Genomic DNA, 143,616 nt, shown 5'->3' on the forward strand with positions numbered 1-143,616 from the left:
AACACTGAAGAGAATACAATGCATGATATGCAAAATTAGCAGGCACCCAACTTTACTGGATCAGCTCCTCAAGATAACAGCCAAACACAAAAAGATATACAGTATTTTACAAGTGTCATAGCTCTTTACTGGTTTTTAACTTCTGCAGCAGACCAGAAGAGCATCAGCAAGACATCCAATCTACATCCAAAACCCACAAGTGGGGAACCAGGGCCAGTGTTTTACCTGTTACCTTCATCACAGCTGATCACCTACCTTTTCCATGCAGCTGGGTTGTAATTAACAGGATGGAGCTTTAAAAGACCTTTATCCCTTTATCTTTACTTACTGTTCTTTGATGTTAATGATTTTTTGCATGTGTTGTACCTGTTATTCAGCCAGAAAAGACTTACCAGAATCACGTTAAAAAAAAAAAGTCCTCTTTTCTTATTTATTTTATTTATTTTTTAGAAATCAGACCAAAATGGAACATTTACACTATAGGTCATGTAAGCTTTGTGGACTAGTCACCATTAGTTGTAATCAACTCCCACATTTCCATAGCAGCACAGGGATGTATGCACTGTACTCAAGCTCAATGGTGGTATTATTAATAACCACTGGTAGTAGCTGTAGTCATGGCACAGTATTTGCAGCCTTAATCTGAGATAGGCTCATATTTTAGTGAGTATAAAAGGAGGGGCTCATTATCCTCCCAACTTCTTCACTGAATTTACTGACTCACAGGCTATGGACGTTGGCCATTTGGGTTACAAATATGGGACTTATGAATATATCCTACATAGTTAACTTTTTTCAATATACAAATGAATAGAAAGATCCTGCCCAAGCTTAATTAATGCTGGGGGGGAAGGGTAGGGTTTTCTCCATCACTCCTGGCTGATTCAGGTTGGGCTATATAAACTGGTAGTGCTGGGTACCTCTGGGGAATAAAAAGGACTCTTGTTGAGTGGCTGTGGGCTTCTGTGTTTTTCAGAGGTTACAGGTTTTTTCATCATTCTCTGTCACACCAGTCCACACTAAACCTAGCTAAGTTAGCACAAAATAGAAAGCCCATGATTTCAGAATTCCAGCTTGGGTGATAAGAGCAGGGTAAATTCTGTTGACTAAGGTAAGCTAAATTACACCATTGGTTAATCTAGTAAAAAAGTTGGGGATAATAATCACATTTGCAAACTAGAAGTTAAGAAGTTTCTTCTAGTTTCTTTAAAGTGAGCAGCTAACAAAATGTAATTCTCCAAACCAAAACCAAGTTATCAGTATACTGCTATAGCACTGGCAACTGTAAAGCTGTCAGCAATTTGGTGGAATGGATGGAGAAAGCCTGGGTGGAGGTAAGTGTTGGAAGAACTAAAAATTGAGTAAAGAAATAGGTTACGACACTTCTTGAACTTTCTTGAACTTTCTTGAACTTTCTGAGAAAGACTGAGCTATGTTGTCCAAAAGTCCTAATGCTGTAACCAAGCAAAATATTTATTTGTGGTTTTCCTGAAATTGGGAAGCAGGGACATATCTAATTCTAATTCTTTAACTAAATAAATTTACATCAAAGATAGCTTGTTAATCATAAGTTTTTGTAAATGGAACAACATGGGAGAATTTATTGAGTCTGAAATGGTTTTACAAGTTCTCTGTAATACACATGTGCTCAAAGAACAAAAACAAGGAAATGCATTTTTTTTTCTCTCCTATGAAGTTTCCATGTCTGTTTTAAGAGAGACTTAACTGATAAGGAGGAAGGTTTTGCAGTTTCTCAAGTAGTTACTATAATTCTTCTTGCCTTTAAAAAAAAAAAAAGTCATGTGGTTCATTGCTTTCTATAAACTAAGATGATTTTTTTTTTCTTCTAAATAGAGTGGTATAAGTATTAAGGTCATGGGAAGAACAGAGGGCAGTAATTCTGCTGAATTCTTTATATTCCTTAAACACGAAAGCTTCATACATCATCAAAATGGTGATTTAGGCTGATAAGGACCTATAGAGATAATTCATAGGACTGAATGTCAAGATATACACATATTTCAGAATGACAGAGAGGCAAGAAAGGGAAAGGGAGGAGGAACTGCCTAATGCAAGCAAGTTACTTATTCTAGGGACTTCTCTATATCAGCAGAAAGACAAACCAAGTGGTTTTAGTCCATCAGATCAGAAGTATTAGGAAGATGATATTTCATTAGTCTAGCTGAACAAAAGGACTAAAGAGACCACTACATGCTTGCATATCTGTTGGACAACATAAGCAAGAGGAAAAAGAAATGCCTCTTAAGTTCTTGGAAAGTGCCAGCAACAAAATTTTCATTCAAGAGGTGAGAGAAGTAACTGGAGATGGGATTTCTGCATTTCATCCTGTGAAGAAGAATGTGATCAGGGAAGAAGATTTGCATGAATGCGATGGTAAAATTATGAAGTTCATGATTTTTTATGAAACAGTGAAGAATTAGAACAATATAAAGAAAATATGTTTGATTCTAGGATTATTGTTATCATGGAAAGGCAGTCTGTGGGCAAAGGGAATAAAAAGAGTTGACAATTAATACAAACTTGTTATGGACTTGAAAAACAATAAGAGGTCATTCTTTCACGCAGAAGCACAAGATCCTTGTGTCAGAATAATCTGTCAATAAGTAGAGGTTGGGAATGGCTTTGCAGGCAGCTTTCCTGCAGAGTAGCTTGTAGGTGATATACTGGATGGAAAACTGAACGGAAACCAACGATGCCAACCTGCTGTGAAATAAAAAGCAGAATTCACAAGAGCAGAGAAGAGTCATATGTGAACTACATGGAGCAGTGTTTTCTCTGTGTAGTGCTGTTAAGTCCTCAGCTGGAGTGCTGTGTCTAATTTTGGTTATTTCAGGAAAAATGTGGGTGATTGGCTCTATTTTCTCTGTTGTGCTGGTAAACATAATAAAGAGCTAAAGGAAACAAAGGTGGTACATCTTGTATTTTGGTTCAAAACATGAAGTAATGTATAAACTGAGTCAATGGTGAGAGATGGGAAATTGGACAAATGACAAACTGACTTCACTGCCTAGTCATATCCTCTGGTGGATTGTTGACATGGTGTATATATTAAATTCCGGGCTTCTTTTTGGAGTGAACCAATTTGTTCACTTTCAGATGAAAGGGGAGTTGGTTTTGAGAATAGTTCATTCCTGAGTTTTCTCCTAAGAACCAATTTTTATAGGACAGTTTTTGTCCTTTCCATCTTCTGCCATCCTGGAACATGGTCTTTGTGCCCTCATTTCTGCACACTGTCAAGATATGCCCTGGAGCATGCAGTGCATATCCTTCACTTTGGATTTTAAAAAATATCTCTCTGTGTTTTTGCTTTCTGTGTGACATCACTGCTCAGCACTCATACACAGCACTATGGATGGCTAAAAGACAAGAAGTAATCAGTATGTCTTCAGGTTTTGGGTGCACAACATGAGATCGAAAGGAAGATTGGATTAAGAGGCAGGCCACAGATCTCTTCAGGAGTTAGACATTTTTAGCAGTGTAGACATAACTACTGGTATGTTAACTGGTAGGATTTCATGGTGTTTTACTAACACGACCCTGGATGAATGAAGTCGTGTGGATAGAAACTTCACATTGTATTTCTGAAAGATCTTATTCAAGGACTCAGTCCCATCTCACATCAAAAAGTTAGGTGATGATGAATTATCAACAGTTCATATACAGAAATGTGAAGAAAATATCAGAAGACTTTACTACAAGGGCAGCAGCAGCCAAGCTGCTTTCTTCGACCTGAACAGCATTTTGAACATGCTGCACAGTGCTGGATGAGGTGTTGGCAGCAGAGATAATTTCAGTTCATTTATTCTTTAGTCTCAGGCTCTCAGAAGGAATTACCAAGTGACAATTACTTTCCTTTAAGTATTTCTATTTTTTCAACACAATGCCAAATCTTGAGGGAAAAGACCTCTCTTTTGCTCTGGCCTCTACCCCTCCAATAATCTAGCATTTTGTACATATATATAATTTAAATAACATGACAGAATCCAACAGGTGTTATTCACACAGGTAGCATGTGTTTAGTACTGAATGATGTTCTTATTAAATGTTTATACACTCCCAAGGGTCAGCGAATGTGATCCTTTTAATCTAAAGGAATCAGTGTAAACATCCCTGCTCATCAAACATGTACCGCATGACTCTTACGAGCACACCACTGAGTGTTTTCCTTGCCAGGACAGGCTATGGTTAAAATGGAGTCGTGTGTTTTGTTTGTTTGTTTGTTGTTCTTTTTGTTAGGTGTTTTTGTTTGGTTGGTTTGTTTGTTTGCCCTCCCCCCGCCCTTCAAGATTTTCACAGACAGTGACCTTCCAGTGATACTATTTAATCTAGGAAAAGGATAGCTTAAAAAGCAGAGGCAGAAGACAAGTGTTTGAAGAGACCTATAAAGCATTTAACCCTAAATAAAATAAACCTCTTAAGACAAGCAGAAATGGGCTCCATATTTAAATAACATATATGTATACTCCCTGACTGATGGAGAGGGTGGCTGTACTAGGACTGGGCTGGAGGTGATGCTATGTGGTTCAGGAGCACAGTTGTTCCTAAATCATCTGCTATAACACCCTCCCAATGCTCCACACCATGATTGTCCTCTCTTCTGAGAGCTGCAACACCTGCCTGTGCAGCTGGTATCACCACTTCCCTCACCCCCAAACCACATTTTTCCTTTGTTTAGAAGTTCTCGATCTTTCTTCCATGCTTTGAGTGTCAAATATCCTAACTATCCTGTAACATTACACCTCATGGTTGCCTCCAAGTTATGTGGCCACTGAGGACATGAATGGGAAAAAGCATCCCAGGATTAATGAGGAATTATTTTGGAACAGGGGGGAAGGGGCAAATTTCTGAAGGTATCTGTCTTATACTACTTGTGCACAGACTACAACTGAGCAGCAAAATAAACCACCCTAATTGTAAACATGGCTTAAGTGTCTTGGGTTAGACAAGTTGTTACTTCTGCTCATAAAATTGCATTATGTTGTCGCACTGTTTTCCCTTGGGGTAGCTGGTTTTTTATTTTTTTTTTTCCTTTTTTGTTTGTTGGTTTGGTTTTTGTTTTTCTCCATGACAGCCTATTTACACACACTTGTCCATATTCCCTTCTGAGGAAAAATGTTTCAACACTTCAGACAACAGCAGTAGGATTTCTGCCAACTGGTGGTTCCTGCTTCTCAGATTGCTGTGTCTATGTTGGCCAGTCCCAATGCTGGATTTCATGGCACCGAGTTCTGGTTGGGAGGGAACAAGACTGACTGACAGGGCTGAGGGGAGGAACAAAGTATTACACCTGTCTGTCACACAGATAGCTTGTGTGGAGATGCAGAGTAAGAACTCCATGTCCCAAAGCTGACTATGTCAAACCCTAGTGCTTAAAAGGGAGATGCTGAAATCTTCTAAATATCCTCCCTTTTTCAGTACCATGTGGTAGACTTTCAGTTATCGCTACAATCTCCTTTTTCTACTTCTTCCTCCTTCCACTTGAGAAGTAAAAGTATTCACTGACCTTAGTCATCTGCATACTCCACAGGTTGGAATCTAAAACTACCTCTGTTTCCCATAACTTCCTGACCCACTCCTTCATCTGACAGGTACATAGACTTTAGGAACATGTTTTCTCCATCTTTAACAATTTTCTCTATTCTTTAACAATTTTCTCTATTCTTTAACAATTTACACTCACAAGATTGAAGGAAACCCTTCACACAGATCAGGGAGTGCTCAGGCAACTAGAGGAACTAGTGAAATACAGATCCTGTTTTTTTTTCCTATTGGTGTAAACCCTAGATCAGGACAGTCTGTACTGTTTTCATGCCGTGCTGAACACTTATTTCTGTGTTTGCAATATTAAACTAGTTATGTAAGTTTACATTTCTGTATGCATCACTGCCCAGTCATGCTCAGGCTTTCACTAACTTTTCTTCTGTTGTACTACTTTCTAAATATATTACAAGAATTTTAATGAACTTCTGGTTGGACCTAAATTAACAAGGGCATCAGAAAGGTCTGGTGAAGGATGTTACCTTTTAAGGAGGAGTTGGTGCTTCGAAGGTACGCCCAAGAACATACCTGAATAGCTCTTAAAGATTCAGGAAATGGTTAAGCTTTTCTAGTTTGCAACAGCTTGCCAAAAAGAGAATAGCTTTTGAAATATATTGATCTCCCTTTATGTATCTGTGATTATGAGAGAAAGGGTATTAACATTAAAAAATAACTGCTGCCATGTTTTTTTTTAATTTTTCTTTATTCTTTTCAAAAAGATGTCAAATTATCTCTTCTATGCTACCGAAATGTCTTTGAAGCTTCTGAATGGTCTCCTAATTGTCTAATGAATTACTTAGTACAGGAATAAATTCAGGCAGGATGGGCCCATAAAATAGCTTGTGTTCAGAGAAGCAATACTTCATTTTAGGGGATCTTTAATTCCATTGCAGAATTACATTAAAGTAAGCATTCTAAAAAGTAACTGTTTGAGATCAGTTTCACAAAAAGTAAACTCAAAGAAAAAGGAGAAATTCAGTTCTTAAATGGTTGTTATTCAAACATTACTCTGATGTATTAATGGATACAATATTTTTTAGGTCGATGAAAAAGCAAAAAAAAGTTTCTTCCTCTTGTTCCTCCTTATAACAGTCCATGTCATTCACTAGGACTCAGTTGTACTATTCTGATGAACAGATATTTATGGAAATAATTAGAAGATCCCAGCTGCACGACTCATTACTAAATATCCTTGAAGTCAATATGCACTGTGTTTCCCTTTTTGATATCATTCAATAAAGCTTTTAATGAATTACAAGTAAATTCATACCATATGTCGAAGGCAGCAGACAGGAGGAGCTTTCAAACTGTTTCACTGCAAATGCATTGGATTTGTTTTTTTTTTTTTTATTTTCTTATGTTGGACACTATCCTATAAGAAGACACAACCTGAACATCTGTAAGTCACTTTTACACCTCCAGGCCATTTGTATTGTAATGCTGTGGAACAGCATCATTCTGCAATGTTCACCTACCTGTAAACCTGGTAAAAAAGAATCTAGGCTCAGTACTCAGTTATTTCTCTTCAGAGCTTGGAGATTTATTTATATTTTAATCAAGGAAGTTATTATTGCCTTTTTTTCCAGCCCCAGACCCCAGCGTGAGTTTATGATAGCTTTAACCAGAGTCCAACAAAGAACAATCCCTCCCTTGCCAAAAGTACATCAAAGACCAGCCATGGAACAGGACAAAGCCAAGATTTACTGAAGTGCTAAACATGAACAAGAGGGAGGGTGAGAAGCCCTTCTCGACCAGCAGCTCAGAACGCCATGGGACACACAACTTTGAAATTCCTGCTTTGCTGGGTGTGGGTCATGGGTCTTACTCTGAGTGTCCCAGAGGAAAAGGGTGTCCCAGTGCCAGGACACAGGTCCTCCTAAAGCAGGAGGGAGATGTAGTCGTGCTGGTGGGATGCGTGGTAGCTGGCAGGACACTTAGAATCCTGCTTTTGGTCCAATTAATGCTGATTTATGTACACAGCATGAAGCAGTTTTACAGGCGCAATTAAACACCTGGTCATTAGCAAATTCTGCTTGTTATTGAGAGAGGATTAAAATTCTCTTCAGAAAATTATATGTCTGTACTTAGCTCTTCTACAGCCTGCACTGGGAATGGGATTCAGCTGACAGACTCAGATATCTACATTTATGTGACTACATGTCGATGCCTGCATATGAACTGTATGTCCAAATTCCCATTATAGTCAACAGGAGTCTAGTCAATAAAGTAGATATCTCCTTTAACATGAGCTGGTCAGTTTTCTGCACTCTGGATACCTCACATTATAGACTGGATCTTCATTGACAGTAATGGGAACTGGACACCTTCTTTACAAGCAGACAACTAAAATTATGTGTCTGAACATGGGAACTGTATCCCACCTTGAATGTAAGGGGTACATCATGTTTGTAAATGTCAACCCATTTTTTCCCAGGTGAAAGCCTATAAAGAAGATGGTTCAGGACAGTGAAAACTTTCAGTAGGCATGCTGTTTGTTTAAATAAACCAAACCTATTATCCATTAATCTCTAAAATCCTCTTGAAATGTTGCACTGGATGAATCACAGTAGTTGTAGTTGACATTCTCATGGAAACCAAAAATTTAGGTTGAATATAAGAAGGCTGTGTTTCTTGTTGTTTAAGACTCAGTACATAAGGCTCACTCTTTCAAAAAAGAACATCTGACTTGGTTAAACCTTAGATTATAAAATTATGTTCTCGTGGGTTTTTTCCTTCTGATTATTTTTGTTTCCCATGCCAACATGTGTTTTGAAAATATTATGAGTTCAAAGTAACCAACAACACTGAAGAACAGTTGTGACTTTAGTAAATATTATGCATTGCATTTAGTGATTTCAGTATTTTCATGCAGAAAAGTTGTGTGGCTTGCTGTGTCAATGGTCATAGATATGAAAAGAGACTAGCTAAAATCCAAAGCTTTTAAACCATATGTACTATTTTCTCCTGCTTTGACTGTCTATTTTATATAAAGCCAAAAATGTTACAGTGTTGGATAACATTTCCTGTTACTGATGTTTTCATCAAAATGTTTTCATTGAAGAAGGAAGACTTCAGCATCATGGGCAAGACTTATTCTACACATTAAGGTAGATTTAAGAAAAGAAAATAAAATACTTAAATTTATCTATATCAATGTTGCACTGTAACTGGCAAGAAAGACTTACAAGTTGAGTGGAAAGACAAGGAAAGTTATGATTTATTTGCTTTTTTAGCTCTTCTACCACTGACTTGCGTGATCTTGGGCAGATATTTTCTCCCCCTATTTACTGAAAAAAAAAAAAAGAGGATTTAACTTAAGTTATTAAATATTCATCTATTTATGAAATAGAATTTATTAAATACACCTTTCCTCATCCGTAGAAGTGCTGTGAGAGTAGAAAGGATGAAATGTCCAGGTTCTACAGATAGAAAGGCAGATGTGTACCTGATAGTAAAAATCAGTCAGTAAATGCAAAAAAACCAGTCTGATGAAATTTTATTTTTTTCAGAGAGGGAAAAATGTGTGGGCTAAAGCTCTGAAATACACATTTTTAATTGGGAATAGTCATTCCCATAAGAGATAATCTAGCGTTTCTGTGGTGTCAGCAGGCACGTTAAAACCAAGGTTAAATTTCCTATTGAGCAGAAAAACTTATTATTATGAATCATACTTGTTCATATTTTGCTGAATGTTATGGTGTATGAAAGAAGCTCCTGACCTTTCCCAAGAATGCACAGGTCAGGAAAACACTGACAAATCTGGAAGGCAACAGCTTTAAACCTTCTGTTTAAAGCTCGGACATTTTGTAATGCATTGTCTATACTGTGGACTGTGTGAGAGTTACTATTGCATTTTATTAAAAAGTCACCTTCCATCCTTCATTTGCTCTCCCATATGTTGAATGATTTATTTAAAAGAGAGGAAAATACCTCAGTAGCTGAAGCCAGTGCTGTTTCTTACCTCAGCAGAAACCCTGTCATGACAGTAAAACAGCAAGGATACACCAGTGGAAACGCTGTAAGGAAAAGCTGAGCAAGTTGGTGAATTATCAGTATGCAGGGACACGTGTGTGTATGAGCACGTTCAGCCTGACTTTGCGGCAGCCAGCATTTGCAGCCTGCACTCCAGCTGAAACGTGATAAAAATGTGAAGGGCAATCTAATTAAAAAACTTGAAACACTGTGCTGAGGTCGTTCCTGTTTACTTCCCACTGTAAAAGACGTGCCCTCTGTTGCATGCTATATAAACAACCCTATAAAACAGCACTGTGGCAACCAGGATCGCTCCTGTTCTAACTCCGGGGGCTATTCTTTCACCCCTTTGTCCTCAACCTCAAATGACTCCTCCTTTCTGCCCCCACTGGCCTTACCAGCCTTCTTGGGCAGCTACTGGCAAAGCTCATCTGTGCTTGTACCTACCTCATGCCTCCCATGGGTCACCAAGGACAGGTGCCCTTGCTGCTGCTCTGTGTGCCACCAACCAAAAAAGGCAGTCAGAGCCAAAATTTTAGCCCTGTAAGAACTTGCAGAACAAACCAAAAAAATCTCTGGGCATCAAAGGAAAACTCAGATGTTTTCCTTCCCTCTCTGATCACACCTTGTATTCACCCATTACCCCCTCATAGTGGGAACATTTTTATTCTTCAAGCTGTTATTATTAAACACTGCTAAATTAGTAATATCTTGAGTTTTGACAATGACTGTCATATGAGACTGAAGATGTTTTGTTAGCATTACATTATTGACTGGGTTTCAACTTCCTAGTGAAGCAGCAGAACCTTTTATCTCCCTTATTTTATACTAAGAAACTGAGGAAAAGTGTTTGAGTATCACAGTATCACAGTATCACAGTATGTTTGGGATTGGAAGGGACCTCAAAAGATCATCTAGTCCAATCCCCCTGCTGGAGCAGGAACACCTAGGTGAGGTCGCACAGGAACATGTCCAGGCAGGTTTTGAATGTCTCCAGAGAAGGAGACTCCACAACTTCCCTGGGCAGCCTGTTCCAGTGTTCTGTCACCCTCACTGAGAAGAAGTTTCTTCTCAAATTTAAGTGGAACCGCTTGTGTTCCAGCTTGATCCCGTTACCCCTTGTCCTATCATTGTTTGCCACTGAGAAGAGCCTGGCTCCATCCTCATGGCACTCACCCTTTATATATTTATAAACATTAATAAGGTCCCCCCTTAGTCTCCTCTTCTCCAAGCTAAAGAGACCCAGCTCCCTCAGCCTTTCTTCATAAGGGAGGTGCTCCACTCCCTTAATCATCTTCGTTGCCCTACGCTGGACCCTCTCCAGCAGTTCCCTGTCTTTCTTGAACTGAGGGGCCCAGAACTGGACACAATATTCCAGATGTGGTCTCACCAGGGTGGAGTAGAGGGGAAGGAGAACCTCTCTCGATCTACTAACCACCCCCCTTCTAATACACCCCAGGATGCCATTGGCCTTCCTGGCCACAAGGGCACAGTGCTGGCTCATGGTCATCCTGTTGTCCACCAGGACCCCCAGGTCCCTTTCCCCTACACTGCTCTCTAATATGTAATCTCACAACCTATACTGGAACCTGGGGTTGTTCCTGCCCAGATGCAGGACTCTACACTTGCCCTTGTTAAATTTCATTAGGTTATTCCCCGCCCAACTCTCCAGCCTGTCCAGGTCCCGCTGGATGGCAGCACAGCCTTCTGGCGTGTCAGCCACTCCTCCCAGCTTGGTGTCATCAGCAAACTTGCTGATAGTACACTCAATTCCCTCGTCAAAGTCGTTAATGAATATATTGAATAATATTGGCCCCAGCACTGACCCCTGGGGCACTCCACTAGATACTGGCCTCCAACTAGACTCCGCACCATTGACTACCACTCTCTGGCTTCTCTCCCTAAGCCAGTTTGCAACCCACCTCACTACTCTATTGTCTAGACCACACCTCCTCAACTTAGCTGTGAGGATGCTGTGGGAGACTGTGTCAAAGGCTTTACTGAAGTCAAGGTAGACCACATCCACCGCTCTGCCATCATCCATCCACCTTGTTACATTCTCATAAAAGGCTATGAGGTTGGTCAAGCCATGCTGACTGCCCCTAATAACCCTCTTATCCTTGATATGCCTTGAGATGGCACCAAGGACAAGCTGTTCCATTACTTTCCCAGGGACAGAGGTGAGGCTGACCGGTCTATAATTACCCGGGTCCTCCTTCTTGCCCTTTTTGAAGACTGGAGTGACATTTGCTTTCCTCCAATCCTCGGGCACCTCTCCCGTTTCCCAAGACTTGGCAAAGATGATGGAGAGTGGTCCAGCAATGACTTCAGCCAGCTCCCTCAGCACCCGCGGATGCATCCCATCTGGACCCATGGATTTATGAATGTCCAGACTATTTAATTGCTCCCTAACCCAGTCCTCATCGACTAAAGCAAACTCCTCCGTTGACCTGGCTTCATCCAGGGTCTCAGGGGTACAGGGCTCCCCAGGACAGCCTCCGGCAGAGTAGACAGAGACAAAGAAGGCATTCAGTAATTCTGCCTTCTCTGTATCTTCTGCCACCAGGGCACCCACCCCATTCATCAGTGGGCCTACATTGCCTCTGGTATTAGTTTTATCTGCTATGTATTTGAAAAAGTTCTTTTTGCTGTCCTTGACCCCTCTCGCCAGCTGTAATTCTAAGGAGGCCTTGGCTATCCTAGCTGCCTTCCTACATCCTCTAACAGCAGCCTTATATTCCTCCCAAGTGGCTAGCCCCTGCTTCCATGACCTGTAAACTCTCCTCTTCTGCTTGAGCATACCCAACAGATCCCTATTCAACCACCTAGGCCTCCTGGCTCCCTTCCTTGACTTCCTACGTGTGGGGATGCTCTGATCCTGAGCGTGGAAGAAGCAATCTCTGAATGCCACCCAGCTATCTTGGGCCCCTTTTCCTTCAAGCAGTCTTGCCCATGGGATTTCCCCCAGCAATTGCTTGAAAAGGCCAAAGTTAGCCCTGCTGAAGTCCAGGGTTGCAATTCTACTTGCTATTCTGTTCCTGCCACACGAGATGCTGAACTCCACCATCTCGTGGTCACTGCAACCCAGGCAGCCCTCAACCTTTACTGCTTCGACCAGACCCTCCTTGTTAGTGAGGATGAGATCCAGCAGTGCACCTTTCCTAGTCGGCTCCTCCACCATCTGCATGAGGAAGTTATCATCAATGCACTGGAGGAACCTCCTGGACTGTGGCTGGCTGGCTGAATGGTCCTTCCAGCAAACATCAGGGAAGTTAAAATCACCCACAACAACCAGGGCCTGTGACTGTGAGGCCACTCTCAGCTGCCCATAGAAGGCCTCATCAACTTCCTCAGCCTGATCTGGTGGCCTGTAACAGACGCCCACAACAGTGTCTCCCCTGCCAGCCTGCCCCTTGATCCTGACCCATACACTCTCAACTCGCTCGTCATCTGCTCCTGGGCAGAATTTAGTACATTGTAGTTGCTCTCTCACATAGAGAGCAACTCTAGATGATTAGTAGTCAATCATAGTAGATGATTAGTTAAGTCAATCATAAACCTAGTGAAGACATGTTGAGCTCTAGTGTTGAACTCCAGCTACAAAATCAAGCATTAAAACCTGGAAAGTCATGGTAAAAATATAATTTGAAAGAGACAAGTGAAATGTTGAGATATGAAGCATCCCTTTCACCACCTTGAGGGTTTTGGGCTAATGTGGGATATGCAGATGGAATACAGTTGGTGACTGGTTTGACCAACGTTTAGTCTGAACGTTCCTAATAAATCTAATCTCCATTTAAGGTGACAGTTATCAGAATCAAATGACACTTAAAACTTTTGATAAGAAATCACTAGCAAATAGACTGAAGTTTATACAGTGGTAGGTAGATAACTGGATGTAACCACTAACAGAGAGATAAAATGCCTTCCTCCACTAAATGGGCCATAAATTGGCAGGGGGAACACTACTGATTTGTTACAGGAGTCAGAAAAGGCTAAAATTAAAAAAAAAAATCCTGTTTCCTCTTATAATTTAAAAATTTCAATTATTATACAAGAGGCATAATACACTCACACCTTCATTTGGTTACTTTTATTCTCTTTGCTGTAGCCTGGTTTTGTATGCACAGAGCAGGAACTTCTCTTGAGCCAGAGAAAAAATGTAAGTCAGGTTTCTTAACAGCCTTATCTGTTTTACAACTCCCTTGCAAAATGCATTATCACTGCTTATCAGAGGGTGGTTTATGTTTAATATTTTCAAGAGATAAAAGGTTATGAACCAGGAACTTGCCCCTGACATTCATACAAGGTGACAGAAACAGGGAGTGGGGTTAATTTCAGCTTACCTTTCAGTATAGAAAAGCTACTCTTTGCAATGTACACCACAGCGTAATGAGCAGTCATAGCAAGATATTGTGATGAGTAGGACACATCCCTTTGTAATGTTAACTAATTAATCCAAACAAACATCACTGGCTGAGGGGCTGGGCAAGATGCACAGCTGCTTAGTTGTGCAGAAGATCAGAGTTGCTCTGTTGCACAAGACCAATATTTGGAAGCTGATCATTACTAGGTACAGCTCAGTGGATCTTGTATTTTAGCAGTTTGCTATATACCAGTGCACATAGAGCTCAAAGAACAAGATTCACATTGCATTGGATTTTGCTGTATTGTAAGTCACTCCAGGGGAAGTGACTTACAGCCTTGTAAGCAGAACAGCTTCTATAACACCTCAACAAAGTGATGTAAGGATGTAAAAGGTGAACAAAGGATGTAAAAATAATAGCAGCACAAGTTTATCTATTGTCTCAGTTATTTTCTTTCTAAAAAGAAATTTTAGACATTTTTACTTTTAGTTGACACAGGCATGCTCTTATCCAAGGACAAGCACAGGGATGTGCTTTGGGAGGTGGGGAGATGAATATTTTGGTTATAAATTTTAGAAATTAGTATAATTTCTCAATAATAATAATAAAAAAACTTCAGGGCTACCAGTGAAAAATGATGGTTTTCTTCTTACCAAAATCATATTGATTTCAGAGAGGTCACATATAGTATTGCTAAATTGCCACTCATGATAAAATGACCTGCCACAAAAGTTAAATCTTTTTCATATAATTTAATATATATCAGGATAAAGATTATTGTTTACTTCTTCATGATCAAATCTTCTTCATATTCTGACATGTCTGTGCTTAGGAAATGTGAGTATGAAAAACACCATAAAGATTAATTTTCCATCGTTTCGTCCAGCACCTGGGAAAAGCATGCCCAGAAAAGTTGGAATTATTTTGTATTTCCCTAGAAGGGATGCACAAAGCTGTGCTGTCCCCTCCTTAAAGAAAAGTATCGATTCCCAGTTGTCCTTCTGACCTGTCTTTACTGAACCAGATTGCAGCCAAATTTGACATCTGCTGTATAAGACTCGAAACATTTTTCCTATCAGTGTGGCATTTTGGCTGGAGATTTCCAAAAGACATTAACATTTTTTCCATTCCTTTCTCAAATTATCCCAGTGGTTAATTTCCTTGTTATTTCCAATGTCTGGGTTGGCAGGATCTTACCTGTAAGACAGTAAGGTTGACCTTAGCGTCAAAACAACTTTAAAATGACAGAGTTTCTAGACAGAGGATTTCTGAAATGCATGTCACTTCCTGAAAAATCAAATATTGGAGGTAAATTTATTATTTTTATCTGATAGACTTTAGATGTTTTTAAAAAAATTCTATGAGCCTTTATTCCATTTTATGTGTATTTCAATTATTCCATTATACATATTTCAGTTCTCTCTTCAGAGGCATGCAAGAGACCGTCCTTTAATTTTTGCTTTTTATAGAACATGTAATGATGAAAGGCTTAAAGAAGAGGAAGACAAGTGGCAGGGTTTGCACAGGTCTAACAGCCAGACATTCGTTAGAACCTGTTTTTACAGGTTACATGAACTTTGAACTCAGTAAACTCTTTGGCAAATGGAAAGCAGAATAAAATACAGTGAGATCTTTCTATAATTAATAACTTTTATTGATTAGGCCACTGATTTCTTAAGTGCAGAAGATATGTTAATTCTGGAGTACTTGCTACTCCTTAATGCATTTGCACATGACATGGGGAAATGCAAGTCAAACCAGAGCAGGTGCAGATTTGCCCAAATATTGTGAAGCACTAACTGGCCAAAAGAAGGGAATCAGTTTGAAGGTTTGTTAGAACAAAAGTTTAATATGAATTGAAGATTTTCTCTAGGATCTTTTTTGCTTTGTGGAGTCAGCTGTTCCCCAAAACTGTTATCCTGCTGTAAACACTGCTGGATTTCAGATTGACTTTACATAAAGTTGACCTCACATCATGTATAGTTTGGCTGAATGTTTCCCTGCTGGTCAGAAACTTTCTCATGCTTCAAGATCCTTTTCCGGGTGGATCTTTAGGCTCCAAAGCAAAATCCTTATGGATGACTGTGGGTTTAGCTATAACTTGTAGCTGTAGTTATTGCAGGCACTGTGGCAGATCTAAACACAACTGCCATTTAGGAATAAGTGCTAGTTCAAAATTCAATCACCTCCTGATCCAGCTTACTGGATAACTGAGGTTGGTTTGATAAGTAAATGAAATGGAATGCTCCCGCTTTTTAGCTAAGCTTGAAACTCATGTATTTTACTTCAAGTAGAGCAGGACTATGTGCCTTTTTCTCTGCCACACATGTAGTTTGCTTAATTTTTGTCCATAAGCTGTTCTCAGTAATTGTCATTAGCGTATTTATCAGTTTCAGTATATGAAACAAAAATAAAAAAATATTATTTTAGCCTTGGGAAAACAAAGCAGAAACATTCATATAAAACATTAAAACATGGTTTGCTCCATTTACTATGTGCAGTTCCTGTCTCATGGAACATTTGTTTCTTAGCATTTCATGCCCTACCTAGCAGGTTAATCATGAGACCTCACTGGCACTGCAAAAATCACAGGGCTTTCTAACTTTGTATTTATTATGTGTTCATTACCTGAAAGAAGATAAAAAAAAAAACATGGAAAAAAAGACTCTACTGTGTAAGTCATGCGAATGGGAGATGTACAGTCCAGAGAACTTGCAGATACACTGCATGCTTCCAGGAAACTAATCAAAAATGTTCATAGCCAAGGGAGGGAAAAAAAATCACAAAAAAACCCAACCCCAAACAAATCAAAACCAATGGCCCATAAATGTTCAAGCAGATAGCACTCTCCCTGAAAGTTAACTGTTTATTGCTGCTACCTTCACTGAAATGTTGATTTCTTTCTGATGCACCATTCAAATGTTAGATAGTGGAACTGCGTGACATAAAAGTATGTATTTGGGTTTATCCCAAACTCAGTATCCAGCATTTTTGGAGGTTTGCTCAAGCTGACTCTCTTCTTCACAAAGTTTTTTTTTCATATCTGCTTATCTCAAAATTGAAGGACCAAGCTGGTACTGCAAGTAGAAAAGCCAAAATGTTGTCAGAAAATATTATGTTTATAGTATTTCTAAATCATATAGCAGAGTTAAATCTCTAAAGGAAGATTGCTTTGGACAAGGATAACCTCCATTTGCAACCTGAAGATGTCCACTCAGAAGTGCATTCCAGCTAACACCAGAGTTCATGGTACAATTCTGCAATTATATTATATAGGAAGGATTTTTCTTTATGCTGACAGTAGTTGAAGGGAAGAGAAAAATATAGAATATTCTTTAAAAATGTATCTTCCTTCATAATTTAAATAATCCAAGCCTATATGGTAACAGTTGGCCTTCTATGTATGTATTTCTGACGGGAAGAGAAATCCCACCCTGAAAGGCTGGTCTGGGAATCATATCACTAAAAGTACCTGTCTAGCTCAGTCTAGCAATCCTGCTAGACTGATGATTGCATCCAAATCACCACACAATATTTAAATTGCATCAAAGTAACAAATTCCATGGCATTGAACATTTCAGTCAAATACTAATGTCTTCTACATTGTTGAACCTACTTGCACTCGCAGAGTGATCCAGCTGACAGCAGCAGTGTATTAAAGGATATTGTGCTTTATGTAATTAATAAAAGAGGCTGACCTTACTAATACTGTGGAAAATACTCTGTTAGGTAATGAGCATATATGAAAATTTATTGAGTACTTTGTCTTATCTGGGCTGATGTTTATGTAAATGATTTTTTGGGCCTTTTTTAAAAAGGGAAACCATATAATCTTACAAGCGCATAGGGACATAACACCAGGAAGAGGTGGGCATTACAGCTGAAGAGGAGAGGAGCACTGCTGGTGTGCAGAGAAGGGAACTGTGTAGCTTCCAGGGCAGTGGCAGCTGGTCAGTGTGGCTGCTGTGTGGCTGCCGTGTGGCTGCCTTTTGATAAGGTATCAGGTAATGCATTTCCCATTGCAGGCAGAGGTGCTTGGGATGCTTCACCTTGGTTTGTGTAGCTTGAGCCATTCTAAATATGCACTTCATAGATTTTTCATTACATTTTTGAAAGCTCATTAAATGGATCAAAAACCTTTTTCAGGTTAAAAATATTTAATCCATGCTCTCTGATCTGATACAGCACTTAATGAGGAAACAAAAGTGCAGGCTACTTTGAATTAGTCATTAAAGTATGGACAAATTTAAAGAAAGAAACTATCACTTGGTCAAATCAATTCATCTAATACCAACTGGAAGTCCTCTAGGGGATGCCCAGAAGTAAAAGGGGAAAAAGAAGGTTTGCTGTAATAGAAGGCTTATGTTTTCATGTTAAGAACTCCAGATGTACACATTAAGTATTATGTAAAACTAGAATGAACTAGTTTTTCACATTGACTGCATTTAAGCCTGTAAAAATTGATCAAGTAATTAATTGAAAAAGCATACATAGTATATGCAGAAATAGCCAAGCTGCCTAGCTTTTGTTGGATGAGTGCAATGGAAAAAAAAAAAAAAAATGTGGAAGCCTTAAAAGGGGAAAATTGTCCAGCCCACATATTGAGGAAAGTTTAGAAAACAAACACAGCTTCAGTCAGAGTTTCTAGTGCTGTATAATAAGCCCTCTGCAATAACTAGAAACTGTGAGTTGGAAATATGAAAAGGAACAACACAAAATGAAATGAAACTTTTCACCTGTTTTGGTCATATGTACTTTTGTATTGATCAAGTATCCATGGCATTTGAAGCCTGGAGTTTTCCCAAAGCCTCTCAGCACCTCCGTACCATGACAAGACTCCTTCTCTCTGATGAAGCTGGTTAGAAAGCAAATCGTGCAGCCAAGCAGTGAGAGAACAAAGCTTTATGCTGTGTCTCTGAGGTTTGGACCCTTACTGGGTGGCACTGAGCTGCTAAAGTCTCATTAGTGCTCTGGAATCTTCATCTGCAGAAGCTGGAAGCAAAGGATAGTTTGTAGGACTCTGCCTTCCTGTACTGATAGCCTGAGGGCACAGCTGGAGATACCAGTACTGGAGAGGAGCAGCAAGGCGTTGTTCATATGTTCCTCTTACTGGCAGGGCTGGCTGGGGGCAGCTCCTGCAACTGATAGTGGATCCAAATTGAAAACAACCTTTCTCTTCCATGGGAAAATGCAGCTTTCTGCTGTCCAAAGCCATTCATGAGCTTTTACCAAATCCTACATGTACTTCTGGCCAAAAAATAAGGGGGAAAATCAAAACTGGAATTTCAAAAGTGAGATATTTTGATTTTCTTCAATTCTGAATTATGACTTGTTACATTTTTTTCTCTTACTTTTTAGAAATAGGTTTTGCCTTTCATTTTTCTCATCATATACAGCACTCTAACACTTCGTTCTGAGGAAGAAGTCCAAACTTTTCTTCTCGCCCCAGAAAATTTTTTTTCATCTTCTGGGTTGTTTTGGTAAGAGAACTTACATTTGTTTTGGCCCCAAACCCCAATTATTTCCCCAAACCTGTTATTGTACTTTATCCAAATGGAAAGAATGAGAAAAAAATGCATCATCAGGGTTCTTTCCAAAATAACTTACCAACAACTTACTCACTACTTTTGGAGAGCAAGGCTGGGAGTCAATTCATTGTTGAATAAGGCACTCACTGAGGAAGAAGCACTCTTCATGAAAATAGATTTTTTTTTTTCCAGTTGTCCATTGACTAACAGCTTCTGGGTGATGAACATTTGAAAATGTCACCTTATACTTGGGACCAGACACATTTGTCAACATTGTCACTGGTACCTGCAAGTGCTTTTAAAATAGGCACAGTAGACTGTACTGTCCAGTATGACTGACTGTATCTTTGTTTAGAGCTCATCAATTCAGTGTCAGTGGGGGAAGAGAGCGGGGCTTCTTGCATGGCAGGTCTTCCAGTCCTGCCTAACAAACTACCTTCAACTCTGGAAATATCTACAATAAAAAGCAGCAATGATGTGGGAATAAGCTCCTCATCTGCTTTTACTCAGCATTTACCCCCGCCGAAGGCCGGCAGGAGCACGTTTACTCACTGCCAGCAGAGCCATGTCCCTGCAGCTGACCTTAGACAAGTGCTTGTTCTTGGGTATCCTGTCACAACTTCATTGCTGCCTTGCCCTAATGTTCTTATTTTCTCTCCCTAAAATTAAGCACTTCCTTTTCCTACCCTGTATGAGCAGATTTATTTAAGTCATACAGCTTCACATATTACATCTGAAATGAAAAGGCCAGATGTTGGTTAGGGTGTCTTTATGCCACTCTGACAGAAGTAAAGAAAATACAGTAATGCAATTCCATTGACTTTGGCAAACAACAACTGGATTGCTAAGCTGAAGCTCGATTTTGTGCTGCCAGTTCCCAGACCCTGTCAGTAAACACTCAGCAAAAGACTTTGTTCTAGTTTTTAGAAATATATTAAGGCAGCCTGTTAAAAAATAATAAAAAAAGTAAATGAATAACCGATTAAGTCATGACAAGTGCCTAAGTCTGTGATTTTATCTCAGAAAAAGCAGGCAATGGTTCTAGGCCCATTTTATTTTACAAAAGGAATTTGGAATTAAAAACACTCTTAGGACTTGCACAATCAATTTTTGCAGGGAGCAAAACAGTTCAACCTGTTCCTGAACACACATTTTGTGCTAGCAACATCACAGCAACTGCGAGAGATCATAGGCAAACTGAGCCCATAATGATATTCTGCCCTTAAGGTTTGCTCTCCCATCCCAACGCTGGCCTGATGGTCAGGCGTAGCAACTTAACTGCGACCAATTTTAATTTACAGGATCAAGATTAAATGCCTACATGGGCAAAGGAACTCCCAATGATTTGGAAGGGAATTTCAAGAGAGAGGACTGCATATCTGTTTAATTGCTGGACATATCTGCCTTTCATTCAATACTTAATTAATTTTGTCTTAATTCACTTTTGATCTATGGTAAAAATTAATTCACCTAGGAATTCCTGCAGAGAGGTGAGCTAACATTTGTTTTCGACTTTGGTTCTTTGTGCCTTATTTCTCTTTTCACACTCCTGACCTCAGATCAGAAAAAAAAAAAAAAAACTTAATCTCCTGCCCTCCACCTTCACTTTGTATCATTCATGGTGATGAATTTTCTCCATGCTGGTATTCTCAGTGCTTTGGACCAACCCGAAGTAAAGCGTTTTGGTGACTTAAAAGTGAGGTTGTTATTAACACTGACTGAGGATCATGTCTTCCAATTAGAGTTCATGCCACTTGTAATATTTTATAATCAGTTATGTTATTAGTTGTTATTCTACTTGTAACCAGACAATGTGCGTTTATGACACATCATGGTTCAGTATATATGAAAACCAGAACTTGAGCCAACACATACGCACCTGAGGTGATTGGGGCAGAGGAATACTTTTGAGGAAACTACTTTAAAATCTCCTTCCCATGTCATAAGAAGGCCAATACCAGATGTGCTGGGCAAAAACCTGTACCTTTCAACACTATCAATGTTTTAATAGTCCACAGCTTGTCTACTAAATTGTTCTGCTTCCACCCCAAATGTTAGTGATACTGCAAGTATGGAAGAAGACAATGAACAAAGTTCTGGAAGCAGCTTCATGAGAAATTAAGGTCAGGTAGCCTCTTACAAATCAGGACTATCCTGCAAGTAGTTTGCTTCTCTTCACAGTTATATTATAGAAATCAGCAATCACAGCAACATAAATACTCTAGGAGAACAGGAATATTAGAAAGAATTTAGAGAACTGTCATGTCTCCAAGACACTGTACCGGTACTGAAAACAGGCAGTAACTGTAGACTGGGTCCTGAGATTTTGCTGCAACTATTACTGGAGACTTTTAAAGTAAGACCATAATTCCTCTTAAAGTGTATATGAATTCCTAAGACATGAGAGTCTTACACATGAAAAGTCCACTAGAAAGCAGAGCAGGAAAATGATACATGGGATGACAGTGCTAAAAATGAGGAAAATGTCTGTTTAACATAACCTTAGATGGTGAGAAAAGATGAGTGAAGGCAGCTTACCAAGTCGCTGTAGATCTGGATGTGAACAGAAAACACCACAGCCAGAAGCAAACTTGTTGCTGAGTTCTGGTAGTTTATTCCTGATGCTGCCTCCCTGTCTGAAGTGTTAGGAAACAGAGTTGCAATTTGTGCATGTGCTCATTAGTTGTGACTAATGAGACAGCACAAAGAGAGGTTGGGCATCCTCCCCTGGGTGGTGACCACTCAGGCTGTGAGAGAAATTAATTATTGAGAGCAATTTGTGCCAGGGTAGCTCACAAATACTACCGCCGCAGAAGAATTCATAGCTGGAAAAAGACAGAGAACCATCTCTGATGGTTGCTTTTGACAGTTTTCATTATAAACTTGATATCATGGTAATTGCTTTTTATGATAAATGAAAATGACTATTTAACACTGTGCTAATAAAAGTGTCCTAAGAAAAAGTCAGGTTTGGCTATTATCTTCTGCTATAGATAAACCATAGATGGAACAGACATACAGTCTTAAAAAAGGATGAGCCTGACTTGTTTCTACTTTTATGGAGCAGACCCTGGAAGATGCCAAGGGCATATCAAAACTATCAGAAATTAGCTTTAACTTCAGGAGGAATGCATACCTATACAGCCAAGGGCTCCCTGTGGAGAAGGAACATGGAAAGCTGGACTTAGGAAGGCAAAAACAAACAGGAAAGGAGTAGAGGGACTTAATTAGGGAACCATGAAACCCAGCACCCAGAAATCTGAATGCAGTGAGGTAACCGAAGCCACACAAACCCCAGTGGGCTGAAAGATCAGCCCAGTGACCTCTGTTTTGTTTGCAGGTCCAGTCCTTGCACCAACAGGGCAGGTTTACCAGGCAGAGGGTATTTAGTGTGTCTCCTTCCACCTCCTTATCACCAAGTACATGATTCATCTGCTAATAATACACAGGTATGAGTGACCACACCAGCTCATGGTCCCAGTCCCAGCTCAGAGCCCACCTTCTCAGTTCTGACAATCCCTTAATGCTCGCATTAGTGCCAACCTGCAGTGAAGGGCTCTCTTGGTGTGGGAAGTTGAAGCACTGCCAAGAGCAGAGGGTGCATGATTTTCTTCTGACCTAACAGCTACTGTAGATACAGTCAGCTCAAATCTTCTGAAATGTTGCAGTGTGTCAGGGTGCATTGGGGTCTTGTGGCGAAAAGCACTGTTTTTCTGGGGTGTAGGTGGCATGTTCCTGTGAAAAGCAGCAAAAGCCTCACCACAGATGCTTTGAAATCACTGTGGCTTCACCACAGTTAGGGAACTTAGATGAACAAACTGCTCCAGGAGGAGTAAGGTTTTGAAAACCACCAAGTGTCACTGAGGGACCAGCTTTTCTGGTTAATAGATACCATGGGCAAGTTTTGAAAACTCCAAAACCCCTTATATGCCTTTAAAAATCTCTCCCCCACCAAGTCTAACCCTCACGAGTTCCTGCAAATTGGAGGCCTCCAAGAGGAAGACTTTCTCTAGCTAATGATCACGGCCTTATCTCCTTCCTGCTTAGGTCTGACTCAAAAAGCTGCCTTAACACTCCTAGCAGTATGAAGAGAATGCAAAAATATCCCTACCAGCACTTCTTTTCATTTGGCTCATTATTAACTACATGTCAACAATATTAGCTATGTTAAAGCACTAATACTGTGTTCTTCTCTTGGCACTACATATGAGTACTGCAGTTTACTACAAGCCCATAAAATACTTATTTAGGCTGTTAGAAACTCTTAAGCTTTCCCAGACCACATTAGGTAAATGTATTCAGATAAAGGTATTCAATAAAAATTCTTCAGTAAAAAGTCAATAATGTTTCTTCAAGAGGGCTCAAACTGAATATTATTTCTCCTTTGATCTGAGCCATGGTCATCGCAGAAATGCTGATCTCAGCCACAAGCCTGTATCCACACCTGGCCCCAACTTCAGCTGGATTTGATCAACAGGATCCATGCAGGAGGGGCAGCAGAGGTCTGCCCAGCAGACACATACTTAGTGGGAGTGAAATAGTGAGGACTGTCAGCGCTTTCCTTCTTCAAAGGATGCAGAAGAGTGAGTTCTTGATCTGCCTCAGGAGGCAGGTTCTTGCTCTTGTGGAGGATTTTCTTTTTTTTTTTTTTCTTAAATATTCGAGGTTGTAATTTGGTCTCCTTAGAGTTTTGCCATTGAGGAGATAAGAAAAAATTGGTTTGGGAAGCTCTTGTTTCTCTGTCCCTCCTGACCTCTTGATACTAGGCTTTGGTTTTTGTTTGTCTCTCTTTCTTTTTCTTTTTCTTTCTTTTTCTTTTTTTTTTTTTTAATTTCATTAGTTTTTTATAACAATTTAGAAAAGAAAAAATCAACTAGCAGAAAACTTCTGCATTTAGCTGTTATTAATCTCTATTCTGAAAACAGATTTGTAGGTATTATAGAGAATATAATATAACAAAAGCCTTTCTGTTTCCTTCTCCACCCTCCCCCCCATTTTTTAAGAACTGGTGATACTTAAAGTAAAAATAATAGTATGAATATTCTTTCCAGGTGTGGAGGTACAGTGTGAACAAACACTATTTTGTAAATGTGAGCTGTGTGCATCAGGAACAAAATATCTCAAATGACTCACTTTTGCAAGTGACCAGTGATTTTGCTGCTTCATTTTAAGCAGCATTGAAAATGCTGGATTTTTGCCAGGAGAAAAGCTGTCTTGAGTTCCTCTTAGATTGGCCCTTTAGGAATCAAGACACTCACTAAATCTGTAGCCACCTTCTAAACTTCAGGCAAATATACAATTTTGTTTAGATCAAAGAGTTTCCTTGTGGGAGAGGTTTCCTGTGTCTCTGTAGCAAAAGGATTATCGGCATGTTAACTAGTCTCTCAGATCACAGTGTGGTGGAGTACGTAAGGCATTGACATGTGGTGATTCATGTCCCCAAAAGGCAGGACAGCATCACACAGAGATTTCCCTGGAAGTCCTTCTTGGCATAGGGGAAGTTGCTGCTTGTGTTCAAGAAAATATGTTGGGAAATACTTAATCCTCGAAGAATCCATTGAGATGTTGTGAGTCACATCTATGTTGGGAATGGAGTGGAGAAAGGGGGACAGGGAGGACACAGCTGGAGTGGGGGCTGGATTGGCTGCTGTACCTGGAGCAGGTGCTTTGTGTGGGGTCACAATGCGTGTTTACGCTGCTCCTGGAAGGGCTCCACAGCTGGAGTGTGTGAAGGGCCCAAGGAGCTGAAATGCTGCAATTAAACCAAAGTGAAAATAAACTGACAGTCGATCTGTGAAGAGCGAGGCAGCTAGGCATTCCCCTCCCCTTTGCTGCTGGGCTCACCAGAGTGCAGGGCTCTCATGCGAGATCCAAGCTGGAATGGTGCGTGTGGACTGTGAGATTTCCCTTGGTGCCTTACTCACAGCATGAGCCCCCACTCCACTGTAAGGATTCACTTTTTCTCCAGGTGACAGTCCCTGGCATGTGCAACTTTGCACAAGGTTATTGTTTCAAAGCAATAGAATGTCTTACAACACAGGAAAAGGCAAAGGAGCCGGAATAGTGCATCGGAATCCGTTTCCCTTCAACACTGTAGCAACTGTGTAGCATTACACGTGTCTGAGCCTCTTCCCTCACATTTCCCCTCCACTGAGCACCTTTTTTTAAAATTTTTCTTTCCCCTGTGTTGCCTTTGTCCAAATTGAAGGCTTCACATGAATGCCAGAAAGTTAATTTGCACAATGAGGCTTTCCCCCTCAAGCAGGCTTGTGGTTCACCAACAAAACATTGCGATCAGCAAGGTCTTTCTTCCTCAGAAGCAATCACAGCAGACATCGGTTTGGAAATGAGGAGACCTTTTAAATTAATGGCTCAAGTCCACATTTGCCATTCTATTCAGTACAGACTCAGGCAACAAAGACCAGATCTCACCTTGTGCTCCAGAGAATTGCTTTAGAAATTGTGGTGGTGAAATGAGTGAGATTGATCATATGAGAATGTAATAATACTGTAGGATTATTTTGTCATATTGTCTAACCCCTCTGACACTTTCTTTCAAACAGTCACAGAGATGTTTCATGAACCAATTTATAAACTCAATTACGGTTGTTATTGCAAAATGTTATATTGGGAACAATTCATCAAAGGTTCTGCCGTGGTCCATGGGCACAGTAGACAAGCTGAGTCAAGTGCTAAGTTTTTCTTGGCTTGCTGTTGTTAATGGTCCACGACATTTGATGACAGGATGTGTAGTAACCTGTAACTTCTCTCTAATTGTTCCAGAAGGAGATATGGCACTTCTTTCTTCTCTCTTGGGACACCAATTTGAGTAAGCTACTATGACAAAATTGTGAATAGAATTAGCATTTTTTTTACATATATTAATGCCATGCAGCAATGGGATGAACATTATATGTTACAATTTTTTTTTTGAATAATATTTTTTGACTAAGAAATACCAAATGATCATGTGGAAAGAGAAGAAATGAGTTAACCTAGCTAGCCACTGGATGGCAGAATTGCTCTATTTAACTATTGCAAAACTGGGTTGTTTTTTTCATCAAATGCCAGTGAATAAACAAATCAACTCAGATGCAAGGTAGTTATTTACAGTGTAATAAACCCAAGTAGAAAACCAAAGTCATACACCAAGTAGGAAGTACAGTTTGTCATTGTGCAATTTATGATGTCCTGCAAACAGTACTACTTTAACAGAGCAATCAACCAAAACAACTACTTAAGCAATTGTCACAACACTGAACTTTGCTTTCCCTCCTGTTTATGCAGCTCCACTGTCTTCAAATTTGTGAAAAAAAAAAAAAAAGAAAAGTAAAATAGCTGTAAATGTACAAGTATAAAGGTCTAACAAAATGAAATTAGACTTCCAGATTAAATACTTATTGTTTTAAAAATAAACTACAATTAACAGGTCTAAGCATTGAAATTACAAGAAGTGTCCCTAATTTCCCAGTTGAAATTTTTGGAACCTCACTGCTTATTTTGTTTCAAGGCCACTGTTTCACGATGTTCAGTGTACTGTAATCACCTGATTATTTTTTTTTTCTTGCTGGCATTCTTTGGATCCACAACTTTTTTTCTCACTTGAGGAAAAGCAGGGAAGATTTCTGTAAGTTGTAACATGGATGGCTATGACACATGATGTTTGCCTCCAGTGAGATATGTTAGTAGATATCCAAGTAGTATTTCAAGAAAAAAACAGTCATATAAGGCTAATATTCAGCCTTGATAGTACAATAATAATACACAGCAACACCAGCAGTGTTCTTTTGCTAGGCTTCACTGGCAGCCCATGGGACTTCTCCTGAACTCCATTTTCAGCTGTGATTTTGACTGTTTTTTCATGGGAAGATATAAACCCAGTGACAACTGCAAAGTGGGTGGGCACCGTTGTTTGCCCAAATCAACCACAGAAAAAAAGCGCAAGAACTGCTGATTTAATTTTTATTGTGGTTTTCTTTAAAAAAATAACAGTAAGAAAAAGCAGGAGAGAGATTTGCAAAATCACATCATTTTTCAGTTGGCCACTTGCCTTTAATAACTTCCGAAAGATAATAACAGCCTACAGTTCCTAAATGTAGAAAATTCTCCCAGTTTGGGGTGGAACAAAATGGTACCTGGGGACACAAGACATGAAAGCAGCAGTGTCCCTGTCCCTTTCCAAAAGCTGGCTGTTGCTGGCCTGTTGGTACACCAGCCTGCCAATCGGCCCATGCATTTCTTCAGCCTCTGGTCTGCCAACCAAATAAACAAGGACATGAGAGAGTGTGTTTGGGATATTAGGGAAAGATGGGGAGGTTTCTGGTGGATGGAGAGCAACCAGACTCCATTGAATCCATGACTCATGCTTTTTTTCCTTGTTTGAAAGTCTGCAAGGCACAATCAGATGTCTAGTTTCAGACACACACACAAAAAAGACAAAATAAGTAAGTAACAATACCCATGAAGGCTGTAGAAGCACAAAGCCACGATGGAAAGGCTGACAGCAGCTTCAAGGGTTTGCATGTGGAAATGGTGGCACATGGCCAGTTCCAAATCCCAGGGAAGTTGCTCTTGCAGCAAAGCAAATTCTTTAATAGGCATATTTCAAAAACAGAAGAATAAACAGTATTTGTATGAATAGCTGACCAGTTCATGTGTGGAGGAGGGATCCCCTTGACGAGGAAAAGGAATAGTACCACTGAGACCTAAAACCACTGGATGAAACTGAAATCTGTACTCAATATTACCGAAGACTCCTACACAAACCCGAGGCATGAGCATAAAGGAAGAGCTTAGTTTTCTGTAATGAGAAGTTCTGGCACATCACCAGTCTCTAGTGCACAATTTGGCTCTCTTATAGAAGGCATATGAGTTAGGGGTCCTAATTCTTTCTCCTCTGAGCATTTAAAATGCAGAAAAAGAGGTGAAGAGGGGTATGATACACTGTTAGAGAGGGCAGTAGCTGTCATGTGCAGATGTCGCTGCTGCTGAGCAGAGGGCCTGTGGCAATAGAACATTGATTGTGGTGCCCAGATCCTGAGCTGGCGATGTGATTCCTCCATGGGGCTCTTCCTGAGCTGGTCCTAGCTCCCCTGGCACAACTATGCCGCTCTCATCCCCATCCTGGTTTATAAACCAGCTGCTACAGAAGGTGAGGAGAAAAGCATGATAGCTCAGAGAGATCCAGCCAGGACGGTTTTGGCTGGGTGGGTCCTACCCAGACCTCCACCTTCTTATCCCCCCCACTGCACCATGCACATCTGTGCCCATCTGTGTGGTCCTGCCCAAATGATGGAAAGAGGGTTCCTACTCTGTGACTGGAGCACCCACCAAATGCCCCTAAACCAATGCTCCTCCTGTCCACAGCATCCCAAATGGATCATCCTAACTTCAGTGGATGCCCAGGGCAGGGACTGTCTTATTTGTTTAAGATTTGTGTTGCCCGTGGCACAATGGGTGAATGACCAGGATCTCGGCTGCTCCTGCAGTGTAACTGATAACCCTACTTTGAACGGAGTTAAAGGTACACACAGAGTTATTTGGACCTACTGAATCCACAGGCAAAACCAGCATTTTTTGGATGTCTCTGAAATTAAAGTTTTGTGGATAAAAGCCTTCCGTTCTGTATGTTCAGTGCTTATTTCTCATAAAGAATTTAAAGCAATTGTCAAGAGAACAGAGCCCACAGAATAAATATACTGTAGGCCCCTAATTTATTCTCAGAGCTTTACTCTGAGAGGTTTACTCCGCAACCCACGAACAGCAAAAGATCCCTTCATGTGAATTAAAGCTTACATTCGGTTACAACCATCTGTTTACACTGCGTAGCTTTGAGGCCTGATTCATTGTGACATAACTCCAGCTTTATGAATGGCACTTAGAGTAATATTAAAATGATGCTTGGATGAATCTGGCTTTTTAATGTTTTAACAGTTTGTTTTTCCTTAACTATCAGAGTTATTACCTGTTGAAAAAGTAACAGTTGAATGTAACTTTCAGAGTCCACTAGAAGAAATGCACCATAGGTCTCCTAATGCTGCTTAAGAAAAGGACTGTGACTACAGACTAAGAATTGGAAAACGTTATAAAAGAGAAGTGTTGGGTGATATATTTGGCATATTTAGTATTTTTTCATGATGTGCTAATCTGTCATGTGAAGATTTAAATGTATAATAACTTTGTGGGATGTAAATATAGCATCCATAGGAAGTTTATGAGTGCGTCTGTACTAGCAAGCTGGTGTTTTTCATGTTTTGCTCTGAAGCCACTTTCTCCTGATCACCCAAAAAGGCCCATGGCCACCTGAAAGAAGCTGAGCAGTTCCCTGGGAGGGGAAACAGCCTTACTCATGGCACACTGCTGTCATCTTTTCCCCAATGTCAAAGTGACAGGTCTGTGCTACACAGTTTACACATGGACAACCCACAAGTCCTGGCTGGAGACACAAAGGGCTCTTCTGACATCAGTGACAAAAGAGTGCAAAGAAAACCAGTATGAGCTGTTTTTAAGGTGGTTTCCTGGGTTGCAACACTGAGTTTCTTTTAAACCTGATGAAAGCAGAATGTTACTGACGTAAGAGATCTGTTATTGATTTAAATCCTGCCAGGTTTCACCCTTCCCTCTTATTATCCTGATGCAAAGTGAACAACGCAAACATCAGAACCTGCACTTTGCCAGTATGGATAACGCTGGTCTCAGGAGTGGTTTGTGTCCATTGTTCCTAGGTTAGTATATACATACTTCAGGATTAACTTGTAAGAAAAAAGTTAAAAGTGTTTGTTTTGTTTTGTTTTGTTTTTTTAAGAAACACCATCCCACCCCCAGGTATCTTCTGGGATCTTAAATTTCCTCATATTCATTATAGAAAAGAAATATCATGGACTGCAACTGTGTGGTTTGCCATCATCATGACCTGCTGATAAAGATATGGGTCATTGGTCACCCATCTAATTCTTGCCCTTGCAGACTCTGCCCAAGAAATTATACATTGACCCATTAGCCTGGAGTACTTGCAAAGAGACCAAGTTTTGTCAGATGTAGCTGTTGCACTTGTGCCTGATAGTGTGGGAAAATATAAGACAGTAAGTTGATGATAAGTTTCTATAAATGTACAGTCCATAAAGTAACCGAAAACAGGTCTGGTTTACTTCAAACATTGCAAAGTTAATTGCAACTCTATTTTTTGTTAGTTCCAGTTCCTACAGGTATATACTGTATTCCATCTTGAATTCCAAGAAATATTAAATGAATATTGGTTTAGAATTTATTTTAAAGAACATTTTATTGGAGCAATAGGAATACATCCTTTAAAAATCAAGGTAATGAATATTTCTGGAAAAAAATCAGGTTGTATCTTAATCTAGGACTTCTACCTTTCTCCTTGTTTGTTAAACAAGTTAAAAAGCAATCTCAAAACATCAGAGAAGGCACAGATGCAAAAGTTAAGTTAAACTCAATACTACTTTTCTGTAGCCTCATTCTTCACATTTTTATTGCATAAAATGGGAAATTAATACCAGATTGAGGAATCTTGATTTTTTTTTCTTTGAAATATCAACAGTACTGCAGTTTCACTGTCAATCAGTCCATGTTTTGAAATGAAAAGAAAACCATTAGTAAAAATATACATATATCTTGTATATTTTCCTTTTTTTTAATCCCTCCTATGAAATCAATCTGCCTTCACTACTGTAGTATCAGAGTTCTTTCCTAAAGTTGTCATGAGTGGCATTGCATTTTGCCTTGTTTATAGAATCTCTCTGTTTTATTCCTCTGTTTAATATTTAAAATAGCTTGGAGCCTGCAATTTGATTCTGAGATGCAATAAAGTATTTGACAGTGGATTAAACTTTCTCATAATCATACTTTTCCCTGCCAACTATTTTTTTATAAACTATCAGTCAGCAGTTAAGGGCTTAAGTCTCTCCCTCAGTTATAGTAGTAGTTTTCACCTCAAAAATTTATGAGAAGGGTTTTCCCCTTAGGATCCCAATAGATTCAGCAATATTATAGATACCTAGAGGGGGAAAAGCAAACAGACAAACAAAAAAGAAAAAACAATTTCTATATGACCTTGAGCAACCCACATGCCCATTTTATGGTTTCTCTTGTATCTCAACTGTTTTTTCCTAGTCTGTTCAGTGCATGTTAGTAATGACTTGTGGCCCTGTTACCTTGGGCTACAATCTCCTAATATCTTCATACGGTCATCCTGCTTGGTGCCTCAGTGAGAAACCTCCAAGGAAAGTGAAGGTTTGGGAGGAGGTGGCCCTGGAGTCCCCATCCCCGGCAGAGTAGAGGGGACAATGCTGAGGAGACATGAACCACCAGCACTGAGGTGCCTGGCTCAGCTGCTGGCCTGTTAAAGCTGGTGTGTCACCAGCTATTTAATATTGTGACATTACAATTTCTCTAGTTAAATTCTTGCAGCAATTCAGCCAGGAGGGCCTTTCTTTACAGCAGCCCCTCTTCAAGCACAGAAGTGTCAGGTTGTGTTGGGCAGCTGTGGTGTTTCAAGATGGACATGGCTGAGCTCAGCCCACTCAGCCTGTCTCAGTCATGTGTTGGGACAAGCCTGACACAAGCTTCACCATTTTTATTCCACTGAAGACAGAATATGGTTTAACAGTAAATTGCTAAAGAGTAAATGTTAATTTAGAGTTTGTAAATACACTTCAGGATCTTCTGGGCTGAAATGTTGTGGTTGTAAATAAGATGTTGCTGTAGCATAAAAGCATTCTGTACTGTGTTCCCTTCTGTGTTGCAAAGCAGAGGCTCTTGCTTGTTGGGCATGAGGGAAGTGCTGAGATGCAAGACAATGGAATACAACTTCTCCCCTTTCCCCAGCACTTCCCAGTGCACCTTGTGAGGGGTTACCTGAGTAAAGCACAACTATGTGCATGTGTAATCTCATCCCTTCCTCTCCTGGCCCTCTGCTACTGCCTCCAAAGGCAAATCAGACCTGAATTCATGCCCACCACAAACACCATGGCAGATGGACAAGGCCAGGGCCAGTTCAGAACAGATATAAGGTTCATTTTTCATTTTTTTATAGTCATATGCATAATTCTGCATACTCACTTCTGTATATAGAGAAAAGGGCATAGATAGCAGCTGTGGTTTTTTTATAATATTTTATCTTACTAGCTTTATGGATGCAGGCTCTACCTGGCACTGGATGCTGTAGTCAGAACAGATCTTGTGTACACATGAGGTTTTCCTCAGGAAAGTCATAGGAGCTATCCTGTCCGTGGAGCTGGCCCCAGAAAGATAAGGCCTCAGCTCATCTTGTCCTGCCTTGTGGCAGTCTCCATTTCTGGCCAATGCTGACACTGTATAGAAAATATTCTAGTCTGGTATTCTATGTTTTGCTGACTTATGTTGGGCGTTGGATGTTGTAAATTTTCTCATGTGTGTGTCATATATCCCCTTTAAATTGCCTATAAATTAACAATACCCTTCACAGTATTTCTAAATTGCAGTGAACCAAGTTATGCTTTGCAGCTTTGTAGACAGAGATGATGTTACCCTGGTGTAATGGACAAACTTCAGCTTAATGTGGGAAAGAGAATATTGTGAGAAGGGACATTTTCCATAGAAAATATGAGAATGGACTATATGAGGAATGTTTGGCACTTCTGTGACATCCTATATATTCCACAAGATTTTCAAACCCAACTCATGAGTGGGCAGAGAGCATAAATTACAGGACAATTGCATAATATTTGGTCTAATATTGTTGCGTGACACTTTTGGCCTGAGGCAATCTTGTGAACTTGTATTTCAGAATATTCATGGTCTTTCTCAAGAAATCTAATTATGCTTCAAAGATGTTCCCACTAAATTGAACTCTATAACTGTGGAAACAGCAATGACATCAGAACCTTTGGAAAGGAAAAAGATGAACATTGCAAGAAAAAACATGTAGGAAAAACATTTTTAGGAGGCTGTTGACCATGGGCCAAACCAGGCCCTCAGCTATGTATATGCTATTCCCATTGAAGCTAAGGGGAATTGTATATGTCTTAAAGCAGAATATGGTCCCTTGCTTTAGATGGCAAAACTCTTCCATGGCCAGATGAGAAATACACATTCAAAAAGGAATATGTGCTATAAATGTCACCGAGTTTCCTTACATAACTATTTCTTAAATGAATAAGATCCATCTGCTTTGTAAAGGAGTTTGAAAATCACAGCTTTTCCATCCCAGCAGATTCTTAGTAAACTGTTCCTAGCAGTGCTGCTTAGCACTTGCATACAACAAGCTTCTTGAATTAAACGCAGGTAGTTCAGAAGGGAACAGCTATGTCTTCTCAGGAGTTTGTTCCTGATCCATCAGGAACTAGATTGGACTAGATGATCTTTCGAGGTCCCCTCCAATCCCTAATATTCTGTGATTCTGTGAGCTGACCAGGCTCCACATTTATCACAGACTCACAGACCTATTCTGGTTGGAAGGGACCTTGAAAGGTCTCTAGTCCAACCTCCTGCTCAAAGGAGAGTCAACACTGCATCAGACTGGTTTGCTCAGGAGTTTGTCCAGCTGAGTTTTGCGAACACTGAAGGACAGAGACTGCACAGCTTCTCTGACAAACATATTGCACTGCTTAATTACCCTCAGAATGTACATTTTTCCTTAAATTCAGTCTCAGCCTCCTCTTTCAACTTATATCCATTATGTCACGATGGACCTTGATGAAGAGGGTGGTTACATCTTCTTGATAATTCCCCATACACCCTGGCAGGCTTCTGCCATCTCTTCTCCAAGCTGAACAAGCCTAGTTCCTTTGGCCTCTTCTCAAGTCCAACCATCCCAGTGAAACCCCAACCACCTTGGTGGCTGTCCAATTAACTTGCTCAAGGTTCCCAATGTCTTTCTTGTACTGAGGCTCCAAAAGTGTATCTAGATGTGGTTTGGTGAGTGCTCAGTAAAGGTGGACAATCACTTCCATAATTTTACTTGCTATGGTCCTGTTAATATAATACAGCCCAGGATGCTGTTGGCTTGCTTTGGTGTCAGGGGTCCCTGCTGTTTCATATTTGGCTTGTGTCCACCAGGACTCCCAGATTTTTCCAGCAGAGCTGCTCCCCAACAAGGCAGACCCTGGCCTGGGTCAGTGCACGGGGTGAGTCCGCCCCAGTGCAGGACTTGACATTTGCCCTTGATGAATTTCATGAGGGTCCTGTTAGCCCATGCCTCCGGTCTGTTAAGACTGTAACAATCCAAATGCCCATCTCATGTCGAAAAACCTTAAGAGATTCATACTGTGGAAAATATCTTAATAGATTTCTGCTCTGCTGATTTTTACTTTCAGAGTTATCCCAGTAGTCTTTATTTGTTTTTTAACTTTCCACTTCTTGGGATTTAACAAACATAGGAGTGCCTTTGGGGCTGTGCTGTGCCAAAAGTTGGAGGAATTTCTGCCAAAATTTTTACTTTCAGAGCTTTAGGCTTTGAACAAAACCTAGGAGTGAAAAAATTATTTCCCACCTTCAAAAGACCATTTTTAAGGTGAGAGTCACTATAGTAGAGAACATGATAATCCTTGTTTTAACTGTTTTCAGATGCACCCTTGTTTCTGTATAGTTTTATTTTTTGTCTTAGAAACAATCCTTCCCACTGTCATAGTTCAGTTTATAATTCAGAGAGTCTCACTTACTAAATGACGTGGTTATTAGATGATATTATTTAGAGCAGGACAGTTTAGGGCCCATACATAAAAACTTCATCTGTATGACTCAGGCATAATCCCTTAACTCTAGCTTCCAAACCTTGAAACCTCCTCAAATTTCTAGACAATTTTTCTAAGAATCTAAGTTAACCAACCACAGATTAAAATTGTATTTTTTTTTTGCTTCTACCCTTCCCCAAAAATACTTTTGCAGAAGTTCTGAGGATAGGAAGGGACAGATCCCAAAGGATGCAGAATCAATGCACAGCAAACCACGCTTAGGAACTGGAAGAGCTGTGCTATGAAGCATGGAGAATGGACAGAGAAATTTAGCCAGGAGGCAGCAGATTTGCTGAGCAAACGTGATACCTTCCCCATTGTGGAAGGTCGTGGACTGAGTAGTAGGAAGAAAAGATAAAAAGAAGAACTTAGTTCTGTTACAGGAACTTGTATTGCAAAGTATTGCAAACCTTTCAGTTGTAAATCTTATAATCTCCTTAAATATTTTTTTTCTCCATATCCCTCTTACAACTCTGCAGGTTGTAGGACTAATTCAATATTGCATTTAAGAAATTTTCCCCTTTCAAGAATCCTCTGTATAGAGCCAAGGTGCTAATTAGCCAATCAAGTAGCCAACCAAAGGCATTCAAGAGCAGCAACCCAGTCTAGGAAGAGGTTGGGGGGCATGGAGGGGGGTGAGTGGGAGGATGTCAGCCAGGCACAGGTGTAAAGTCAGAGGCAAGGTGAGGATGCCTTCCTCTATTAAGGCCAGCTCTAGCATGGAGTGAGTAGGAGTCTAGAAGTAAGTGACTGGACAAGCTTTTTCACTCTTGTAGAGAGAGAGGAGCAGAAGAGGTTGATGCCTCTCTGGTTTTTGTGCTATGGGAGGTTAATGGAAGAAGGAGCATCTGGAAAAAGGTATTGCTTTAGGAATTTCTCTTGCACCTATTCAGGAAGGTGAAAGGAAGGAAGAACGCTAGTGCTTTTCCTGCAGGGAGTGTGTATGGATATCAGTGTAGGACAGCTGACCCAGAGGAAAGTGGGCTAATGGAGATGTTCACTGAGGGCACACTGAGGTTGCTGGACAGTCTTGTCTTCTATAAAGCCATTTACTTCTGCTGAGGCCAGGCTGACAGAGGAGATGTCCAAGAACATCATACTGGCAATGGAAAGGAAACATGACTACCATAACAGGTTCCTCTTTACTGGATTATATATATGTGCCCTCTTTTAATATGAGTGTCCTTCTCAAATTAGGATGTCCAGCAGGAAGGAGAGAGGGGGAAGATGCTCTGGGCCAGCAAACAGATGTACAGGGGTTCAGACATACAGACTAACATACAATATGCCTACTTAGTGCAAAGCTAGTAAACCTCAGAGGCAGTGGGTTGCAGCTCGTAGTGCTCAGGTGAGCATCAGCCATATAAAGGAGAGGAAAGGTAGGAAATTCTGGATGCAAAAACTTTTTGCTCAGAAAAAACCTGGAGACCAGGACTTTGGTGGGAACTTTCTCTGAAACATTCACCGTACCCTGTGCAGGACTGGAGAGAGAAGTAGAAAGGCACAGCTGTAATTCTAGGAGGGTAGTATCTGGAGGAGATATTTGCTTCACTAGGAATGGTGCTACTTGCAGACTAAGGAGAAGCTATGAAGAAGAGAGAGAGATTCTGCTTGAACCAAAGTGGAATCAAACTGCTAGCATTTGCATTCAAGATAGACGTGAGTGATCAACTTTCCTTTCACAGAATCACAGAATCGACTGGGTTGGAAAAGACCTCAGAGATCATCGAGTCCAACCCTTGGTCCAACTCTAGTCCGTTTATTAGATCATGGCACTAAGTGCCATGTCCAATCTCAGTTTAAAAACCTCCAGGGACGGCGAGTCCACCACCTCCCTGGGCAGGCCATTCCAATGCCTGACCGCTCTCTCTGTAAAGAATTTATTTCTAATATCCAGCCTAAATTTCCCCTGGCAGAGTTTAAGCCCATGCCCCCTTGTCCTATTGCTAACTGCCTGGGAGAAGAGACCAATCCCCACCTGGCTATAACTTCCCTTCAGGTAGTTATAGAGAGTGATGAGGTCACCTCTAAGCCTCCTCTTCTCTAGACTAAACAACCCCAGCTCCCTCAGCCTCTCCCCATAGGTCTTATGCTCAAGTCCCTTCACCAGTCTTGTTGCTCTTCTCTGGACTCGCTCCAGCACTTCAATGTCTTTCCTGAACTGAGGGGCCCAGAACTGAACACAATACTCCAGGTGTGGCCTCACCAATGCAGAGTACAGGGGAAGGATCACTTCCCTTGTCCTGCTGACCACGCTATTTTTGATACAGGACAGGATACCATTGGCCTTTTTGGCCACCTGGGCACACTGATTGCTCATGTTGAGCTTCCTGTCAGTTAGTACCCCCAGGTCCCTTTCTGTCTGAAAACCACTTTGTTCAGTGGTTTCAGAGCCAAACATGGTAGGATGATAATTCAGTATAAGACCTCTGTTAAGGAGAAAGACATGAAAATTCTGTATCAAATGAAGTCATACAAATGTTATGAAGTATTATAAAAAGAATAGGAAAATACTCACATCAGTATATCCCTATGTAAATAGGTGGTTCATGTACATTTTGAATCTTGAAAACAGCTGTACTCCTTCATCCTTAGGGAAGGAAAGGAGGATGCGAGTGATAGGAGAGGATCAGAAAAGATGATCAAAGATGATGAAAGGCTTTGATATGAAGAATGACATATATGCTTGGACTCTGCAGTCTGGTAAAATTGACTTGGGGACAAATTCTGCAGAAGGGAGTGGCTGGGGCTCAACGTCCACTCTGTTTGAAGGCAGGAGATATGGGCTATCAAGCAAAGCACTAGGTTCAAAACAAAAGGAAGCAGTTCTTCATGTGGCAATTCCAAACTTGGTGATTTTTTCTTTCAATAAGTTTAATGGCACATAGCTGAAAGTGAGGGTTACTAATTAAACAAACTAATCAGATGTAGGAAATTCCCTGAGCTGAAAAATGATTGTAGGCTGGGGGAAACTCAGAGAAATAATATACACTTAGAGTGTGCTTATGCTTCCCATGGCAGCTCATCTGCTCTGTTGGAGACAGCTACACTGGGCAAGATGGACTCTAGGTCTGAAAAAATCTGTCTGTTCTCATGGGATACTGATATAAAAAGTAAGGTCTCTTATCAAAGCGTGGTTCTGGTGCTGTGAGAGCACTCATCAATTTGTATCCCTAAGGTAAGAAAGGCACAGTGCTGCTCACCTTCTTTGAGAATACTGTAAATTAAATCCTGTTTTAAAGTCTTTTAGGGAGGCACCCTGGGGAAATGAAGTATCTGAAAAAAGTCATTCCAAGGAACATCTTTAAAAGATTCAAATTTCAAAAAACTGGTACTTCAAGCAAGTCCATCATAAAATAAACCTTAGAATTAGCAAGATTTCAGGTATGATATACTGGTGACTTCAGGAGTAGCTGTGTATAAATTGACTATAAATTTTATACACAAAAAAACTTCAACCCAGGTATTGTAATCATAGCAAAATTATAATACCGTCTTCTTTGCCAAAGTGTGCTCAAGAATAACAATTCTCTTATCTTGCTGGTTCAAAGGACATTGCAGACTTGACTTTGTTGGCAAGCACCTGCATTGGCCCAGGGAAGCAGCAGGAACTGGGCACTGACCAAGTAGGGAGTAAAACTTGGCAAGGCAAAAGCACTTGAATTCCATAGGAACTAGGTCACCAAATGTATCAAATAGCTTAAATTATAGCATTAAACTCAGTAACACACTTTCCTTCAAGACATTTCAAGTGATGCTGACAGTCGTTTGTTAATTTTTTTTTCTTTTCCCTCAAAAATAATTGAGTACATTGACATACTTGACAAAAAGCCAGCTAACTAGACAAGCAAAATTTCTCAGTAGTACAGGAATTTACACTGAATTATACACTGCATTATTTTCAGGTAGTTCAAACTATTTTTTTCAGTGAGTGAGAAGGGGAAAAATAGAAAATGTAAAAATACTCCACAACAGTTGCTAGCATAAATTCTTTGTGAGCCAAGAGGGAACATCAGCTAATACAATAAATAAGGTTTCTTATGTTTTGGCTTGCAAAGCAGGTTCTGTAAAGTATTGGGCCTTTTTTTAAGAATATAACATGTTACAATAACAGTTCTGATCTGCTATATATCTGATCTCAAAGGGGACCTTATGTGCTTGATATTCAAAGATGCTCAGCATGTTCACTCCCGATGTAGTCTTCAGCTGAACCACAAGGGCACAGCAATTTCATAGAACTGAACCTTGGACACAGTTAAAACCAAAGGTTTTGTTGTTGTTGTTTTGGTTTGGTTTGGTTTGTTTTTTCTGGAAACTAGTCTACTTGGTTTTCATTTTAGGCAGCATGAAACACTCTCAGTCTGTCATATGACAACACGATAATCTTCGTTCTGAGTATCCCACTCTTTTTGGTTTGCAAAATGATCTGTCTGATACATTATCTTTTCTTTCTTTTTTGATACTTTCCTTTTTAAAAAGCAGGACCTCCCTTTCAATGGCATGAGGAATAAATTGGCTAAAGATTTATTTTTTAACATCACGATTAGAACCTATTTGGGAATGAAGAATCCCTGTGTAAGGTGCTGTGTCTGTCTTCCATGCTTTAGGTTTAACGTGCGAGGCAACAGCCAAAAAAGATAAAAGTGCAAAGACTCAAGGAGATGAATATTGGGGAACAATTCAAGTTATGGTTTCAACATGATAGTGGCCTAACCATTAACAGAAACTCAGATATGTACACAAATTTTTAAAGGAAGATCCTGCTATGTGTGAGAAATAGGGAGGTACCCCATGACAAACATATACAAAAAAGATATGTGATATTATATCTGTATATATAGTACAGTATTTATATAATTTGGTCTGACAGGCTATTTAGCAATCAGAGATGTACTTCTTGATGCTGAGGAAACTTTGGATAGCGTATGCAGCCACACACACACACATAAAGGTGTACATGAAGAAATATTTATGCGTTATACAAATTTCCATCAGTAATTGGTACCGGAAGGGAAATGTATCTCTGGGTTTTTATGTTGCATACACCTTGCTAAAGCTGTGAGGGTGTCAGAATTAAAGCTGACAGCAGGAAAATCCCTGTGGGTATCTGACGGCTGGCTAGTTCATCAAGACTTTTTAACACTGGAAAGGAGCAGAGGAATGTGGCTGCATCTGACCATGTTCAGAGATCCTCTCTTTAGCTTTGCACTACACACTTCTTGTCTCCCCAAAAATAGAAAAGCTCTCCTCATCAGCTGTTCACTGATGAAGCCCTCTGATTCAGTGTCTGCAATTTTCAAAGAAGGCACAATGAGCAAAATTGTCTCTGATAGACCAATTTAGATAGGGAGAGATGCACAAGAAGATGGGAAGAATTTATTTTAGTTGGCTTTTTTTTTTTTTTCCCCCACAAGAGCCAGGGTGCAGCTGCAGAATGTTTCAAGGACAGAAGCCAACCCTAAACACTTCCGAAGACAAGGATAATCTAGGGAGCACCAAGTTTAAATTGCAGAAGTCGTTCAAATTCCTGCTTTGTCCATACCGAAGTGAATGTGTGTCTAAAAATTCAGTGGAAAATGCATCCACTGACATATTCCCTGTCTCCTCAGCAGTTCAGCCACGTATCTTACAGCCTGGATGATGCTTTCAGAATGGAAGTATTGAGGCTATGGTCAAAGGCTAAAGAGTCAGAAGGGGGTTTGTGGGAAAGGCTGCTCCTGTGAGCAGTTTTGAGAGCAGAGGAACCCCACTCAGGAACAGGTCCTGGGCTCTCCAGATTGCCAAGGCATAAACAAGAAGCTTAGGATGGGGCTTAGGGCCCCAAAAGGGGGACTTGGCAAGCTGCAAAGCTGAAAGAATACATCATATGCACTGATTTCAATAAGCATATGTGACAGAACTTGGCAACGTTATGCTTTTGTGGTTAATCATTTAGTTTTATCAGCTTGCATACACATCATCTGTATTAAACAGTAACTGTCCTTCATGAATCATGCAGTTCAAGGCCAAGAAAGCAATCAGAGGCCATATTATGCTCTGGGCTAAGTAGATGACAGAATGTTTGCAAAAAGAAAGACACTGCTTTCTGCCACCCACCATAGTTTCCCTGGGATGAGGGACCAGGAGATATTGTCAGGGCCTCTCTAGTGTTAATAAATCAGACTGTCTGCCTATGTCTAGGCAACATGAATTCTGTACAGTCCAACCCAACCTGGACCAGCGCAAGACTCCCAGGCAGAAGATCAGCAGCCAGAAGCCCCCACACCACACCAACAGTACCTGCGCTCTAAACACAGCTTCAGACCATTTGGATTTCTGTAAAATTACATTTTTTATTTAATACATACAATGCATTTAAACTGTTCAGTTTTAAACCCAGGGCAGCAGGAATGTATCTCCAAGGTTCTTGTTTTTGTTGTAGACCTGAAAGCAGAAAAAACCACCGACTTTTCAGGTTAAATCCTTACCAGTTTAAATCAGTCTGTTAACAAAGTCTTTATCCTTAATTCTAATTATTGCCTTTTGGTTGTTATTATGTGTATTCAGATCTTCACTTGCACCAACTGCCTCTAATGCCGAACTGTTCTGCTTCCGCCCTCTGTGTATATTGGGTCAAACTCTGCACCTACTATCATGCAGGGAGAGAAACTAATAGTATGCACCTACATGACTGGTGTCAAAATAGTGGCTGAAATCAGGATTTCTTTCTTCCTCCTGCTTTAGAGGCTGTAACTTATGTTTCTTTCCTCTTTGGAGACATTGAGCAGCAAGCCTTCTTCTTGCCAATGGTATCTGCAACAAAATACCAGTTGCATTACATTAGAGCCAAATTAGGGCACTGATGTTCCCTCACTGACAACTTTGCAGATGCAAATAAAAATTGGCTAAATGCTATGCCACTAGTGTAAAAACCCTGTCTGTCATTACCTGGATGTTTTAAGGTATAAAGGAATGATTTAATTGCTGGATTTCAGGACACAAAAATAAATAAATTTTGAGTGTCCTTACATGCAGCATGTCTGAAGTCCTTTTCATGAGAAATTTCATGGCACTGTGCAAAGCAAATGCTATTATGGATTCTGCTCAAGAACAGAATGTGTGCCACCTTCCCAAAACAGCGATGTGTTGTCACCAGCAACTGGAGCCTGCAGTGAGTGCCACAGATGGGGCACCTGCAGAGAGATGTACCCATTCCCAGAAAACCAGCTCCTCTACCACCCAACAGAGCAAAGCAGAAGGCTATTGTAACCTATATAATCTATAGATCATATTTCTACAAAAAGTACCTTCTTGTCCCTACAAAGTGCTAACACTTCCTTGTGCATCCATGTTTCATTTGGGTTGGGCAAAATAAACCAGCTGCACCTCCAAACTGCTAATTGCTACCGTGTCCCTTCCTACCCTCTCAAAGTTCATCCTGAACGTGCACTCATCTGTTTGCCTACATCTGGTAAACACAGTATTTCTAATATTTTATCTCTCCTGACATAGTATTATTCCATTTAAAACCAACTGTAAACATGTTCTTCCCTTCGCAGACATTTGTGCACCTTAGGAAAGTGCCTTTTTTTTTATAAAAAAGGAGGTAAGCATCTCTTCCTCAACTTATGACAGACATTTGAACATTAAAAATATTAAAAGACCATATGGATTAAACATTGATTTTATTTTTAGAGAGCAAGTACAATGATGTTGCATTAAAATAATGCTATGTCATAATTGTTACAGCTCTGATAGAAAAATAAACATCTCAATATACTACAGTGTCAACTCATTAATAAATAGCAAAATAGAAGTTAGTGGTCAACTGAAATTAATAAACAGCTATAAAAGTATACTATTTTAAATAATAAAATATTCAGTATATTTCTAGACAAACAAAAGTAGTGATTTAAAAGTATCATGTAAAATGAACAGTAAGAAGTTACAAATTTATTTAAAATCTCTTCCCTTACTAACATTCTCTATGCATAAAATCTAGAGAAACATTATTTATCTATATATACCTTTTTACAAAACATAGCATATGTTAAATAGAAAGTTAAAAACTGTAGTATTATTAATAGCTGTCACACCATTGCTAAATAAGACAAGTAAAGTAGCTTTACTTTTTAAAGCAGTAGTAGGTAAAAGTGAAGAAGGGGTTAGCACAGTGAATTAGTCCAACACTAATGTCTTCCCAAAAGAATCTTCCACCTTTCAACATCCCCCTTCAAAATATAACTGAAACAGCCCAAACACAGTATAGGATGAAGTGTTAGGATTTGGGTAAAAGCCATTATTTTAACAAATGCCAGTATTTGTTTTTAAATAAGTAGGTACCTTTTTTTAAGAGCGTATGTAGAAAAGGAAACAAAGAGAACATGCAATCCAGAGCAGCATTTCTGAAGCTTAAGAATCTAATTATTTTAAGAATTTTAGGTTTTTTCTTTTTCTTCCCCCACCTCTGCCCCAGAAAGGCCAACCATTCTGAGCTGGCTTGCACTCAGTGAAACCCCACTGATTTGGCTCACCATAGAAATGCATTCACGCTGGCTAATTTTAACCTTTTTTCTCTCCGCCTGAATTTCAATTCTCTGTAAGATCCATGAGATGTCTGTGCAGTGTCAAGATCATCATTAAAAAGTAGTGTTCTCCTTAACTACCGCTCTGTTTCTCCTTAGCAAATAAATCTTTCCCCTCTCTTGTGAATGGACAACCAGAACACTGGCACCACACCCACAGTCAGAGCAGATTGAGTGTCACCCAGCGCTGACTCAGCACAAATGCCTCTGTGAGAAGTGCCATTTCCCAGCTACAGCTGACATTCCTTGAGGCTGGCTGGTAGAGATCCTGGGGCTGGTGGGAAGTCAATGGGCAGATGCCCAAAGACTTCTTGGAAGCTTTAATGGAAGTCTGCAGCACCCAGGTTTACAGTATGCATTGGCACAAGTGTTCCCTTCTATGTTACCTGCATTTTTTGACGAGAAAAGCTGTGAAAAAACTGCAGTGCTGATGGTTGTGGACTTCACATAACACAGTTCTAACGTGTGACCAAGCACTCAGGACACAAACCACACCACCTCTGCCAAGCTGACCTACTCTGAAGAGGCGTTCTGCCCTGACAAATGGAGAAGTGAGGTCTCAGAGCACCATCTCCAGAGGGATGATCTTTGGAATTGTAGGATGTGTTGCGCCTGCTGAGGATGCGTTCCCCTCTTCAAGTCCCTGCACAGGAGGTGGTGCCCTTGCCTTGCTCTGCCTGGGGCATCACTGGGTCTTAGGGCTACTTTAGGACTAAGGGTTGCTTGAAGCTGCTTCACATGTTCAATCCCATGGTTTGCAGCACATGTACACTTAGGTATGCACGGTAAGCAGGAAATAGATATTATATATGACCAGACTGGGAAAATAATTTTTTCTTCTTCAGCCTGAAGAATACTTTACATAGCAGGTTTTCATGACACCATAGAGAGGAAAAAATAAATCCAGTTGAAAATAATGGATAAAATGTAAACTATGCCTATACAAACGTCCTTCCTTTCGAAGGTTCACTTTCAACATTCCTTGTGAACGAAAGGGAATTTCAGCTGGGCACAATGAAAATTCCTCGCATACCATGTGCACGTTTTCTGGATGAAACAGCTATTTTCCCACACGCTTCTGTAGCAATGCTGTTAATGTACTTATGATGCTTGAAAATAATCAATTCATAGTATTTCTTCATTTCAGAGTTTATAAAAAACATCTGAAGTAAAATGCATGCTTTTTAATTGCATAAATATGTGGTTTCTGAAATGTTAGACAAATAACCAGTTAAAGGCTAAAAAAATGGGATCAGAATTTGAAAATTATATATATATTGACATTAAAATCTGCTGCAAAAAGTCACGCACATGCTCTGTTTGTGGGAGCAAATCTAAAAACAACTCCCAAACCAAATGATGAGATGCAACAGTATCTGCCAGTGTATTTCTGGGTATAGGCATGCAGTCAAATTATTTCACTCTTTTTTTTTTTTTTTTTTAAATTTTCTGAAGCAGCCCAGTATAAGAAGTTTTATTTAAGAAATTTGGAATGTTCTATTCTGAGGCTAGATATTTTCACCCTATTTTTACGAGCATCTTTGACGCACAATACATTGAAAACGAATATGAACTAATTCGTCTTTAATATCTCCCACATTAAGCACTATAGGAAGCAGAGTCCTTCTGCAATCACTGAGGAAATGCCTTGTGAATTACAGGCTGCTTTCTCATTTAAGGTCATGTGCTGAGGGAACACAGCTCCCTAAATAGTGAGGCTTTTGTTGGGCTATTCATCTCCTGCAGCAGCTCTTCTGAAAAACATGGTCAAAGGCAGAGAGAAACAAGTACCAAGCAAAGCCAGAGTTTCTCATGGATAGATTCCATCCCTAGAAACAAAGCCTCCTCCCAAGGATCCTGCTCTGTATAAGCTCCCCACGGGCCTTCTAAAAGCCTTGACCTGTCACAGTAGCAGCAGCTTATTCTTTTTCACTGGGCTTCTCCACAATACAGCAAAGCCATGAGGGAGAGGCAAGAAAAGCTTTTTTTTCTTAGGGTTTTTTTTCCCTCAAAATTTTCTTTTTCCTTTTTTTTTTTTTTTTTTTTTTTTCTTTTAATATACTTGTTTTTAACCTCAGCCGAGCAAGCAGCTTACAGTGCAATTTGTCCTCTGAGCCTGCTCTATTTGACCAGAGCATATTAAACATTCGGGCAGGTGTCCGATAAGGAAATACTGGCTGTGCCCCTTCATGGGCAGTACTGCAAAATCAACAAGTGCTACAGAAGAAATGCAGTAGCGGTGTGATGTGTCTGGAAGATGAGTGTTACAGCTCAAATCTTTCTCCAACAAAGAACTCAGCTCCATTGTCCTCTAGCCACATATTTTAAGTCCCTCTAACAGCAAAAAGTAACTTCTAAATAAAAAACCATTAGTTATCACTTTAGTAAATGCTTTAAAGGTCATTATGGCAAATACATTCTGAGGAATATTGTTTGTTAAGAAAAATTACTACACCGTTTAAAAACATAATCACACCTTTTGTTATATACTCAGATATTCTCCGCTGAGCTTTTAGGTTTTTTTTCTGTTTTGTTTTGTTGAGTGAAACAGATAACCAGAGACTTTGTTTCCTACTCAAAAATATTAATGAATTGTGACTAGGACTAGGACAATAACATGTAAGCCACTATCAATCTTTTCTCTTTATCCTACTGAAACCAATTGTTTGGAATCTCCTAATTTACACAGGAGGAAAATGGTTCTATGTGTTTTAAAAGAAAATGAAAGTTTAAGGTATACTTGAGAGAATACAGAATTAATCTATAATTAATATATTACAATTAAGCTATCACTGAAATCAGGTTCAGTGTAAGGCAACCCCCTTTTCTCTAAATAAGGCACTTTTACCTTTACAGTGAAAAGTCCAGGGACTACTTTTAAGACTGCTTTAAAAACACTTAATAGTCCAGTTTACATTTAAAAAAAACCAACCCTAAAATCAGAAGGTTTTTTGACAGTTTTATGGAAGGCTTATTGTCTCTACATGATTTTTCTCAATCCTACTTGATCCGTGACCCAAGAAATGGTGAACACTCACATAACACTTATCATTTTTTCTGCATCCTGCCCTCCTTTCACATGGATACTACTCAGATTTCAGTGGGAATTTACAGAAGAAACACAGAATAGGAAATAGTCTCTAAAAAGTGCATATAAAGAGGCCCTGTTTTGTTTCTGTAACTCTTATCGATGACAAGTACAGACCAATATTTAGTATCAGTAATGATGCTAAAATGACAGATTGTATAATGTCTTCTGAGATGATTTTTCTTTTTGCCAGCAAGATTTTAGTGCATTAGAATTTGATCAGATTTTCGTAGGGTTTTGGCAGCATAAAGTTAGTAAATCAGTCTGTTGGCTGACTCTTCTGACAAGCATATAACAATATCATCTTCTACCACTGTAGCCAGTTTCAGGGGTGATAAAATGCTTCTGCTTGAACTTGTAGCTCAGATTCTGCCCTCAGATAAGCTTATATTGGTCCCACTGTGTTTAGAAGAATTTTGCCCATTTCGAAGGCAGAATTTGATCCCAAATTTACAAAGTCAATTAATGTGTTCTCTTGAGAAAGAGGCTCCTGTTTTCCTCATCTTCCAATCTGCAGGTTCTTTTTGACATCACAGGAGACACATTTCTCAATGCACAGTCACAGAAATTGAAGTGGTTATCTAAGAATTCACAAAAACTAATCCTGACAATTAATTTACATAGAAAAAAGAGTATGCCTCTCATGTCTGATATTATACAAAAAAAACAAAGCCCTTATTTGGCAAAACACTGACATGTAGCTAGCAAACCAAACACAGCTCTGGTGTAATTTATCTACTTGCAATGAAGTTGATGCTGCTGACTCAGAAGGTGAAGTCAGCTGGCAGTGATCGTGACTATGCTGTTGGACAGAGGAAATCTCTCGTTTTCTGTAGCCACTCAGTTTCCAAATACCTTTAAAATTTGTATAAAAGTTTTTATGTTGAAATGAGTAAAAAAGTTAAACATTACTCTTGATCAGATATAAATTATCTTTAAGTGATATCATACATATGACTATATATATATATATATAATTTACCTGTGTGTGTTGTGCATGTGTGTCTGTTTACACACACAACTATACACCCACACTAGTAACTAAGCACTCATTTAATCCAGTCATTTTTATTAAGAAATGAGGAAAGTCTAAGAGGCTAAAGCAGACAAATCAGTGCAATTTGTCAACTGAGAAAACTATAAAAGTACCATTTACTCTGTTTAAGAGCATTTGAATAGTTTATTGCTATAATATACAGCAATGTTAATATTTCAGTCACAGCTTTTGTCCATTCCCACAGAGCACATCAGTACTAGCTACATGTAGAGTGAGATCAGTGCTTTGTCAGACCAGTTCATATCTACATTCTAGGCCATTACTAAATAAATTAGAATATGCTAAAGTGCTACATCAACACTAATGTTCCTGAACAGTAGTAACGCACATTTCTCTTTCAAAAAAAAAAAAAATACAGCAGCTATCATTTAAAACACAGTCACATTACGTGAATGTGATTACGTGTCACTTTGTTACAGTATTGAACAAAACAAATGACACAAAACCATACGGCAACAGTCAAGACTCTGACGGAGTGCAAAAGGTAACTTTGAAGAAGTCAAGCATGATGGAAATAGGCATTTGCAGGAAACACACAGTCTTCAGAATTCACACTTGAAAGTTTCGTTTAATCGTAACTTGCTGATGTCGATATTTATTTCCTCTGGTTTGTCACGTCTGTATGTTACTGTTCTTGTACAAACAGTAGGCAAAAACATCTTATCCTTGAAGGAGAAGATAGAATTTTTATCAACCATTAGCTAGCTTTTATATGCAAGAAAAAGATTACTAAATGTGATTGCTCTGAAATCAATTACCTTCTTTGTTGCAGATACTCTGTAATCAGCTGAAGATTTAACTTTATTGCTACTTCCCTGCAGAATTATTTGCCTGATGATAAGGACAACAAGCAACCCGATCAGAAACGTAACTATAAAGATTATGGAAAAGACTCTAAAGTAGCTTTGTCCAGAGAAACATTCTGCAATGAAAGGAAAACACAAATGTAAAGCCGCATGTATGGAACAGGCACATCCCTTAAACACATATATACCTACCATTGCATAGTAATGTCGCATAAATGTAACACGAGCCTGACAAGTTTAGGGAAAACAACTTAAGGGAAGTTAAGGGGAAAAGTTGCCATGTGTATGCTTCTAAAGTGGGGAATATCAAGAAAGGCAACTCCAATGAAGATTCACTGTAGAAAAATGGTGAAAGTATTATTCCTTTAATCTACGGAACAAAGGCTCAGGCTTCATTTTGTTGGCCACTGTAAATTCTCTGTAAGTCAGTGAGTTTATAGCTGAAAAACCGAGGATGAAGTGTTAGAGATGTACAGGGCCATGACAGTTTAACCTTCACAACATTACAGTGCAGACCACTGGCAAAATATGAAAGAAAATGTGGTTTATTGAATCCTTGTCCAGTTGCTCTCCTCACTGGCAGACCTCTCTCACACAGAAAGCTTTCTTTAATGAATAGTAAAGTTATGAGACAAGTATTCACAGTTTGTTTCCTCATTTAGGAACAACTGTAAGATAAAAAGATGTACAAAAATGTGAAGTGACAACAGGTAACCATTTTTGTTGCAGCATGGACTGACTAGGTTTTATGAGATTTTATTAAAAAAAAAATTATTCTTCCACAGCCCTCATAACTGTGCCATTTTTTATACTTGAAAGGAATATTTAAACATTACTGATCATGAGGTAAGCATTCTACTTCATTCTTCCTTGTTTCTGGCAATGTCAAATAATGTAAGCATATCCAAAGTAATAAAACATACATCTGCCATAACAGATTTTTATAAATATTTCTTTAAGCATTGCTCAGGCAAGGTTCGTTATTATTAGATGTGACTTCTCAAGGAGCTGGGAAATCTGGTTTAGCAATGCTTGCCAATCATGTTTCCTGTTATTATTTATCTTTTACTTTCCCTGAAGCTATGAGTGATTTTTTTCTTTTTCCTGCTTGCTTTCTTTGTTATTGTAGTAATATGACACACTTTTGAAAGACACTGTAACAGTGGTGAATTCAATTACCAATCCGAACAATCTCTTATTAACATTACCTAGAAAATGTCACATACCTGAAGTTTGGTCAATATAATGCACCAGGTAAGCGCATGAGGTTGTGCACTGGTCAAGTTTTGCTTGAGATGCATTGTTAGAATGATGGCACTGAACACAATTCCTGTAAAGTAAAAATGTAATTAAAAACCTATGTCTTCCTCTGCAGTTCCCTTAAAGAGAATTTATCAACAGGCTGACATACTGCTTACACATAATGCTTTCCTGTTGCTAGTAAAAACATTGCGACATATATTTATTTTTTTCTGAAATGTGATGCCTCCCTCAGCATTTTATCCCTGTAATGCTTCTCAGAACCAACTAGTCAGAAGTTGTAAAGCAAAACATATCTTTGGCTACGAACCGCCTTCATCCGGCCCCTGCTCTGCATTTTGTGATGTGGGTTTTTCAGAGTGTGTAGCTCAGGGTCCAGCCCCCTTTCTTCAGCTATCAACCTCCAGTTCAGCCCTGGTCTTTCCTTATCTATAAATCTCCTGTGATGCACACTGGAACTTAAGGGTAGAGATGGGGTAGGAAACACAGCTTCGTTAATAATTTTTTGGCTGCTCTGTTAAGACAAAGCCACACTAAGTTCCCGATGCTGGGCAGTTCAGAGTGCCAGCAGTGCAGCAGGAGGCAGCGCTGTCAGTCCTACCATCTTTACTGTATAGCCTTGCAGAAGATGGACGTCACAAGTGATCCTGAAAAAGCCCTGCCTGAATTTTTAACAAAGCTATGCCATCTTCTGAATTTATTAAAGGCAAACATTTCACAGTGACTTTGAACAAATGTAAGCGAGCAAGACTAACTGCATTTTATCTAGTGAAGCCTAAATGCATTTTATCTAGTGAATCTTTTCAGACATGGCCCAGCTTGGGTCCCCAGATGAGCTATAATTCAAGTGAATACAAATAAAAATTCTGTTTTGATTGCTATTCCCTTTCCAAGGAAAGGCTGATCTCTCACCCTCTCAGCCACAGTGGGATGCAGAACATCACACGGGCTGATGGGAGGGCATAAAAGAGCCATGCTCAAGGACAGGGCTTCATCAACTCTTTAAGCCAGCACCACTCTGTATCAGTGAGAGCTTGCTCTAACTTGTCTCCTCCCTGGGGCTGCTCATATTGACTCCCAAACTGTCCCTTGGATAAGGAAAAATGACATACTTTAAAACTAGCATGGCAAAGACTAAGTGTTTTAAAACTGATTAATGGAGAATGTTGTTCTCTGGGTAAGACCAGTTCTGCTCTGCTGACCAATGTGCAGATACTGCTCTTGTTCTACACCTCCTTCTTTCAGCTGAGAAGCACAAGGAGTGTGCAAAAACAAATTTGGAGAATATTATTTGACTTGGTTGCATTCAAGAGTAGGATCTACTGCCCATTTTTAAAACTCCAAATCGATAGGCTTTATTTCCTACCCAGAAGATTTCATATGAAAAAACATGAAAAAACGATACTCATAGGACACATCTCCTTTGGCTTCAAAAAGCTGAAACTTGGACACAGACTCATGAACATAGATATGGATGTGCAATTGTCTTAATTGCCAGTGTGAACCTCTCAGCTACACAAAGAAAAGTCTCAAATATGAATTGTTTGAATTTTCTACAGTCTAAATATCTAAGAAATACAGCACATAGCTAGCCAAGCAGAAATATTTCTCCTTGTTTCAACACTACTGAGTTAAAAAGTCAAGTCTAGCACACAAAAAACGTACCAGTTTTCTTCACAGGCTTTGTTACAAGTAGGGCAATATTCACAGAAACGGCCAAAACTTCTTGGATCTGTGCACTCACACTTTCCACATACACATTTTCCTCTTCCACTGCAAATCTGGCCCTTTGAATTCAGGCAGTGCTTTGCTGATTGTAATGAGCACTGGCAACGGTCACCTTCCCAGCCAGCAAAGCATTTGCATTTACCAGCTTCACATTCACCATTACCTGCAACATCAGATAGGACTTGAGTCATATGCTACTATGAAAACATAGAAGGTCAATTTTTATATGCATTTGTTTGTATTTCTGGTGCTTTACATTACACAGAGCTAATTTAGACCTTGACTTGCTAATTAGTTTTTAAGTTAATGAAATGGGCTGAGATTACCAGCATGATACATATTTATGGCTGCTGTTTGTTGTTAAGTTGAACAAAAGCTGCTACCTTGATGTCAGCCTAAAACCTTTCACAAGAATTTTTCCCCGTTGCCTTGCATCAAAACAGTAGGGATTAAAAATGACACAACGATCAGGAAAACAGTCTTCAGGAAAACTAAATGAACTTCTCTTTAGCAAGAAAACATTCAATTCAAATAAGCAGCGAGATTTGGTGGAGGAAGGAGTTTCAAGTTCATGTGCACATGTCAGGCTGTTTCTCTCTTTTTCTTTTTCTTTTTCTTTTTCTTTTTCTTTTTCTTTTTCTTTTTCTTTTTCTTTTTCTTTTTCTTTTTCTTTTTCTTTTTCTTTTTCTTTTTCTTTTTCTTTTTCTTTTTCTTTTTCTTTTTCTTTTTCTTTTTCTTTTTCTTTTTCTTTTTCTTTTTCTTTTTCTTTTTCTTTTTCTTTTTCTTTTTCTTTTTCTTTTTCTTTTTCTTTTTCTTTTTCTTTTTCTTTTTCTTTTCCTTTTCCTTTTCCTTTTCCTTTTCCTTTTCCTTTTCCTTTTTCTCCTTTCCCCTCCTTAGAAGCACACATGACAGCACTACTTTTTTGCCTTTTGGAAGGACAGATAACTGAGCTGGACAGGTGGGTAAGCTGTGCTTATGAACTGTAGGTTGTTTAATAAGAATTTAAAAAGCACAGCCTCAAGGATTCAAATGACTCTGGTGGCATTTACAATCTCCCAGGCAAAGCAGTGCGAACTATAAGGCAAAATCCATATGTTTTCCAACTTGTAGCACATTTAGGCAGGTGTACAACTGTCATGCTGATAATTTTCAGCTACATTTTTAGAGTGCGTGAGAGCACCTTTAGGAAATATAGAAATAGAGAGCACATAAAGCACAGGTGAATCTCACAAGGCCTCCTCAACTATGGCTCAGCAGTTGTCAAGTTTCACACAAACTGTGATGGCTCTTCTTGTTCTCCAGGGACCCACAGAGCAGCTGCAGGGAGACAGTCCTGTCTCACAGATGGGATCCCCTGAATGGGAGTGAGGCCAAGTATAGGCTGCCCCTTTTTTCACCTCTGGGCAAAATGGAGCGGGGGATGGGATCCTGGGACATCTCAGAGCAAGGCTTTGCACTGGAAAATATCCCATGGAGAGGCACACTGCTCAGCCACGGCCCCAGGCAGCAGGTTCCCCTTGTGCTACCCCAGCACAGGACTTCGTCATGTGTGACAATCTCCAACACCTTTGAGGCAAAGATTTCCACATCTCCTCTGCTGACCAGGGTGCCACATCTCAGGCTTTAGAAGCTTATAAGATGAAAGGTCTGCTTAGGGTAAGATATAGTAAATATGCAAAGTTGGATGGGGGGAAGGCAGAAGAGTGAGAAGATTAATAGTAATTCTTTGTGTTGAAATGAAGTATTTAAAGGATTAGGTAACATTATTTCTCTTCATTTATGTAAGGTTCACAGTCACCAGCAGAGCAAAACTGAAATAACTCTACTAAAGTCCATAGTATTACCCTAAATGTATCCAACTGAAGGAAAAAAATTTGGTCCCACAATTCAGTCATTGGTCAGTATACAGTGAAATGAAAGCATGCGGGACAGCAGTACGGATTTTTAAATATTCAATTACTTCTAAGGGGAAAAATATCCTGGTAGAAATGAAGTAGTGATACTGATTTGATCCCATTTTTCCTTAATAATTCTAACTTAAAACTACATGTTTTGTATTTTGTTCAAACGTAGTCTTCATTTGCATGCTTGCCTTAAAAAACATAAAGTAGGCCACAAAAAGAATAAGAATTTCAAACAACTCTCCCTGTTCATGTTTCACTTCTTCTCTTCTTTTTGGAGCAGGTGCTCAGAACACTGTTAGCATATATACGAGCATTTGAAATTGTCACAGTATCTCTGACAAGGCTTCAGGGTGTTAGAAAATGGGAACCTCATCTGGAAGTTACGATTCCTCCTAATCACTTAGTATTTCATATTCCCATTAGACTGAAATGTATCAACTTACTTTCTTGAATAATGTTACTGTTTTATTCAAGATATCAGTATCATTACCTTTGAAGAAGTCTGAGATTAAATCTTAAAATAGCTGAAAAAAAAAAAATCAATAAATCCCCTAAAAAGCAGTGCTGAAGTTTAGAAGACAGTGTGTACCTCTGTGGTGAAGCCAAGGAGCGTGAATTCCTACGAGTCTGTTCAGGACATTTTGCACACTAATTTTTCACACACAGTTCTTGTACTTGACAGCCTTATATAACTGTTTTCAGCTGCATCATGTATATAAGCTTCAGAAAGGAAAACAAAACAAAAACCCAAACAAAAACAGAGCACAGACATAAACTCTGCAGCTTACCAGAACATAAGTTTCCCTGGTGATAAGGGCAGGAAAAATCATCCATTTCACAGTACTTGCCATACACCTTGCCTAGCTTGTTTTTGTAGCAGAAACATTTTCCATCTACGCAATTCCCTTGACCGCTGCAGATGGGCTGGTCCTGGTGTTGTCTGCACCTCTCAGAAGGAACCACATCTCTATTAGAGCTACAGTTACTGTCACTGCAATGGGACTGTTTGCCATCAGAAGAAGTTTCATCAGCCCATACTCTTTTTTGCCTTGCACTGTCTCCATACTGACAGCCACAGCTTTTCTGCACGTTAATGATGGCAGTTTCATTGAAACCAATGGGCTTAAGTATTGCATATTTTCTCCCTCCAGATGTATCACATCCTTTCATTGTAATTGACACATTGAAAAGCACCTAAGAAGAAATACAGATTTTACATCATTATTATTTTCCATAAATTGGTTAAAAATTTTAATACATAAAGCAGAATCTTGCATTCTATATGACTGTGTACCAGCTAATAATAAAAAAAATACACAGTGGCCATTTGTCAAACAAAATGTATTAGTAATACAGTTAAAATCCTAACAATAGAGGATTGACGGCACTCTGCTTTTCATGTTAAGAAAGCATAGTTGCAAAAGATAAGTTTAATATAAGTTAAATAGTAATAGAATTACCATCATCATCCTTCTGTTATGATTTAACGTGTACACTCTGCTATAGAAATACTCAGATAAGAGTTTGAACTAGATTGAACAAGGCAACACACAAACACAAACAGAGATACTCTTCATAAAAAGAACCTATAATGAATGTTCTTGCTGAAGAAATGGTCTGTGCAAATAGAAGCCACAAAGGTTTTTTGGATGGCCCTATCTACTCCTACTAAACCACAGAAATGGCTCACACCTTAGTAGCAGCTTATTTGTCACAGTTCCTACAATGGGGACAGAGCAGGAGACTCCTGCTGCTCTTGTTGGGGTCCCGAGCAGAACAAGTGATGCTTCAGAGTGGACCCAGTGCCCAGCTCCTGGCCGTGCCAAGCCCATCACCACCATGCCCCAGGCCCTCACCCCAGCAGTGCCCACTGCAGCAGCAACCTCTCTGGCTTTCCAGAATCCTGGTGCAAGATGCTGGATCTTTTTGGGTTTTAGGTGGCTGCCACAGAGCTTGCATCAATTGCTGCCAGAACACTTTGACAGCTCTGATGTGTGATACTTTCACTGGATATCAATCTTGTATTTCATGATTGTTTATTTGGTTTCTTTGGAGCAGTAGGTTTCTGACAGGGTATTCTCACAAAGGTTATTTAGCCTGCTGATATAAAACAACTTTTCCTCACCCCCTCACATAGAAAATACAACCAAGAGGAAAAGGTGAGAGAAAGGAGCCCAAGAGAAGGAAATACGTTCACTCTTTACCGCCAAAGAACAAAGATTTCCAAGTGCAAAAAAAATAAAAGAGAAAACTTAAGAAACTGATTACACAGGAGGCTGAAACTACCCACAAAGACTAAGGCCATTCATTTCTCACCACTGTCTCCCCCTCCCGCTGCGCCCCCACATGAGAACAGCCGAGCCCTTGGGGACAATGGTGGCTTTGTGCCTACACGGACAACAGGAGAAGAATGCCATACAGAAGCATGCGCTTCTTAATGTCAGATTGAGGCAGGGGCACACAGGCTTTGTCTCGCCCTTTGCTTTTCTTTTTCTTGTTTCTTAAATGCACCACTACACATATAAGCCCTTGTTGCCTACACTCTCCATGCATGAGACTTCTTCCCTTTGGTTACAGGACAAAAGTGTGGCAATGCATGAATTCATAGGGCAGGTGCGTATCACATGGGGAGGACAGGCTTCAATTAGAGAATGTGTTTTTATTTCAACGCAGAGCCCTGCTAGAAAACATCATCTTCATGCACAACACAGTTACAGAGGAATGGCAGGCAGATGGGAGGGAAGGGCAAATCATGTCTTGCATGCAAGTTCTGAAGTTTGATGGGTTTGCACACAGTAGCAGAAAGATTAAACATATTGCAACTAAATAATTAGGACACCATTAACATTCACACTTGCTAATGGCCAAAGTTAGTTTTGCACCCTGAAGAGGCCATAGGATTCTTCCAGAATATAATACACTTTCTGTTTTGGTAAGAAAAGGAAGGAGGAAGGATTAGACAATGAAAGGAATGTGAGAATTAAGGAAAAGCATTTTGCTTGTAAACAAATACTGAAAGGAGGATTTACGGTCAAAATAAATTAATCTCTTGAGGATGGCTTACTTTCAACAGGAGTAGAGGTTTAGGACCACATGCAATCTTTTATAATCAACTGGCTTGGCCTTTTATTAAAAAGAAACAGATATAAATATTTTTCTTTTCATTAAACAGAACAAATTCCAGTCCTTTTCTTATGACATGCACAGGAACAACACTGAAGAGATGAGTGAAGAAGAAAAACACTGTAAATCCCCCTCAAACTGTAGAAGCTAATCGGCAGCAAGTCGTGCAGACAAAGTTCAGAAGAGTATAAAATACATCTAAATGAATGTATTTAAAATTCAGACATTTAATCTACTGATTTGTAAAACCACACCAGCTGAAACGTGTGTGCATGTCCAGAAGGAAAGAACTCCTTGACCCTGCTCTCCAGAAACACAGACCTCTTCCTGGCAAGCTAAATGACTTACTCTACTAGTCCAAGCAATTAAATAAATATATCAAGGCACAGAGTAGTTGTTCTGGGAAGAAAACCATGTTCTTTATATTAGCCAGACATCTTCACATTTTCATGGTGCATAATGCTCCAGTTTTATAATCCAATTCATTGAGTAGGTGGCATCAAACCAAATAGGGATAAATCATTTTATTAATTTGATTTATAAAATAAACTAATTATGCCCAACCCTGAGTGTGCATGAAGACTAATAGAGCAAGGAGAGGGAAAAGTGACATCTTGTACAGACCCAAGGAACACAAATTCCAATGATTCCTTTCCACTGGGTGATGATCTTTCAACCTCTTATGTACAGATTTCATCACAATGATGAACATGACCATTGTGTCCAGTGGAGGACAAAAGAGGAGAGTTTTAATGGATGTTAGCTTTCAGGAAAAGCTTTGAGCCTTAGTTCCATGAGATTAGTGAGAACTAAAATAAGATTCAGGAAAAATAAAACCAGAGAATAATAGAGAGTCTGTGATCATTAATCACATAAATCCATTTTCAGTTTAAGTAATCCCTAGAAGATTGCACACCATTGAACCCAAGCAAACAGAAAATAAGTATTCCAGTTCAACATACTTCTTCATCATATCCCACATTTTTACATCCTTCCATGCCAATTTTTTTACTTCCATCAGGACAGATTGCAGTGATATTGAAATGAAGACCTTGGATTTGGTTATCCACTTGAATTTTCACTTCAGAGATTAGTTTCTGTAACCAGAAAACAAGTTTTAGGAGCATTGCATCTCAACATATAATGTGCACTAGTGACTAACACCAAGTACGGCTACTGTGTCTGACTGAAAATGAAGAAAGCTTGTCTGTGTGAATAAAGGAATAAATTAAAGCATTGTTCCCCATATAAAGACCCAATTACATTCCAAATATACACAACCAGTGAGCTGGTAATTCTGATAAAGAGGATTATGTTTTCCAGATAAAAACATTTTCAGCTTTTCTAAAATGGTTTTGAGACTGTATTTTTGGCAATTTGAAAATCTATTCTAAAAAATGTGCACAAAAAACCTGCTTATTGTTTGAGAGGCTATACTACCTTTTAGCCACACATTTAAAATGAAACAGCAGACATACATACAACTATTGTTATCCAGCAGAAAAGGTTCCTAATTGACTTGACACTTTATAAACGTCTGGTATTTTGCATCTGTTTTGGAAAAGTTTCATCTGAACAAACTTTAGGGTGATCTAAAGGCTATTTTAATGATTATTACTGATTTATTTCAGTCAGCTAGGACTATATAAGTCAACGACTGGTTGATTCCCATAAGGCCTCTTAGCAATATAAGATAATGGAAGAGTCAGCTACTTTGTAACTTGTATTTACTGCATGCTCTAAAATCCTACTTCTTTTCAAGAAGGAATACTGTTCGTTGACCTTTAAAAAAAAAAATTTAAAGCTCTGTACAAACCTATGAGCTGAAAATTGTACAAAGAGATTATTAGGATTCCTGGCATATTAGTACTTAAAAATCAGTTTAGTGGGATATCTTACTGCTACAAATGGTGATTCAATTACATGAATCTGAACACATGTTTATCTTAGTAACTTTTTGAAAATCAGTGAGTCATCTTTGGCTTTTTAGCCAGGGATTTTCAGCCAGGGTTTTCCACAACTAAGCCTAAGGTTTCCCTGCCTAGAACAAGAGTGCAAGAGGCCCACTGTCATCAAACATCAACACTAAATTTATTTTCTTATCTAAGTACTTTTGTTTTCAAGAAAGCAAAACATTCAAGGCCTGTTCAGCATGTGTTTGTATATTACAAGCCCCCCAAATGATGATAAAAATCTCTAAGTATCAAATCCAATGAAGTTTAGGACAGGAAGGAAGATACTGTCTAAAAAATGAAAATAATAGCAAAAGCAAACTGTGCGTGGCTGGAGCAGGAAAGTCCACCAGAATCTTCCATTGAACTAAATTATTATTTTGTAAATTTTTGCTTCCTCTGCTTAAATGTTTGCTCTGCATTGTGCTCTCAGAACTGGGATACAATTTAGACTGGACATACAAAAGGATCATGATCTTCAGAATTTTTTGCCAGCAACTTCCTGCAAACCTTGATATTCAAAATTAGATTTTTCAATTTTATAAGAGGAAGTACAATATCAGTGAGAACTTCTCTGCAATTTGATTACACCTAACCTCCTCTGCTTTTTGAATGTCTTTGCCTTCTGCACAATGTTTTCAACATGACACAGAGAAAAATGTGTACAAACCCATTCTATTGACTAGGAGCAGACAGAGAACTTGGCTCTTCATTATAGCAAATCTGATGAAAGCAAACAGCCTGATTTAGATGGTTAACCTAGTTCAATGGATATTTTTGTGCTCCCATGTCCAATTAATTTTAAAAAAATGTGATACACATTGATACCTTGCATATGGCTTTGTAACTGATTTTTCAGTTTTTAGAACTTCTATGTTTGTGTAACTTGCACACCTTAACAGCATTCAACCATCTAACCCATCACATTCATTTTGCTGCTGTTGTATGGGCTCCCTTTGCATTATAACATCAAATGTATACTACTTGGTTTCATTCTCAAAGCTATTAAATAGCCCACTCTTACCAGGCTATCTTTCATTCACTATCAAGATGCCAATTTCCACTTTCCAGCTGCCATTTGCTGTCAAACATTTGTGAAAAACAATTTTATGCTCTTTCCCATACTATTATAATACTTTCTCATACTGTCAGCTGAGAACTCCAGGCAAGAGTTCACAAAGCCATTTCATTGTTTTCTGCCCAGTCCCTATCAAAACTCTTCTTCACTGCCATGCCTCAAAACCCTGAGACATTACACTGCTTTGTGCAGTGTAAATCCTGGTTTTCACAATATCCACTACCTCCTTGTAAATTCCTACCTGCTGTACATTTTCTAAGAATTGTGCTGCAAAACCTTCTAGTTACTGCGCTATCTTTTTGCTCTGAATTTATATGGTGCCTATACAGTGGTGGCTGGTCTGTAACTAAAGATCTGAGATGTCAATTCCAACTTTAGGCTGTGAAAGGTGAAAAATCCCTGTACAAATACAGCGTACAACATTTTCACTCTGATCATACCTGATAGGCTTCTACCACCAAATCATTGAGATTTGCTGCTTGTGATTCTATCTGTCTTGCAACAGTACCAGGCAACAGTGGTAATAGATCCTATGAAAAATAAAATAATTTATGAAGTTTTAAATTTTAATATAAATATTGTGCTTTAAAAACTGGAAAAAGAAACCAGGTTTCTAACCTACTTTATACCAATGGAACTGGCTTCCTTGAACTGCAAAAATAACATTGATGTTATTGTCAATCAATTTTTCCGAGAGCTGCCCAAGAGATGGATGCTCCTGAAAAATACAACAGAAAAGACTGCAGATTAGTAGGGAAAAAAATCCTATATATGACACAATACAGGATCACAAAACCACCCCAATCCTTATTTCTAAATGTACAGGGAATGCTAGGCCTACACCCAAAAGAAGGTAGAACCAACCTAACAAACAGATCATGACAGAAAAGAATCATCAGGGCATCAGCCAAGCTTTGACGGGCTTATCTGTTGTCAGCTATGCAATGGTGCTGCACAGTGGAAGAACTAACTCATATAGTACCATGGTGTTGGTTTGAGTCTGATGCTTAAAAAACATGGATATGATGTTGTCCATGGTCTGCCTTGAAGAATAACAGGATTCTTGAGAATGACAGCTGAGTTCTTGTGCAACAGTTAGGGAGAAAGTACAATATGAAGACACCGAGATGAGGTGTGCTGTTTGGAACAGTATAGGCGAGTAATTAAAAGCTTGTGTCTCAGAAATGTATTTTGGCACCACGGATCAGACACATAAGTTAAATGCAGCCACTAGGCCAAGTTCTAGGGATGTCAATATTCTGTACATATCTTATGGCTGACAGCTTTCTCCTTCTCTGTATGTCAAAGACCTGCCTTAGGAGTGATGCCTCCAGTCCTTACTGCAACGACTTGCTACATTTTCTTAACCACGTGTGTGCTTGAAGAAGGTAACATGAGTTCCATGTCTCTCCTCAGTAATGACATTGCTCTATTTGGTGAAGAACAGCATGTCCTTTGCCAGTGACCCGTCCTTCTACACTTCTCATTGGCAGATCTGACATGGATTCGAGAACAAGAGGAGTGTTGCTGTCTCTTCATCCAAGATCTGGGGAAGCACAAAGGTGTCTGTGTGGTCCCAGTGGGTTTTGCACACCTGGGTTATATGAGATCCCTCCAGTTCCAGTATTGGAAAACAAACTGCATTTAAAAGTTACTGCTTATTTACCATACAGCTGCCAATACTTCTCAAGAAGCAAATTCAACATTTAAAATTCATGAAGAAACAGAGAAGTGACTGGGGCCTTGGCCTGTGTCTCCCCTTACCAGGATTTCATCTGGACAACTCCTCACTCATGTCAGGTCCTTCAGTCTCTTTCCCCCACATATTTCTGCTGGCTTTCTCCTCCTGAGATTTTTCATCATCTGTACCATATGGTCTCTCCCTTGCACAAACACACTCTCCCTGTTTCCCTGCATAATTCATTCCTCCTCAGAGTGCCACTTGTTACTCAAGGCACCCTGCAAGTCAATTGCAATTCTAAGAGAAATCCGAATGCCAAGAGAGCTGAGAAGTTACGCAAGGGGGCAAAATCCATTTTCCATCATATTGCACCATTATAAAGAGCCGTGTATAGAAAGAACAAAGGAGTTCCTTGCTGTGGTTTGGTCTTAGCCAGGGTTCATGCCCCTCTCAACTTTTCTACTCTTTGGTAAGAGATTATATTCCTTAAGATAAACAATGAAACGTAGGTAACGAAGCAATAAACGGGCTGTCTTACAGCAGCTGGGGAATATGTCATACACGAGGGTCCAGGGAGCTTGCATTCCCACCACACAGCGCTTGTGGCTGACCTGCAGCAGCAGTGGCTTCGTTGCCATTTTCAGTAGCCTACAACACAGTACTAATCCCTCCTTCCTTCTCCCTGACCACAGAGCACAGTGGTGGGGCCTCCATTGTGCTGCACAACCCTACAGGCCACACACAACTGTTTGGCAGATCACAGATGTACCAGGTTGGCCCAGGACATGGTTGACCGAATACAGATGTTCTGGAAACACCTCCTGCACTGTAAATGTCTGAAACATGGGGACAATGTTGAGGAATCATGGGACGATGGTCAAATAAGTCAATTTTCCAGCTTAACACGTGGCACTAGACATGTCTGAATGTCAGAACAGTGGCCCTTCAACATCTCTGCAACTAATGTGGCAACTAATGGCAAAACCCTGGGATCAGAGGTACCAGAAATGGGTTTCCTAGCCCTCATGAACTGATGAAGCTTACTGAGCAAGATGGAGCTTACTGAGGAGGTCAAGAGACAACATGTATATACAAGCAGGGACTGAACCCCCAAACTACAAGTAAAGCTCAGCTTTCATCTGCTGTCAGCTCTAACTCACTGGAGTGTCCAGCTTGGTTAGTGGTATATTAAATATCTCACTTTGGATTAGAAAGAAAAAAATTCTTTTTATTAGAAAGGACTGTAAAAAAAAAAAAAGCACCAATAGCACCACAATATTTTTTTCATTTTAAACGTGTAAAGAGATGACATAAGGAACTCTTGGCCACTCATAGAGCCTCACTTTGCTTGCTGTAAAAACCTTGCTGTACTTTATGTATTTTTATCTCATCTCTTCCCACTACTGCTCAGGCGAACGTACTTTCATTTTAGATCATCTTTCTTGTTCCAATTACATCATTTATTTTATAACTTTAACCTACTGTGTTAAACTGAGAAGATAACTAATGCAGATGTTAAGTATTTCAGAAAGGGAGTAAACCAAGCACAGATCTAATTAAAGTGGACTAGACTTCTTTCCTGTCTTATGCTTTTTTTGCTGACCCCTGTGTGACTGCTTAGCAGAAGTTAGAAAGAAACAGGCAAAAAAGTGACTAAATGGAAACATTTCTGATGTAAAGGTTAAGCTTATGCAAATAAATAAAGCAAAGTCCTCTTAACTGGCACAAGGAGGAAATAAAAATATGCCAGAACACAATCTTCTCAAGACCACCAGAATCTAAGAATCAAACTAGGAAAACAATGTGATTACAGATGGCTCTTTAATTTAGCATAGCACAAGAAAATTGCATTGATAAGGAAAAAAAGCAAAAATATATTTCATATGATGTATTTTTTAAAAAGCTTACAGCCCCTCATGACTTTTCATTTAAATATAAAATAGCCTTCCCTGCCCTCCTGATTTTACTTGTTCATGTGAAGCTTCTTTATGGATCTCTATGACTAAAATAACAACATATACTAGTGAAAATAAAAAAAAGCAGGAAACCAGTACACGTACCCTTAGAGACACTATTGTGTTGTCATGTCAAATCTACTCCAGAAAATATCTAATACTGAGAAAGATTTCCATTCTACCCCTTTTCTGTTACCAAGAACATGCCCCCCATTACATGTGGGCATGCAAGAATTAGCCTCTGGTTGAAAAAAACCATATGGCCTAGCAGTCAGAATACACATGGGCCAAAATGTGCCAGCACAGATCTAAGCATCTTTAAAGGTCATTTCATTTTGGTGGCTAAAAAGACTACCTCATTTCACAAAAGGCATCAATAGCGATAATAATGGAGATTTCTTATTCTATATAGAACAGTAAAACCATGATCTTTCAGCCCAGAATCCAGGAAACATTTTCTTTAGTCAGTGATCAATCGGTCATCATTCCTTAGAAAGAGATTGATTAACTTCTTCTGTATTTTTATACTGGTGAGGTTTTCCAGCTGAAACAGAAGTTAATTTCTCAACTTGGAGAGTAAATAAATACAGTTTTTTTCTGAAACAGACTATATCTTTGTTACCAAAGGCATCCTGAACACCAAAATGAGATTTGTGCCTTCAGCAATTGTTAATAACCAGAGTAAAATTCCTCTCGGGTATAGCACTGAAATTAGGAAAACAAAATAAGAAACACCAACAAAAACCAACCAACCACCCAACAACAAACAACCAAAAAACCAACCAATCAGACAAACAAAAAAAGAAAACACAGAAAGACAGAGATATGGAGATAGAGACACCACAACCTGTATGCATGCTCTACTTTGGGAAAGGAAACTTCTGGGATTACCTGCTTAAAGCAGAATAAAGGGAGGGGTTGTTTTTATTTCGGGGATACTGTAGAAATACTGAAACTGAACAGACTGGCTAGAAGGAAATGAATAATCCTGACATCTGTGAGGGAATATCCAAGAGGTGACAGAGGGAGTGTATGAGTGCAAGAACATCAGATAGTCATAAATCCAAACAACCTTCGTGTTAGCACACGCTCAGCTCCCTCCTCCGCTCTGCAAGGTCCTGAACAACCACCGATTCCCAGAAACCTCCCATATTTCATGATTACACACCATACGGTGGCTGCTTCCTGCTGCCTCACCATCCTTGTAAACACCAGTTGCTGGGATTAAATTCAGGTCCAGCCTAATGTACCTGTAGCCCTCAGTGACTTCACTAGCACATTGCTGGATTGGGCTGAACACCGGCTATGTATTTTAACTAAGTGCAGCTAGCACTGAGAATAAAACTGGAATGTGCTCTAATGATATCACAGTTTATACTTCTGTTTTCTGGTGATTACATGGCAATTAGGTAGCGACTCATGTTTCTTAAATAAATTATTCATGTGTATTCAAGGAAATAGCCAAAGCAATTAAAACCTGCAAATCTTAGAAAAAAAAATTCTATTCTTCAGTCACTCATGACTACATTATGCATTTTTGAAAAAAATATTTTGAAAGTTAAAAATATTTGCTGAAAGTGTATTATTTTACTACAGTGGATCTGATGCAACTTTTTGCATAGGTATGTATTACCACACATTGGCTTTATACTGAGAGATTCAAATGTATTTAATGCTACATTACCACAGCAAATCATTGTGGCACAAGAATATTTTCTAGTCCATCATGGTTGTATTTGCTGTTTGATCTTGTACATCTTCTGTTTTACTCATACCAAGCCTTTTCAATCAATGCAACTATGCTTCTTCTGACCATAAACAATGACCACTACCTTATCAGCAGGTTTGTGCAATTCTTATGTATTACCAGCTGCTTCTTGTGCAAAATACCAGACCAGACACTTCTTACTTATATTTTATACAAAATGTTTGTGATTTTTATGAGATGGTAATAAAAAGCCACACCAAAACCAGTAACACTCCCTCCTCTGCTGTGTACTGTTGTTTCAGACTCCAAAATACTTTATCCCAGACAAAAAGAATGTCAGTATTTCCAGGTGATTGATTCTTCATTTCACAACTTGCCTACCTGGAAAAATACTATTCTAATAACTGAAATAAAAGCAACGCTTCGACAGCAATTTAAAAACCTCCTTTACGCAGGTTTACCCTGCTTCTCTGAAGGCAGAATCTATGACATATACCTTACCATACTCGTAGCTTTGATGTATACATTATCTTTCAAATGACAGTTTCCATCATGGGGAATTACAATCCCTGCTAATTTACTATCAAGGGCCAGATGGGAAGTTTGATCCGTCATCACAAGCAGCAGTCGCTTTGCTTCTTTACGCCATCCAATATGGCTCTAAAAAGAAAACAAAATTATGCATAAGAAAGCAGTAAGTAACCATTTTCCACAATAATAAATAACAAAAGGAAAAAATAATGTGAAAATCTGCTTTCAGATACTACACTGCTTAGCAGCACTGAGTTTAAACCAGGCTATTTAAAGCATTTTGTGTAGAAATATATGTCATGTCCTACACCTGAAAACTACCTCTGCAAGTCAGAGATCCACTTATTTTGCTTTTTAAAGAAATATCTCTCAAAACATATACAAGTTACACATAATACACTGGGCTGGGCTAACAGCTGCCACATCATGTGTGTCACTATTACATATAAATGCAAATGCCATGCATTTGCAAAATTCTCTGGTATCCAGAAAGCATTACAACTAATATATATACATTCATTCGCATTGGTACTTGGTGTCCTTTTATAGTTTTACTTTATATTCATATTCTCATCATTCTATAATTTACTTTTCCTACACAACTTTCCAGAAAGGACATTGGTATATGATCAGCCAATCAATAAACTAAAGCTTTAGTGTCTCCATACACCTGAAAATTGAGAAATTCCTTATTATGCAGCAAAATACTACATCTATCCACTACCTTATGGGATTAATAGCAAAGTGACATCCACAAGGGTGAATTTAATGTTTTCTAGGATTCAGTCATGTGAAGGAGGTAGCAGGGCAAGCTTATATCTAAATTGGGTTAGGTGCCAATCTGTATTTCCATAACATTTATTTCCCTGCAAGGAATAAACGGCTGCTTTAAATTAAACTTTAGAGGCACACATGAATCACCTGATATACTTTTTCATTATTCCCTCTCCCAATTTTTCTATCCTCTTCTTCAATAAATAAGATTCCCCTCCTTTTTCCTCCTTCCTTGCTCATCCTTCCTACAATGCTGTCTCATCCCTACCATTTCCCTTAGCAATGCCAAGTATCTTATGTGAGATGTGCACCTGCAATACATCCCATAATACTACGCCTGGCTTCTATTCCCTACCTTCCTTTCTTTGCTTTGCAGAGAGGGATTTAGCTCCCTTCTCAGGCTCATTCCCTGCTAGCTCTGAAAGGGGATTAAGTATCTCACAAGAGTAGGGATAATAAGTACAGAGGGGTCTGGTGTCTTTTCTAGCTTACATGTTGGGCATCAGCCTCCCTCAGACAACCCTAGACAGCACTTCCCTAAAGAAGGGGTATTTAAGTTTTATTTATAAACTGGTTATACCTTAAACCTTCCCAAATTCTCCTCCAGCACCACAAAAATGTCTTACTCCTAAGACTCCATCATCACTTTGTCATCTCAAGACTCCTACCTACATACGTCACAGCAACCAAAATTTTAAAGTAGCTTCATGTCCTAACCTCCTACCTCTTGCAACAGGGATGTATTGGTTAAAGCAAGATGGAGCAAGTTATAAAGTTGCATTGCAGACAAAATGAGTCCACATTAATATAAATTATAGCTCATGATGGTAGTTATGAATTGGACATTGTTCTCATCTACTTTGGTTCACAATTCAGTGAGCAGAAAAGCCTCCCCATTCTCAAGAATGTTTCAATTCTATTGTTTTTGGGAGCATATATTATTCTAGACCTCACATGTCCTAAGTGTGGAATGTATCCAATGAGAAACGCTGAATTTTAAGGAATTTTTCCAAAACTCCAGAATAAATGTTTATAACAGTTATGATCACAGGAGCTATGAAGAGTGGCTTTTATTTACCTGTTTAATCAAAATTTGAAAATAAAATTAGGCCAAAGTATTAATTTCTAGCATAGTTAGGATTACATTTTGAACTTGACTCATTCTACTGCTCCAGTTGTAATTGACTGAAATTAATACATGTGCCTGTTCAAGCAAGAAGCAGTTGCTTTCATCATCCATCCTATCTTGGTTAGGCTCGGTAAAGCCAGAATTTGAAGACCACCATTAACCAAAATATTTCATTATGCTCTCCTTTATCAGTTTCAATGGGAAACAGTAATGTGTAGCTAAAGGGTAAATAAAGGAAAAGGAGGAAAATATCTTACTATTATCAGGCCTAGAACTGCCATTTTGAATTCAGGAACACTGAGCACTCTTGTACCAAGATATATATATATCTTTGTCTGAACTAGAATTTACACTTTTGTTAATAAGGTCCTTACCTGGCACACAGCTGCTTGGAGCATGGCATCAAAACCCCCTTCAGGTGTATCAATATTCCCAGAAATTTTTTGTTTATTCACTGCATTTCTGAATTCCGCTATATTGTCAGTCAGGGATAGCACATGAATATAACCATGAGGAGGCATACAATCTAAATTATAATCACTGTACAAAAACAAAACAAAGCAAAACTCTAACACATTCCATATTTTCAATTTATAAACATTGCATCCCTATTAACCCATAAAATCTTGCTACTAATTAAGTTGTATATACGCACAGTAAAAGAAACACTTAAAGAAGAATAACTCTACATGATACTAAGTTCAGAGGGAATTACGTGTAATTTACTATGAACAATGTATTTTTTTTATTTTATGTAAATGTATATAACTTAGTTAATATAGTAACAGTACATATGTAGTGATCCTGTATAGAGCAAAAAGAAACACAACATGAGTGATGATATGAACTCAGAGAGTATGTGATCTATTTGGAACATCTACAGAGCGGTACAGATTTGCTTTTCATTATCCTGAGAAAGGGCTATCACACCGCAACATTAAGATCTTTTAACAGCTCAATACACAAGCTACTGGATAAAAGGAAAATAAAAATTAAGTTCCTACATCCACTAGTAGTAAGTAAATGTACATAAAACGAATATTGAGATTAGTGACAGTTACCTTATTAAAGGAATGGGAATCTCCATTTTCAGTATTATCTTAGTTGTGATACTTTTTGAAATTGTGTATGAGGGAGAAAGTATGGAGTTTGACATAAATAAGCTAATGTCACAGCACTTATACAGTCGGTTGCTCTGTGACTCATTTACAGCAGTGGAATTGACAGCACAAGCTGAAGTGCTCATCTGATCCAGAGATGCTGAGCAGGCTTCAACTCAAATTCTGTTGCAGATAGTGTAGGCATCCAGACTACAACCTGCCCACCCCCATATCAGTTTACAGTCAATGAAGAGAAACTGGCACTGTAAGGACTAATACCTCTGCAGATGTCTACTGTTAGGCAAAATAAATCATGTCCTAGAAGTGCTAATTGATCGCCACTCACTATATAGGCAGATTAGATGACTGCTTTATACATAGACATTTACATCAACCTAATGAATTCCACTACTAGTGCCCAATTCAAAAACTACTGAGATCAAAAAATATACTTATGGATTTCACAGAACTTTGGATCATGCTTCCCAGGAAAGATAATAATGAGCAAGAAAGTATGAACAGTTAATATTCACTTTTCCAAGTGTTATAGTTTATACAGATTTGAATTTGTTGTGAATAATCTTGTTCTCCAGAGGGTTTTGGAAGTCATCCCTCACTTTATGTAAGTGTCGAACACAAGGTATAAAAGACATGGCATGAAAAAAGAAAAGCAAGCCAGAACAGCTCTCTTATTTAAAATGAGAGTTCATTCATATTACAGCTGTGGAATTAGATCAGAGGATTGCTTTATTGCTTTTGTTCATTAAATGAGCTGAAAGAAACTGCATCATATCGACAAAAGCAGAGTTTTAAGAAAAGAGTTAATGAATACAAAACCACACACCAGAAGAGAAGTCCTAGGTCAGAAAGTACAAAACTTTGTGATGAATCTAGGCAACATATATCCAAAGTAACCAAAAACACACTAGTTGACTACAAAATGAAATGAAAAACATATTCAAATACACCAAAGCAGCACGTTGTTTGGCTCGTTTTGCTAAAGAAAATAAAGCACACTTTTTCTGATACAGAAACAGTTTTTTCTGAAATCACTCACCAGATATTCAGAAGTAATCATTGTATAAAAATTTTCAGCATTTTTCTTAGGAAGTTTGCTGGAGGATGGAGGTATAATGAAACAAAGACAGATTCTGAAGAGCTTTAAAAATAAATATGCATAATGCATATTTGTGTAAATAATTTATCAATGCTACAGTGAATGCACAGAGGCTACATACCTGCATTGGTTATGGATTCTACCTGGATGAATGCTAATATAGGGTGACACAGTTTTATCCACATAAGATCCAAATCCAAGTCGAAAATCAAGAGAAATATTCTCCATCTTTTTAGATAAAGCAGATCCAACGGAATTTAGTTTTTCTATATTGTTGTGCATAGAAGCTGAGACATCAACTAAATAATAAAGATCCACAGGGTATTTCTCTAGGGGACGAACTTTTAACATAAAGTTTGCTTCACTTCCTGGTTCAAATGAAACAAATAAGTTTGTTTACTATTCTTGAATGGACACTCTTAAAAATACTTTATTTTTTGCAGCAACCTCAGCACAAAGTTGTTTTGTGTCAGCAAACAGAAAAACAAACAAACAAGAAAACCTCCCAAGAACAAACAAAACCTTGAAGCATCATTCAAAAATAAGCCACAAAGGGGCTCTTTGCAGAACATCTTTCCTTTTTTTTTTTTCTTGCAGGAGTAGTGTGCAATTTATTGTAAAAATCTGTCATCTCCCTATTTTCTTTTAAATTCCTGGTTATGCAATCCCCTTGACATTATACCAAAAAGCAGTTATGGCTCACAAAGGACACAGATCTGCATATAAATTGTGGTCAGTCACTTCAAGGTTGACACTTCTAACCTTGTAAGTCTATCCTGCAAATATTTTGTCATATGAGTCTGAAACTACGTGTATACCATACAGACAGCACAGCCTGAAAAATGGACGTAAATGATGCTTCAAGTTTATACCAATCTACTTCCAAAGATTTAATGAGAAAACTCAGTAGATTCAAAGTATTTTTTAAAAGCAGGGGTTTTACTATCAAAAAATACATCTTTTGGCAAATACAAAACAGAATTTTTATTTCAGGATGACAAATTGTCACTCCTGCAGAACCACATCACATTCTCATATGTAATAAGAAGATTAATAAAAACATTAATGGCTTGGAAGTCACTAAAAATGGGCCCCACATTTTTGCTTGCCTAATATTCTCTAATGCCAGCAAAAAGAGTGAAGTGACCAGGGTATGGGCAGCATAGGTACCGTAATGCATGACTTCAAATTATTCATTATTTTATGTCACTCAAAGTGTGAGCTCACAGAAGAAACAAAGAAGTAGGATAGTCGTGAGCCTAATTCAGTATTATGCAATGAAAACACAGCAAAGAAGGAAGGAGACACTAAAGAAGAATTATGCAGGTTTCCAGGTTTATCCAAACACATTCAGAAACAGATTCACTAAAAAAATCACCTGAAATGTGACTTCTCTATTTGTGACATCTACTAGTGCATATGGCATCACTAGATAGCATCATTAAAGTACATGTAACAAAGACCTGATCCAGAAAAGTTAAACATGCAAAGTACTTTCTCCAATGGTCTTTGAACATAATCCACCTGAAAATGTGAACACTTGTTTGTATCAGGTCTTGCATGAAGAAAAGAGAATTTCAGTGTGCTGTAATTTATGTTTCCTCTTTGCCAATGTAAATCGAATTACTTTTTGTAAATGACCCTTGCAGGTCTCCAGTTTGCATATAGTGAGATGCTGAGTGGAGCTTTTATTCTTTCCCACATAAATCCTGACGGTTTGATATATGAAAACAGTGACAAAAAAAGCCAGTATCAAAACAAAACCATCTTTGTCTGCATGATTATACCATATCAAATTTCTGGTTTGAGGCACAACTATAGCTGTACATCTGGGTGTTTCCCTGGGGTTTAAAGTAGGGCAAGATGTCTATATATCAAAAGTTACTTTTCTGGAGCCCTCAAAATTTCAGTCTTTTGTCCCCCAAAGCAAGAACTTCTGCAACGCTTATGGAACCCCAAACTTAATTTCACTATTTGCTAGTAAAAAGGTTCATTAAACTGAATCTGAGAAAGCTAAGGGTTTTTTTTTTCTATGAATCCAGCATGCCTTTGGAAATAAATGTGATTACAGGCACATCTAGAGCTAGCCTAGTTTCTGAGAGTATTTCTCCATACAAAGCAGAGTAGGATTCTATGCAGTAGAATTCTATGACTCTATCAGTCTTTTCTTCGGAAGGAGAGTGGAGAAAGGAGGGGATCTACTGATGTAACTTTGTCAGTTTTATTAAGATGGAAAACCAGAGCTCCTTTGTGCTTTACACTCATGGAGATCCTTCCTTTTTCCCTTGTAATTGACAGAAAATCATCTTTTATACAGTGAAGACTGCAAGATGCTTTTCCTGTTCACTTAATGATTTTCTACCGAAGACTTTTTCCAGCTATTGTTTGGAAAAGAAAGAAATTATATTCGAAACATCTGAAACACACCCTGCATCTCTTTATATCACCTTCCACTTCTGCTGTTGGCTACAGCTGTTTTAGAGACAGAGAACATTGATTTAACTCAAGTTCAGCTGAAAGCAAATAGAGATATACTAGAAAATCTTGGATCCATAAAGGGACTTGTAGATTCTGTTAGGGCCAGGTGTCTCACATTTTAGAAATGAAATGTTAGGCAATGAACACCTAAGTCTCCTTTAGGAATCCAGTCCTTTCTTACATATTGGCTTTGGTGGCTTCATAGGTGTCCAGCCAGCGCACTCAAAAGTAACCAAATAGTTAAGAAGGTTATCAAATGATTAATTTAGGAAATCTAATTCAATTTACTTTCAGTAAGGAATACAGTTATGCGTGTAAGGGATAAGAGAACTATTTGTGTAAGTGGCTAAAGAAAAACAATCCAGAGAAACCACAATAGAAAACAGAAAAAACTACCTAAAATCCCTTTCCTCTTACTACTTGCATTATTCTGACCTTCAGCTGTGTTTGACAGAAACGCTTCTTGCTGAAAACTGTACTTGAATATGGGATCAACACCATCATAGTCTTACAACATAATGTTAAAGCATCATTCTTCAAAATAATTAATCCAGACACTGCTTCACAAAATATCTGTACTTAATAGTATCATATTTAGTTTAAATTGACTATAATATCAATCTGTTAGAGACAACCCAACCTGGACGCAGTTGAACTGAAACTTTTCCTGGTGTCACTTGTGTATTTGTTTCATGGTCACTGGGTATTGTGACATGAACTGTGGGATTTTCTAAAAAATCCGATTGGCAGCCTCTTTTCATTAAATTGAAAACAGTGTCACAGCGTCCCTTCTGTGTTGCGTCGGCCATGAAATCCTGTTTTATAAGAGACAAAAAGTACAAAACAATCTGAGCTGAAAAAAACAACTGTAATATCTTCAAAGGAAAGAGTAAAACAAAATAATAGTCTTTGAAACAGTAAACTATGCTACTACAGTTGCATAGATTGTAGAATGAATTCACGGAAGCCATATGTTTTCCATAAAGGCAATGACAAAATACTTAAATTAGAAGTTAAACCTAATTGGCACGATGACTTTTTTTCTACAAAGGACAAAACTTTTGTATGAGAAAGAGGATTGCACAATCAGAACAAGCTGACTTTGGAGAAAAAGGAAACTATGTACTGTCATTATGTCACTAAAAAAAGTTCTGTGTTATGCTATGAGTTAGTTATAGTAAGAAAGTGTCATTCACATGACATCAAAATGGGTTAGTTTTCAGAGGAATCCACTGGTAATGTTACTCAGCCTAATATTTAAAAGTAGCAGCAGAAGTTAGCTTCATAATTTATCTAACCTGAATTTGTCTATCACAAATGTTTAGGTTTTACCCCATGCACTACACCAAATCCAAAGACCAGCTGGACTATATCATTTCAATCCCCAGAAAGAGGAAGCTATGAACTACAGGCCTGGACAGCTTAAGATGCCACCAGCATAAAAAAGCCCCTGTAACAACAGAAAAGTGATTAGGAGTAGGATGATCTCAGAAGCAGCACATCCTTTGTTGCAGTGAAAGAGCAAAGTTGCCGAAATCGTGCCAACATGATCCAATGCAAAATTCCTTCCTGACCACAAATCTGGTGATTAACATGATCCTGATCATGCAAGGAAAAAAAAAAAGACAAGATCCTTTGTACTCTTTCAAAGCACTGGTCCATCCCAGCTACAGCTGGAGACCCAACAATGGACAATCTCTGATATTTCAGAGGCAGATGAAGAAAATAAACAATCAAAAAGTGGATACAGACAGCTGTGTATTAGAGAATAGAGACATCCAGACCCTGAAAAGACCAGAGAAAGTCCCTGTAGAATGAGACTTGACAGCTATGTATCTTGTTCTCCAAGTTTCAACTCATTTTTGTAGTTTATCTCTGATATTTTTTTCCATAACCATCTTTAATGTAGAAAACAGAGACTACATCTTTTTGATGTATATACATTTCAAAAAGGTAGATTTTTAAATGTATAAAGAACTTGGCTGCTCATTGTTATCACTAATGACTGATAGATATGTAGCATTTTGTGAAGTTCACTGTGTGGGGGTATAAAGTTGAAGTATCTCCAGTGTACCTTGGGGCTGATTTTCTCATTAAAAACATTGTTTAGATGAAGCAGGCATGCTAAGCTGAAAACTGTCCCTGTAACTTCACTCTGGGAAATGTTTATCTGCATTACTATGGGTTTTGCCATTCCATAACCAAGGATGGTTTGGAGGAGAACTGGCCATCAAGAATGGTCAAAGTGGCTTTGACAAACCCCTGGTTTCCATGAACAGTTCACAGGATTGACACGAGAAGCAAAGAAAGAGAAGCAGAGCAGAAGTGAAACCTGGTCAAATCTGAGCACCTAGTTAGGAGACCTTCTGCAGCTTCGCAGCACTGGAAAGCTAATAAGTGCTGTTCCATGGCAAATACAGATGTAGCAGGGTAAAATTGTGCCCTTTGTAAGACAGGACAACCAACCACAATAATGGACCAGACCACATTGCAATCCATTGTGCCACCTACACACGTCCTAAGGCTGCTCTGGGAAAACAAGCCATATTCTCACAGTTCGCAAAACAATAACAATTTCAGAACAATTCTTACTACCTAAGATCTATCTTCTGTGATAATTGTCAGAACCAGTCGTTTCAAGTATCAAAATAAGAAAAGGATCACTTTTTCCATTCATGACAGGGCCATAAGAAATGGTGAAATCAAAGTTAACTTCACTGTTAGTAAAGCTTTTGCTAAATGTAATAGGTATATACGTATAGACTTGCTCTGATATATAATGAGGACTTAATATAAATTACTGATAAGTAACTTTGCGTTTGAAGCCAAAAACTGTTGAACTCTCAAAGCTACTATAAGTCTGCCAAAGCTGTCTACAAAGCAGATGGAATGCATTAAAAAGTTCTCACTTTATTTAAAATTACTGCAATTTTCCAAATAAAAGATTGTATTTTCTCCTTTGGAAACAAAATATATTTCACACGATTTCTCAGGTTCTGTCTCCAGGGGCTATTATAAGACTTTATTGCTATTTCTCACTATAATTTTCACAGTTTAAAAGTCTTTTATCTTTACAAAGATCAGAAGAAGCTAAAATACAAAGCCAAACACAAATATGCAAAATGCCATACCTCTTGAGCACACCATCCACACTCTGGACCCAAAGCAAGACACTTCGTGCATGTTACTGCATTTGAAGTGGCACATCTGTTTTCCGCTGCAATGAAATACAAAACCAAACATTCATGATTTATGATGATATGTGGGAATTGTAAAATACCTAATTTTAAACCAAGATTTCCAAAATTACTTCACCAGATTAAGAATGATGACAACGTATCCAAACAGAAGTAAAACAGAACAAAGGCAGCCTGGTGAGGGAATACTTGCAGCATTTTTTTGTATTGACAGTCTAGAACTGTATGTACAGATTGAAAAAACTCCATTCTCAAGGCCAAATTTTTAATATCCTGACTTAAAATAATTTTGAAGTGAAAGTTTATCTTTGGCATGTACCTTGTTGACTTACTGTGTAACAGAAAAAAATAACCAGGTAGCTTATCTCATAAACATTTTCCTTTTAAGTCATTTACACTTGAGTTATTCATTATTCACTCTGCATGGAACCGAAAATATTTTCTCACCTTCTATAAATATTCTCCCTCTGCATTTTCTGGAATGAATAGTTTCCCAGAAGAGGCAGGTTTTTCTTCAGAAATGAATTCAAATGTCTCCAATACTATGTGTATCACACATCGAAGAAACACCATTCTGTACTAACAAAAACTGTAAAAACTGTGCCTTCTAAGAGGTCTGTCAGCAGAGTCCTTTATATCCTTTTCACATATTTGTTTTATAGGTCATTATTTAAGTTACTAGTCTTTGCTGTGAAACTTTGGCAGTCGGAGTTGAGAAGAGATAGCCTTTTCAAGAGACTCGGTCAGCTCAACTTGAGCACCATCATCAGCGTATCCCTTCAGCACATTCAGCACAAGACTCTTGTAGACCAGTTGTGCCTCTATGCAAAACAGAATTCACCTGTCAGGAGCTATGAGGAAGGCACATGATACAATTCTTCAGTGCATAGCACAGTAGCAGTGCTGTTTAACAACACTGTTTAGTTGCATATTGAGAATGGCATATTTTATTATTTTAAAGCATACTGGAAACAAAATAAAAATTAATTACTGCATACTGGAAAGGCTAAATTTTCTAAGTGGCCCATCATGAGAATGTGCATACTGTTATACCAAAAATGTCTGAAGACAGGTTTGTTTTTCATCCAAAGTTTTTGGCTACATGCACTGTCTCTCAGATTATTTCTGTCCAACCTGCAATAATGCAAACCATCTCTCTTTTTAGAGTAATGAGAGCAACTTCTCACAGTGGAAAGCTGCATTAGGAAAACACGTACTAAAATACATTTGTATCTTTATTTAACTGATTTCAACTATGGATTCAAAGATGAGATCCCATGTCACACAAACAGCTAGTCCTCAACAGGTCACTCTGAATAACTGATGATCCGAGGAACTAATCACAGCTTGCAAGTTATTACTATCAACAACACATATACTGTTATGAGTATTAAGACAGAAAAGCCTAGTACAGCACAATTGCAGCATTATACTGATAACATACAGGTTAGTAGCAATTTCATTAATTTCAAAGGTCAGACCTGTATTTCTATTTCATATAGACAGCTGTTGATAGTTTTTGCTATGCAGGCAATGTGAGAAAAGATTGATAAACTTTTACAGATATGATAGAAACAATAAACTGAAAAGCAGCTCAGAACAAAGGGAAAGCTGATTAAGTGGTGGGAGAGGTGGGCAGGGATAAATAAAGCTGGAGTCACTAAAGACAGAGAAAATAAGATAAAATCCAGAAGGTTTTTGTTTGTTTCTTATAAAAATAAACACAGCAAGTTTGACTTGGATGTGCAATGAGAGCAAGATCATTCAGCACTGACACAATAAAATTTCTTTGCATTTATAAGAAGATGGCAACAGCACTTTATGTTCTGTAGTCTGAAAGAGCAGACCCAGAGGCCATAGAAAAAGTTACCACAAAACGCAGCAGAGGAGAATGAAGGTGAGGATTCCAGGTAGGTACCAACATACACAGGGCTGTGGAGCTTGCCACAGACCTTCTTCTAGACAGCATTGGTAAAATGCAAAAACAAGATGAAAAGTTTTTGAAGGAGTAAAAATAAAAGGAAGGTAATTGTTCTTGGCACAGAAACACCACTCCCATCTTCAGCTGGATACCAAAGACAACAGAGATGAAAGGCATTACAAGAAAAAGAGGGTAAAAAGTGATGGATTCAGTAAAAGTGTCAAAGGATAGGGAAAGAGAAAAATTGCTGATGTGCAGCATTAACAGTGGGTAAAGACCATGGGACAAAACATGACAGAGAATACTTGAACTTTGAAGTTATCAACCAAGTAACATCCACCATAAGAGACAGAGCTGTTCTGGTAAGAATAAATAGTTGACAGAAAGAAATGAGAGAGCTGTGTATCTAGATATACAGATAAAGAATAAGTCAAATTAATTCCTGGTCATCATAATCAGTAAACTAAAATAAATCAAATAATGAGTTTGGCCTAATTGATTTCCTGCAGTAATTTCTGAGAGTCCTTTTATAAATGTATAATTCTATCTGCATAACATACATTTCCCAAAATTAAATGCCACTGACCATGTGAGAAAACATGAATGTCTTACTGTAACATGCACTTGCTAAAAAAAATAGACTGGAACAACTGTACTGTATTTACAGATGCACCAGAGAACTGCCGAAAAAATAATTGCCCCTCCCCTTTTTTTTTTCTGTATGGCTAGTTTAGGTACTGAACCTATTGAATCTTGATCCAGTTTATTAATACAGCCTATGTGGTAAAAAATGAGGTGATGGGTGAGCATGTAGGAGTGTGTCTTTCTAAACTGATACAGCAGAAGAAAAGATCTTAAAATCCAGTTTCGGTTTTCAATGTGATCATAGCAGATGAAATGCTTTAACAAATGAGATACACAGTATTGCTGGATGCAAATCTCTGTGCTGATAACTCTCCAGTCTCAAGAGCCCCATTTTCACAACATGAAGTCACAGATTGGCACTTGACAACCTTGGTACCATTGGCTTGAAAAGCTGAATTTTTTTTGGACTAAAGAGAAACTTGAAAAAGGTTTATTAATGCCCAAGACACATTCTGGCTACATCACTACTGTCGTTCCCAAGTACATAGTCCCTGAGAGCAGTAACATTTATGGACATGCTTTCATCCACCGAATATTTATTATTTAGTTATAAGCCTACTCTAAAACCATAACTGATTTTGTATAAACTTCTCAGTTTCTTTTAAAAATCATATGCTAAAGCAAGAAACATTTTTTAAATTAGTTGGCTGAAAAAGAACTGAGATTTTTCCTGCCACTTTACCAAAAACAGAGTCCAGACAAGACTGAGTTACTGTTCAGCCAAAGCTAAGGGCAAGTTTCTACTGGCTTCATTATAACTGATGTATGCCAAAAGGTATTTTCAACAAGGGCCAAATTTTGTGCTGGGAACTGCATAGGCATATGCATATAATAAAAAGTGAGTGCAGCAGGTTAAAATGCACTTTTCCAGCCTCCTCCACAAAATAAAACCTGCTCCAACGACTGCCGCTATTGACAGTGATTGCAGGTGTGTCAAGCCTAAACCCTCAGCAACAAGAGGGATCAAGGCAAGACAAATATAATATATGTTATAATCATATCCTGCCTCCCTATTATGAAAATAACTTTATCATGATCAGGGTATTTATCTCAGAGATGGAATAACAATAACGCAAACTGGTGTTTGAAAGAGGATGTTAAACATGTTTTCAAACAGACAGCCAAGAATTTGGATTTATATCAACTGCTCTGTTGGTACACGTTTGTGCTGGTTTTGGAGTGTGTACCATTTGCTTTCTTAAAAGAGAAAAAAAAATATATAACCAGCAGTTTATACTCCCTGATCGTGGTCCTCACACTGTTAAACGTTAGTTAAGGCAAGAAGATCCAAAATTATCTAGCCTCTGCAGAGCTTTTTTCCTGAAATTTTACATCCACTCTTGTTCTAGAGCAGCATCAGCCACAAATAATGTGGCCTTTACTACACCTGTGTGCCACAGCATCACTTAGGAGGAAAGCTGCAGCTTTTATGCAGTATGCTGCAGTTATCTTCACTTCTCTGTCCCCAGGAGCTAAGCAACATGATTCCTGCAGAGGGGACAGGCAGTAACTGTCCCAGCCAACACACAGCTTCCCAATTCACTTGCTCTGAATGTGCAGATACAATGAAAAGCATTGTAAAAATGCTACAGAGGGGGGATTTTTTCCATTATTATGGTGTCTGACACTTACTTGCTAGAATTACAAGTTAAAAATGAGTGCCTGTGCTTTAATCGCCAATCCTAAAACCTAATCCTGGCATTAGGGTTTTTTGCATCTTTTTTCCAAACAAGCAATAATCCTTTCTACCCTTTGTGCACAATGGCATGTTTGAAAAACACACTTTGTCACCACCAGTTTTTCCAAGAGGGTTACAAGGTACACCTCAAAATCAGATTTAAGAGGTACTCACCCCTGCCCAGGAAAAGAGATTTCAACTTGAATACTGTACCTCTGTTATGCTCTGTAATGAATTCCTAAGATTACTTAAACTGAAATACCAGACAACTTTTCTTCCCTCTCCCTTTTTTCTGTTACCTACTGGATTTGTTAATTGGTTTCACTTCTCTATTAATGGTCGTTCACTTTAGTTCCGCTATTTAGACAGGGGCTAAGAGGTACACTGATTTGAAAATATTTAGCAGCAAGATAAGTAACAGAAACCTAAACTCAACATGTAAGAGACATATGTGTTTGCTAAGAAAAAGAAGGTGTGTAAAAGAAAGGTGAAAAACATGACTGACATTATTAAATCCTGAGACCTGGAAAAATACTTCTGTAAACCTGGCAAGTGAGGAAAGGAAAAATACTTCTGTAAATATGAAAAGTGAGTAAAAGCATCTGTCCATTAAAACAAACAAACAAATGACAAAAACAAACAAAAAACCACCCTAGGCCACCTTTTTCTACTAGTCATTCAAAAAAGAAAGAAAAGCGTTTGAAATGAAAAATGGCATATTTACTGGAAGAGATAAATCATAACATGGTTACAGAGAAGATAAGAGATATAAATGAGACATAAGTAAGAAGTACACATGCGCATCTGAATAAATGCAGTGAAAAGAATCACTAGTGAAGAAGTCCTGATGACTGATATGGCCTCCCATTCCTAACTGCCAACAACCCCCTGAGAATTTTGGGGTTCCCCAATGAATCTGCATTACCATATGAACACAGTACCCTACGAAGACAAGAGGCAGTACTGAGAGCTACACAAACGATTTCAAAAGCCATCAAAATGCAAAGTAATGCAGCAGTCTGCCTCATTGTGTGAAAGTTAATGCCTTTGCAAACTAAGCAGCAAAATAACCAAGATCTTCCTTTTTTTGCACATTGTGTAAGCTATGAGTGATGCTACTCGAGAGAAACAATGCTGGATATCAGCTGAACAAGGCAAAGGCATCAGGGGACGAGGAAAAGGGGGACACCTCTGTCAACATGGCATTAAGAAAACTCTGGCAGAGAAGAACACTTGTAGCTGATGCTGGAGGACAGCAAATATATCAGAAGTCTGCTGTGTAATGGCACATGGAGATGGAGTTCCCAAGCAGTGTATGGACACTTCCATAATCAGGGAATGATCTAGATCTGAGGCCTCAAGGAGGTATTCCTGACATGTCTCAGAGCCTAGCCTCATCTCTCTGAAAAGTTCCATCACTCAATGAGTATTGCACACTAGTCAAGATTTTCATGTAAATATATCAGTTTAGAGGATTTAGAAAAATTTGTCAGAAAGATGCATAAAGCAGCATTTTGGAAAAGGTACTACCCAAAATAGATACTGGTATAGTAGTAAGGACTCACAAACACAACATTCAAACCTCAGCCTCAAACATGACCTTGACTGTGGGAGGCAGAGCTATTGGCTAGTCCAGACTGACTTTGTTCCCAAGCTGCAATACAGAATGAAAACAAGCGATGTAACCTTGAAATTCCTCACAACGCACAATTTTTGTTCCCTGGCCAATTTTTGCTGCAGCCTCTCCTTTCTATGAAACTTCCTGCTTTTATGGGAGATGGTTAAATTTTGTTGATGCAATCCATGCCTGCAAACAATGAGTCAAAGACTATTTGGTTTCTGCAACCAACCTATTCCGTCTCTTCCAAATAAAAGCATACTGGTCAATTTACTCTGATTATATCATTAGAAGATACTCATTTCCCACATTCATTAGCTTTTATGGTACAGGTTTGATGATCCTATTTTCACAGCTCTGCACCAATCAAAATGCAAAGCATATGGAACCAGAGAGCTTAAATCTTTTTTTTATTAAATCCCTTGATTTAAAGGGAACTTCAGGCTGCGCAATGCTGTGTTAATTCCCTTGTTTCCTAGGAGGGAAAATGGGCATCGCAATCATTAGACTCCAGTAATTTCCGTCTGCTAGAATCTCCTTCGGAGCTGGCCAGCTTGGATACAGTCATGTTGCTCCAGCAAAGCCTGGAACAGCTACTGCCATATTTCATCACTAATTTTATTTCTTGTGTACTAGTAAGCACTACCAGCAAGTAGCACATCAACAACTTCAAATGGACAGTATATTCCTGTATAAACTATATACTATTCTGGTATACACTTTACCTAAATTTGAGGTCATGATGAGTACAAAGATAGACACGAATGCATACTTTTTGCCTGCAAAGATAAGTCCAAACTGTATTTCCCACCATTTTCTATAGCTTCACCTCTTCAAACCAGGCCCTCCACCTCCAACCACCTCCCTTATCTACCTTTCTATTACACATCTAGTCTTCACCAAATTCTTGCTTTCTGTTCCTGCCGCTGTGCTTTCATTCAGAAATCCAGAAGCAATGCAGAGAATGGGCACCAGATCTGGGCAACAGCTCAAACTTATTTCTTTCCAGGGAACATCACCATAGACCACCCAGTCCACAGGTTCTTAGTCCACAGCAATGCAAACAGCTCAATTCACTTACTTTTATCTGCATATACTGTGATTTGGAACAAACCTACTCTGTATTTCAGACTGTAATTCACACGGCTGAAAACCGAATGGAACCAGTTATTCAATTCTGAACACAAAATGGTAACAAATTGTGAAGCTACCAAAGTTTTTCCTGAAACAAACCAAAAGCCCCACCCCAAACCAAAAACTGTGTGCATATGTATCTTAGGAAGACATGTCAGGGTTAAAACAAAACAATGAATATATATTACACAGTTTACATTCACATTAAGAAAACCTCAAGAATATTAAATAAAAGCTAAGACTGGTATGAGAGAGGATAACCACTGCTCTTCAAGGACTTGTGGTATGTAGTGCACAAGTTTGGGAGGAGCATTTATTCAGCAGGGCTATTTGAAAAATGTTACTGCCTTCTGGAATACAAAGCATTTGGTATTTGATATTTCAGTAATTTTCTTTTCAATAGGGTTTTCAATTTTCAAACATGGCGATTGGCCCTGAGACAAATGGAATGTGGTAAAAACTTTTTGGGATTTTTATCTCAATTATTTCTGTTACTTTTATGCTCTTTGAATGCAGAAAGTGTGATAACAGCACAAAAACCTCTTAAGATCCCATTTGATGATTAACAGCTAAATTACAAGTCCTTCAAAAGTAAGTTAAACTACAGTGCTTTTCTGAATATATAGATCAAAAATGGATGTACACAAGGCTCTCCTATGAGAATACTGAGAAATTAGTTCCTCAAATAGGAGATACATGCATTGTTTGCAAACACTAAAAAAATATATATATACCAACCCCCAACCATACCTGTCTATGAACAGACACTGGCGAACCTTCATTTTAGGTTTATATGAGCCTGGTCAGTTTTTATAATTTGGGGGCAAAGATTACACAAAACATGACCACAGCCTACAAAATATACAGTCTCGCATACTAACTATAACTACTGGTGCACATATACTGCTTGAATGCAAGCTCTTGCTTGTGCTTCTGCAAGTGAGTATTCCTGTATGTGTATGGTCTGCAGGTGCAGTTTAAATGCTCTGTAAGGGACAGCCTTCAAACACACGAATTCTAGATTTTAAACAGGTAGTGGTTTATTTAATGTTCTGAAGTGATGGCACAACATTTTTGACAGCAAAATGCAATCCAACAGTTTTGCTTAGATTGGAAGAGCGTGTTTGCTGATGTCATTAGTTTTATTTAGGTAATTTTGCATCATTTCTGCCAGAGTATAAATTGTCTCAAATGTTCTTATTTCCTGGGAGTCCTGTTTGTACAAGAAGATGTGATTTCGGTTCAGCTTTCCAACAAGAGTTTCCAGTCTGAGATAAGCAAGTTGTCCTCAGCACAGTACTAACCCCTGTTATCCTGCAGAGATGAAATGGAAACAAATTGTACTCTTAAGTACAATAGAACAAGTGGAATTCACTTAGCCTAATTCCCTTGAATACCGAGAAAGGAATAGAATTTATTTTGGAAAGAGCAGTTACTGGTTTAATCAGACTTGGACTACTTTTGTGATGCCACCATACATCATGCAGCTGTATTCCTAACACAACTACAACAACATTAAAATAACAAATATACTTAACGAATCAAGATTTGAACCCAATGAAATACTGTTGCTAACAACTTAACTCTCAAGTCAGTGGGCAGAGAAGGAGCCTTAAGAAAAATAAAACCCCAGCATCCAGGAACATTATTCCACCTGCATGAAGCTACAATTTTTTTTTCTCCTCCAATAATTATACTTAAAATCTCTGTCTTAGTATCTTCTGATAATTATAAATACTTCAGACTCATTACTGTCACCATGGGTAATAGCAGGCAGAAATCACCGCAGTCATATGACAGTGAAGTCATGGGAAGCATAGAAACTATATGAAGAAAAAATTATGAGCTTTGCCAACTTTTAAATTTAGGCAAATATAGTCTCATCTAGAAGTTGCCTTTTTGGCAGCTTTCTAATGCTGTAAATTCTGATCATCCTGAAACACATTTTTCTCGAGGGGTTATTCTTGTTCTGCCACCAGAACAAGGGGGAATCCTGAATGGCTGGCAAAAAGCTTACTTTTCTTCTTGAAGAAAGGTTCCATTACAGTGGACAGTGAACTAATTCATTAGAGCCCCACTTCCTTCCTAAAAGCTAAACTAAATAGCCCAAGTCCATTTATGTAAACTGCCAAAAGAAAAAAGAAATTATCTTTTAATAAAGTTCAAGTGCTTAGAGAAGAATAACAGACCATATCCTACTTTGTCCATCATAAATTATGCCTGTTTAAGCAGATCAGAATGATGTATCACATCTTTCCACTGGTTAGACAGAAGTCAGCAGTTATTAATGAACACATACAGGAGCTTTGAAGACAGATTTTGCTGGAAAGAAAGGTGTAAGTAGAAACACCGATGCCTTAAGAATTTGATTAAAAAAAAAAAAAATAGTTTATTAACACAAAGAAAACGATATTCTTCTCCAGATTTTTTTTTTCAGCACATTCAACTTGACAAAACAGATTTATACCAAGATGTCTGCATTACCAGTTACAGTAAAAGCACAGTTAGTACATATGATCCTTCTAAATATAACATATGATTTTAGTGTCATCAATGTATTTCAAGAACACTGAGCAAACTTAAAAGTTCAAGACAGAAGGCCATTCTGCTTGTCTTTCTTATCCTGACTCATTAAAACCCACTGCCTGAAATACACCTATCTAAGAATAAAAAAAAGAACAGTTTTGCTACACGTCATTTTTAAAATGTACACTGATGATACATAAACTAATTCATGTATGTACTGTAGATTTTATGTGTACAATAAAGCCAATGTTTCCTATGTTAGGCCTTTTCTAAAAAAAATGAGATCCCTACTTTCTAACTGAGAAGATTAATCCAACTTTCTGAAAAAATGTATGTGTAACTTTGGCATAAATATGTTCCTTTGGCAATGTGCAGATCAGCAAACCTCCCCCTTGCTGTTCCTCAGAATTGCAACCTACAACCATGTTCCCTCTCAAAAACCCAGGTTGGCTTCCTGAAGATGGTCCTATACCCCTAGGGAGTAGATCACCCACGCAGGCTCAGGAAATTAAAAATGGATTTTTTTCTTCTTCTTGGATTGTTTTAAGCCTTAGGAAAAACAGTACTGTCTCAGTGCTGAGTACCCCATACAACACAGCTTCTTCCAGAGCCCCAAAAGGAATTGGGCCAGCACAGAAATCAGCAGATGAACACTGGTTAAAGTTACCAAAATGTATCATTTATTTCAGACTTTTTTGTGTGTGCAGGAACAGACTTGCACCACCTCTCTGCAGAAACAGATCTTCCATGGGTGGTTTGAATGACTTTTTCTATTCCTTTGAGAAGTGACACAGTAATGATTTCTGAAACTTTCTAACTATAGGGAACACACATAAGAATCTGATGTGACAAGACTGGCAAAGCACCAAAGACCCCGTCAAGGGAATGTTAATGAATTATGTTTGGCATCAGAAGTCATGCTATTGAGATAAGTCAATTAATTGTTGTCCCTGCTACAATCACAGATCACTTTCCCCAAACCCCTAACCGGTCTTTCCAAATGACACCTGTCAATCACGGCTATGTAACAGAATTGTTGCGTGGTGGTTCTCCAACTCTTAAATTAGGGATAAAGATTTTCACGCCACCCCTGTGTGCACATCACAAGTAAACTCTGCTTACTAGAGCTTTGTACAGGAATGGCTACCTAGATATTTTTGAAAGCACTAAACACCTTTTTTTTTTTTTTTCAGATTTTAATATATGTAAAAACTGGGCTTGAGACACTATAGAGTTTTGAACCAATGTTCTCTGTTAATCTTGACCAATCAGTCTTCCCTATTTAAGCCCTACATATTCCATGTGCTTATACAGCAGATAAAAACTAAAGAGTTTCAACAGTTTAGTTTCTGCACAAGGTGAGTGAACTCTCTCTACTAAAGTGAGCACTTACACAACTGATTAACATAATGCATATACATTCTCTTGCTGTAGAATCTGTCTTTTATTCAGTTCACTGGTTTACATCTTTAGGAGTTTGTCAGGTTTTACTGTTCAAATATAAATTTGGGATTTGTATAAATCACTATGGAACTAGCTCCATTCTTAACTCAGGTATTTGTTTCAGTTGGCTTAGTGAACTGCAAATTTCCTTTGGTGAAACTTACTGAACAAGGGACCCTTTGTAGAAGGCGGCAACACTAACCTTTTTATCCAAGCTTGCAGAACCTTTAATTTGGGACTTGAAACTTTATAGTGTTGTGAGATTTCTTTTTGTGTTCCTCATAACTCCAAACCTGTAGTTTTACCTTACCTTTACTTATCCCTGAGCAGTAACTCACATCTCAAACTGCAGCTTGCAGAACAAATACCTTCAGTAGCATCAAACTGTCTACTTTTCAATTAGAAGAGCCACAAAGGCTCCAACAAGAATGAATAAACTGGAGTCCCATGTACATTTCATGTTCATTCCAGTCTCTTTTAGAACTGGAGACTCAATGCAACAGACATACAGGTTCTGCCAATTCTGTACATACATAAAATGAACTCACTGATGGCACAGGAACAGCATGATGCTCCTCTCCATGCCCAGCCCTGCCAAGGCAAAAGCAAAGAGGAGTGGCTGCTTCGACACAGCTGTGCTGCCAAATAGCTGTACATGGAGCGGCTGCCCAGAGCCTCTCCCAGAGCAGCCTGCAGAAGTTCAAAGAATCCAGGAGGTGCTGTACAGGATGCTAGAGCTATCACAACCAAAAATAAAAAGCATACACCAACAATAATAATGAAAAAAATAGTGTTCATTCATAGAAAAACAAAACAGAATACTCTTTTTGCTTCAACTGTAGCTCTACCCTGTAAAGTGATTATGTATGAAGGAAAGAATTCAGTGTGACTTTCAGCTTTCATAAATTAGCAGAGGTTTCAAATGAAGAGGAAAAAACAAGGTCTATCTGAGTTATAGTCTGCCCAATCTGGGAGCTATTGTCACAATAAACACATAACCCATGACGTTATCACCCATGTAAATTTTCACAATCAAGCACAACGAAGAGAGTAAGCATCCTTTGGAGAAAAAGCCCCATGCACAACCTTCCCCTATGGCATTCTGTTCTGATGCATTAATTTGCACTAGTGTGCATCCAGGAGCTACACTCATGAGCAAGCACAACACTGCACTCAGACACAGAACTATCCTCTCCATAAAGTTTCAATTAGCCTTTCAACTCAATTACATTGCATAAAAACCAATGTGGGATACTAAATACAAGATGTCATGTTTCATAAGAAATTTAATAATATTACATTTCATTTTTCCTATTGACATTTAGTTTGGTTTTGAATTCAAAATATGAAGCCAAAAAAGCAAAATAAATTATCCTACAAAAGTTAACAAATTATTCCATTGTTTTTAATAGCACTGGGAGAATCCCACTGAATTAGGCATGAATTTGTCACATATGCAATAAAGAACTTAAGACTAATACATTGTTCCCATTGTGAATCTTATTTTTAGAGGTTACATGTTAACATTTTAAATTAAGTCCAGGCTTAAACTTGGGATATGCAATCACTCCACAAGGGGAAAAGAAAAAAAAAAAAAAGGAAAAGTGATTGACAACTTGATCTGCTTTTCTGACTACTAGTTGAAATTAAGATCCTTTACAAAACACTTGACTAACCTGATAGCTCTGTCTGATCAACTGCTGTAACGATCTAGGGAACATTTGCAGAGTCCTCTCAGCTTGCATGCATCAAACCTGATGCCCAGGGGTTTTGGAAGCCCTTCCACGATTTGAGTTTACCCACATTTACCAGAGCCCTGGCCACCACCAGTACTGTGTCAGGATACACCGCGCCCCAAGGTAAAATCTTCTCGTAACTCTACCCATTTTTAACTCTGCCACTTAATGCCATATAAAGGATGTAAAAACGAGTGTATTCATCCTTAAGAACTGTCCATCCGCAGCTTGTGATCCCCCGAGGGGTCTGTGAGCTGTTCCTCGGAGGCTTGCAGGGAGTGATCGGGCACTTCAAGACCCGCAGCACGCTGGAACGCGACACTCCCCGTGGGCTCCCCATACCCCCGGAGAGCTGTCACGGCTCTGTCAAAGCTGGATGCCCCCGGGATGGACAATTAGAACACGAGCTCGCACTAATGGCGCTCAAGCAGTGCGAAGTTTGGGCAAGGGCCAGCCGCCCTCCCCTCAGGTACCCACCGCCCGCCAGCTCCGCCGGGCCGGCCGGGCGACCGTGTGCCCGCGGTGCCGGGCCGCCCCGGCTGTCAGGGCTGTGCCCCAGAGTAGCCGCCGAGCCTGGTCATGCCCTCCGCCCACGCACGGCCCCCGTGCGAAAACCAAACCCAACCACCACAGCCCCAACCAGCCAAGGGCACGGCGAGTAGCCCGCGGGGCTCGGCAACTTACGGCGCTGGCAGAGTCCCGGCACGGCCGCCAGCAGCCGGGCCGCCCCCAGGAGGGGTCCGGGGCCGCGCTGGCACTTGGGCACGGAGATGATCCCCGCGGTGAGGCACGCCAGCAGCGGCACCCACATCATGCGCCGCGGCCGGCACCGCTCCCTCGCCCTCTCCTCGGGGCCGCGTCTCGGCGCCGCGGCGCGCTCAGTCCCGGCCCCCGCGGGGGCGGCGGCGGGGCCGGGGGAGGGGCGGCGGCGGGCCCGGCACAGGTAGGGCGGCCGGCGGCAGCGGGGCGGGCGCGGGACGCCGCATCTCAGGGGCAGCGCCCGCTGCGCCTCCGTGCCCCGCGAGAGGCGGCTGCCCGGCGGCAGCGGTGGCGGCGGGGCCCCGGCCAAGCGCGGAGAGTTGCTCCCTCCTCCGCCTCCAGCCCGGCGCTCAAGGGGCGCCCCGCCGCCCGGCCGAGGGGAGGCACTTGGCACGGCGCGGGGAGCGGCGGCGGTTCCGCACCTCCCTCAGGGGAACAACCGCCCGGCGGCGGTCCCCGCCTTCCCCGGCTGCCGCCCCCCGCCCGCCCCCGTCGCGCACCGCCAGGTGGGCGCTGCCCGCCGCCCGCCCAAGCTGCCGTTGGGGCCACCTCTCCACGTCGCGGGGCTGGGGTGGAGGGGAGCACGGGAGCGCGGCCCGCGCCGCCGCCCAGGCCCGCAGAGCCGTCGGGCCCCGCGGCAGTCGGTGCGCGCCAGGCCCGCGGGTCCCCCCGGTTGCTAAGAGACGGCAGCGGGGCAGGTTCCGCGGACGGGGGCGGGCGGGGGCGGTGCCGGCCCCCGCGATGAAGTCACTGCGCCCGCCCGCGCCTCTTTGTTCAGCGGCCGCTCGCAGCACCCATTGTTCGCGCCGCAGCTGACCTCGCCGCGGGGAGGCGGGCGAAGGCCGCGGGCACGGCGCTGCGCCGCCCGCCCCCGCCGCCCCTCGGCCCCGCGCGGCGGGGGACGGTCCTGTCAGCAGCTCCCCGCCCAGCCGGCCGTTCTGGCTCTCCCTCCGTGTGAAACCGGTGGCCGCTACCGGGCGCTCGTGCGACCCTCGCCCCCGCCTCCTCCCCGTTCCCCGGTCGCTGTCCCCGACCTCAGAGACAGCCCAGTCCCCGCTCGTGGCGTCCCTCCGCCTGCTGCCAGCAGCGCGCCCGGCCCCTGGTGCGGGCCGTCAAACCGCCTTCTCACAGCGCACCCCGTGCCCCCCTGCCGCTGTCGATTACTTCATGTTACCTAAAAATACCTCACCCCCCTTTCATCGCGCCTATCACCCTCCCCGAGTAATTTCTGCTCGGAGTTTCCACCCCTCCGGGTCAAGTGGGTGTAACGCAAAGGTTAACCGTGCCCTGGGCTGAGCGGAAAGTACCTCGCCGTGCGGGCCAGGAAAGCCCCGCCGGGGCTAGGTGCGTTCTCCTGCCCGCCCAGCCCCGCTCCGCTCCCCGGCTCTCCTGTCGTTCATTTTATTGCTTTTCCCCCGGGCTCCGCTCCCACAGGAGGCGGTGGGTGGCGTTTTCCCAGCAGGTGAAAGGCACCTGGGCACCTCGTCCTGTCACACCGGCTTATGGGCCCCACCGCGGCGGTAGGTGTGCCGGCCTCGGGGCCTCTGGGCTGGGCACAGAGCCAGCGACAGCTATCGCTGTGTCATCATTTCGGTCACTACGGAACAGATGTCAGTGAACACAGGATCCCAAAATAGTATCTCAACGCAGCCTCCAAGTTTGCCTGCGTAGGGTATGATGTTCATAAATCATGCAAGTGCAGGCAGTGTAAATACTGTGCTGTTTCACAGTCTTTACAAATGAAACTGCTTTGTTTTCAGATCATGTGCTAAGCCTCTCGGAGCTGACATAAGGATGGTTTATCATCTGCACGTGAAAGGTCAGAAACTAAACTCATAAGGGGTTGTTCAAGGTCACTGAGGAAGAGATGGCAAGGGAGCAGTCCTATACTCACATGAGTTTTAAAGCACGGTATCATCTTCCTGCTTCATCTTGGAAAAATCCCCCATTTCAGATGTTTCAGTGTCAGTCCTCAGGTGGCCAACACCCAAATGGAGCTATGGGATGTGAGAAAGCCATATGCAGTGATGGTAAAAAAAAGGGTGGCATTCACGTGACTTCAAATATTGTGGCACTCTTAACTTGAAAGCTCTATGATTTCAGAGGTCATGGTTTCAAACTATGTTAAGTGGTGAGCTGCATGTCCCCTGAGAGCTCAGCTGGGCACTATACTTTGAAATGAGGTACACTCGTGACAGGTGAACTAAACTCAGTTTACTCCTACTAGACACTGTGTCTTAACTCCTGGGTTATGAAGTTGCAAATTCATGGTGATTCAAATGTAGCTGGAAAAAAGGGTTCAGGATGAGACATAAAGAAATTCAGTTAAGTACATTTGAACAAAATCCCAGTGGAAGCAAAAGTCGCTGAAATGGAGATCTCTCTACTTTGGGATTTTCACCTGCATAGTCTAAGTAGTGCCGATGGAGGAAGAATACAGCTAATACTTCATATGGGTACATTCTGTATGAATCTCCAAATCAGATCAGAACTTGAATTATCGTAAGCATCACAAAGAAAATGGCTCTGTTCTCAACAGCATTAATTATCTTTTGAATTCCTGAGCATGAACTGTTCACCATACAAATAGGAAACAGTGTCTTAACACACGCTACTCCTGATCAGAATGATGTCCAAGGATTTGGCATTCTGGGCAGAAAGACAATACCTACTGACTAATATGGGGGGAAAAAAAGGATGATTTTCCTATAAAATCTCAGAATAAGGTAACCAGAATGAACATACTCTAGTCATTAATTTAAATACCATGAACACAATGAAAAGGATGTCAGACTTGGTGAGAACTATGCACCCTGAATAGTAAGTCCCCAGTAACAGCAGTAACAAAGAAGTCAAGAGCTGAAAGTGCCAATAGTTGAGGCCTCTATCAGTTAAAGACACTATAATTGTTCAAAGTATTCTGCTAGTTTATGTAAAATATGCGGTCTCATCTCAACATTATGCAGGAGACTTGAATAATAATTAAATTTTTACAAATGGAGATGCTGAATAATCAGAGACACTTGTAACAAGGAGTGTAAGACCACTAGAACTGGGTTTAAGTCTCAGTCTGTTGTCCTATCCACAGTGCTATGAATGCTTGAAGTAATGTGCTTGTGGAATCTCCATCCTTGGAGATATTTGAAACTCAGCAGCAGAGTCCCTGAGCAGTCAGGTCTGATTGGACCTATTTTGAGCAGAGAGCTGGGTGGGTCTTGGGGGGCTTTTTCCAACCCAAGTTATTCTATGAATTTTTATGGTAGAAAGTATGTAATTCTCTGTTCTCATGTTACATGTAAACCAAATTTCTTGAAGTTTTACACCTGTGGTTTCTTTCCAGTATTTACATTTGCTTTATTGCAAAGAAAGTATAAGTGCCTATCATAGTGTTAGCGAATGGGCTCTCTTTTGAGGAAACAGTTTTGAAAATGTTGCATCTGCAATGAATGCTCATCAAAAAACCCAAAACATTTCTTACAAAAACCATGTTCCTTTTTTGGTTGAACATTTCCAACAATCTTTCATGTGCCATTTCATGGGGGAGAGTCCAAACCAAGACTACAAAGGGAAGAGTGATGGTGTTTTACAACTTCTAATATCAAAACTTTTAAAATATGTTTTATGTGTTTATTAGCTTGTCACTTGATTTCTTATATTATCATGGCATCTTAGAGAGGATTAAAATCCCCATAGGAAGCATTTTTGTGTACTTAAATTAATTGCAATTTCCTCCAACTTCCCTATTTTAATAGTGTAAAATCTTGCTGGAGTACAGTAATTACTTTGGATTTGGTGACTTCACTTGATTCCACTGACATGCGAATTGTGTTTCTTTGTTATGTAACTAAAAAAAAGGGTCACATGCTTCTCTGTCAGATACAATTGTATTTGCTATAGCTTGGGTTATTTTTTTACACAATATTTGAATCTAGACTGTGTCTGTTTCATATAAATAATTCAGTGTATTTTGCAAATCTTTTATAACTGATAAATTTAAAATAAGGGAACAATTCAAATTCAATAGCCGTTCCCAAGAAACAGATTGCCAATGGTCATAGGCCTCTCCCCCAGTAGTGTAGACTATGAACAATGCACTGTTTTTTGTATCCAGTAAAATTCTATATAAAATTCCATCTGCCCAATACCATATACAAAATTTTTAGCAAAATGGAATTTTGTAATTTTGAAAAAGTTGTGATGCATTTCTGTATGAGATAGTCAAACTATATACTTTGTTTCTCATTTCTAGGCTCAGTTCTCACTGTGAGAACTAGTAACATCAACTTTCAAAATGGAACATTTGTTCCCCAAAATAGTATTTTTCTTTTTTTTTTTTCATTAATGCCTACCTTAGTTACCACAGGGTACTGAACTTCCCGATGCATACAGCACAAAGAGAAAATGGTGCATTTTAAGGAAAAACAATAATCCAAACTGATCAATACCCTAGAGTTTTTCATGGAGTTGGACTTGATGATCCTTGTGGGTCCTTTCCAACTTAGAACATTCTATGATTCTATGAAGGCTTCCATTGATTTCACAAGGACATTTTCATGTGGGGTTACAAATCTTACTTGGGTTTGCAACTTCAGTGGCTCCAGAGGCCTACACGAAACAACCTGGGAAAATCTGAAGGATTATCTTTTTGAATTTACCCTCTTGACTCTAACAGTTTGGTCAATGTTATGCAAAGACAGGTGGAATAACACCTCCTATTGTCCATACATTCCAGCCTAGTGACATTTGTGTATATTGTGTCTAACTGTTCTTCTTATTCACCATTTATTTGTAGAGGTTTAAATATAAGATGAAGCTTTTTCTGGTCTAAGTGTCAGCAATGTTCCCTCCTTTTAGTTTTCTGTACAGAATTACTTGCAAAACCCCAACAGTACACTTATCTTCCTTTCTTATATAACCCATTGCATTCTAGAACTTGTATATTAAAAAGAGAGTATGTAGTCCTCTAGAAATTCCAGATCTTGATCTTGTGTGCTTCAGTGCTTGCTAGAAGCCCACTGAAGAAGTGTGTGTTATAGGACAATAAACCTGAGATATTTCACACCATGAGGAAAAAAGTTGCAATTCAGACGGACTCTCAACTGAAAGAGTCAGAATGAGGTTGTGATCTCATCTTACACCATTTGAGGCAGAGACAGCAGTGGCTTCTTGGGTGAAAAGGTAAAATATCAGCCTTCTTGGGTGAAAAGGTAAAAGTCTGTTTAGGGTTTACTAGGTCAAACTCAGTGCTTCAATCTATGTGCAGAAACTAATTTTCTAGTACCTCTGCAGTATAGACAGCTGATCTGTAAATTAGCACTGAGAGGGGCCTCGGTGAAGGTGGCCTTGTCCTCTGTTTAAGAAAGAGTAGGATGATTTTTCTAGAAATGAGCAAGCAGAAGAAATTATCATTATAGTCCAACAAAGATGCTCAAAAGCATAAAAACATGTATTGTAACAAGTGGTCAAAGCTTAGGATTGTTTAGTGAAATGCTCAATCTCTTTCTGGAAGTATTTACTGAAAAAAAAAAAAAAAAGCAGTATATTCATTTGAACAGACCTGTTCCAAAAGAAGAACATTTTAATTGTTGCCACATGCAACGTTTTAAAGAACACCACTAAGCTAAGATTTTTTGGTACTTCCACAATGCTTTTTTATGTGACGGAACTGGTATTTCAGATAGAAGTGTTTTCTTCCTTTTGATAGATAAACATGTGGTGTGCTATGACGGCCTTTCTGATTTCAGACAGAAGAGCTCCCCTATGGCTTGTCTTTAAAGTATAAAACTTACCCAGGGTTCTTCTAAATGCTGTCATTATTATTTTGCTGATATTAAATAAAACATTTACAGATACTGCAGCTTGATTTCTGGAAGGAATAGGTTAGAAGGGCAGTAAGCTGGGTAAGTTATTTCATTAATCTAATTTTGGTGGGACTTTTGCCTGAAGATCAGACTCCATGTTACTCATCTTTGTGCCATTTTCCTGTTTTCCTTCATTGTCTAACAGAAAATGAAGAGCATGTAATTTTACGTAGTTTTATATTAATGGATGACTGCAGCCCACCCCAAACCATTATAATTTTGATGCTAACTGTGTGGTTTTCCAGCTCCATGGAGGATGGGTGAAGGCCAGGTTTCCTCTTGATAGATATAGGTGTAGATCCACAGATTATAAGACTTCTGAACTCTTCTGAATATATACATTTCAAATGATAGTTTTTGACACAAACAGCACTGTGAAGTTCAGCAACAGTCACATACTTCTATTAGACTATTTTTGTATTATTGCAAGCTGAAACTATCCACATTACGCTGGCACTCCATGTGTTTTCCTTTTGCCTCCACCCATTTTCTTCTGTTCTTGTTGCCTGTCTCCTACCTTTCTCTCTGGTACTTGAAAAAGGTATGTAATCTACACTTAGTGCTGAGAGCCAGCTTAGGTGCCAATCAAGTGACTGTTACACCTTGTGTTGTTTCATTTTCTTCTTCCTCAAAATTTAGTTTTTTCTCTTCTTTTTCTTTGAGGACTATTACTCCCATTCTGTTTCCCTCCTCCACCGCATTAAAATTACTTTTTTACTGTTCTCATGTTTTGTTCTTTGTTTTTTTTTTTTTTTTTCTTTCCAGTCACTTTGGATGGATCCTCAGATGCTTCACAGGCCTCTTGCTTTCCTCATCTCCACCCTCTCTGCTTCTTTCACTTCTCTAATGGAGTCCCAAGGTCTCTCTCAAGCAGCACTGCAATTTCTCCCTCATCCTCTTTCCATGGTGATTTCATCCTTTCTTTATCACCCGGATCTAAGATATTGAGTTACCAAAGGCGGAGATTAAATATTCCATAATAATACAGCAGGCCTGACAACACTGTGTAAAGTTTTTAGAGAAAATTCCCAGGTAAACTCCTGTCACCATTAGCTCATTCGTATTCCCCAGAGATTTCCTATGTAATGTTTTACAAGGAAATGGTAGAAAAAAGGTAGAATTTAGTGGACAAATAGCAGGAAATATTTCTTGGGACTTCTGAAAGATTGAAGTTCCTCCTGAGAAACTATTGAGGAAATTAAGTGTTAGAGGTTGAAAGGGAAAGTTAAGTTGTGGTTTAAAAACAGCACTAGTGTTGTTTAACAGAAATTAAAGTTTATTTTTAGCACAACAGGGCCTCTATAGATCAGGGTCAAATGTATCCTACAGTTACAATGCAGAAGTTTGTAACTGGGTGATGGATAAGTACAAATCATTGTTCATGTCCATAGTTAAGCTGCTCAATCTGGTACATTGCACAGTGGTCATCGAGTGGAAAAATCCCACAGGCAAACTCCGTGTGTATGTGTGTGGCAGAGGGGGGAACTGAGAGGGATGGGGAACAGGGACAGGGATGGTGTATTTTTCCAGAATTATCAAAGGTTTTCAGCCTTTCTGATAGGATTTCATCTGTTCTTGTCCCAAGCCTTGAAATGTGGTATGCACATTACAGCCAGGATGCTCTCTGTGGGGTATTTATCTGCATATCCCATCCCCTCTCTCACGGGATTGTTGCTCAAGACTCACTGCTAACGTGACATCTAAAATAAATCAAGAAATATTTAATAGTGAAATTGGGAAAGAATGGAGGCAGATGGGGACATTCAGAAATAATTTAAAAGCCCATTACTTACTGATTTTTGTAATTGTTTCAAATATGTGTCTGTATATATGTCTCCTCACCTCTCACATCCTGCTTATCCTTAGATTGTTATCACTTTGGCATAGGAGCATGTATGTTTGGGCAGCACCTCACACAAATTCATCCCTTCTTCTGAAAGAGATCCCTACTTCTGATTTTTTTTAATTCATATCAATAAATCTTCCCTTGTCCAATTCCAGGATCCAGTAGAGCTATAGTTATTGGTTTTACTGTTTTTCCTTCATGCTCTGTTAAAGCTAAGACTCTTTTTAAAATAATATATAATTAAACTGTGGAATTCATTGGCTTCAGATGAGAACTTTGTAGGATTTAGAGATAGATAAGGTATTTATATGCATTTTATGTGCCTTTACACTAGCCAGGATAGAAGTACATAACAGAGGTAAGCTTTCATACTTCAGAACAAGAACCAGTCAATGTCTGGGGCCGCAGAGAAATTTTCCCTGCAGCCATATAGTGATGTGGTCCTTTGAAGATGATTTCTACCTTTGCTGAAGCATCTGGTACCGATTGTTGCTGAAGTCAGGATAAGGCACAAGAGAGGGACTATGGGATCCATGTGTTGCTAATGGACAGATACCCCTTTGTTAGGGACAAGTACTTCTAGCCCAAATTGACGCAGTCTAGAAGTAATTGAATTGTTCAACAGTATTTGAAGAGTCGGTATAAACTAAGGACCAAAATTAAGGTCACACTGTTAGCATATATTTGATTAGAGTACACAGCTACTTTAAGATTTGCCAGGCTTTTAATCTCAAATGGAAAATGTTTTACATAATTAAGTTACAGCCAAACTAGTAATTTGTTCCTTTAGGACCTGGTTAATGATACTTTAACAGCAAATAATCCTTGTGTGACATGACACACTAATGAACACTGGAAGGTGAGGGGAAATAGAGGTTATAAAACAATTTAGTAAGCCTAACTGTGTTTGAAGAAAAATGTTTCTAATTAAACATCTTCTTTGGCACCATTTACCATCATGCATGGTCTTTAATTCAAGACCAAACAGTTGTATAAGAGACAGACTATAGGTCAAACAAAAGTGTTAGGGTTAACGGAGAAATTGCTAGGTGAAGTTGTATATATAGCCTGCACAACACAGAATGTCAAAAAAGATGATCATTATAATTCTTTCTTGATTTAAATTCTATCAGTCTTCTAAGTGTCCACACTTCTATAGGTAATTAAAAAAACTGTATGACTTGACCTTGGAAGAAAATGAAACACAAAATATTAATTTGAAGAAGATGTGTCCTGGCTGACTCTGAAACCAATAAGGATTACATTATATCAAATTAAACTAAAATTTCATGATGCTCAACAGGAAAATACAGGTTTAAAACTGAAGTAAAAGAGAGAACAGCTGTCACCATAAGCAGTACAAATACAAATACAGTGACATGCACCTTACCTATGCACAAACCGTCATCATGGTAACTGCCATGGAAGGTTATGATCTCAAGAGGCATGATCAATGTAATAAACTCAAATATAACTGTGTGTTCCACTGGAGACAGACACATAGTCCCCTCAAAAAACCAGAAGAGAATGACTAGATCTTTTGCTCTTAGCCATTAACTGTCTTCCAGGGAATACTGTAAATACGCTATGATCATAGCTTGAAAACGCACAGTTATGGATTTACTGATTACTTGTGGGTTTTCATTTTTGCAGTTGGGGCCAAAATGATGCTGTCACTAAGCTTCTTCCCATGTGTGGGTGGAAACCGCTAGTTCTCTGTAGACTCTTGGTTTGTTTGTTAGTGCACTGTTGTCAGTTGGTCAGTCCCCTTCCCTATAAGAACATGAGAGGTGTAATTCCTGTAGGAGAGGATAAACTGAAAATACAACAGATCAGATCCTGTTAGGGGTCAAAATGGAGTTGGATGTATAAGAAGAAATATACTTCTTTGTTGCCCAGAAATTCTTTGAGCCTATGAAAGTATAGTTGTTCTTTTCTCTTGAAATATCTCCTGCCTAATTTGTTCTTTTGTTTGCTGTTTGTGTTCCAGGATGTAAGACATACATGATAAATATATCACAGAAATGATAAAAGGAATGTGCATTAATATTACTCTAACACTAAAAAGTTGAGTACAACTTCATTTCAAACTGTAGATTGATTCTCTGGTAGTTTTACATTTATACTACATGGCCACATCACTTCAGAACCCTCTTTCTCCTTATTCAGATCCTCACTTTATGTTCTATTGCCTACCAAAACGTTTGGATAAGTTCCACTTATGTAAGGATGAAAACATGACATTCATTTTATAATGTTATGAATTCTAGATACACAGATGATACATTTGAAAATGGCTTCCCAACATGTTATTTCATTATGTAAAATTAGTAGTTCATTGCAATTGAAAAATTTGTAGTAGATTCAAACTATCTGTGAAAGAAGTCAGTATTGCCTATCTAGTACAGACACTGGGTATAAGAATGATTTTGAATTAATTGATGAAAGTTACAGACAGAGGTATCTAGATACAGTGCTAGATAGAGTGTTGAGGCAGAATTCTGTCTGTTGGTGCAAAAAGGAGTCAGTGGCTAGGGTTTTCTTTCTCATCTGAGCTCCTACTATTTTCAGGTAGCATGAATTTCTGAAGAGTGCCCAGAGAGAGAAATCTCTCCTCTGTGGAGAGCATGAGACCTGCACAACCTGCCTGCTGTCCCTGTTGTGTTACCCAGATGGTGGCTGGCCACACCACCCCCTTTTGCTCTTGAGCAATCCATTGTTGAGTAGTTTATGCTTTCTTTTATATTGTTTCTTTTTTTCCGGCTTTCTTATATACCAAAACCAAGTAATGTATACATTTTTTTTCCCCCATTTTTCAGTTTGGCTTTCAAATCCAAAGTATATGCAGAGAGAAGAAATCATTCTTTCTGGAGCACTGTTGGACTAATAGGTTGTTTTTTTTTTTTTTTTTTTTTTAAATTCCAGAGCATTTTTTTCTCCTTTAATCTCTTTCAGCAACAGTGGCTGTAGGGGCTGTCTGTAACAATAGTAGGCAAGCATTTTTCCATTCCAAACACAGGAATGGAGTCTGATAGTATTCCTCCAAAAGAGTATATCAAACCTTTAGGTGGCAGCCAAGGGCTACTGTTTGAATCCCTAGATTTATTAGTTGTGTGGTCTCTGCTTCAGGTAGCAAGAAGAATTAATTTCTAATCCATCCAAAAGTAAAGTTGAAGAAATTTCACACAGGTGAAGCAATTTTTAAAGAGCTAGATATGTCTGGATATATAGGAATGCACCTGGGAACTCTCTCTGTAATCTGTTGCCCTTCTGCCACCCGCTGTCTCCTTCAAAGTAATCTTAAAGGCACAACCTAATGCCTAACATCTTACACTTATTGATAAATCTGTTAAAAAAAATGGCAATCAATCCAGTGCTTTTGTGTTGCATTCAGATTGTGAATTATAATGTGTGTCTGGAACTGGAGGTTGGAAACACTTGGTGGTCCATTGGCATGTACCTCCTCTGCCCCACGGCCCATCACAGCAGGGCTGCAGGGGCTGCTGGTCCCTGTGCCGCCCTGGCACTGCAGTGTCTCTGCAAGTGTCCTGGGCAATATGGGGCATGCCATGAGACAATGTGTCTCCAAAGGTGGTCATTCAAATGATACCTTCAGGCTTATTATCCCCATATCACTTTGAAACTGAGCTTTGTGATTTTTTTTTTTTCAATCATAAAAAGGACTTGTCAAAATCATGAGGTTAGTTTGCTGTAGTTATGCAGTAAATGTTTTGAAGTTCTGCTGGAATATATTATTACGATATGTTATTAAGTGATCTAGAGATGTCAAAATATTTGTTAATGAAGATAAAACTATTTGAAAGAAACTGTAGACTCTAGAGACTTTCTTTTAGGGAAGAAAGTGCTTCTTTGTCTCTTTGTCTTTACAAATAACTGCACAATGACATGTTTGGATATAGAACTTACTCTTTTTTCTTTTTTCTTATATATATATATATATATATAAATATATATATATATATAAAACTTACTGTCATTTTCATGCAAGAAAACATGACCACATTTGTATTACGTGTTTTAGGAGTCAAAACCAGAAAATAAGAGATTTACAAATAACCATCTGTTTACTGTACCATTCCCAAAGCTTTTCTTTGTGTAATTAACAATGACATGCAGCTACAAATCTCATTGTTTACCTCTGCAGTCTAATGCAGCATGTATTGTCTCACTATGCCACAGAAGTTTTTCAACATCATGGTGTCAGAAACCTATATACATGGAGAACAGATATCCAAACTCAGCATTGAGACAAGTAATTGTACTCTGATTACAAACCAGATGTTAAAAATAAGGTAGTTTAACTTAAATGACTAGTGATTCAATGACTAACAAGATGGGTTTACATTGAGATTTGCACTAGAAAATATAACTTTCTTTCAAACAGCTTGGAAGTATAGAAAGTCTGTCTGGATGTGTGGGTATTTATTAGATAAGATTTGGGTTTTCTCCCCTTCTCTTATTTTCTCTCACATTCTCTATTGTGTGTGAACCTATGTGAATGATGGGAGACATACGTAAGCCCCATTTCCAGTATTTCTGAATCTTTGGGTACAAGCAAAGGGCTCTCCAGAAGATTAGGGCTGTTTGAACACACAACTGGTCTGGGGCTGATACATCTTCCTCTCTGCAGATGCCGTTAACTGGTTTATGTCTAGTTAGCTCTGAGTGCCAGCAGAGTGGAAGCAAAGAGGTAAGTAAGCCTGACTTTTCCCACCTATGGAGAGGTGCCATGCTTTTCTTAATGTTGTTATCCCCCTACTACCCTGTGTTGCTGCATGCTGGTTCACCTCCTGTTGCATAAAAAGGCCAGGCATCAAGCTTTACAAATTCTTTGCATTTTAATTGTTCACTCCCATGATCTGCTCAAAACTGATCTCTTATTCAAGTCCTTGCTTGATTGGCTACAAGGTGTCTGCATTCATCTCCAGGAAGCAAAGAATAAGGCATCTAATTCACATAGTTGAAATTACTTAGTAAACACAATGGTCTGAGCTGATGTGGAATACAGCCAAGATACTATAAAAGGTACCTTCGTTATTCAAGAGACACCAATAGATGTTTACATGATAAAGAAAGGTTAAGACAAAAGTCTTCAACTCAAAAGACACCCATTCCTCTCAAATGTATATTGCTTATTACTGGCATTTTGTTCATATAACAAAATATTAGAGGCTGACTTAATAGAAGCAGAGTTACTAAATGGTCCACTTACTTTTTAGTTAAATATTTTATTACTGCAAAAAGATTTCTTCAATATAAAAATGCCCATGCGCCTCCTATTCAGCTGTTCAGTCTCTCCAGAGGTAAAATTTCATTGGAGGCTCTGCCTCGTAATAGTGGTTTTCTAAGTGACAGTGACCTGCTGGGCATTTATGCTCTGTCTTGTGCTGAGCTACACTAAGTTTTGTGACACATTCCCCTGCCCGGGAAATATTCAGGATATAGGGGTGGTTTTAAAATGTTTGTCTAGATGAGATGATCTCACAAGTTGCTGGAAAGACAGGGCTTAGTGCAATGGGAGGTAAGAGAGGACGTGTCCAGTGTGGTGAAGAAGGAATTACACATTAGCTCATATAAATAATAATAGCAGGTGTGGGTAATTGCACTTTAGTAGAACTGTATTTGAAAGCAGTTAAGTTGTAGTTTCTTAGCAACTGCTGCTTGCAGCCGCGTTTTAAGTGGCCAAGGCTTTCAAATTAGGCAACACCCATAGACTGCTATACAACAGCATTAAACAGAGAGAAACACTAAAGCAGAAGTGTTTTTGCTCTCTAAATAGAAACACAATGGAGGGCCAGAGCCACAGAGGAGGAGATGAAATATAAAAAGCACAAATTACGTCTACATCTCCATGAACGCCTTTTCAGGAAGAGCTGCTTAGGAAGGACTGCCATGGAGAAAGGCATGACCTGTAGCCTGCTCAATGCAATATGTAGACTTCAGGGAATGTTGGCAGGGATGTAATTTATATTTAGGTAACTCGGTTATTTTGTTAACACTTTTTGTTATGTCTTTTTCTGCATATGTCATTTAAAATATATGTGTGTGTGTATAAGGGTGCATGTAAGGGATTTTTTTCTAATGGGAATGAGTGTATCTATATTTATTGTGAAATGTAAATGTTATAATTGTCTGTAGAGCCAGCAAAAAAGATTTTAACCGTAATTTTTTTTCCTCTTTTGAAACCAGAACATTTTCTGACAATTCATAGGCTTGGATACATTGTCCTGGGGAAAAGCTCTCCAACTCAAGATGGAAAAGCTAATGTATTAGTTAAGGCACTCCCTGGATTAACAAGCTTCAAATTCTGGGGAGGCGCCTTAACTTCTGGCTTACTGTTTTGGTGAGTGGGAATGGCTGTCTCTGTCCTACATGTATGGTATGACATATTGTGCCCTTATTCCATCTCTGTAAAACTCTTCTTACTTTTTAAAAACAAAATTTATGTATGTAAAAGAGCAGTGGAATTGCCTTCTACATGTTTTAAAATGCCTTAGATATTTCCATATTTTCTTTCAAGTGCAAAACATATTTCTCTGGCCTGACCTTCTTTAACATAGAAAAGACATTTGTGAAAATAACCCATTCTAACATAGCGTGCCTCTGTGTCCTTCATGAGGACAGTGTAGTGTTTATTTAGAATGAGATGAGTCTATACAAAATATACACAGTATCAAAGATGGATAAATAGTAATATGGTTCGTTTTGTTCAGTTCACTAGCTGTTTAACTTTTATCCTATGTATCCTCATATAACCCCTAGTATGACATAGATTCCAGTACAACCACAGTTAAAAGTCATTTAGTTGTTATATGATCCAAAACACAGACAGTATTCCCAGGGGCTTCCTATGATGTCTCCACACACTTAGAGACAGTGTTGGATTTGAAAAGAAGAACTTATTTGTCCATGACTGTTTGCTGTTAGATGGCAAGTCTCCAAATATTGTCAGGAAGAGGCTTTTAGCCTTTTAATAACATCTCATTGAAATATCTATCCACCAGCTTTAAAAAAAACCTGCGTGTAACACTTGCTGATCATTTTAATTTATTAAAATGAATCTGATGGGTTTTTTTCTTCTCAACATTTCAGTGTTTCATTCCTGACTTGCATATTAATTCTCCTATTTCTTCATGTGACATAGAAAACATCCTTCAGTACTTCACTGTCTTGCTTTTTTAAATTTATATTTCACAGAGTTGATGAATGCCCATGTTTTTCACTGTGGGATGGTACACAGATGTTACACTGAAGGATATATTTATCAGCTTGAATTTTAGGACAGAAAACACTAAAACTGCATGAACCTGAGTAAAAAAGTTGTGTTCAGTACCTTTAATTCTGATGAACATGCTCCTCTGTCTTTCTGCAGGTGTTCATAGGTTTTTCAAGCAGAAGTACTGAATTACAAATATGAGTGAACTCTGCAGGTTAATATAGTCTGCTATACACTGAGCTCAAATTATAAAAAATGCCTTGGGATTCAAAGTATATTGAAACTGAGAAACACAATTTTGGGTATCTCACTTAGGCAGGAGCTGATTTTTCTTTTTATTTCACAGCTGAACTAGGAAAGGTGGGTTTAAATGATTATCAACAAATGGTCACAGATACTGCCTTTTTTTTTTTTTTTTTTTTTTTTTACTTTGCAGAATAGGAACATGTATATTTTAATACTTTTATTAAAAATGAATGATACCATCTTTTTTTTAACTCAGTAGCTGTTTCTCAGCTATTTTTTTAACATTCTAGTGTATTGTTCTGAGTGATATCCAGAACCCACTTCCATAATTGTCTGTCTTGTTTACTTATATCACGTAGACTTTTAAAGCTGTCTTCATTGGCTGATGGCAGTGCACCTATCCTGTAAATAAACATGTTTTTGTAGTTTAAAAGAGGTAAGGCTGTCTCTATACAGCCTTTGCCTATTACTGCCAATTAAATCATAGACATTTAATTTCTCTTTTATTGTCTGTAGTCTAGAAATGCAGCAGTGACTCACTGTTATATAAAACAGGTCCATATTTTGCTTCTTAACTTCATGCTTCTTTTCAAAGTATGGGTGCGCCAGCTCTAATGTGCATGTGGCATCATTGGGAAGGAATTTGGAGAAAGAATAAAAGTATTCATTCCTTTCACCAGAATATTCCACCTATTTGAAGATCTTAAAGCAGGCAGATGGGAAATACTTACAAAAATACAAACCCGGTGGAAGCAGAAAAAGAGCGGGTTGGAATGGACCATCTGTGAAAACTTTTTGAGTATCAGATATAAGACTTGAATAGCTGGCATAGAGAATGAAAGCCTCATTACCTCCAGATGATACATATGCTGAGTCTGCCTTAAATATTGCAGAACCGTTCAAACTTAACATCAGTAATTCTGGTAAGTTGGATGAATGGCATTTTCTGAGCTGGATTCAATAAGCTGACACCACCTGAGCAATTAAACAAAACAAGGCCCCTTCTTTTCATGCCAGCTTATACACAGGATTTTCAGTCTTGCTGTATTGTGCAATTCAGGAAAGCTGACTTTGGTCAGACAAATTTGGCAGGTCCACGAGAATTCCTGAAATTATTTAAGTGAAAAACTAGCTGGATCATTTTACTCCTAGACTTAAAAGACCTATTGGTCTATGAAAACTCATGATACAAAAACATACTATATGATTAAGGACAATTGTTCATCAGGTTTTTTTCCTCTTTGTTTTTATTATTTTATTCTGATGGAAATATCTTCCCCTTTTTTGTAGATTTATCTGGGTGCATACATTTGAAAAAATGAAGAAACAATTGCTTCATTAGTGTTAATGCTAAAGAGCAGTATTTTTTTTTTAAACTATTTTTAATGCTCGTATTTTGTAGCAATAAATAGTTCTCAGCCATAGAATCTTTCCCGAGGTGAAAGAGTGAACAGCTACAAATATGAGCAGGAAGTGATACTGGCTATAAATTAAAGACCACCTCTAAAATTACCTTCATTATTTTGAAAGTAATTTTAAAGTCATCTTGCCTTATTCTCTTCCCCCTATCCTCCTGAGATCTTTGTTTGTTGGGGTTTTTTAAGTGAAGTTTTTAAGTGAAGATCCCAGTTTCTGACTAAACATTTGGAATATGTGTATATAACAACATAATTAGTGAATACAGTATGCGAGCCATTCAAATTGGAATGAAAAATTCTCCACCAGATTTTATAACAGCTGCTGAAGTCATGTGGAAAAGCCTGCTCCCAGCCTGAACATCACGGGAAAGAAACATCAAAGGATTGTTCAGACTTAACCATGTCTAGAGTAGAGTAAAATAAACAAGGGCAAAAGTATGTTTATTTTTTGAGGTTTCTTAAAATCGTTTTTGTCCATAATTATTTTATAGAGAACCGAAACCTTGTTTTAAAAATTTCAGGCTCAATTTGAAATTATTCACCCAGATTCTCCACAGGAACAAACATGTTGCTATGGAGATGGACCAGAGCAAAGACAAAATATAGATACAGATAGATTCCCCAGAGGGATGTAATTTGAGGCATAAGTACACTGCTTAAACAGTATAAACACTGTCCTGGTATGCCTTGTTTTCTCCATCAAAAATACCCTTAATCCTAAATGATCTGTTGTTGTTCTAGGAATAGCTTTTAAAAGATCAGTCGTTCTTCTAATATTTCTTTTGCTTCTTTTCTTCCATAAAGGACAATACAGAAACTTTTTTGTTATTGCCTAATAGCAAACCCATTTTAAAATAAAAGGGGAAATCAGCAATAAAATGCATAACACTTTGAAGAAAAAGCAGTGGCGTGGACTTTGCTGATATAAAGAGATCTTGCTTGCTACAAGTTCAAAGTTTGTACAAATGTGTAAAACTGTTTTCCTTTTTCTTCATTGCTATGAAATTTGCTGTGCCCATGTGGAACTTCTGAGAGAGAAGGGGATGAAACCCATACATCTGCCTCTTGGCATAAGCAAAAAATCATCATTAAACTTCTAGATAAGAGGCCCTCTCAATAGTAATTCACCAAAGTGAAAACTCATGCCAAGGTCAGTGCCATATGTTAGATTAAATATCTCATTGCTTATCACTTTCCTTTAGCTCTCTGTAAAAATAGTAAGAATCCTAGCACGTTGTATCCAAAAGGACTGATTAAAACCCCTCCTGTATTTCTTTTTTCTCATAAGCATTGTTTTCACAGGTCTTATTTTCTGCAAGTAGCTTGTGGAATTCAATATACATGGCCTTTTATAGCATTTCATCTCTGTGTAGTACCACAACATGAAGAAGAAAATATTCAAGCTATAAATTAAATAGACCTCCTTCACGGATACCCCATTCTTGACATTACATCTGGAAGCTATTAAAGCAAGTGGACTTCAGGGATGTTTTAGAGGCAATAAGGCACAGATTTCTAAGTATTTATCTACATCTGTGACCACCAACCAGGTTTTTGAGTGAACTTGACTGTGTTTTATTATATTTCCTCTATATTGTATCTATGATGTAATATAGACGTGTGTCTATGCTCAGAATTAATCTTGTTAGAGAACTGAAATACTGGGAAGCCCTTCCAAATAACTGCTGGATCAAATAAGAAGTAGGCACCAATTTCTCTTCTCCTTCTGTATATGCACAAATACCTCTTCTTTAATGAGTTCCAGTTCCTTGAGGACTTAAAGGTTAAATATGAGTTTTCTGGATCTCTTACATTTCAATTTCTAAAAATATGTTTTCGGAACACATTGACACCATTTTAAAAAGTGGTCACTAATGTTTGATTGAGATGGACTGTTACCCCTTCACTCAATTCTGGAGGTATTTTGTTAAAATAATGCCCTTAGAAGTTCAGAAATATTTGAGCCTATTCTTTACCAAAACACTAGCTGGGCTATTAGGGGCTCACACTTAGGAAGTCTCTCACTAGTAAGGTCAGGTTTAAAAGAAATGTAAGTATGTTTGTGAAGTCTAGTAATAGTGAAAGCTTAATTTCCAAGAACTACAAGTGTTCCCAGTACTGTCTGAAACAGGCTAACTTATGCATGTGATGTAAATGGTTTGGTCCATGGAAACAGAGAAGGAATTGACTGAAGTTTTGGTGAAGTTTAAAGGGTAACTAAGTTTCTGCAACCAGGGTATAACTAAGAACTTAAACAGGAGGGGAAAACATTAATGCTGTGTAAAAGATAATTAGTTTGAAAGTTTTGCTTTTATTGAAAAAGCTATATATATGCCACAGACAGACAAGAAAAATAGGGATCAAAAATAAACATGGCAAATCTGACCTCTGGGAACTAGTGAGAGTCACAGCTATATTAAAATCCCATCAAGCAAAGAATGCATGCTCCATGCTACATAGATGACAAATCAGTGTGTGGTTACAAGGTTCTCCGGGCAGAAGCAATGCATTAAAATGACGGCACTCAGGCAAGCTGAGCTACTATATTCAGAACAAATGCACTTTGAGTGTGAGCAAGAAAGACATTAAAACCAGATGTTTGTTTCTAAATAAACTGTGGCAACACCATGTATTCCGGAGCATGTCAATTTTTTTGGTGGTGGTAGAGTATGGCACAAAAATGAGATATTGTAATATTGACAACATAGAATAATATAACTGAAAGCCTGGGAGCCAGGAATGAGAAGGTAAGAGGTGATGCTGGAACTTCTCTTGCATTGCAGAGAGTGAGCTCCCCTTTTGATTACTCTGCTGTCACTGGTGGCACTGGCCTCCCAGTCAGCAGTGAGGTCTCCAGGGCTGATCTTGGGTGCTGTCACAGTGCATGAAGAGCCTGCCAGGTGTTTGCACAGTGGCACGGCTGGATTTCTTGTGCTGTTTCTGCAGGGCCAGGATAGTTCCTTAACTGAGTAGCCTCAAGGTAGAGGCTTTTTGGAATAGATGGTCCTCTGTCCCTCTTAGGCAGATGTGTATAGACAACTGTGAGCTGGCATACTCCCTTCAAAGCAGACTTCAGAGGCCAGTCTGGCTTTTTTTGAAAACTAGGACATGAGAAGCATAGTGATGACTGCCTTTCTGCTCTTGCGTATTCATTTTCTGCTGCCTCTAAAAAGTTTCAGCAAAACATGTAGTTTGGTACATATGAAACCTGAAGCAAGTTTCTCAGAAATCCAGGTATGAATAGTCTCTTTACATATTCTCAACATGGAGACAGTTTTTAGTATTTTAATTTTAAAAAGTGCATGAAGCTACCACAAATAAAGGTTCTTATGTTACTTGGAGTATGTGAAAACAGAATACTTTATAAAAACAAACCCACAAGAAGGCTTTACCTGCCCCCACACACAGTGATGTGCAATGACCGAAAAAGCTCCCCCACACTGAGGCGTGCAGCAGACCTGTTTGCACACAGTGTTGGTGATAAGCAAAGCAATCGTAAGAGACAAAGTCATATCTGGAGATGAAATCTAAACTAATGAAATACAAATGTCTTACCAAATGGAAAGTAATTAAGTAAAATCTTTGAAAAGGAAATGACGGTTAAGTGACATCTAGTGATATTAATGCTTGTCTAGATTTTTCCGTCAAAATATGATGTTAAATATTGGTTTGGGGGAATCCACATTATACTTTAAAGGAAAACTGGGTTTGCGCAGGTGTTCAGATTTCTACTGGGAAAATCCAAATGATATACATTATTTTGGGATTTAGCAGTTTAAAATTTACTTAAAATTCAAAGTGCATTGCAAGCAAATTTTGGTTCACCTTGGAATAGCAGAAGTGAATAAAACTGAGAAAAGCAACATGTAGTCACATAGGAAAAATGAAAAATGTAACTGGAGCACAATTTTACCATTAAATAAATCCCAAGGGGAACCTTCTGCTCTTACGCTTGTTGGAATTTGATTACTTTAGATCTTCAAATATTTTATAAAGGCAAGTACACATGCTCTCTACTTTCTAGATGTAAATACTGAAGTCCTGAACTGACTATGGCACATTTTTATGTTAGCGACAGACTCATGAAACAAACGTATTTTTATTTTCTATATCCAGAGGCCCAGGGACTAGAGGCTATAATGAAAACTCTGACGAAATTAAGTGGTATCACTTTTCTTTAAGACTGAGCTTTTGCTAGAATGATGAAAACAATACAAGATCATTTAATAAAATTAAAAAAAAACAAAATCAAAACCAAAATCAAAACCAAAAACAAAATCAACAACAAAAGAAACAAATAAACAAACACCAGAATTTAAAATATTGCTAAATGATAATTAGAAGACCTTATTTTCCTACAACTGCTCTTTCACTTGCATGAGTTTCTTACAACTGCACCTTCTCTTGCATGGGAGCATTAGTCAAAAAAAGCCCACTGTAAAATATCTGAAGTCATATAATGAAGTATTATTTCAAGGGAAGGGTCCAATGTCAGAACAGATTTGATTCAAAGCAAGCAGTATAAATTCTGATGCTGTAAAAGGGGCATGAGATTGAAGCCACTGAGAATGTTGTTCCAGCTATATCAAACGGAAGACAATAAATGTATCACCAGGTATTTCATAATTAGATGTCCTATATGCAAATGATCACTTTGGAGTGTAAAAATATGAGAATCTGGAGCAATCAGGTAGGCTCTTTTCACATTATGAGCAATTCTGACAGCATATGACCACTCAAATAACCAGTCGGTCTCCCCAGAACTTTCACATCTCTCCCCCATTTTTGTTTTCAGCTTTTCCGTTCCCTGTCTACCTCAGCTATAACCTTTTCTACTTGTCTTTTTTAGGTTTTAGCAGTTTGATATGTTACAATTTCTTTATTAACCAGGTACAATACTGTCTTGAAACTTTGACACCAATAAAAAATTTCAGTTTGTGCTAAACCAAGGGGAAAGACACAGTTCTGTAATACTAAGCCATAACTTCTCTATTCCAAAGGACACTCATTACTCTACTGCCAAGGAACAAACATATGGCAACTACACAAGAAAACTGAACAGGTCTTTTCTACTTCTTAAACTGCACTTTTTGTTTTGTTTCATTTCATTTTGTTTGGTAAAGGGGTAAGTGTTGTGGGGGTTTTTTGGTCTTTCATTTAATCTAATGCAAAGCTGTCACCATGCACGACTGGGCATGATACCCTTTCCTGTGATACATAACATGAGCTAATGATATCCCGCCCAAAGAATTTCTTGGGAAGAGCAAGCTGTCAGTATGATTACTGAATGCCTGCTTCACAATGTTTTGACTAGGAAAAGCTCATGTTTCCTTGTATTAGTACGAAACACAAATCATCTAAATCAAGGACTATTGCACAAATTGGAAGGGTTCATGTACCTTATAATAAAATTTGCTTCCAAACTGTCTAGAAAGGTAAATGCAGATTTGGAATTGGGAAGAGGTCAATGTATGATCAGTGAAGCTGGAAGTTGGAGCCATGATGAAATGCCATATTTTGTGTATACATGCCTTTTGTGCAAAAATGTAAATAAGGTGAGAAGGACAGCTGGACGTTTTCTGTTGTGAAGTTTTTCTGTTGGAGAAACCTAATCTTCTGAAAATTGAAATATTCTAGGGATCTGTAGACACTTGTTTGGCTTTTTTATGAAGTGGGTTTTATTCCTTGGCAGTTGACCTAGGCAGCAGGATCCCAGAGTTTTCATCAATTGGTTCTTCACAAACTTGTGGCTTCCTGAGTCCCTGGACCTCAGTCCTTCCAGGCCACTGCAATGCAGGGTGCGAAAGGACTAGGAAGCTCAGAGCCCCTGGGAACTCACTGTCCAAACATCCACCCACTTAGAAGCCAGGCATCATAGGCGTAGACATAGCCTAGGCTTCAGAAGCATGGACTCAGCTCTTGGAATGTTTTACCTTTTTAAAAATTATAGCTTCTAGACTTCTATTTAAAAAGAAGTCAGCAGCTTTCAGAATTTCATCTTGATTTCTGATTCTTAAGAAGTAATGATTTTTTTGTTTGTGTGGAAACAGGACTGTGCTTCCCGACCAGCTTCAAATAGAAACGTTGCTGGAAAAATGACCAGAGATGAATGATGGGAAGACAAAAAAAAAAAAAAGACCACATGTATGAAACAATATCTAATGCAAAAGATGGGAAGGCTAAGTGGAGATGGACAAGCTGGAAGTTATTATTATTAAAACTGATCTGCTCAGTATTAAATGCAAGAAAATGTATTAGTACTAGCATGACAATGCAACTCTTTTAAAATATTCATAATAGCAGGTAAAATGGATCAATTTTGTATCTGTGTTTTCTTTTTGTATTTTCCATTTGCATCATCATGTGTTGTATTCAGCCTAGAACTGCATGTTCACATAGCATTTATTAGTATAACACCAAGGGCAGGACTACTCAAAAAAATATAGTCCTCCTAGGGTGCATCTAAAGATTATCAGATTTTTGGAAACAAACCCAGGGGTGAAATTCTGGCTTGATTTGTATCAGTGACTATTATTTTTAACGTGACTATTATTGCATTCTATGTTCTCAAGTGTTATCCAGATCTATGAAATTAATTAGTCTTATTATCCTCTTTTGGAGTCAGCAGATCTCATTCATTACCTTCAAGGTGACCGCAGTTTCTTTCAGTTCTTGCTATTCTTTCCTATGATTTCTTTAAATTTTTATAAATTTTCTGTTTTAGCCATGATGTGTTTTTTCATCCCATACAGCTTTCCTGTGAGAGGGGTTCCCTAGTCTGTGATTATAATGTCTGCCCTTTTATACAGAACTCTCCTGAGAAATCCCATTTTCATTCTATGCAGTAGTCATTCTTCTGCTCTCCTTGCTGGCCACCAATTTGACATGTACTTTGTGACTTGCTTAGTCATCATCTAATTCACTCGACATTGCAGTTTATTTAACATATACTTGTGGGGATTTTCCAGTTTCTCAGTCTATTCATCCTGACCAATAACATTTGAAATAACATCGTTATTCACAGTTATTATCCATCAGCTGAAGTATTCCAATTCTTGTATGATCTTTTAAACATTGACTCATGTATTTGAATGCTTGTGTGATCTTTATATAACTGAATTTTACTGGGCTTTTTTAAATCAACATATAATTCTTCTGCCAACCAATTTTTAAACCATTTTTTCTAATGTAGATTTCTATCAGTCTAAATAATTTTCCAGTTATTTACTTTCACAGAATACTATAATCATAGCCTTGCAGAGAATTCTGCTGGAATGAAGCCTCAGGAGACATCTAGTCCAGCTTCCTGCTCACAGCAGTTATGAGGACAGACCAGGTTGCTCTGGGCTTTGTCATGATATTGAGAACAAAGGATGGAGATAAAAGACTCTCCTCATAACCAGACAACCTGTTCCAACTGCCTGTCTGTCCTCATGGTGAAAGTTTATCCTGATATCTAGTCTGAACTTTTCTTGTTTCAATTTCAATTTTTTCATTGTCTTTCATCTTCCCTCCCCCCATTTCTATAAAGAGCATGGCTCTGTCTTCTAATTTCCACTCCCTATTCTTATAGGTAGTTCCTTTGAAATCCTCTCAGCAGGATAATTCCCTTTTATTTGTTCACATGTGGACACTGAACTGAAACCTTTGTGTTATTTTGTCATTGACCATCATCTTAAAAACCTAAACTAATGCCAGTATGTGTGATTTTTCTGTTGCTTTACCCTTGCTGCAGTTGCATTGTGTCCTTTGCTAGCCTTTTCACATAGAAGTCAATAAATGTACTCCAGTCAGCTCTCACAGGATTGCTTTGCCATGTTTTAGACCATTTTCTCTTATCAGGAGGTAGTCAGATTGGGAAATAATAGCACTGTTGTTGCATTTAATTAAGCCCTCACCTCTAGCTTTCCAATGTGCCTTTTGGCAATAGTCAGGTGCTGGACCCTGTCTTTCTCTGGGCAGCCTCCTTTCTGGTTCTGAAGCCAAGACATTCAGTACAGACTTTGCTGTGTTTTCCTCTGCAGCCCATTTAGGCCCAGGGATGCTGAACCTCTGGGATTTTATCACTCTTTTAGTTCAGCTGTCTCTTGAATTCTTCCTCTTTCTTTTCAATATTATGTATTTTTGACATTTTGTTTTGATTTTTTTCCCCAAATAATTTCAGATAAAGATTGAGATATCGTGTAATGTGAACTTCATCATCTAACCAAGCATACTATTTTTGTTCCGAAAACATAGTTTTTCTTCTCTTAGGCAGACAATGTGCTGTACCTGGTGTGTCACAGCTGCTCGAATCTGGTCATAGAGCACCACATTTTTATACCTTCACCTTAGTTTAGAACACCTTCCCTTACCAGGGAAAGTACTAGAAATGCAGTTTCTATATATAGTTTGCAACATTTTCTATATATAAAAATGTTCCTTAAAATTCCTTAGGCCAGCCTTCTGAGGCATATCTAAGAGATTAAATAGCTAAGAAAACCTAAAACGATTTATAAAATTAATCTTCTCTGATGTCCCCACCTAAGAAAAAAGCCTGCCTTTCCTTGTCTGTGCTGTAAGTCTCCCCACTTTAGGAATCCTGGAGTCAGGATTAGCAGAGTGATATGTGCACACATATAAAATACATTGCTCAGAAAAGCTGGATCTGTCTCATCCATTGTCTCTTCACTGCTATACTGAATGAACTGTAGAAAATTACTTCAGGATCTTCATGAGGACTCAGAATATCCTGTTATTGACTTTGGTATGTGTGGATGTGAGACCTCATCAGTAGCTGATGGACAGTTCTTTCTTTTCCTTTGTGTATAAATACAATAGTAGTTGCACCTTAGAATCAAACCCTGAGATGTGTGAGAGATTTAGCAGGCAGGTAGTTTCTGCATGCCATCTGTTTTTACACATAAAGAGGGCAAGTTATGATGAGCTCTACAGATTTTTTTGACCAACATGCCAGAAAAAGTTTACTAAAAGTGGCAGCAAGCTGGTCATGAAACTGTAGGGGAGGTACTTTAAGTGCAATTTGTCCTTCTCATCAGGTCTGATTAGCCACTTCATTAATTTTAGGCCCTTGCTGTGTTTTTGCTCTGTATAAATTCCCATTACAATTCTCTTAAATCATAAGATAAAGACTTCATTTCAGAAGGTCACCCAGTAGGTGGCACTCCCCCTCTGACTTAAAACTGAACTGTGAGCCAAGAGGGGAGAGCTCATGGCAGGCACAGGACAGGGCCGACGTGTCAAGCCTCACATCCTTGGTGGCAGACCTGTGCCTTCTTCTGCATCCCTGCTTTCCCACACAGCACAGCATCAGGGCAGCTTTCATGACTCTTCTGTTGCCCCATTTGCAGGGGAACCTTTCCAGGTTTGTGTCCCTCTCTAGCAGCTTTATGCTGTAGTTTCTTCCCTATTGCATGGTCTGCTGCATAGTCTAGAAAAAAAAAGGCTGAAAAGTCAGACTGGAAGTAGGACTGACCAGAAAAGAGCTGGCTAACTTACCTGAAGTGCAACGTGAAAGTCTGTAAAGTGCATGCCTGAAGAAGGCTAAGATAAGCTTGGCATTTGAGTGAATACAGATAGATTGACATGCATACACATCTGTCCCAAGATGTATAATTTACATCTCACTCTTCGGTAGGTTTTTGTGACCTTTTCAATATTTCAGGTTTTGTGTAATTAACATATTTCTTCTGGTTAGAGAGGTTGAAAGGTTAGAAAGGTTGAAATCAAAAATAAACAAATCTCGCCATTGAGTCAACTGATTGAAAATGCACACTGTGACACAAATTAAAATTATAATTAATGGAAAATATGAGGCAGAAAAAAGCATCCAATACAAAACAAAATGTCAAGTACTTAGAAAAGTTGATTGTGAGGTTGCTTCTTCTCAGCCCCAGAGTTTCTCTGTATTTTGGTGACTTTTATCCTTCCACCTTCCATTTTTCCCATTGCGAAACACCTCAACTGTCTTCTACATTCTTCATTTCACTGCAAGTTTTGTTCTTTCTGCACCTCCAGCAACTTTACTATTCCCAGCTACCAAAAGGATAGTCCTGATGGAAGACCAAGGTGACCAAAAGTTGTCTGCCATGTGAAAAAGTGAAGTTTTAGGTTTTAGGAAACAGACTGGATGACAGTAGCATGCAGTACACAGTTAATCTAATAGTATATAATTTCTTCATCAAGGCATGTTTGAAGAAACAAAAAATGATGCTTCAATACAAGCTCTCGTTTCTTCACAGCAAACCCCACCACAATAAGCTTGTCTTCAACTCCCATGTAGATATTGTCAGAGGCCTCCTCTGCTCTTTCCTTGCTTAATCTTACTCCCTACTTCTTTTCACCATGCATCCTTCCATAGCCTTTTGCAAAAGAAATCATACGTGGCCAAATCATGCAGGAGTTTTAAATTTAAGCTAGGCTTTTAGATATTCCTCTTCTACATTGGCACACATCAGAGGAAATTATCTTTGATATAGCAGAGTGAATATTCCTTACAGCCTCGGTAGAGCTACCACTTTGTTTTCCGAATTGAAGATATGCTTCAGAATAAAAGAATACAGTTCTTCATTCCTGAATACAAATTTTAAAGTCTAATGACTAATCATGCAGCTGAACGTTCATATAATGATAGGTCATTCTAGTAATGTTTTTATTCTCTTGATTGTTCTAGATTGTTCTTCCTTGCCTGTGTGTGTTCAATAAATTGGTGCCTGACATTATGTTTTGCAGTTTGTTTAATGCATGGAAAACAAGGCTTACGAAATACAGAAACCCTGTATTTGATAAAGACGCATCAGACATTGCCATATTAGAGACTTAAAGCCACTGTCTAGAGTTAAAGGACTGACAGTTTGAGTGGTACAATAGGATTTTATTTTCTCACAAGGTTCCGGTGAAGTGCTGAAGTGGTGTGTGTATGTGTAAGAGTATGCATTTTCTGATACTGGAATCAGAAATCCTTATTTCTGATGGACAGTAATTACTCTTTCACCATTCATGGATGGGCTTTTATGGCAACAACATGTGTGTCCTTTATCACAGTCACCAAGAAAAATGAATAAACAAATTGTGGTATGGCTGACAGCTATGAAGAAAGGGATCAATTGTAGCACATTTTCTACTTGCTGAGTTAAGTATTACATACATGTCATAAGTTTGTGCATGTGTATATGGCCCAGTTCTTTCAGTATGTAAACTCTAAATGAATTCTCAATTGATGCTAAATAAAATTGAGAAAATGCTACCACAAACTGTGGATTCCAGAATTATTCTGTCCCAGGTAATATGTCAAAAAACAGAGAACTACTGGTGTTGTTTCTATTAGAGAGTCATTACTGTCTAACTCAAGCTCTCAAAATAATAAGCCATAGCTCATTTTCCTGGAACTGTGAAATGATGTTTTAATTTGCCTGTAATTTTTTAATCTTTTACATTTTTTAAAACTTTTCTCAATCTATATAAACTGGATACACACACCTGTGGGTACCTTCATATATTTATGTCTAAGTATGTGAAAGTCAGTTAATAGTTCTTACTTTTCCACATAGATATATATATTCATTCCAGAGGAAAATCACTCCCAGTTGCACACACCCAAAATGTCTGTTTTCCATAGCCTGTCTGCCAGAAAATGCTTTGTTCTGTTGGGACCATGATAACAGGGAGCTATATAAACTCTTTCAAGTCTGCATGCATATTCTCAGTCTTCCATTTATAATGACCTATCTTGTATTTAAGTTCTTTCAAAATTATCTGATTAAACAGGTTTGTCGTGACAATTACAAGTAGCCTAATTTTTTAGTGTTTATCTTGTATTAAATTCCAAGTTAGTATCTTAACTCAATTTATGGGCAGTGTCCTACTTTCAAGGATAAAGACTTATAAGTCTATAATTATAGTTTGTTTAATTTCATCATTTTTTCCCAGCAAGAACAAATATGCAGATTACATGTATAATACTTCATTAACAGTCTTATAAAAAAAAATACCTTCAGTATCTGACTGCATTAATTTTTTAAAATTATTTTTTCTTATGATCTGTAAGATAGAAAAGTCTTGTTGTCTACAGTTTATACACTGAAAAATGGTAGAAAACATAGAGAAACGAGATTAAGGTCTGACCTTCAAAAGGTTTTAGTTTCTTAAAAAAATATATTTAAAATGTCTGACTTGTTCAAGATCATATGGAAAATATAGAGCAAAGTAAGGTCTTGGATTCCAGGGTAAGATACCTCACACATTGTATAATAGGCTAGGTAATGTACTGCTAGAAGAGACCGCTGAAATCCCTTTAGGGAAAGGAAATAAAAAAGAAAAAAGGAACCGTATCTTTTGCAAAAAGTTGCTAGCCATATGAAGGTTTGAACTTGCATTCAGTTCCCACTAATTTTTTTGAGAATTGAAAGTACACAGTATTTTGCAGGACTGTTCACCTAGAAGATTACTTCAATGTTTCGCTCCCTGTGCTGGTCCTCAGAAATGTATGAGCACTTTTTATTCTGCCAAATAAACGCAGGCTACAGGGTACAAGCACTCTTCCAAGCAGTCTTTACTGAAGAATTGCACCTTTTTATCTGAATAAACTGAGTTTTCTACCCAGATTTTTCCTAACTTCTTCCTGAGAATTTGACAAGTCACTTGATTAAAGATCAATTTTTCAAAGCATCCCTATCCCAAAGCTTCCTCAAGTCTTAGACTCACCGTTTTTCATATGTATGTGTTTGAGTCTGTTTCCAACAAAGAAATGTAGACTTTACATTTTTTCTTTCTTAAATTCAAATCAGACATAGGAAACAACAAACACAAATGCTGAATTCAAGGTTTTGCAAATGCAGAAGCTTAGACATAAAGCTATACTAGAAGAATTTTTACAGTAATCTTATGAACTATTCATAAGGTTGTATTATTCCAGGGACTACAGATCATCAAAACAAAAATTAAACATGTAAATCCTGTACATTCTTACTAGGACGCTGGCTAAATGAGAAATATGCAGAAGTATTACCAGCCTTTTATTTGACAAAGTTTCCTTCTCAGGACCAGAATGACACCACTATTTGCTACCTTTGTTTTCCCCTGTTAGAGAAATCAAAGCTTTCCATAACCCAAACCAGAAAAAAATAAAAAGGTGTTGATTTCTTATATGAGATGCTGATATCCTGATGATGGGTGAAAGTACAAAATTTAATGTGCAGAGAGCCTGTAGTATCTTGGTTGTTACTATTTCTAGGGCTAAAAATTACAAAATAGTCTTTGATATTCTGCACATTACCTATATGGCAAACATTAATTCACCAGGTGAATAACACATATACTTTCTATTCTGCTCTAACATAACAAAATTCCCAATATACAACATTACCTTTCTAAGTGTTTAACTGCATTTTATTTATTTTGTTATAACACATGGTCCTTTAAATCCTATGAGATTATTGTCACTTTTGAAACTGCTGAACTAAAGAAGCAGTAGTGGTTGTACAATGTGCTCTGCCAGAGAGCATCTTTCACTTTCATTTTATATCTAGGCTGCACTTTGGAGGGGCAGCCTGTGAATTACACATTGCATTGACAGTCACACATTAGGTAGGCATGACTGTAAACTATTACTTGTAGGTATTCTCATGATTACAATGCGTTTTTCTCCTTTTGCTGTATTGCAGGCTGAGTAGCTAGGCAGGCGGCTGGGGATGGCTGCTCCTTCTCTGACTGCCAGAGAGCCTGAGCAGCAAAAAGCTTCTCTCTAAGGTAAAGCAGCTCTGCATTATTTTACATCCCAATGACAAAAGTAAGCTGGAATTCAGTTCATTTTTGAAGTCCTCTTCTGTATATTACCTCCTTTGATGGAGTCTTGAAAAGGAAAGAAAGAATTTTATTCACAGAATCACAGAATTGACTGGGTTGGAAAAGACCTCAGAGATCATGAAGTCCAACCCTTGGTCCAACTTCAGTCCATTTACTAGATCATGGCACTAAGTGCCATGTCCAGTCTCAGTTTAAAAACCTCCAGGGACGGTGAGTCCACCACCATTCAAAGTGGTTTTATAGCAATTTTACTTTATCCATGGGCTGATCTGTAAACAGTAAGGAGAGTAACAGTGTCCTCATACAAAACAGTATTACTATACTTTAATGGGAGATCTGCCTTCAAAACCTTTAACAACTCTGACTGACAACTGTGACTTTTTTTCCAGCACTGAGACCTCTGATGAAAGACTGCAAAAGAAGGCCAACACTAGAGTTGTTTTCCTGTAAATGGAGAAGTTTCTAAGTGCTAATCATGCTGAAAAAAAAAAAAGACATTTTAATGGAACACCTAACTTGTTACAATTAGCTTCTGAGACCAATGCTTTCTCTTTCAAAGTGACAAACTGTCCCTACAAAGCACACAGTAAGCCTTTTTTTAAAAAAAAAAAAAAAACAAAAAAACAAAACCACCAAAACAAGTAAACAGAAAAACAAAAAAATTTTTTTTTACTGCCAATAATTATGAGAGACCTTCCAAATCTTTCCCATCCTGTTTAATTTAGCTAGTATTTTAAAGCACAGATTCCAGAACTGTGGTCTGCAGACCACTGGTGGACAATGGCTGGTCATACTGGACATTGAAATATATACACAAGTCAAATTTTGATACTAAGAGGTCTTCTGTGAGAAACTTGAAATATTGATAGCAGTCACTAGCTCTGATCAGCACTAAAGAGCTTTAGTCACCCAGAGTTACTGGATAACCAGGAACAAAATTTACGTTAAAGTCACCTTAACTGTTTTCCTGAGCATTGACTTGTAGACTGAAAGTGATAATTTCCTCCCAACGTTCATTAGCACAAGGAAAAGGTGCTACAATTATCCCACAGAGGCCTGGCAAGTATGCCATTAAACTTGAGAAAATTGTGTTCCCTCCACCGGATTAAGATCGTAGAGAGGTGGTCTGCGTGCCCACTCCTCTCTACCATTCCCGGCTCCATTGAAAATGTATGTCACAATATCAAGGGCTCAGAAGTTGGGAAACATTGCAGCTAAGATTCTTTTTGTGCACGGTTATATGATTTCAAAGTATTTTTACCTCTGTTTCAGAAAGCAATTTCTTTCCAGGTCCTGTTGACCCATGGGATTAACAGGTCTCAAATTCCTTTCAGATCCTGTTACAACTCTTTCAGTGAGGGGCATTTCAGATAACCCCAAGTGTCCTCATTCTCCCTGCCACCCCTTTATCTGTGGGTTTCTTCTGGAATATAATTATTACTAGACAACAGAACAAATGCAGAACTGAAACAGGTATCCCCCATATATCTGTAGGCTTTCTGGAGCAACACTAGCATCTTTTTGCAGTCTATCTGGCAACAATCAAGTATGCACCTTGAGTTTTATCTTTAGTCAGTATTATGAAAACACACAAAATCTGCTCTGGAGCAAGAAGAAAGTTTTCTTTCTCCCTTAAGATGACGTCTGAACATTAAAGACAATGATTGAAAAAGAAGCGAAAGGATGCATAAACTCTGCTAACTTAGAGATGTTTAAAAATGTTTCAATTGGATAACGGGGCAACATCATTTACAAACCCCAGGGAAGATTTCCATTTGATGGGAAGGGGTACCACGGCAACAGAGACTCTGCTCTTGTCATCCTTGGCTCCTGAAGCTGGTGAGGTTACTACAGCCAGCCAGCGCTGCCGTGAGCCCCTCGAGTATCCCACTTTGCCCATGATGGTGTCACGACTTGCGAGGAAATCCTCTTGTGTGCCTCTGCATTCACCGTGTTTAGTTAATAATACTATTATAGGGGAGTGAGTGATAAATTATGCTTAACACGATACTAATGCAAAAAAATCAGCCTTCATGTATTTGTAAGAGCTCTTAAGCCTGATGGGATTTAAAGTGGGTCCTCAGGTCTTTTTAAAAAGGAAAAAAGTAATTTTAAATCTGCCTTACTCTTAAGCATTGCCCGAAAAGTGTATTGTCAAGAGAAGCCTCCGTAACAAGCATTTTTTGGATGCACCTCACTCAGTTATCACATGGCCCTACCAAGCCTTTCTACATTTTTCATCCCATTAAAAATTCCAGAGTTGATTTATTTCAGCCCTTTCTCACAAACTCTCCAGCTCTGTTAGCACAGTGTTGTCTGTACAAACCATCCCTGGCCTGCCCTTTGTTGCTGTAGTATATTAGGCCAATCTTGGTGCTATAAATTCTCTTCTTCACAGGCTTGGCCATATTTTTGTCTCAAATACTCTTCTGGCATTTATGTGATCCTTCATTTTTCATAGATCATAAAGGTAGAGGGGATTGTTGTGACTGTCTGTTTTACCCTCCCAGATAAAACACTCCACTTTTTTTTTTTTAAAAAAGACTGCACCTGAACCATAAAACTTTGCTTGTGCTGTAAGATCTGTCCCAGACCTCTCTGATAGCTCTTGGTAGGCTTCTTGTCCAGGAATGCCAGGCAAATATTTTGATATAATACTTTCCTCACTTTCTGGACTCTTGTCTGTCAGCACTATTTCTGATATTACTTCACTAGTAAAGATCTGCATAGCAAATTGTATGCTTTATCATAGGTGGCCACGTGACAGGACTGCTGACTACTCTTCAGGTCATCACCTACAAGAAATCGTAGTGTGCAGCATCTCTCTGCTGTGCTTTCAAAAAGCTCTGCTCCTGGAACAAATGCTGCTAGGCACAAACACACCTGATTTGCATCTGCTTGCGTAAGTTAATGTCTAGTTGAAATACGTAAGCCAGTGTTTTTCAAGTATATTAATTAGTGATCCAGAATGTAAGTTTTAAAATAATTTTATGTAAACTAAAGCAAAGCTTCATTAGGGTTTGAAAATACAAAGTTTTAGAAAATGCTTTATAAACTTCTTTTTTACTTCTGTTTTCCTCATCAATAATATTTAATTCTACTTCTAATGATAAACATAAATTTTTCATTTGAAATATGAGTTCACTGACTGAAATGTAAGTAAAAGCAAAATATGCTTTTATTTCTAATTGTATTATCGTGTTACAAGGAGACTCTGTCAAAACACACACGCTTTTCTGGTGATTGAGTACACTATGTTTCCAGCCTTGTACTTCATGGGGAAAGATCTGCTGTTTCCATAGGAAAATAAAAATAAAAAAAAAGTTGGCAAAAGAACATGTTCTGGAATAGAATTATTCCACTATTCAACTAATGTGAGTTTCCAACCGTTTTTGTGTGTGCGTGTGGAATAAAGCCCTGTTATAGCAGCTTTTTTATTGCAAAGCTTTGAAAGTATGAGTCATGGGTGTTGCCCATGGAAACGTTTGTAAAAGATGTTAGAGTATTTTTTTTGTTTTCAAGTTGTCTGTTAACCCTGATTTTGAATGTTTATATACAGATCACATTCAATAATCTCTCTCTTGATTCAAATCATCTGAAAGTAAGCTGATGTGGATAAAAATCACTTCATCATCACATAATTTGTTCAACTTTCCGTATGACATCTGTTACAGAATAGAGACCATTTTTAAAAATAGTGCATGTTACTGTAGAAATTTACTTTTAAACACTTTTTTTTTTTTAAATAGCTGACATAAGAAAAACATGTAAATACACACTTCAATTAAATACAAACATTTCAAGTTAAATGTATAGCTAAAAACTTTTATTCCCCAGAGGTTAAATTAATGATGATTCACAGTACCACTGTGAATTTAATGATCACTGACTAACTGGGATAAGGTCTTTATAGAAAATGTAACCACACTTAAAAAAAAATCATAATATTAAGAAAGTTGTTAAGGTATACAGGAAGTCATTATACATGCTGAAATGACCACTTATTTTATTAAGAAACACATCAGTAACAGCCAAATACCTAAAATCAAAACCTGTGCTGCCATTAACTCCTGAACTTATAGAACAATGCAAAGTTTTTTGATCTTGTATAAGTGGTCTACTGCTGGTCTTTATGGTGAATATTGACTGAGTAAAGGATAGTTTAAAAAGAAATCAGAAGGTGAAGGAAAGGGACAGGGAGAAAAATATACCTTTCATACTTCACAGATGTAACCAGATTTTCTGTTTAGACCAGAAAACCCTGAGATGTGGCTCTTGGCTTTTTAGTTTTTTGAGCCACTGTGTTCCTGGGAATAGAAGGACAAAGAAAGGACAGGTGATTTCTTAGTCTGCTAATTTGGTAAAATAGTGTTTTATCTCTAACACAGTGTTCAGTTAAAGAAACAAAAAAAAAATCTGTTGAAATTGTGATTTGGCAGCATACTCCTGTCTCTCTGATTCATCAGTATTTTGCTGATGTTTAGAACCACAAAGACGTATTTCAGTTCTGGTAATGTTGCTCTTTCTCATGAAAATGAACCTGAAGCATTTGGCCGGACATCTCCAAAAGTAAATAAATAGTAAGATTGTTTCCTTTAACAAGAAATAGCTCTTTTCCTGGTTTCCGGCTTTTCAAAAAACAAAAAAAAGTGAGAGCAAGTAGCAATTACAGCAAGGATGGCACTTAGTGAAAATTTGGCCTATGTCATTTGGGAACTTTACATGAAGCACTGAGATAAAGCTGGATCTTGAGGTGAGGTTAAACTATGATTAAAAAATCTGCATCAGTCTTTTGCAAAATCTATATGTGACTTCAGGAAGATTTTTAAATAGAAGAAAATATCAAAAGTTTTCAGTGAAAACCTCTGCTTAGTTACTTTTTGCTATTTGAAATAGTTTTAAACAAATGTATTTTTATTCCCAAAAATAATTAACAGGAAATGCTTTTAGCTTTTTTCCTTCCTTCCTTCCTTCCTTCCTTCCTTCCTTCCTGCCTGCCTGCCTGCCTGCCTGCCTTCCTGCCTTCCTGCCTTCCTGCCTTCCTGCTTTCCTTCCTCCCTCCCTTCCCTTCCTTCCCTTCCTTCCCTTCTCTTTAAAATTTTATTTTAATAAACTGGCTATAACTAGTTATCTCAGAACCAGGAAACAGTACTACTTCTCTGGAGAAACAGGAAATTAACTGTCTAAATTTCCCTTCATTATTCTGCTGTATTTCAGATTGCTTTATAAAAAACAGTTGACAAGTAAAGCTAAATTCAACTAAACATTTTCATTTGTCAGGAGTCCTTTATATATATATATAAGATAATAAGTAGTGATTGAAAAAAATAATGAGAAAGTGTAATTTTTTTTTTTTTAAATAAGATGAAATATATGTAAAAGAAATGTATTTAAAAACCTTTAATTAAAATTCAAAATGCCATTTCTAACAAAAAAGTGAACCTTTTTTCTTGATATAGTGGTGGCCTATACTTATCAGCACCTGAAACAAGAACTATCAGTGCTTGATCCCAGGAAAACACTTGCAACATTTCATCAGAGGCCACTGGAGCCTGTCCTTCTGTGCAGCTCTAGGAAATTAAGCCCTTCCTTTGCTCACTGTAATTTGAAGATTTTCAGGGTTTCTATTTTGAAGTCTGTGACAATGCACACCATTTCTGTGATCATGCAGTTTTTAATTGTGAATAACTTCTGATTAACTACTCAGAAGAAGCACTTACTTAGCCTAGGTCCTCTAATAGGAAAAGAAATTTGAGGCATCAAAGCTCTTACTCTTGAAGCAACCACAAAGAATGCCAGTGACTTGGTAAGTTTTCAGTATTCATGGAAGAAAGAAGGAAAAAGGCAAATGGTAACAAAATTCTTAGTTGTATTAATCATCTTACAAGACAAAGATTTGCACCACAAGATCACTGTAATGAATGAGCTGAAGACATGCCTGCCTCTCAGAAGCTGAGTGCAACTTGATTCAACTGCTTTTTGCAAGCAAATGTGATCCTGGGACTTTACAACAACTGAAAAAGGGCCAAAACAAATGCACAATTCCAGTTACTCAAAATAAGATAGCAGAAATCATGAATCTTAAATCTGTAAGGGCTATCTTCACACTGGTTTATTGTAGACAGTGCCCAGTTATGGTCGATGAAACAGCAAACTTTCCCAAGAAAAAGCAACTTTCCCAAGCATACATGGATTACAGAAGGTTCATGTAGAGTCTGCAGGATTACTCAATGTGGAGAAGTAGTTGTAATGGTAAAGTTACAATATTTTGTTCAGTCCTGAGGCTCAACAGTTATCATGGAAACTTCTGCAAGGATGCCAATACCGTGGAAAGCTTGGTACCACATGTAGAAAAATGGACTTGGCAGGGGCTCTGTTTGCTCATTACAATGCCCATGCTTGGAATTTGGCATGGCTTCACATGGTAAAATACTACTATTGTATGTGATATCCTGCATTTTTTTAGCAAACTATCAAATTTAATTTAAGTGACAAAAAGAGATGGTATTTTTCAGATCAAATAAAGAAGAGTCATCATGACATCATAAGGAATTTGACCAAACGGATAGCATATGTTTGGATGAACACTGGTTTTAATTTCTGAACTGACTAGAACGTGTTGCAATAGGAAAATGGAGATCTGCAAAGAAAGAATTTTAAATGGTTGTTTGAACTGATTGCAAAGAGTTGTGAGTTTTAAAAATCACCCTCTTTCACACTATGGAAAAATTCCAAACAGGGTAGACCTTTCCAATGCAAGTTGCAGCAAAAGCAGGAAAATTATATTTCTGTCCACTCACATTGCTGAAATCTAGAAATAAGATATCAAGCAAAGATTAGCACCTTGTAATTCAAATGACAGAATGGGGCTGCAGTAGGAGGTTTTTCATGGTACAGTTTCGTATTATGTATGCAATGAGGAGCACTCACCTGATACGTTATGCCAGAAGAGCTCTAGCGACAGAATCCCTGGCAGAGAAGCAAGGATAAAAATCTGTGAAGGGTGTAATTTCTGAACTGACACAGACATTTTGTAGGGAATGATTTGCCAAGGGTTATATTCTAGGACAAATCCATCAAAATGATGCAAAGTTAGAAATTCTTGGAGGTGCCTGAGATTCCAGGGAAGAGGAAAGTTCCAAAGAAAGAATGGCTGATAAATAAAACTAGACATTCAAATTCATCAAAGTATTTTATGACTTTTGCATTGGCTCATAAATACATTTCCCAATCTCCAGCACTCAGTCAAACTTTAAACAGAAGAGGCACCAATTATATAAGATCTGGAAATTCATAAAGATGTCAGCCTTAATAGAAACATGCATGCAGACGTGCTTTGCATGAATGGTTGTAATTGCAACTGTGATTGACTTATTTTCTAGCTTTATTAGTAAGTTTCCTTTCAAGATTCATCTGCTTCAAAGCATGAGGGAGATTCTGGTTGATAAAAACAGGAATGTGAGGTTGAGAGACAAGTTGAAGTGGCATAGAAGTAACACTGTTTTAACCAAAGAAATGAGTCATGGAAGAAGTCCTCTCATGGGGGAACCCAACACACTCCCCTACTCTGTAACTAAACTCTGTAGGTGCAGCTGGTCAGCAAACAACCAGCAGTAAAGGCACCTGACTGAAGGTGCTGCACAGCCAGTGTGTGAGATTTGGTCCTAGCTACAGAGAAGCAAGAGGCTGGAGTCACCAGCATGAGCCTTGACCTCTCAGTATGTGAGGCAGTGTCAGCTCACAACAAGATTGTTGAAGTCATAGAATCATAGAATCATGGAATGTCCTCAGTTGGAAGTGACCCACAAGGATCATAGAGTCCAACTCTTATCCCTGCATAGGACAACCCTGAAATTCACATTATGTGTTTGAAGGCGTTGGCTAGTCACTTCTTGAACACTGTCAGGCTTGGGTCCATGACTACCTCCTTGGGGAGCTTGTTCCAGTGCTCTACCACCTTCTGGGTGAATAACTTATTTCTAATGTCTAACCTAAGTCTGCCTTGGCACATCTCCTGCCATTCCCTTGGATTCTATCATTGCTTGCCAGAGAGAAGAGATCAGTGCCTGCCCCTCCTCCTCTCCTTGTGAGGAATCTGTAGATAGCAATGAGTTCTCCTCTTAGTCTCCTCCAGGCTGAACAAACCAAGTGACTTTAGCAGCTCCTCCTACGGCTTCCCCTCCAAACCCTTCATCAATTTCACTGCCCTTTTCTCAATAGTCTCCAGTAGCTTTATATCCTTTTAATCCCGTGGCACCCAGACCTGCAGACAGTGCTCCAGGTGAGGCCGCACCAGTGCAGAGCAGAGTGGGACAATCACCTCCCTCACCTGGCTGGCAATGCTGTGCTGGATGCACCCAGGACACCGTTGGCCCCCTTGGCTGCCAGGGCACACTGTTGGCCAGCATTGACCAGAATGGCCAGAACCCTCTTTGCAGAGCTGCTTTCCAGCCTGTCGTTCCCCAATCTGTATGTACAGCCAGGGTTGCCGTGTCCCAGGTGCAAAATATGGCACTTGCCCTTGCTAAACTTCATGCAGTTGGTGATTGCCCAGTTCTCCAATTTGTCCAGATCCCTCTGCAGGGCCTCTCTGCCCTCAAGAGTGTCATCAGCTCCTCCCAATTTTGTGTCATCAGTGAACTTAATTAGTATTCCTTCAAGTACTGCATCAAAGACATTTATGAAGACATTAAAGAGTGCTGGCCCTAAGACGGTTCCCTGCAGAATCCCGCTAGTGACTGGTCACCAGCCCAATATAACCCCATTTACTAGAACCCTTTGAGCCTTTGGCCCGTCAGCCAATTGCTCACCCACTGTATTGTGTATTTATCCAGCTGTATGCTGGACATCTTGTCCAGAAGGATTCTATGAGAGACAGTATCGAAGGCTTTACTGAAGTTCAAAAAGATCACATAAACAGGCTTCCCTTGGTCAACTAAGTGGGTAACCTTGTCATAGAAAGAATTTAAGTTGGTCAAGCAGGACTTAACCCTCATGAACCCATGCTGGCTGGGACCAATGACTGTGTTGTCATTCAGGTGTTTTACAATAACTCTCAGAATAATCTTTTCCATAATATTGGCAGGCATAGAAGTGTGGCTGACAGGCCTGTAGTTGCCGGGGTCATCCCTGTTGCCCTTCTTGTAGGCTAGGACAACATTTGCCGGCTTCCAGTCAACTGGGACCTCTTCAGATTCCCAGGAGCATTGAAAAATCATGGAGACAAATCTCACTATGACATCAGCCAGCTCTTTAAGTACTTTTGGATGAATCCTATCAGGCTCTATCAACTTGTAGAGATCAAAAAGGTGTATATTTGCTCAACCAAACACCAATACCATCTGTTTTCAAATGCAGTGAAGGTGGTAACAACGGGCCTGGTGGCACAGATAATGAATGCTGTTCGTGGGCGTATTTAAGTACTCTCTTCATTATAATGAACTGTGGCTTTGATCCATAATTTAACAGTCATGACTGAACTTGCATATGATTTTACATGTTTAAGAGTGGAAAAAATGATGACTTACAGCTTGCAGATGTTGCTGAAGAATTTATTTCAAGAAGCTCATCAGGAAACTCTCTGGACTTTTTGTAGATTTCTAAGTTGTTCTTTTTCTCAAATTTAAAAGATTAATGTTTTAATGAATAGTATTTTACTATGATTAAATTTATCCACTAGCTGGTGAAAAGAGTAGCTTATAAAATGAAAGCAAAAATGTAGGTTTTTATATAGGCAGGTATTTATGAGCACTTCTTATGTGTTTTTGCATTACTGTAGCCCAGAAGTTTTACTGTTGCATGCCAGCATCACTGTCCAATTTGTGTATGTTTTGAACTTGGCCTTCGGCAAGAAATGCATGCAAAGGCAATCCTCATTGGTCCTCTACAATCCAAACTGTTATTTGAAACCATCTTACTTCATAGACTGATTAATTTTTGTGTGTGTGTTTACTAAAATACAACTGTGGGTTTTTTTGTTACTTTTTGAGATGTCTTTACAGCCCATTATTTTGGTTGTTCCTACTTGAACTTCCACCCACAGAGCAGCATCACTGCTGGTCACTGCTGTCTGAAGTCAGCGAAGTCACAGCTGTTAACACTACAATCAGCTCTGGTGCAGAACTGCAGTTTTGTGACCCCTGAATAATCACAGCTTCCTCACTGAATTTGTTTTAAAAGCCAAATAGAATTGTGTATGACACTGAAAGATGCCAGGATAAGCACCCGTTGTATTATTTTGCTGAAAAGTGTTTCCTGAAAACACCCATGTCATTTAAAGAAGTTTAAAGAAGTTAGTTGTTTGATCTTATCTTGCTCCTGTAGTTGTCAACAAAGAGAAATCATTACATTCAAAATGAAAGCAACAGGAACAAACCTTGCAAGATTTCTGAGTGAGCACTCCCTTGAGCCAGTCAGCACTGAACATATTCAGTGCATTGCAGGAACCTGCCTTCCAGAAAAGGTCCCATAAAGGACTTGAAACCAAATATGCTCCTATTTCACAGCTTTCAGTAAACAGGGACCTAGTGTGCTGAAGCGATGTTCCATATTTAACAGCTTTAGTGGTAAATGTAGGAATTGGATTCTCAGCAGATCTAAAATGGAATTACTCCCTTCACTTCAGCAGAGTTGTTCTGATTAATAGTAGCTGAAGATGCAGTATTATTTCTATTTTACAACTGCATTCTCAGCATATGCTGCACTTAAATCATACTATTTATTACACATTGTAGGTTTTCTCTAAGCTGGCAAGTAATTTTTATTTGGAACCTTTGAAAGCCTTAAAAGACAACTTAAAACAAAGAGAAACAGGATATTAACAGAAGAGGAGGTCAGAATACTGTCTTCTTGCAATACTGTTATTCCCATGTTAGCAGCCTCAATGCTGAAAATGTCAGTACATGCAGGGAGTATTCAGCTGCTGCTGCCTTGGATGCTGTGGGGAATGGCTGGGGGTGCTGGCAGTGGGTGAGGGCTGCTGTACAAGCACACACTGCTCTGGTAGCGTAGGCATTAATTACAGTCATTATGGTAATCAGAAGCAATTTGGCGGTATTTCTGAAGAAGAAGATCTCTTTTAAGTACCATGGGCCCAGAGGTGACAACAGCTATTCCAGGAGCTAGCCAGGTCTGGGAGTGGCTCTTCGTCTGAAATGCTCTTGGTTTTCAGCCCTATGGCTCCTAAGGCAGCCAGAAATGATCTTCCCTTTTGGTAGGATGTGTTAAAGATCATCTAGGAAGGTCTCAGGGCCATTATGTGTGCTTCAGATTAGCCATGTGAGGTCACTTGGGAACTAAAGGCAGGTCCTGTTTTTTCCTTTCCAAGGATGATGATGCCAGGCCTTTTCTGAGAGGACCAGGGTCAGTCTGCATTAGGAACAAATGGCATTTGCTCATAGTGTACTAGAAATCTCTTGTTATAGGAAAAAGATTTCAGTTCCAGAAATAGAGTTTTGCAGATCAGGTGGGTGTTTGTAGAGCTTTTGGAAAATTACATTTCAGTTATTAAAAGGTGAGATGGTATTACCAGGATGGTGACAGTGTCTGGTTAGTATCAGTTGCTTGTGAAGCTGAGAGACCTGTACTCTGCAGCTTAGATTCCAGCTCAGAAAAAAAAAAATATACATATGCAATGTAAGTATGATAATTCCGTTCCTAAAGAGCAAAACACCAAAATACACGGCTAAATATGGATCTGCATTACATCAACAACAACAAGATTATCTGATGTCTTGCTGACTCAGAAACCTAATTGAACACCTGAGTGATTACATAGCTGAATAGTTTCTTTATCAGTGATGTGCGTTTTCTTTGTATTGTTAAAACGTTTTTCCCTTGCTGCATGTACCTGGTAGTGACAAAGTGCCTTTTTCCAGGTAATGAGTACATGGAAAGTGAGAGTTCAGATCCACAGTTCTGTATCTCAGATCTGTGACAAAGCCATAGTAGAAATTAACTGATTAGAGCCGCTATAAAAAATAATTTAATCAAGTTATATAAGGAAAATATATGAAAAATGCAACAAAAACTTGTACATTTCAAATCTACATAAATGAGTGTAACTGTTGAATAAAACTTGATCAGTCCAGTCTCTCAGACAATTCTATGATAGTTTTACAGATGAATTGGTTTTTCATGCTACAGACGTTTTCCAAACCCTGGCTTCTATTTCTAGTTGTACACAGCATTTGAAAGGAATTCTTTACACTTCTTTATTTGATATACCACACAGTAAACATGACTAATGAATACTTAAGGTATTAGATATGAAGTATGATAGGACAAAAATGCAGTAGACCTAGACTATTGCTTCAGTTACTGTAGAAATATGCAGTCATTTGGCTTTTTGAAGCAGACCACATTTCAAGGAAATGTCACAGTAAGCCACAACATGCTGTGATTAAGGATGCCAGGTGATTGCAGGAAGGGACTAGAAGTCAGCCTCCAGCCCCACTCACAGCTTCACTTCTGACTAGTTATTTAGCTAATTTTTAGACCACAGTTCAGCAAATCAGTTATATTTGTTTTTATTTTTAAAAACAGGTTAAAGCATTATTAAACTAGAAATAGAAGAAATATTTTCTACTAAACTGAGGAAATGTTCTCAACTGGAGAAAAAACACAAACAAGAAAACAAGCAAAACAAACCAACCCACCCTTACTTTACTGTGAAGAAAAATCTGAATTTGTGGTCCTAGGTATTCAGGCCTTATTAACTGCTATATTAGTGAAGATCGAATCTGTGTTAAAGGCATGAATAGTTGGTTTATAGATAAAAAGTTATAATTATACTGTAATTGATAGATATTTAGCAAATAATTAAGCTAATTATTCAAGTGGGTAATGAGGTATAACACAAAACTTTTAATGTGTTTGAGCCTTTCCAAAATTGCATTTTTATCAATCTGAAGTAAAAGGAAGAAACCACAGCCAGTAAATATTTACTTTCAGCTTTAAATGGCATAAAGAACACGATACTCCTATTATTTATGCCAGTGGTCAACCCCTATGTAACATGGACACAATCAGTTTGAAGTTTGTAATGATTCTAGAATACATTTTTCAGGTCTTACCCTGGTATGTTAAATTTCATTTTCAGAAGCACCTGCTTTCCATTTAGGCATCTAAACAAAGGCTTGATTTTCAAAAGCATCTGGCCTCTCCTGACTCCCAGTGAAGCACCCGTGGCCAGATTTTCAAGTTCTTAACAGACTTGTTGCTGAAAAACTGGTCCATGTTGACAATCCATATGGTCAAAGCTAGCCACCTACTGTTTAATTCAGCAGAGATGCTTGGGATCTACACTGAGATCAGATTCTGATTCTTCACGTCTGGTTGTATCAATGCACGTACCCTGTTTCCCTGAAAATACGACAGGGTCTTATACTAATTTTGGCTGCAAAACTTATTACTTTTTTACATTTATAGCTGCCTGGACACTATTTAAATTGACTTTTTTTAATGAACTGTAACTAGGGCTTATTTTTGGAGTAGGGCTTATGTTTTAAGCATCCTCAAAAATCCTGAAAAATCTTTCTATGGCTTATTTTTGGTCCTAATAATATGGTAACTTTACCCCCCACAGACATGCTCAGCTTTCTCTTTTACTTTGATGAGCCTTTTCATGAAACTTGTGGCATTCTACCTAAACTGAGATTTCTGCCCCTGCATTGAGCTGAACTTGCTAATGGGTTCACAAGCTAGTGCTGAGGAGGATCAGTTGGAGCCTTAGACAGACACAGCATGATTGTATAGACCTTTTTTCATGAGGAAATCAGACTAAAAACAGCAACAAAAAAAAAATCTTATTCACGTCACCTCTAGTAGTCAGTTATTTTCTACCCAAGTGCAGCTGAGTACAGTGTGTGAATCATTTCTAGAAATACAATATAAAAAAATCATCTGAGACAGAATAGCATTTTTCTTGTCTCACTGCTCATTACTCTTTAAGACACAAATTTTTTAGTGTGGAACCTGTTCTTTTGTCTTGTCGCTTCTGCCTGCAGAATTTTTACTGTCACATGGAACATTTTCCTTGATGACATGCAATGTAAGTGAAGTGATCTACTGTAACAAGTCTGTGGTATTTAATGAGGAACTAGGACAAAAATAGGATTTTCCTACCTGAAAAATTTTATTCTTTTGCTCAGCTTGTTGCTATAGAAGCAAGTGCATTGTGGCCCTGTTTAGTACTGCCCCTGCCTTGGATCCAGAGGCATCACTGCAAGCACCTCTCTAGGATGGGTCTCTGCAAGTATTGCATGGACCCTGGAGGTCTTTGCCTGTGCTATATCGACTGAGGTGCTGGGCTTGCGCCCTACAGCCAAACCTGTTTTCCTTCTTTCGAGGTCACCTGGTGCCTTTTCTCTGTGGGAATGGAGTGAGTGAACCTTCCCTACAGAGCACAGCAGATTTGGCTGGGGAGAAGAGAGGTTTGCTAGCAACAGAGTGAAAACTGTGTAAACACAGAAAGAAATTGTTTAATGAACACACTTTGTATAAAGTAATCTAGCAACTAACAAAGCTAAACAGCTTTAGTTACAGAGAGGAAACACAAATGTTTTCATGGTACAAAAGACATCTTGTGAGTCCCTCCCTAGGGCACAAGTTCCAACCCACTTGCTATTTCAAGAGAGAAAGAGATCTTTCTCCACCACTTTCAGAGCCCTTCTTCCAAGTCCCTTTTGGCAAACACATGCGCATCGTGCAGAAAAGTTCTTGCCCTGATACTCTTCAGTCTAATTTACCAGCTATCTATTCATATTAATATTTTGATTCGATAATCCACTTTAGAGTTTTGTCTTCATTAGAAAAAAAGATCTTTTAAAATAATGTTCAATCAGCATAACGGCACGTTATACTTAATCCTTCATTAAGATAAATACTAGAGGAAAGCAATTATTTTACTCGAGTTGTTAATGCATGCAAATCAGAACAACTGTGTTTTCACTAGGGCTTTCTGGGTAATATTTTTCCCTCTTAAAAAAACCAAACAAAACAAAACACAAAAAACCCAAACCCAAACCAACCAACAAATTTCAGTTCTTGGTCCAGCTCACCATGGAGAACTGATTCCATTATTTATTTATTTTTTTTCCACAGCACAAGCAGGTATAGTAAATACAGATACAGCTTCTGCTGCTCGATATAACATCTTCCTTACTAACTTCCATGCTGCACAGTGTTGTTTCAGTTTGGTTTATTGCCTGCAGCAGTTTCAGCACATATTTTTGCTGCAGACTTTGGCAGTAGTTTCCCATACTGTATTACTGTTGCCCCAAGTTCTATGTGTTCATTAAAATGCAATGTCACAGTTTTTTTTTAAACAAGTCTTCACCTTGACTAAAGTCTGAGACATAGCCTGTTAAGGATATGACATGCTTTGAGAGTTGTTTTTTCTGATGTTCAACATTGCACAGAACTATATGCTGCCTTTCAGAAACCAGGTAAAAGCTTTCTGATTGCTTTGGTTCTCTGTATATCAGGAAAGGTGGTTTTGCCTGCCTGGGTGGAGTGTTCATTAGTGTTTGTAAAGCCTGCTTTGTATTAGAAACTTTTGTTAGTATAAGTAATGTCCCTTAGGAATGTGATTTTTGGCAACGTTTGATACTGGCAACAACCCTAATGTGGACACAAAACTGGCGGAAGAAGTGCTTTTGCTGGTATAGATTATACTCAGGGTTCTGGAATCAGTAAAAACAGCCCAAACCACTTTTACTAGCATAACTATACTATAAAACATTTTATAGCACAGACTTGGCAGAAACCCAATTTTCACCCCCACACCACTCTTGGTTATTAAATATTGTTTCATTGGGAGGTATATCCAAGATGCTATCTCACGTGTAAACACCTTTGGCCAGCACATTCTCTGCCATGGAAGTTTTTCGTTCACTGGTGGAGATGGGGGAGAGAAAAAAAAATATTTGACCATTTCTGAGTGGCTTCTTTATATCCAGAATGGCCTGACATTGCACCTTTGTTTCCTCTCACATGCACATGCATAAATCATGGTGTAGTTGCCACAGCTGATTTTCATTGGAAATCATTGTACAGGTGTCCTGGTTTTGTGAAAAACAAGTTTCTCTTTTAGTGATTTTGCCTGTCAGCTAAAGCCTTCATATTAGCTGCATTTTCCTGGAGAACCAAACACATGTTTTGGTAAACCTAGCAATGGAATGCAAACTTATTGATAAGCATGGATGGACATCTCGCGAGAGGGGCAACGAGAAACCGGTGACCAAGAAACTAACCAACCGTGTATAACATTCCATTCACATGAATACTTCATATAAAAGTGGGAGGTCACGAGGATCTCGTCCCTTTTTCTTTTTCCTTTTTCCCTTCTGCTTGTGGCCGACATTAGGAGAGGACCTTGCTAGTTGTCCCTGCGAACTGAGGCCTAGTGACAGACTGAATCCAGCTCTGGTTGGCTGCAGAGTCCAATCCAGGACTTTGGCTCTGCAGTTGCTAAGACTTTCAAGATTGGTTTTGTATATTTTGTATTATTTTCTCTATTCTTATTAGTAGCATTAGTAAAACGTTAATTTTTCCAACTCTCTTCTCTCTGTCCTTCTTTCCCTCCCGATTGCCTGTCCTTAGTGGGAAGGAGGGAGAGGGAGGGGCAAAAGGGGGAAGTGGTGGGGAGAGGAAGTTAACAATACATCTGCCAGGGTTTTATTGTCACCCCGCAAACTAAACCCTCGACAACAGGTAACTGTCATATAGCCTAGGGTTTATGGTGTCCCTCTTCTAATGGCTTGATGGGCAGGGGGGTTCATATTTGTTTTCTCATGAGCTTTAGGAATGACCAAAACAAATGAGATGAGAACAATATGTAACGTACACTGAAGCCTTGGTGTTTATCATTCTTCTAATGAGAACTGCAGCAAAATTGAGATCAGATCCAAAAAGATATGCTACTTTCCACCCCAGCTACACAATCTGTTGCAGGCAAATTAAATATGTTTACAGATAGAACCAAAGCGCATTCTTTGACTCTGCAGTCATTACTAAGTTTAACTGTCAAAATATGTAGTTATTTAAACAAACGAAATGCAAAAACATCAGTGAAGTGGAAAGTACATACTATAATCAAATGAAAAGTGATGACACAGCTGCCACTTCCCATACACATTGTGTTACGTCAAGCCAGAATGTGACTGTTTACATTCCCAAGATTTCCAGGATCCTGCCACCACTACCAGTAAGGTTGCAAAAGTGAAAGGATGTGGTTTGCTGGCATTCACTTACTTCCAAAATGAGGTAAGATCGATGATGTTGCTTGTGCCCTGGAGTTGGCAGCCCTAGTTCCTGCAGCCTGACTCTCCTGCTCTTGCTACACTAGTCACCACATTCATATGCTCTGACCCATCATGCCCAGCTTTCATCCAGGACTTCCTACGTACATGTGTTATCAGCTTCTAAAGTTCCTGTGTCAAAATTAACCTCATAGGTCCCACTTCTGTCTCAAAATATTCCTCCCCAAATTCCATTGATTTCAATGACAGAAATATATCTGATAAATGAATTGAGCTTAGCAAACAAAAAAATGTGAAAAATGTATTGCCAAATGAGCCTGCAAGCATCTGCTATTGCTTTTGTCTGCACGTACAGCATGTGAGTTTCCCCGTACACAAACAGTGAAGTTAATTAAATGCATGAAATTGCTTATTAACTCTCCAGGTCATGCTTAGCATTCCTAAGACCCAACAGTCTAAATCTGCTTTCTGAAAGTCTTTATCTTGAAAATGAGTCAAAGTGCAGAAAGCCACACTGTCTCATCAAATGATGTTCAAAGAAAAGTTGTTACAGAGTATGAGTTTCAGTGGAAGGTGGAAACAAGCTGACTGATCAGATATGTTTTTGGAGAGGTAAGCAGGGTATGCAGTGCTGTCTTTCAAACACCTACTTGAGATACCCTCAAGGTAAACTCCATTATGCAACAAGACAGAAGTGGTAGAGTTTGATAAAAATGTGGGAACTAATAATTGGTCACCCTTGTACAGAAAACCCTGATAGACTTTCTTAATACTCAAGCCCTTTTCTGAGGCCCAGAAGTAAACTGAAATAATGTAGATGCCTTATGTGGGTCAGCAGGATCCCACAAATCTAATGGTACAAATATCCTCTATAGTGATTTTTCTAGCTGAGAAGCAGTTGAGAAGCATATTTGATTTAATTAATTTTGATTCATCCCTGTGAAAAGTGATGTTAAAAATCATCAGCTTGAACTTAAGTTTTCCTGTTTAAGGTAAAATACCAATACTATTTTAAAAATTATTCTTTCAATCAAAAGAATGGATTGTCAAAAATATCTTGCTCTGAAAATACTTCTACTGGGAACAAACATTTCTGTTATGAGCTAATGGTCCATTCAGAGAAATGAAGTTTAGGGAAAAGTATCTTATCTAAATGGAAATTTTAAGGAGTAGTCGGAGATGACAGGAAAGAAGTTGAAATCTGGAGTTTAAGACACTAAGATCTTAATTTATTATTAAATTATGATAGTCTAACAGTGAGTTTCAACTGGTTTGGGATATCATTGTCATTAGCATTACAGACACATGATAGATCGTACCTACCTCAAAAAAACCCCACAAAACAACAAAACCCAGAAAATTAAATATATAACAAAAATTAAATAGTTGCTTTTTTAATAGCTCTGAGTAAACCACTAAGTATCTTTGGAAATGTTTTCCTTCTCCTCCTCATGTCTAACAGGGCTTTATCTGCCCTACGTATTCTATTTCCAGATCTTGAATTTATAAACTATACCTTTAGAGAGGCAATGGGAGCAGAAAGTACAAAGTGAATAACCCTGCTCTAACCTCTGGCTTCTGATAACAGCACAGAGCTCTCTCAACAATATATCTACTTGGTTAAAGCATTTGGAGATAGGGCACCTCTTATCTTTCTCACAGTCAAGGCCTTACTTTATTATACAAATTAGAAGAGATTAACATCCCCAAATTGCATATGGTCAGGTGCGAAATGCTGTTTTCTGTATTATCAGTTGGGGAGGGAAAGTGTGCAGTTCTCTGAAGGAACTGAATGTTATTGCAGTGGACTGACCATTTAGTTGAAATGGCGTTGGCACCATTTCAACTTCATTTTTTTTCCAGATGAAACTACTTGCTGAGTTTAACCCCACTTTTTGGTCAAACAAACCCACTTATTTTGGGAAGTAGCTCATTTGCTAGAAATTGCACACCATGATTGACACTATCTCCTCCACAAACAATCCATATTCTGCCTTCCTCCACATTTTTGTCCTGTTTGATTTATACTTCAGCTTTTTGGAGACAGGCTTAGAAAACCTGTGAAGCCTCTTTTCATCAAAGGGGAATTCCAGCTGTGAGTCCTAAGTGCCACAAAAACACAGGTAGCAAATAACAACAGGACAGGCAAATCATCTCTTCTCCAACTCCCCATGACATTCCTCGTGCAAAGACCATTTATCTTATCTCCCTGTGGCTGTAATCTTTGTCCCTTTAATGTTATTCAATAAAATGCTGAAATCATTGAGAAAAACACCTGCAATATCTGGGAAAACTTGTTATTTCCTCAAGCTCATGAGGGCAAAAAGGAACTCTTTCCCCCCTGCCCTCCCAAATGTCTCTGCTTTCATAGAATCACAGAACACTTTGAGTTGGAAGGGATCTTCAAAAGTCATCTGGTCCAATCGCCCTGCAATGAGCAAGGACATCTTCAACTAGATCAGGTTGCTCAGAGCCCCGTCCAACCTGACCTTGAAAGTTCCCCTTCTCTGTAGATGTCTTCTCAGGCCGTTGCCGCCCCCATTTCACTTGCTTCCTCATACCCAGCTGTCTGATTCTCTCACAAGCACAGAGATGCCCAAACCGGTCATACAGGTTCACACGATTTTGGTCACTGTATTCATTGCCAGTAAATCTAATTATTTCTAACCTTGATCTTTATCAGAAGGACATCCTTTTTCCCTCTTCCAGAAAGCTCAATATGTTTGCAACATGCCGTGTGAAAGTATTAATAGAAAACCCTAACTCCCTTCCAGCGATGCACAAGGAGCACATGCTTCCTTCTTTCCTGACTGTGCCTATCTCTCCTCCCTAAGGCGAAACTCCTGCACCACCTCTTCTGGTTTCAGGTGTAATCATAAACCAGCCAAAGGCAATTATGGGTAATGTAGTTCAATCGTTCCCTCCTGTCTGTTTGAACAAGTGGTGCCAGGTACCTGCTAGACTGCACATTCCAGCAGGCGTTGCTCAGCACCCCTGAGAGTGAGGCACACCAGGTGTGCTCCCAGCACCTACTCGAGCCCGCCGGAGTTTTCTGCAGCTGGAGCAGCAATAGGTGCTTCTTCAACAGTGCTGATGTCTTCATGTCTTGACCAATGACATAATTCGGATCCAGGAGAAAGCTCTTAGTTTCCAGAATGGTGAGTGTTTGTTTGTTTGTTTGCTTGCTTGTTTTTTGTTTTGTTTTGTTTTCTTTCTTTTTTTTTTTTTTTTTCCCAAATGTCTTCTGTAGTTTTGTTTAAAATATTTTGGAAGGGGTGAAGTATCAGCGTACTTTTTTACCTAGTATTATGCTGCAGTCCAATACTCTCCTTTTGGAAGTAGCTAGTGCCAGGTACCTCTGGAGAAGGTGCAGAACCCGTGTACAATTTGAATTGCACAATATTGTACCCTAGGGTGGTTTGGGATGTGTGGAGAAAGGCACAGAGCTTGCTAAATGCTGTTGGTTGTTTTTCCTGAGAGCACAGATGATCAAGTTCCTAAAATTTTAAATAAACCAATATTAAGTTGGCTTTCTCTGTCTTTTGTAAAATAAGCTGCTGCAGTTTTGTATGTGTGTGTGCCTGTGTGGGTTTATTGTTGTTGTTGTTGTTTGGTTGAGGTTTTGTTTGTTTAGTTGTTTCGGTTTTATTGAAGCACTATATGAACTGAAATACTTGTCTTCCCGCATGCAGCAGTTGGACTGGTTCCTGGTTTTGTATGTTAGGGATCAGAAATGTGCAATAGGATGCCGAACACTGCATAAACGAACCTCCCTGCTAACAAGGCAGCTATTAGAAATCAGAAAAACAGTGTTTAAAGAGCACATATTCTTCTGAACTTTAAAATGCTCATTTGCTATTAGAAGAATACTTGAAAGGCAATATCTCCAGGCTAAATGGAGGCAAGACCTCTGTGGAGGCAAGACCTATCATGCTGACAGACCTTGAACCAACTCCCTTTATGGCTAAAAAATGACAATCAGAACTGGCGGGTCTGTTTAGAAATATAAACATTTAAATGAAAGACAAGAAAGAAACAGCTCTTATTCTCCTGCCACCTGTTATTACCACTCAGCTAATAACATGTCTTCATAGTTACAGATTTCTTTTTTTAAGGAGACAGGTTCAAAACCTTGGGTATAATTTTTTACTGGCTTTACTAGAAAATTGCAATAGGCATCCTCCTGAGCAAGTGAGAAAAGGAGGGGAATAGGGAGAGGATCGCACTGAGTAGAACTTGGGGAGGTGCAAATTGCCACACTGGCAACACTTTCCCTAGCCCAAAACCATGTATTTGACAGCGGTTAATGTGAAATGCTCCAACGCAGAACTTACACACTGAAACCAGTTGCATGGTGTCTGTGCTGGGTGGGAGATATACAACAGGATTTACAACCCAAGTACTAGCTGGTTATTGTCATGCTAGAAGTCATAAAATAGTATTTACCTTGGGTAAATATCTACAGTTGTATTCACTAAACTATATAGTACAATATCCTATGAGAACGTGTGCAACAGGCTAATTATATGTTGCAATGTAAAGCTCATCGAGCATTTAAACATTTGTTTCAAAATGTTTTGCTAGCTTTCTTGCCCCCCTTTCTCCCCTTATTATGAGAATGGCTAATTGGGTTCAATTGCTGTCTTCTTTGTTATTTAACTTCTTTTTAACTCTATAATAATAACTTTTGGCCTGTGGCCCAGCAATATTTGTGTTTGGTGGACTATCTCTGAGAGATTTCTACTAAGGGTATGCAAGTGAAGAAAAAAATTAGAAATTCACCATTTCTGAAGCTGGACGCTTTCCCTTTCTATTTTCCACAAAAGATAAACACCTTGAGAAACTACATGTTTATGCTACTGTAAACTTTGGCATAAATTCCTGCAGAGAAGTCTATCCTTGAAATATGAATACAGAGTAGGTATAGGAAGAAACACCTATATCTATCTATCTATCTATCTATCTATCTGTAGATATCTGCAGAAATAGAAATTATGTTCCTGTAAAAAAAAAAAAAAAAAAGAAAAAAAAAAGAAAAAAAAGGATTTTTGGACAGAACAGCCATTTAGTCAACATAATTTGATGGTCTCTGAAGGATGTCCTATCTGAAAAGCTGAACTCTGCAGTAGTAGCAACTGCAGTGTGGCAAATTTCTGCACCACAAGCTATGGTTTGTACTTGCAAAAAAAAATTGTAAAACAATAAGCATAGCTCTGTCTGGAACTACTGTCTCTTCCATCCCTTCTGCTACAAAATACTATATAGGATCCTAAGTTACCTCCCAGGTCTCACAATGGGAAATGTAACGTGACTGGAGAGGAGAAAGGAGATATTTCAACAACATTTCTTTCCTGACATTCCCATAGTCTGCTGCTACCACAAAAAGATTAGTCTAATTTGACCTTCTGTCTTTTTAACTACTTCTATGGAAGTCCTCCCCTCCCTTATCCTCTTTCTTGAGTTATTTTCAGTTCATCTCCTTCAGCTTTGTATTTTAAAGAGTAGATTTTGTTTGTTTGTTTCTTTTTTTCCAAAACTGAACTCTAGAGAAAAGGTGAGGTCACATACTCATGAAAAAAAATGTATTTGCTCTGTAATATTTTACGATATTTTCATCTGCTTCCCTGTACAGACTAATCTCTTTTGCATTTCTGCACATTGAGCAAACATATTTTTCTGAGAAACTACAGCTAGCTTAGAAACCAACATGTATAAGGAATTTTAAATTGCTCCTCTGAAATCATCTCTTCATGTTCTTAGCTACAGCAAACAATGTTATGCTGTTCAATTCAATAAGTTTTCCAATAGCTTCTCATAGTCTGCCCTAGCATTAGTAACCTCAGTAATTTTGGTTTGTGAACAAACACTGCCATATTGCTTTCCAATGACCTTCTCTTCACACCCATCAGAATTCACTTGAAGTGCCTTTTGTACGTTGCAACAAGCTGAGGCACTGGAACACTTCCCTACCAAGGAGGGGTGATGAAGTTGCATCAGGACTTTGAATCATTGGAAACTTTAAAAACGTGAAAGTTTTATAGTTTGCAACGAGTGACATTTTGGGCTCTGGTTTGGTATCTTCATGGTGGAGAGGAAAAGCTTCTAGGTTTGGATGTATCCAGACGTTCTTTTCAAGGAATATATCATCAAGGGATATATGGCTTAATTTGTGTAACAGTAGAAGTCCTTTCCTTTTGTAGCTGACTTCACCTCATAAGCCAGCAGGCTCAGGAAGATGCTGGCTGATTATTTGGTTGAAAACAGTTTTATGTGCCCCTGAATGCTGCTTCCCCATTGCTGTGTGGGTGAATCTGCAAGTTGAAATGCTTGGAAAACCCAGTGATTATGCTGGCAGCTGAGAAGAGATACTTCTAAGTCTTCTGCTTGGGATATGTATTTAAAGACGACTCTGGATGACAATTATTTGAATTGAAAATGTAAACAGTTGAATCTCTTTGCCATTTTCTTCAACTTTCTCAATGAGGAAAGGATCTTTTTGAATAATTAATAATATTTGTGTTCCTCTTCACAACATGCCTGTGAGATAGGGAGCTGCCATTTTACTTTGGTTAAGTCCTTGTGTTACATTTAAGCTGCTGTAATGGCTACCTGCTGCTGAATGTGGCAGTCCCATTTCTCCTACATTGCCATTACTTCCCACAGGCCAGCACAGGTGAACACTGACTCATCAGTGCCTGGGCAGCTCCCTCTGGGACCAGATAAACACCAGTGTTGATGCAAAGCAGACGTAGGACTGCTGCTTTCTGGAGCAGCCAACCAGCCAGCCACCCAGTCAGATGGCATCCCCAAGAACAGGCTTAGCCTTAAGCACAATGCTAGGTGATCTTGTCTTTTGCCCAATATTTTAACAACTTGGGAGATTTGAGATTTGACCTTAGTTCTATCCCAAGCTTGGTCTGAATTAATTCTTTAATCTCCGTCTCTCTATGGAGGCATTAATCATCCCCTGCATTAAATAGGAGTTCACAAGTATTTAAATTGATTCTAAAATGTATTGGCTCATACTTTAATGTGAACTGACCTCTAGTTAGATATAATGGTATTAATCCAGGTTTCATCTTTACTTACTAATACAA

At 38.8% G+C, this 143,616-nt stretch overlaps 1 protein-coding gene and 1 long non-coding RNA gene across 3 annotated transcripts; one reads left to right on the forward strand and one right to left on the reverse strand.

Moving 5' to 3' along the window:
- Window positions 1–41,519: 41,519 nt before the first annotated feature.
- Window positions 41,520–89,479, reverse strand: ITGB8 (integrin subunit beta 8). 2 transcript variants are annotated; one of them, XM_082045423.1, is made up of 15 exons: window positions 88,773–89,479; window positions 75,322–75,407; window positions 72,831–73,005; window positions 69,834–70,080; window positions 67,870–68,035; window positions 65,563–65,721; window positions 60,340–60,435; window positions 60,158–60,247; window positions 57,650–57,784; window positions 54,353–54,758; window positions 51,598–51,823; window positions 49,899–50,002; window positions 48,625–48,788; window positions 41,824–41,949; window positions 41,520–41,580 (listed from the first exon to the last, which is right to left on the reverse strand). In XM_082045423.1, the coding sequence occupies exons 1-15, from the start codon at window positions 88,900–88,902 to the stop codon at window positions 41,527–41,529; spliced, it is 2,364 nt and encodes a 787-aa protein (XP_081901549.1). In that variant the 5' UTR covers window positions 88,903–89,479; the 3' UTR covers window positions 41,520–41,526. The 2 variants fall into 2 exon arrangements, with proteins under 2 accessions (XP_081901549.1, XP_081901550.1); XM_082045424.1 differs by lacking the exons at window positions 41,520–41,580; window positions 41,824–41,949 and adding an exon at window positions 45,717–48,531.
- A 1,169-nt stretch (window positions 89,480–90,648) lies between these two features.
- On the forward strand, window positions 90,649–102,837 carry LOC309436316. The gene is made up of 3 exons (XR_014183324.1): window positions 90,649–90,666; window positions 101,206–101,265; window positions 102,765–102,837. It is a non-coding gene; the product is annotated as an uncharacterized lncRNA (long non-coding RNA).
- Window positions 102,838–143,616: the final 40,779 nt, after the last annotated feature.

Source organism: Streptopelia decaocto (genome assembly GCF_964273445.1).
Source record: "Streptopelia decaocto genome assembly, chromosome: 2".
Classification (NCBI taxonomy): domain Eukaryota; kingdom Metazoa; phylum Chordata; class Aves; order Columbiformes; family Columbidae; genus Streptopelia; species Streptopelia decaocto.

Excerpts from the sequence above, each read along its gene's own strand:
- ITGB8 (XM_082045423.1), bottom strand. The coding sequence starts at position 88,902 with ATGATGTGGGTGCCGCTGCTGGCGTGCCTCACCGCGGGGATCATCTCC. Across the intron at positions 75,408-88,772 it reads GCCGGGACTCTGCCAGCGCC|CGGAAAACAGATGTGCCACT; the intron begins GTAAGTTGCCGA and ends ATTTCATTGCAG. Across the intron at positions 70,081-72,830 it reads TTCAGTTCAACTGCGTCCAG|GAAGTGAAGCAAACTTTATG; the intron begins GTTGGGTTGTCT and ends CATTTGAACCAG.